The following is a 118503-nucleotide window of genomic DNA, read 5'->3' on the forward strand; positions in this document are numbered from 1 at the left end:
CTCTCTGTCCGTCCCCTCTCTCTCTCTGTCCGTCCCCCTCTCTCTCTCTCTCTCTGTCCGTCCCCCTCTCTCTCTCTCTCTCTGTCCGTCCCTCTCTCTCTCTCTCTCTGTCCGTCCCTCTCTCTCTCTCTCTGTCCGTCCCTCTCTCTCTCTCTGGCCGTCCCCTCTCTCTCTCTGTCCGTCCTCCTCTCTCTCTCTCTGGCCGTCCCCCTCTCTCTCTCTGGCCGTCCCCCTGTCTCTCTCTGTCCGTCCCCCTCTCTCTCTCTCTGTCCGTCTCCCTCTCTCTCTCTCTGTCCGTCCCCTCTCTCCCTCTGTCCGTCCCCTCTCTCTCTCTCTGTCCGTCCCCCTCTCTCTCTCTCTCTGTCCGTCCCCCTCTCTCTCTCTGTCTCTCTCTCTCTCTCTCTGTCCGTCCTCTCTCTCTCTCTCTCTGTCCGTCCCCCTCTCTCTCTCTCTCTCTCTGTCCGTCCCCCTCTCTCTCTCTCTCTCTCTGTCCGTCCCCCTCTCTCTCTCTCTGTCCGTCCCCCCTCTCTCTCTGTCCGTCCTCTCTCTCTCTGTCCGTCCCCCTCTCTCTCTCTGTCCGTCCCCCCTCTCTCTGTCCGTCCCCCTCTCTCTCTGTCCGTCCCCCCTCTCTCTCTCTGTCCGTCCCCTCTCTGTCCGTCCCCCTCTCTCTCTGTCCGTCCCCTCTCTGTCCGTCCCTCTCTCTCTGTCCGTCCCTCTCTCTCCTCTGTCCGTCCCCTCTCTCTGTCCGTCCCTCTCTCTCTGTCCGTCCCTCTCTCTCTGTCCGTCCCCTCTCTGTCCGTCCCCCTCTCTCTCTCTGTCCGTCTCTCTCTCTGTCCGTCCCCTCTCTCTGTCTGTCCGTCCGTCCCCGTCTCCTCTGTCCGTCTGTCCCCCTCTCTCTGTCCGTCCCCTTCTCTCTCTGTCCGTCCCCTCTTCTTCTCTCTGTCCGTCCCCTCTCTCTGTCCGTCCCCCTCTCTCTCTGTCCATCCCCTCTCTCTCTCTGTCCGTCCTCCCCTCTCTCTGTCCGTCCCCTCTCTCTCTGTCCGTCCCTCTCTCTCTGTCCGTCCCACCTCTCTCTCTCTGTCCGTCCCCCTTCTCTCTCTCTGTCCGTCCCCCTCTCTCTCTCTCTCTGTCCGTCTCTCTCTCTCTGTCCGTCCCCCTCTCTCTGTCCGTCCCCCTCTCTCTGTCCGTCCCCTCTCTCTTTCTCTGTCCGTCCCCCCTCTCTCTCTCTCTGTCCGTCCCCCTCTCTTCTCTCTGTCCGTACCCCTCTCTCTCTGTCCGTCCCCTCTCTCTCTCTCTCTCTGTCCCCCCCTCTCTGTCCGTCTCTCTTCTCTCTGTCCGTCCCCCCCTCTCTCTGTCCGTCCCCCCTCTCTCTCTGTCCGTCCCCCTCTCTCTCTGTCCGTCCCTCTCTCTTCTGTCCGTCCCCTCTCTCTCTCTCTGTCCGTCCCTCTCTCTGTCCGTCCCCTCTCTCTCTCTCTGTCCGTCCCCCCTCTCTGTCTGTCCGTCCTGTCCGTCCCCCTCTCTCTCTGTCCACCCCCTCTCTCTCTGTCCGTCCCCTCTCTGTCTTCTCTCTGTCTGTCCTTCTCTCTCTCTGTCCTGTCCCTCCTCTCTCTCTGTCCGTCTCTCTCTCTCTGTCCGTCTGTCTCTCTCTGTCTGTCCGTCTCTCTGTCCCTCTCTCTCTCTGTCCGTCCCTCTCTCTCTCTCTGTCCGTCCCCTCTCTCTCTGTCCGTCCCCCCTCTCTGTCCGTCCTCTCTCCTCTGTCCGTCCCCTCTCTCCTCTGTCCGTCCCTCTCTCTCTCTGTCCGTCTCTCTCTCTCTCTGTCCGTCCCCCTCTCTCTCTGTCCGTCCCTCTCTCTCTCTCTCTGTCCGTCCCCTCTCTGTCTCTCTGTCCGTCCCTCTCTCTCTCTGTCCCCCTCTCTCTCTGTCCGTCCCTCTCTCTCTCTCTGTCCCTCTCTCTCTCTGTCCGTCCCCCCTCTTTCTCTCTGTCCCTCCTCTCTGTCCCCTCTCTCTGTCCGTCCCTCTCTCTCTCTCTGTCCGTCCCTCTCTGTCTCTCTCTGTCCGTCCCCCTCTCTGTCTCTCTGTCCCTCCCTCTCTCTCTCTCTCTGTCCGTCCCTCTCTCTCTCTCTCTGTCCTCTGTCCGTCCTCCCCCTCTCTCTGTCCGTCCCCTCTCTCTCTCTCTGTCCGTCCCTCTCTCTCGCTCTCTGTCCGTCCCTCTCTCTCTCTCTGTCCGTCCCTCTCCTCTCTGTCCGTCCCTCTCTCTCTCTCTCTGTCCGTCCCTCTCTCTCTCTCTCTGTCCGTCCCTCTCTCTCTTCTCTCTCTGTCCGTCCTCTCTCTCTCTCTCTCCGTTCTCTCTCTCTCTCTGTCCGTCCCTCTGTCTCTCTCTCTGTCCGTCCCTCTCTCTCTCTCTGTCTCTCTGTCTCTCTCTCTGTCCGTCTCTCCTCTCTCTCTCTCTGTCTCTGTCCCCTCTCTCTCTCTCTCTCTGTCCGTCCCCTCTCTCTCTCTCTCTGTCCGTCCCTCCCTCTCTCTCTCTCCCTCTGTCCTCCTCTGTCCTCTCTCTCTCTCTCTCTGTCCGCCCTCTCTCTCGCTCTCTTCTCTCTGTCCGTCCCCTCTCTCTCTCTGTCCGTCTCTCTGTCTCTCTCTCTGTCCGTCTCTCTCTCTCTCTCTCTCTCTCTCTCTCTCTCTGTCCGTCCCTCTCTCTCTCTCTCTCTCCAGAGGTGTCAGTCTCTCTCTCTCTCTCTCTCTTTGTCCGTCCCTCTCTCTCTCCAGAGGTGTCAGTCTCTCTCTCTCTCTCTCTCTCTCTCCAGAGGTATCAGTCTCTCTCTCTCTCTCTCTCTCTCTCTCCAGAGGTATCAGTCTCTCTCTCTCTCTCTCTCTCCAGAGGTATCAGTCTCTCTCCAGTATCAGTGTATCTTCAGACTTACCCAGCATCGTTGTCCGTCCTCTTCAGTCCTTTGGAGATGTGAGTCAGACTGTGTCTGAACTGAGAGAGAGAAACTAGAAGACTTCCTTAAAGGAGAATGGACCAAGATCTCCACTACAGGTGTGTTGAAAACAATAAGAACATCAACTTTAGACCATTGAAAGTTCCCTACTAGTCATATACATGTGGAATATGGTCTGATGATAACATTCCCTCTCTCTGTCAATGTGTTTGTGTGTCTGTAGTGAATATAGTGGATGTTGTACTGCCTCCAGAGCCCAAGACCAGAGAACAGTTGTTACAATGTGAGTCTCTTTATTGTGAAGTAACTAACAGTCTCTTTTTACTGACACTCCTAACAATCCCTCTAGAAATATATAGCAATAGTAGATCTAATCAAAGACTGGGTCTCTATCTGACTCCTCATATTTCTCTGATTTGATCTCTGCTGTGCTCTAATCAAAGACAGGGGAGATACAGTATCTGACTTAACTTATTGTTCCAACTCCCCTCGTTGGTCTCTGCTCTTCTCCCAGATTCCTGTCAGCTCACACTGGACCCAAACACAGCAGGCACACTCCTCTCTCTGTCTAAAGGGAACAGAAAGGTGACCTGTACAGACCAAGTCCAACCATATCCTGTCCATCCAGACAGATTCACCTACTGGTGGCAGGTTCTGTGTAGAGAGGGTCTGTCTGGACGCTGTTACTGGGAGGTGGAGAGGACTGGTGATGTTGATACAGCAGTCTCATATAAAGACATCAGCAGAACAGAGAAGGGTAATGATGGTGGATTTGGATACAATAACAAGTCCTGGAGTTTATATTACAATAGTGGTGGTTATTGTTTCAGACACAATAATGTTGTGACTAAAGTATCAGGCCCTCAGTCCTCCAGAGTAGGAGTGTACCTGGATCACAAGGCAGGTACTCTGTCCTTCTACAGTGTCTCTGACACAATGACCCTCCTCCACAGAGTCCAGACCACATTCACTCAGCCCCTCTATCCTGGGTTTAGGCTCTATTATTATAATGGTTCTGCTGAGCTGGTTAAACTGTAAACTGATTTGTTATTAATTAAAATTCAATCCAATGTTTTAATCTTGTACATTTCCATGAATCATGATGTCTGGTGTTGATGTATATTGGTTGTCATTCAGAACCATTGATATGTTTTCTCAGTTGGTTCTCTGTCTCTATGTAATTCTCCTCAGTATCATTGATCAGCTTGTTGGCTCGGTCCTAATTGATGTGTTCTCTGTCACCTGGAGCTGCATGGAAAATGGTCCAGGAACTAAAGGACAATTCAGGACTAGTCAGCCCACTACAAGCTGGTATCACTTCCTTTCTACTAAACTATATGGTCTGGTTTCCCAGACACAGATGAATCCTAGTCCTGGACTAAACAGTATGTTCAATGTAGATGTCCAGGAAACCGGCCCTAAATGTGTCATCTTTCATCCTCCCATACTGCTCAGTCCAGCAACATTAAACCTGTCCAGCAGGTGGTGCTGTTGACCAAACAATAAAACCAGCAGATATCTTGACTTGCCACTCAGTATATCAGTAATGTTCAGAATAGTACTTTAATATCATTGGAGATTGATGGTCTTTTAATCCACTATCCAGAGTCAGGAACAGATGAAGTTAGGTCTGCTACTGTTCAGTGATTAAATATGATTTATGGTGATGGGAAATAATAAAAACACTCAACTTCATCTAGTAATAGTTTTCCTTTGTTATTTATTCCAAGGTGTGTCTTTAACTTGTAAATGTATTGTGTGGAGGTGAGCTAGTGGTGTGGCTGATAGAATAGAATGAAGAGGGAGGAGGGGAGGAAGAGGGGAGGAGTGAAGGGCTGTTCAAGAAACCAGATGAGGAAGAGGAAGATGTTCAGGGGAATTACTGTCTCTGTTCTAAATGGTTCCCTATTCCCTACATAGTGCACTACGGTGCTTCTGACCAGGTCTAAAGTAGTGTTCTACGTAGGGAATAGGGTGTAGATTTATTACAATATCATGCTTTAGTGTTTGGCACAAAAATATATTAGATCTCCACCCGCCACTTCCTGTCTGTCATCCCCCAGTTCTGTTAAGACTTCCTCTCATTGAACTGGGCCTCATTCTAAATGGTCACTTTGTATTGATAGTCCATACTGGTCTTTACTATGGTTCTACATACAGTACCTGTATTGATAGTCCATACTGGTCTTTACTATGGTTCTACATACAGTACCTGTATTGATAGTCCATACTGGTCTTTACTATGGTTCTACATACAGTATCTGTATTGATAGTCCATACTGGTCTTTACTATGGTTCTACATACAGTATCTGTATTGATAGTCCATACTGGTCTTTACTATGGTTCTACATACAATACCTGTATTGATAGTCCATACTGGTCTTTACTATGGTTCTACATACAGTATCTGTATTGATAGTCCATACTGGTCTTTACTATGGTTCTACATACAGTACCTGTATTGATAGTCCATACTGGTCTTTACTATGGTTCTACATACAGTACCTGTATTGATAGTCCATACTGGTCTTTACTATGGTTCTACATACAGTATCTGTATTGATAGTCCATACTGGTCTTTACTATGGTTCTACATACAGTATCTGTATTGATGGTCCATACTGGTCTTTACTATGGTTCTACATACAGTACCTGTATTGATAGTCCATACTGGTCTTAACTATGGTTCTACATACAGTACCTGTATTGATAGTCCATACTGGTCTTTACTATGGTTCTACATACAGTACCTGTATTGATAGTCCATACTGGTCTTTACTATGGTTCTGACCTGTTCTACTTCTTGGTTTGTTAGTCCATACTGGTCTGGGACTATGGTTCTGACCTGTTTACTTATTTACTGGTTCTGACTAGAAGCAAATCAGAATGGGACCGTAATTTATATTTATTTACTGACCAGTGTTAAAAATAACTATGGCATTTTACCCAATATAAATGTGTATACCAGTGTTTAAACCTACAATATGGCCTTGTAAATCAGTGTATACCAGTGTTTAAACCTACAATATGGCCTTGTAAATCAGTGTATACCAGTGTTTAAACCTACGCAAGGTAGATGACCACCAGTCAACAGCGCTGTAGAGATCACAATGATGTGTTAGACGTTTCTGATTTGTAATGAACCTGAGGGCTGCATGATACACTGAATCAAGTTCTCTCAGGGTCGTGGTTGAGGCCTGCATATATATAACATCACTAAAACCTAAAACCATTGAAAAAAATCCAGAAAATCACATTGTAGGATTTTTAATGAATTTATTTGCAAATTATGGTGGAAAATAAGTTTAAGCTTAAGTTTCGCAGGAACAGGACAGTGGAGGAAATGGTGAGGGACAGGAATGATACACTGACCAGCAGGAGAGGACAGTGGAGGAAATGGTGAGGGACAGGAATGATACACTGACCAGCAGGAGAGGACAGTGGAGGAAATGGTGAGGGACAGGAATGATACACTGACCAGCATGGTGAGGGGAGAGGACAGTGGAGGATGGTGAGGGACAGGAATGATACACTGACCAGCAGGAGAGGACAGTGGAGGAAATGGTGAGGACAGGAATGATACACTGACCAGCAGGAGAGGACAGTGGAGGAAATGGTGAGGGACAGGAATGATACACTGACCAGCAGGAGAGGACAGTGGAGGAAATGGTGAGGGACAGGAATGATACACTGACCAGCAGGAGAGGACAGTGGAGGAAATGGTGAGGGACAGGAATGATATATATACTATATACTGTATACTATTCAGGTACATCACTATATACTGTATACTATTCAGGTACATCACTATATACTATATACTATTCAGGTACATTGGTGTTGACTGTGTTGTTACAGCAGTATGATACCAGGTGGTGTCCAGATGCCTCTAAAGCAGGTTTAGGTGCTGTGTTGTTACAGCAGTATGATACCAGGTGGTGCCCAGATGCCTCTAAAGCAGGTTTAGGTGCTGTGTTGTTACAGCAGTATGATACCAGGTGGTGTCCAGATGCCTCTAAAGCAGGTTTAGGTGCTGTGTTACAGCAGTATGATACCAGGTGGTGTCCAGATGCCTCTAAAGCAGGTTTAGGTGCTGTGTTGTTACAGCAGTATGATACCAGGTGGTGTCCAGATGCCTCTAAAGCAGGTTTAGGTGCTGTGTTGTTACAGCAGTATGATACCAGGTGGTGTCCAGATGCCTCTAAAGCAGGTTTAGGTGCTGTGTTGTTACAGCAGTATGATACTAGTTGGTGTCCAGATGCTTCTAATGCAGGTTTAGGTGCTGTGTTGTTACAGCAGTATGATACCAGGTGGTGTCCAGATGCCTCTAAAGCAGGTTTAGGTGCTGTGTTGTTACAGCAGTATGATACCAGGTGGTGTCCAGATGCCTCTAAAGCAGGTTTAGGTGCTGTGTTACAGCAGTATGATACCAGGTGGTGTCCAGATGCCTCTAAAGCAGGTTTAGGTGCTGTGTTGTTACAGCAGTATGATACCAGGTGGTGTCCAGATGCCTCTAATGCAGGTTTAGGTGCTGTGTTGTTACAGCAGTATGATACCAGGTGGTGTCCAGATGCCTCTAAAGCAGGTTTAGGTGCTGTGTTGTTACAGCAGTATGATACCAGGTGGTGTCCAGATGCCTCTAAAGCAGGTTTAGGTGCTGTGTTGTTACAGCAGTATGATACCAGGTGGTGTCCAGATGCCTCTAATGCAGGTTTAGGTGCTGTGTTGTTACAGCAGTATGATACCAGGTGGTGTCCAGATGCCTCTAAAGCAGGTTTAGGTGCTGTGTTGTTACAGCAGTATGATACCAGGTGGTGTCCAGATGCCTCTAAAGCAGGTTTAGGTGCTGTGTTGTTACATCAGATGCCAGATGTGAAAGAGGAGAGAGGTAATGGTTGTCCTCCCCCATGGAGTGATGATAGAGGGATGTGAAAGAGGAGAGAGGTAATGTTTGTACTCGCCCATGGAGTGATGATAGAGGGATGTGAAAGAGGAGAGAGGAAATGGTTGTACTCCCCCATGGAGTGATGATAGAGGGATGTGAAAGAGGAGAGAGGTAATGGTTGTACTCCCCATGGAGATGATGATAGAGGGATGTGAAAGAGGAGAGAGGAAATGGTTGTACTCCCCCATGGATGATGATAGAGGGATGTGAAAGAGGAGAGAGGTAATGGTTGTACTCCCCCATGGAGTGATGATAGAGGATGTGAAAGAGGAGAGAGGTAATGGTTGTACTCCCCATGGAGTGATGATAGAGGGATGTGAAAGAGGAGAGAGGTAATGGTTGTACTCCCCCATGGAGTGATGATAGAGGGATGTGAAAGAGGAGAGAGGTAATGGTTGTACTCCCCATGGAGTGATGATAGAGGGATGTGAAAGAGGAGAGAGGTAATGGTTGTACTGGACTTATTTATTCCCTCATTACTGACTTATTCTGTTTCAATAACATCATTACAAAACACAAACTAATTACATTCAAGGAATTATTGTATTAAAGTTTCTGTATTAAAATTCACCATAAAATATACAGTTCATTCCATAGTTTAACATGGGTAATGCTCCATCCTATAAGAGTCAATGATGTGTTGGATGAGATGGGACCCTGCCTTCACCTGGGGATATTTGTTGGATCCGTCACAACAGGTGATGAGGACCTCATCCTCAAGCTGCACAAAGAAAGCCAGGGACTGCAGTGTGCTCCAGTCTCCAGCAGGGGGCAGTAAAACCCTATGGACCTGAAAGGGACTGCAGTGTGCTCCAGTCTCCAGCAGGGGGCAGTAAAACCCTATGGACCTGAAAGGGACTGCAGTGTGCTCCAGTCTCCAGCAGGGGGCAGTAAACCCCCATGGACCTGAAAGGGACTGCAGTGTGCTCCAGTCTCCAGCAGGGGGCAGTAAAACCCCATGGACCTGAAAGGGACTGCAGTGTGTTCCAGTCTCCAGCAGGGGGCAGTAAAACCCTATGGACCTGAAAGGGACTGCAGTGTGTTCCAGTCTCCAACATTATTCAAAAACGTTAAATCAAAAATAAACTAATTTCAATCATTTCTACTTATCTCATAAAGCAATGGTTAAAACCTGTTAAGGCTCAGGACAATACTGCCCCCTTTGGATGAATTGCGTGCTCATAGTAAACTGGAAAGAAATCTGTCCAAAATTGCTAATATATGCATATAATAATAATTATTGAATAGAAAACACTCTAAAGCTTCTAAAACCGTTTGAATTATGTCTCTAAGTATAGCAGAACTCACAGGGCAGCCAATCTCCCAGCCAATCTCCCAAACTATTTTTCTCATCAGAAAAGTTGGGCCAACTTTGATGTCATCTCCCCCACACTTCCCAACCAGCTATGGATCTGGGATCAGTTTCTATGTCTTCCCGCGAGATGTCTTCTATCAGTAGAGCGTTTAATTGTGCAAATCCCGCGAGCTTTGACCCTTTGGCAGGCAAAATACTGGGTGTCGTGAGAAAATACATGAACTTTCAGGTGCGCGTTGCGCACAGAGAGCCCTTTGTTCCATCTTGCACGAGAAGAATACAGTTTGTCTGGTCGATTTGAGAATTGTTTTTGTACGTTAAAACCTGTTAGAGCTAGGGCTACTTTTTCAACATTTTGTAAAAAATCGTGCAACATTTCAACGTCCTGCTACTCATGCCAGGAATATAGTATATGCATATGATTAGTATATGTGGATAGAAAACACTCTGAAGTTTCTAAAACTGGTTAAACCACGGCTGTGAGTATAACAGAACGTGTGTCTCGGGAAAACTGAAAACCCAAAAGAAAAAAATATCAATGCGCCAGTTGCCTGTATTGTCTATGGCAACATAGGGAAATAGATAGCTCCCAGTTGACAATTCCTACAGCTTCCACACGATGTCTCCAGTCTTGGCAATTGGTGTGATGTTATTCATTGGTTCAACGAAGAAGAGGCACTTCCTGTCATCACTGCATCACAAAGGAAGTTTTGGTAGAGAGAATATCGACCATCGTCTGAAGACTTAATGCTATTGAATACAGATCGCCCCGTGATGAATTCGATCGCGTATTAACGTTTACTAATACCTAAAGTTGGATTACAAAAGTAGTTTGAAGCATTTTGTCAAAGCTTATAGGCAACTTTTTTAATTTAAAAAAATAACGATGCGTTTAGAAAAAGTGTTTTTCCTGGATCACACAGTCTTCATAAATGGACATTTTGGGTATAGAAGGACCGATTTAATCGAAAAAAAGACCCAATTGTGATGTTTATGGGACATATAGGAGTGCCAACAAAGAAGCTTGTCAAAGGTAATGAATGTTTTATATTTTATTTCTGCGTTTTGTGTAGTGCCGGCTACGCTATTTCTTTTGTTTTACGTCCCCTTCAGGTATTTCGGGGTGTTGCATGCTATCAGATAATAGCTTCTCATGCTTTCGCCGAAAAGCATTTTAAAAATCTGACTTGTTGGCTCGATTCACAACGAGTGTCGCTTGAATTGAGTACCCTGCATGTGTGTTTTAATGAACGTTTGAGTTTTAACGAGTGCTATTAGCATTTGGCGTAGCGCATTTGCATTTATTTTTGGCAAGGTGGGACGCTAGCGAGGAGAGAATTGTTTTGTACGTTAATAGCATCCTAAAGCTTGATTCTGCACTTAGTCTGACCAGTTTAGTCGACATATAATGTGTAATTTTGAAGTTTTGATGCGCAACCCCTCGAGACCAGAAGTAATTTTGGATGCATTTCAGCTGGAACTTGTCGCATTTGCTAACACAAAGACACACAACTTGAAACAAAACGCTGTTTTGGGTAAGTATGACTCCTTCCACTACATTCTGATCGAAGACCATCAAAGGTAAGGGAATTTTTATGTTGTAATTTTATGTTTCTGTCGACTCCAACACAGCGGAGAAATATTGCTTACGTCTGAGCGCTGTCTCAGATTTCTGTAACATTAAAAAGAAATGTGACAAAGCGATTGCATTAAATAGAGTAGAAACTGGTGTTTCTCATTCATTTTATAATTAAATCCTACCTGTTTCTATCATTTCTAGTGAGATTGTTCTGGTCTCACCAGAAAGTCAGGATACAGGGCATTTGACACCACTAAATATTTCCTCTCCCTTTTCTTTCCCTGTCCTTCACAAACCATTTCAAAACCTTCCAAACATTTCCATCCTTCTGCAAACCCAATTTACAACTGAATTGAAAAGACCCCATCCAAAATAAATCCCACAGTATCAACCCCACTAATGCATATTCGTAACCAGTAAATTGTGTGTGTGTGCTGGTGAACCGTAGGTCAAAAACACACCTGAACAAGGCCTCACTTATCTGGAAGTCTGTTTATGGCCTAATCCAGATACTTTTATCCTGCTCTCCCCGACACCACAGTCTCTGGGGACCTTCCAATGAGAGATAATGAAACCCCCTTTTATCCTGCTCTCCCCGACACCACAGTCTCTGGGGACCTTCCAATGAGAGATAATGAAACCCCCTTTTATCCTGCTCTCCCCGACACCACAGTCTCTGGGGACCTTCCAATGAGAGATAATGAAACCCCCTTTTATCCTGCTCTCCCCGACACCACAGTCTCTGGGGACCTTCCAATGAGAGATAATGAAACCCCCTTTTATCCTGCTCTCCCCGACACCACAGTCTCTGGGGACCTTCCAATGAGAGATAATGAAACCCCCTTTTATCCTGCTCTCCCGACACCACAGTCTCTGGGGACCTTCCAATGAGAGATAATGAAACCCCCTTTATCCTGCTCTCCCCGACACCACAGTCTCTGGGGACCTTCCAATGAGAGATAATGAAACCCCTTTTATCCTGCTCTCCCCGACACCACAGTCTCTGGGGACCTTCCAATGAGAGATAATGAAACCCCCTTTTATCCTGCTCTCCCCGACACCACAGTCTCTGGGGACCTTCCAATGAGAGATAATGAAACCCCCTTTTATCCTGCTCTCCCCGACACCACAGTCTCTGGGGACCTTCCAATGAGAGATAATGAAACCCCCTTTTATCCTGCTCTCCCCGACACCACAGTCTCTGGGGACCTTCCAATGAGAGATAATGAAACCCCCTTTTATCCTGCTCTCCCCGACACCACAGTCTCTGGGGACCTTCCAATGAGAGATAATGAAACCCCCTTTTATCCTGCTCTCCCCGACACCACAGTCTCTGGGGACCTTCCAATGAGAGATAATGAAACCCCCTTTTATCCTGCTCTCCCCGACACCACAGTCTCTGGGGACCTTCCAATGAGAGATAATGAAACCCCCTTTTATCCTGCTCTCCCCGACACCACAGTCTCTGGGGACCTTCCAATGAGAGATAATGAAACCCCCTTTATCCTGCTCTCCCCGACACCACAGTCTCTGGGGACCTTCCAATGAGAGATAATGAAACCCCCTTTTATCCTGCTCTCCCGACACCACAGTCTCTGGGGACCTTCCAATGAGAGATAATGAAACCCCCTTTTATCCTGCTCTCCCCGACACCACAGTCTCTGGGGACCTTCCAATGAGAGATAATGAAACCCCCTTTTATCCTGCTCTCCCCGACACCACAGTCTCTGGGGACCTTCCAATGAGAGATAATGAAACCCCCTTTATCCTGCTCTCCCCGACACCACAGTCTCTGGGGACCTTCCAATGAGAGATAATGAAACCCCCTTTTATCCTGCTCTCCCCGACACCACAGTCTCTGGGGACCTTCCAATGAGAGATAATGAAACCCCTTTTATCCTGCTCTCCCCGACACCACAGTCTCTGGGGACCTTCCAATGAGAGATAATGAAACCCCTTTTATCCTGCTCTCCCCGACACCACAGTCTCTGGGGACCTTCCAATGAGAGATAATGAAACCCCCTTTTATCCTGCTCTCCCCGACACCACAGTCTCTGGGGACCTTCCAATGAGAGATAATGAAACCCCCTTTTATCCTGCTCTCCCCGACACCACAGTCTCTGGGGACCTTCCAATGAGAGATAATGAAACCCCCCTTTATCCCCTCCCCGACACCACAGTCTCTGGGGATCCAATGAGAGATAATGCTTTATCCTGCTCTCCCCGACACCACAGTCTCTGGGGACCTTCCAATGAGAGATAATGAAACCCCCTTTTATCCTGCTCTCCCCGACACCACAGTCTCTGGGGACCTTCCAATGAGAGATAATGAAACCCCTTTATCCTGCTCTCCCGACACCACAGTCTCTGGGGACCTTCCAATGAGAGATAATGAAACCCCCTTTTATCCTGCTCTCCCGATACCACAGTCTCTGGGGACCTTCCACTGTCTTTACTCTCATCTTTAAATGTATTAATTATAAACTAAACATGATAATTGTAAATCCACTGTCTTTACTCTCATCATTAAATGTATTAATTATAAACCAAACTTGATAATTGTAAATCCACTGTCTTTACTCTCATCATTAAATGTTTATTTCAATCCACCGACGTTCATCTTTTATTCAGTCCTATTCTCCATAACCACCACAATGTTCATGAACTAACTGAATGTCCACTTCATTTTAGGTTTAGTAACCCCTTTGCTAATTCCTCGTTACCCCTCCACCTCTTTGCTACATTCTAGAAATCCATATCAGAGTAAAAAACCACATCAAATGTAAATCTATATCAGAGTAAAACCACATCAAATGTAAATCTATATCAGAGTAAAACCACATCAAATGTAAATCTATATCAGAGTAAAACCACATACAACATCTAATGAGATCAAAAAAAACAATGCTTTCTGAGTTAACAAGGAGTGTTTGGCCATATCATTTAAATGTGTTCCCTTAGAATCCCTTCCCCTGGCATTTCACCAGATTCTTCATCCCAAAATACGTTTTCCTGGGATCCCTGGCCTCTACTACAACGTTGGGTAAGAAGTGATCTCATACAACATCCTTCAGATAGAATCTGTAACCTCTATGAACCACTATCGATCGAACCGAGGCGATACACCGATATGTGACATTTCCTCTCCTGCTGCTCTCAAAAGGATTTGTTGTTGCTCTTTTGAAAAATATGCAAACGCATGTATAGAATGTATAGAATGTATAGAATGTATGGAATGTATAGATTGTATAGAATGTATAGAATGTATGGAATGTATAGAATGTATAGAATGTATGGAATGTATAGATTGTATAGATTGTATAGAATGTATAGCGTCATTTCCTTCGAATGCAGCAGGTTCCAGTCCCACTTTACTCTCCCTTCTCCAATGACCAACAGCCCCGCCCCTAAAACAGGACTCTGTCTCCCTACGCTGTGATGTCTTTACTCTCCCTTCTCCAATGACCAACAGCCCCGCCCCTAAAACAGGACTCTGTCTCCTACGCTGTGATGTCTTTACTCTCCCTTCTCCAATGACCAACAGCCCCACCCCTAAAACAGGACTCTGTCTCCCTACGCTGTGATGTCTTTACTCTCCCTTCTCCAATGACCAACAGCCCCGCCCCTAAAACAGGACTCTGTCTCCCTACGCTGTGATGTCTTTACTCTCCCTTCTCCAATGACCAACAGCCCCACCCCTAAAACAGGACTCTGTCTCCCTACGCTGTGATGTCTTTACTCTCCCTTCTCCAATGACCAACAGCCCCGCCCCTAAAACAGGACTCTGTCTCCCTACGCTGTGATGTCTTTACTCTCCCTTCTCCAATGACCAACAGCCCCGCCCCTAAAACAGGACTCTGTCTCCCTACGCTGTGATGTCTTTACTCTCCCTTCTCCAATGACCAACAGCCCCGCCCCTAAAACAGGACTCTGTCTCCCTACGCTGTGATGTCTTTACTCTCCCTTCTCCAATGACCAACAGCCCCGCCCCTAAAACAGGACTCTGTCTCCCTACGCTGTGATGTCTTTACTCTCCCTTCTCCAATGACCAACAGCCCCGCCCCTAAAACAGGACTCTGTCTCCCTACGCTGTGATGTCTTTACTCTCCCTTCTCCAATGACCAACAGCCCCGCCCCTAAAACAGGACTCTGTCTCCCTACGTTGTGATGTCTTTACTCTCCCTTCTCCAATGACCAACAGCCCCGCCCCTAAAACAGGACTCTGTCTCCCTACGCTGTGATGTCTTTACTCTCCCTTCTCCAATGACCAACAGCCCCACCCCTAAAACAGGACTCTGTCTCCCTACGCTGTGATGTCTTTACTCTCCCTTCTCCAATGACCAACAGCCCCGCCCCTAAAACAGGACTCTGTCTCCCTACGCTGTGATGTCTTTACTCTCCCTTCTCCAATGACCAACAGCCCCGCCCCTAAAACAGGACTCTGTCTCCCTACGCTGTGATGTCTTTACTCTCCCTTCTCCAATGACCAACAGCCCCACCCCTAAAACAGGACTCTGTCTCCCTACGCTGTGATGTCTTTACTCTCCCTTCTCCAATGACCAACAGCCCCGCCCCTAAAACAGGACTCTGTCTCCCTACGCTGTGATGTTTTTCCACTACAGTTCTGTGGTTTACCTTGGCCATTGAAACTATAGTTAGTGACTATAGTTAGTTAAATTCCACTCTCAAAACATCTTGCTCTATTTTATCCACAACCCCCACAATTGTCGTTGTCACGTTCTGACCTTAGTTCTTTTGTTATGTCTTTGTTTTAGTATGGCCAGAGCGTGAGTTGGGTGGGTTGTCTGTGTTTGTTTTAGTATGACCAGGGCGTGAGTTGGGTGGGTTGTCTGTGTTTGTTTTAGTATGGCCAGAGTTTGAGTTGGGTGGGTTGTCTGTGTTTGTTTTAGTATGGCCAGAGTTTGAGTTGGGTGGGTTGTCTGTGTTTGTTTTAGTATGGCCAGAGTTTGAGTTGGGTGGGTTGTCTGTGTTTGTTTTAGTATGGCCAGAGTTTGAGTTGGGTGGGTTGTCTGTGTTTGTTTTAGTATGGCCAGAGTTTGAGTTGGGTGGGTTGTCTGTGTTTGTTTTAGTATGGCCAGAGTTTGAGTTGGGTGGGTTGTCTGTGTTTGTTTTAGTATGGCCAGAGTTTGAGTTGAGTGGGTTGTCTGTGTTTGTTTTTCGATGAGTTGGTATTTCTGTGTTTGGCCTGGTATGTTTCTCAATCAGAGGCAGCTGTCAATCGTTGTCCCAGGCAGCCTGTTTTCACCCTTGATTAGTGGGTGATTATTTTCTGTGTCTGTGTGTTCCACACGGAACTGTTTCGGTTGTTGTGCTTTCACGTTGTTATTTTGGTATTTCTCTGTGTTCTATTAAAAGTATCATGAACACTTACCACGCTGCACATTGGTCCTCCGATCCTTCCTAGTACTCCTCCTCAGTTTTCATCTATTCATTATATCAATGTCCTCACATACCCAGTCTTTTTGTAGCTGAGTACATCTATTAATTATATCAATGTCCTCACATACCCAGTCTTTTTGGAGCTGACTTCATCTATTAATTATATCAATGTCCTCACATAGCCAGTCTTTTTGTAGCTGACTTCATCTATTAATTATATCAATGTCCTCACATACCCAGTCTTTTTGGAGCTGAGTACATCTATTAATTATATCAATGTCCTCACATACCCAGTCTTTTTGGAGCTGAGTACATCTATTAATTATATCAATGTCCTCACATACCCAGTCTTTTTGGAGCTGAGTACATCTATTAATTATATCAATGTCCGCACATACCCAGTCTTTTTGTAGTTAAGCACATCTATTAATTATATCAATGTCCTCACATAGCCAGTCTTTTTGTAGCTGACTTCATCTATTAATTATATCAATGTCCTCACATACCCAGTCTTTTTGGAGCTGAGTACATCTATTAATTATATCAATGTCCTCACATACCCAGTCTTTTTGTAGCTGACTTCATCTATTAATTCCCCAAATTCCAGAAGAATCGGTAGAAAGATCTCGTGCTTCTTTCAGCGACTCCATGGCTTTATTAAAATCCTCCATCTGACAGGGAGAAACGGGGTCGTTATTGTTCCCAAACCTTTCCCTACTTTAAATAATACACACCTTCTATTAACTATTTTCCAAGGCAGCGCTACCCACTTCCCCGGATAATAATTCATTGGTCACAACACTTAATACCTTTTATTAGAACCTAAACTATAAATGTATTACTGGAGAATATGGATGACTTAATGTCTTATTCCAGTATTGCACCTTAAATATCACTATTATTAATTTTTAAGAGAGGCCACAGAGGGAGTCTCCTTCTCATCTTCCACCTTTGTTTCTCTCTTTATTTCCACCACTCTGGACACCAGGGCGTTTTACCAACTGGTGTATGGTGGAGGTTTTACCCACTGGTGTATGGTGGAGGTTTTACCACTGGTGTATGGTGGAGGTTTTACCTACTGGTGTATGGTGGAGGTTTTATCCACTGGTGTATGGTGGAGGTTTTGCCTACTGGTGTATGGTGGAGGTTTTGCCTACTGGTGTATGGTGGAGGTTTTACCCACTGGTGTATGGTGGAGGTTTTACCCACTGGTTTTACCTACTGGTGTATGGTGGAGGTTTTACCCACTGGTGTATGGTGGAGGTTTTACCACTGGTGTATGGTGGAGGTTTTACCCACTGGTGTATGGTGGGGGTTTTACCACTGGTGTATGGTGGAGGTTTTACCTACTGGTGTATGGTGGAGGTTTTACCTACTGGTGTATGGTGGAGGTTTTACCCACTGGTGCATGGTGGAGGTTTTACCTACTGGTGTATGGTGAAGGTTTTACCCACTGGTGTATGGTGGAGGTTTTACCTACTGGTGTATGGTGGAGGTTTTATCCACTGGTGTATGGTGGAGGTTTTATCCACTGGTGTATGGTGGAGGTTTTACATACTGGTGTATGGTGGAGGTTTTATCCACTGGTGTATGGTGGAGGTTTTACCCACTGGTGTATGGTGGAGGTTTTACCTACTGGTGTATGGTGGGGGTTTTACCTACTGGTGTATGGTGGAGGTTTTATCCACTGGTGTATGGTGGAGGTTTTACATACTGGTGTATGGTGGGGTTTTGCCTACTGGTGTATGGTGGAGGTTTTACCTACTGGTGCAGGGTGGAGGTTTTACCTACTGGTGTATGGTGGAGGCTTTACCCACTGGTGTATGGTGGGGGTTTTGCCTACTGGTGTATGGTGGAGGCTTTACCCACTGGTGCATGGTGGAGGTTTTACCTACTGGTTTTGCCTACTGGTGTATGGTGGAGGTTTTACCCACTGGTGTATGGTGGGGTTTTGCCTACTGGTGTATGGTGGAGGTTTTACCTACTGGTGCAGGGTGGAGGTTTTACCTACTGGTGTATGGTGGAGGTTTTACCTACTGTTGTATGGTGGAGGTTTTACCTACTGGTGCAGGGTGGAGGTTTTACCCACTGGTGCATGGTGGAGGTTTTACCCACTGGTGCATGGTGGAGGTTTTACCTACTGGTGCATGGTGGAGGTTTTACCTACTGGTGCATGGTGGAGGTTTTACTGGTTTTACCTACTGGTGTATGGTGGAGGTTTTACCTACTGGTGTATGGTGGAGGTTTTACCTACTGGTGTATGGTGGAGGTTTTACCTACTGGTGCATGGTGGAGGTTTTACCTACTGGTGTATGGTGGAGGTTTTATCCACTGGTTTTACCTACTGGTGTATGGTGGAGGTTTTACCTACTGGTTTTACCCACTGGTGTATGGTGGAGGTTTTACCTACTGGTGTATGGTGGAGGTTTTACCTACTGGTGTATGGTGGAGGTTTTACCTACTGGTGCAGGGTGGAGGTTTTACCTACTGGTTTTACCTACTGGTGTATGGTGGAGGTTTTACCTACTGGTGTATGGTGGAGGTTTTACCTACTGGTGTATGGTGGAGGTTTTACATACTGGTGCATGGTGGGGGTTTTACCTACTGGTGCATGGTGGAGGTTTTACCCACTGGTGTATAGTGGAGGTTTTACCTACTGGTGTATGGTGGAGGTTTTACCCACTGGTGTATGGTGGAGGTTTTAACTACTGGTGTATGGTGGAGGTTTTACCCACTGGTGTATGGTGGAGGTTTTACCTACTGGTGTATGGTGGAGGTTTTACCCACTGGTGTATGGTGGGGGTTTTACCTACTGGTGTATGGTGGAGGTTTTACCTACTGGTGTATGGTGGAGGTTTTACCTACTGGTGTATGGTGGAGGTTTTACCCACTGGTGCATGGTGGAGGTTTTACCTACTGGTGTATGGTGAAGGTTTTACCCACTGGTGTATGGTGGAGGTTTTACATACTGGTGTATGGTGGAGGTTTTATCCACTGGTGTATGGTGGAGGTTTTACCCACTGGTGTATGGTGGAGGTTTTACCTACTGGTGTATGGTGGGGTTTTACCTACTGGTGTATGGTGGAGGTTTTATCCACTGGTGTATGGTGGAGGTTTTACATACTGTGTATGGTGGGGTTTTGCCTACTGGTGTATGGTGGAGGTTTTTACTGGTGCAGGGTGGAGGTTTTACCTACTGGTGTATGGTGGAGGCTTTACCCACTGGTGTATGGTGGGGTTTTGCCTACTGGTGTATGGTGGAGGCTTTACCCACTGGTGCATGGTGGAGGTTTTACCTACTGGTTTTGCCTACTGGTGTATGGTGGAGGTTTTACCCACTGGTGTATGGTGGGGGTTTTGCCTACTGGTGTATGGTGGAGGTTTTACCTACTGGTGCAGGGTGGAGGTTTTACCTACTGGTGTATGGTGGAGGTTTTACCTACTGTTGTATGGTGGAGGTTTTACCTACTGGTGCAGGGTGGAGGTTTTACCCACTGGTGCATGGTGGAGGTTTTACCCACTGGTGCATGGTGGAGGTTTTACCTACTGGTGCATGGTGGAGGTTTTACCTACTGGTGCATGGTGGAGGTTTTACCTACTGGTTTTACCTACTGGTGTATGGTGGAGGTTTTACCTACTGGTGTATGGTGGAGGTTTTACCTACTGGTGTATGGTGGAGGTTTTACCTACTGGTGCATGGTGGAGGTTTTACCTACTGGTGTATGGTGGAGGTTTTATCCACTGGTTTTACCTACTGGTGTATGGTGGAGGTTTTTACTGGTTTTACCTACTGGTGTATGGTGGAGGTTTTAACTGGTGTATGGTGGAGGTTTTACCTACTGGTGTATGGTGGAGGTTTTACCTACTGGTGCAGGGTGGAGGTTTTACCTACTGGTTTTACCTACTGGTGTATGGTGGAGGTTTTACCTACTGGTGTATGGTGGAGGTTTTACCTACTGGTGTATGGTGGAGGTTTTACATACTGGTGCATGGTGGGGTTTTACCTACTGGTGCATGGTGGAGGTTTTACCCACTGGTGTATAGTGGAGGTTTTACCTACTGGTGTATGGTGGAGGTTTTACCCACTGGTGTATGGTGGAGGTTTTACCTACTGGTGTATGGTGGAGGTTTTACCCACTGGTGTATGGTGGAGGTTTTACCTACTGGTGTATGGTGGAGGTTTTACCTACTGGTGTATGGTGGAGGTTTTACCTACTGGTGCATGGTGGAGGTTTTACCCACTGGTGTATGGTGGAGGTTTTACCCACTGGTGTATGGTGGAGGTTTTACCCACTGGTGTATGGTGGAGGTTTTACCTACTGGTGTATTGGAGGTTTTACCTACTGGTGTATGGTGGAGGTTTTACCCACTGGTGTATGGTGGAGGTTTTACCTACTGGTGTATGGTGGAGGTTTTACCCACTGGTGTATGGTGGAGGTTTTACCTACTGGTGCATGGTGGAGGTTTTACCTACTGGTTTTACCCACTGGTGTATGGTGGAGGTTTTACCCACTGGTGTATGGTGGAGGTTTTACCTACTGGTGTATGGTGGGGGTTTTACCCACTGGTGTATGGTGGAGGTTTTACCCACTGGTGTATGGTGGAGGTTTTACCTACTGGTTTTACCCACTGGTGTATGGTGGAGGTTCTGCCAACCATTCCACCTTCTTCCTGTCTGACTTTTCATTCTTTCTTCAACATTCCTCCAGTTTTCTTTGTACTTTTCAACAATCCTTCTGCTTTGAACATGTTTAGCTGTCTTTTATTGATCCTTTTCTTTCCTGGGTCACTTGTTTTATTTGTTTTTATTAGAGTTTCCATTTCCTCACATACTGAGACATCAAATGTTCCTCCTCTACCATTTAGTGGCCATTTTTCACGTTTTCCCCATTTCTAAACATTTCTATTAGTGTCAACATTTCTTACATAGGGGGACGCCTGGCGCCCAGAATTTATACTGCTGTTTTACTCATATTTGCAGCCTGTATTTATCACCATTTAATTTAATAATGTTCATGTATTTTTAATTCATCCTGACAGTTCTTCTAGTATTATATTACTTCAATGGTTATTCATGTACCATTCACACTTGCCTCCTTTAGTGTGGGACTGTGTGCGTCCTCCCTACCAGGTCACAGTCAAGACGGTGTAGTGTGGGACTGGGTTTCCCTACCAGGTCACAGTGTGACGGTCCGGGAGAAGTAGTGTGGGACCGTCCTCCCTACCAGGTCACAGATGACGGTCGGGAGAAGTAGTGTGGGACTTCCTCACCAGGTCACAGTCAAGTGACGGTCCTGTGCAACCCATTCAGCACCAACAGCAGATAACTTTTACACCTTTTACACACCTCTACGCTTTTCCTAAACCACCTGCAAATTCATCCTTTTCTGATACACTTCCTGGTCACAGAGAAAAGCGGTATTATACAGGGTTTTACCTGTCTGAGCAGTCCTTTACTGATTCACATCCTCAACACAGCCAAGCTGTAACCACAGGGTTTTACCTGTCTGAGCAGTCCTTTACTGATTCACTTCCTCAACACAGCCAAGCGGTAACCACAGGGTTTTACCTGTCTGAGCAGTCCTTTACTGATTCACTTCCTCAACACAGCCAAGCTGTAACCACAGGGTTTTACCTGTCTGAGTAGTCCTTTACTGATTCACTTCCTCAACACAGCCAAGCGGTAACAACAGGATCTTTGCCTATCTGAGAAGTCCCTAATTGATTCACTTCATCTTCACAATAGGTCTTTTTGCCTGTCTGGCAGTAAACATATGTATTTTTGCCTGTCTGATCAGTCCCCTATCGATACATTTCCTAGACACTATAGGGCAGCAACCACAGGTCTTTTATTTAATTCTATTCCACCATGCAGATGGACAGTTGTCACTTCAAACTGGACGGAACAGAACAGTCAACAGGACAGATGAATGAGATGGAATAAATGCCCCAGATGAAGCGAATGAGTGAGCTGGATGAATTGAATGACTCAATGGGTCTGACAAGTTTGGCCCAACTGAATCAACACAATCCTAACTCAAACAGACTGAACAGACTGGTCAGATGAAGCACCTGAACAAGACAGGTGAATAACCCCACTCAACTGAACCATCCAGAACAGATGAAAACACACTCCCAATCTGTTCGGCCACACTAATATTTATTTTAGACTGTTACAACCCTTAAAGCTTTTTCATTTTTTATGTTTATTCTTTCATGCATTTATTGAATTCAGAAGACCCGAAAGCTTTAGTTCAATAAATGTTGAGAAACCACTTGGTGTTTCTATTGCTTAGGCAGGCTCTGAAAAGAATCACAAAAAATTAACTATAAGTAAGAACTCAATTAGGTAGTCTCAGTGGTTAGAGCATTGGACTAATCATTTGAAAGGTTATAACATCAAATCCCCGAGCTCAAAAGCAAAATCTGGGCCATGGACCAACTGCAAGGCGTTAACCCACTGTCCCCCTGAACAAGGCAGTTAACCCACTGTTCCCCAGTAGGCCGTCATTATAAATAAGAATTTGTTCTTAACTGACTTGTCTAGTTAATAAAAACAGCTTACCTCTCATCTAGGTGTCCACCTGTTTGCTCAATTCATCCAGAAAGACCCGTCTGCAGTCATAGAGTTCTCCACCATTTGCTGGTCCCTTTAGCCACTCCTGGCAAGCTCGCCATTTTTGTTGTGGAAATATTTGCTCAATTATATTTCTCAGATATAAGAATTGTGAATTCAAATAGACTTTGTTACAAATAACAATGGGCCATGGACCAACTGCCGGACTCAGTCTCAGTCCTTTTATACAATTCATGCTTATAGAGGTGTCAGATAACTCCACTTTATGCTAATAACCAGATTCGGCTTTACTCCACCATTGTTTCCAAATCTAAGTTCTTTCCTCTAGGCGGGGTTCCCCTCCCCTCTAGTTCCTTGGATCAATTATATTGGTGGCGATCACCTATACATTATTTCCAGGAAATAATAAGTACAGATTACTATAGGAAATTATAAGATTGCTACATGCCATTATCAGACTATAATATTACTATGGGCCATTATAGGATTAAGTACAGATCACTATAGTTCATTATAGAATTATACCAATAAGTACAGATAACTATAGTTCACTATATAATTATACCATTAAGTACAGATAACTATAGTTCACTATATAATTATACCATTAAGTACAGATCACTATAGTTCACTATATAATTATACCAATAAGTACAGATCACTATAGTTCACTATATAATTATACCAATAAGTACAGATCACTATAGTTCATTATAGAATTATACCAATAAGTACAGATAACTATAGTTCACTATATAATCATACCAATAAGTAAACTCAATCCCAGAATTCCACAGTGTCTTTGCTTATTCCCTTTATTGATATTCAGCCTTTTAACAAGAAACACATTCTGTTAACAGAAAACACCCTCACTATCAATTGCTGCAAAGAAACCACTGCTAACGGACACCAATAATAAGAAGAGACTAGCTTGAGCCAAGAAACACGAGCATTGGACATTAGACCGGTGGAAATCTGTCCTTTGGTCTGATGAGTTCAAATTTAAGATATCTGGTTCCAACCGTGTCTTTGTGAGAAGCAGATTAGATGAACAGATGATCTCTGCATGTGTGGTTCCCACCGTGAAGCATGGAGGAGGAGGTGTGATGTCTTTGTGAGAAGCAGAGTAGGTGAACAGATGATCTCTGCATGTGTGGTTCCCACCGTGAAGCATGGAGGAGGAGGTGTGATGGTGCTTTGCTGGTGAATGTCAGTGATTTATTTAGAATTCAAGGCACACTTAACCAGCATGGCTACCATAGCAATCTGCAGTGATTCGCCATCCCATCTGGTTTGTGCTTAGTGGTAGTATCATTTGTTTTCCAGCAGGACAATGACCCAACACACCTCCAGGCTGTGTAAGGGCTATTTGACCAAGAAGGAGAGTGATGGAGTGCTGCATCAGATGACCGGGCCTCCACTTGATTTGTTGAACACGTTGTTGGTTACTACATGATTCCATATGTGTTATTTCATAGTTTTGATGTCTTCCCTACATTTCTACAATGTAGAAAATAGTAAAAATAAAGAAAAACCCTTGAATGAGTAGGTGTGTCCAAACTTTTGACTGGTACTGTATGTTAAGGGGATGGTTCACCCCAATAGAAAGGTTCATACCTCTAAATACCATCTTATTAGATGGAGCCATTTCCCCCCATTAGTTTGGGATTCAGACCTGCAGTCATCTTGATTTCAGACACAATGGAGAAGTGTTCCACAAGCAGTAAATCTAATGTAGAATAAATGGAACCTGGATCCATTTCATTCTATTAACATGGTTTATGTGTTATAGCAGTAATGGGCTTAAACTGATATTAAAATGACAACTCCATAGGTGGTACCAGGTCAGGGAGTTCATCCCGTTCCATGATCTCGCCATCACGGTTGACAACTCCATTGTGTCCTCCTCCCAGAGCGCTAAGAACCTTGGCGTGATCCTGGACAACACCCTGTCGTTCTCAACCAACATCATGGCGGTGGCCCGTTTCTGTAGGTTCATGCTCTACAACATCCGCAGAGTACGACCCTGCCTCACACAGGAAGCGGCGCAGGTCCTAATCCAGGCACTTGTCATCTCCCGTCTGGATTACTGCAACTCGCTGTTGGCTGGGCTGATTGCCTGTGCCATTAAACCCCTACAACTCATCCAGAACGCCGCAGCCCGTCTGGTGTTCAACCTTCCCAAGTTCTCTCACGTCACCCCGCTCCTCCATCTCTCCACTGGCTTCCAGTTGAAGCTCGCATCCGCTACAAGACCATGGTGCTTGCCTACGGAGCTGTGAGGGGAACGGCACCGCAGTACCTCCAGGCTCTGATCAGGCCCTACACCCAAACAAGGGCACTGCGTTCATCCACCTCTGGCCTGCTCGCCTCCCTACCACTGAGGAAGTACAGTTCCCGGTCAGCCCAGTCAAAACTGTTCGCGCTCTGGCCCCCCAATGGTGGAACAAACTCCTCCACGACGCCAGGACAGCAGAGTCAATCACCACCTTCCGGAGACACCTGAAACCCCACCTCTTCAAGGAATACCTAGGATAGGATAAGTAATCCTTCTCACCCCCCCCCTTAAATGATTTAGATGGTTGTTAGACTGGATGTCAGAAGGTGAATTCACCAATTTGTAAGTCGCTCTGGATAAGAGCGTCTGCTAAATGACTTAAATGTAAAATGTAAATGTTCATCTCTGCTCCAGCATCCCTGGCACAGTACTGATCAACATAGCTGACCTGATGCAGAGGTGGAACAGTGATGTTTTCCTCTCAGTGGGGAGACTTGCCCGTCCATAGGGTTTTACTGCCCCCTGCTGGAGACTGGAGCACACTGCAGTCCCTTTCAGGTCCATAGGGGTTTACTGCCCCCTGCTGGACACTGGAGCACACTGCAGTCCCATTCAGGTCCATAGGGTTTTACTCCCCCCTGCTGGAGACTGGAGCATACTGCAGTCCCTTTCAGGTCCATAGGGTTTTACTGCCCCCTGCTGGAGACTGGAGCACACTGCAGTCCCTTTCAGGTCCGTGGGGTTTTACTGCCCCCTGCTGGAGACTGGAGCACACTGCAGTCCCTTTCAGGTCCATAGGGTTTTACTGCCCCCTGCTGGAGACTGAGCACACTGCAGTCCCTTTCAGGTCCGTGGGGTTTTACTGCCCCCTGCTGGAGACTGGAGCACACTGCAGTCCCTTTCAGGTCCATAGGGTTTTACTGCCCCCTGCTGGACACTGGAGCACACTGCAGTCTCATTCAGGTCCATAGGGTTTTACTGCCCCCTGCTGGAGACTGGAGCATACTGCAGTCCCTTTCAGGTCCATAGGGTTTTACTGCCCCCTGCTGGAGACTGGAGCACACTGCAGTCCCTTTCAGGTCAGTGGGGTTTTACTGCCCCCTGCTGGAGACTGGAGCACACTGCAGTCCCTTTCAGGTCCATAGGGTTTTACTGCCCCCTGCTGGAGACTGGAGCACACTGCAGTCCCTTTCAGGTCCATAGGGTTTTACTGCCCCCTGCTGGAGACTGGAGCACACTGCAGTCCCTGGCTTTCTTTGTGCAGCTTGAGGATGAGGTCCTCATCACCTGTTGTGACGGATCCAACAAATATCCCCAGGTGAAGGCAGGGTCCCATCTCATCCAACACATCATTGACTCTTATAGGAGGGAGCATTACCCATGTTAAACTATGGAATGAACTGTATATTTTATGGTGAATTTTAATACAGAAACTTTAATACAATAATTCCTTGAATGTAATTAGTTTGTGTTTTGTAATGATGTTATTGAAACAGAATAAGTCAGTAATGAGGGAATAAATAAGTCCAGTACAACCATTACCTCTCTCCTCTTTCACATCCCTCTATCATCACTCCATGGGGGAGTACAACCATTACCTCTCTCCTCTTTCACATCCCTCTATCATCACACCATGGGGAGTACAACCATTACCTCTCTCCTCTTTCACATCCCTCTATCATCATTCCATGGGGAGTACAACCATTTCTCTCTCCTCTTTCACATCCCTCTATCATCACTCCATGGGGGAGTACAACCATTACCTCTCTCCTCTTTCACATCCCTCTATCATCACTCCATGGGGAGTACAACCATTTCCTCTCTCCTCTTTCACATTCTATCATCACTCCATGGGGGAGTACAAACATTACCTCTCTCCTCTTTCACATCCCTCTATCATCACTCCATGGGGGAGGACAACCATTACCTCTCTCCTCTTTCACATCTGGCATCTGATGTAACAACACAGCACCTAAACCTGCTTTAGAAGCATCTGGACACCACCTGGTATCATACTGCTGTAACAACACAGCACCTAAACCTGCTTTAGAGGCATCTGGACACCACCTGGTATCATACTGCTGTAACAACACAGCACCTAAACCTGCTTTAGAGGCATCTGGACACCACCTGGTATCATACTGCTGTAACAACACAGCACCTAAACCTGCTTTAGAGGCATCTGGACACCACCTGGTATCATACTGCTGTAACAACACAGCACCTAAACCTGCTTTAGAGGCATCTGGACACCACCTGGTATCATACTGCTGTAACAACACAGCACCTAAACCTGCTTTAGAGGCATCTGGACACCACCTGGTATCATACTGCTGTAACAACACAGCACCTAAACCTGCTTTAGAGGCATCTGGACACCACCTGGTATCATACTGCTGTAACACAGCACCTAAACCTGCTTTAGGGGCATCTGGACACCACCTGGTATCATACTGCTGTAACAACACAGCACCTAAACCTGCTTTAGAGGCATCTGGACACCACCTAGTATCATACTGCTGTAACAACACAGCACCTAAACCTGCTTTAGGGGCATCTGGACACCACCTGGTATCATACTGCTGTAACAACACAGCACCTAAACCTGCATTAGAGGCATCTGGACACCACCTGGTATCATACTGCTGTAACAACACAGCACCTAAACCTGCTTTAGGGGCATCTGGACACCACCTAGTATCATACTGCTGTAACAACACAGCACCTAAACCTGCATTAGAGGCATCTGGACACCACCTGGTATCATACTGCTGTAACAACACAGCACCTAAACCTGCTTTAGGGCATCTGGACACCACCTAGTATCATACTGCTGTAACACAGCAACTAAACCTGCATTAGAGGCATCTGGACACCACCTGGTATCATACTGCTGTAACAACACAGCACATAAACCTGCTTTAGAGGCATCTGGACACCACCTGGTATCATACTGCTGTAACAACACAGCACCTAAACCTGCTTTAGAGGCATCTGGACACCACCTGGTATCATACTGCTGTAACAACACAGCACCTAAACCTGCTTTAGAGGCATCTGGACACCACCTGGTATCATACTGCTGTAACACAGCACCTAAACCTGCTTTAGAGGCATCTGGACACCACCTAGTATCATACTGCTGTAACAACACAGCACCTAAACCTGCTTTAGAGGCATCTGGACACCACCTGGTATCATACTGCTGTAACAACACAGCACCTAAACCTGCATTAGAGGCATCTGGACACCACCTGGTATCATACTGCTGTAACACAGCACCTAAACCTGCTTTAGGGGCATCTGGACACCACCTGGTATCATACTGCTGTAACAACACAGCACCTAAACCTGCATTAGAGGCATCTGGACACCACCTGGTATCATACTGCTGTAACAACACAGCACCTAAACCTGCATTAGAGGCATCTGGACACCACCTGGTATCATACTGCTGTAACACAGCACCTAAACCTGCTTTAGGGGCATCTGGACACCACCTAGTATCATACTGCTGTAACACAGCACCTAAACCTGCATTAGAGGCATCTGGACACCACCTGGTATCATACTGCTGTAACAACACCAGTCAACAATAGTTATGTACCTGAATAGTATATAGTATATAGTGATGTACCTGAATAGTATACAGTATATAGTGATGTACCTGAATAGTATACAGTATATAGTGATGTACCTGAATAGTATATAGTATATAGTGATGTACCTGAATAGTATATAGTATATAGTGATGTACCTGAATAGTATACAGTATATAGTGCTATACCTGAATAGTATATAGTGTATAGTGATGTACCTGAATAGTATACAGTATATAGTGATGTACCTGAATAGTATACAGTATATAGTGATGTACCTGAATAGTATACAGTATATAGTGATGTACCTGAATAGTATACAGTATATAGTGATGTACCTGAATAGTATATAGTATATAGTGATGTACCTGAATAGTATATAGTATATAGTGCTATACCTGAATAATATACAGTATATAGTGATGTACCTGAATAGTATACAGTATATAGTGATGTACCTGAATAGTATATAGTATATAGTGATGTACCTGAATAGTATACAGTATATAGTGATGTACCTGAATAGTATATAGTGATGTACCTGAATAGTATACAGTATATAGTCATGTACCTGAATAGTATACAGTATATAGTGATGTACCTGAATAGTATATAGTGATGTACCTGAATAGTATACAGTATATAGTGATGTACCTGAATAGTATATAGTATATATATCATTCCTGTCCCTCACCATTTCCTCCACTGTCCTCTCCTGCTGGTCAGTGTATCATTCCTGTCCCTCACCATTTCCTCCACTGTCCTCTCCTGCTGGTCAGTGTATCATTCCTGTCCCTCACCATTTCCTCCACTGTCCTCTCCTGCTGGTCAGTGTATCATTCCTGTCCCTCACCATTTCCTCCACTGTCCTCTCCTGCTGGTCAGTCAGCACGCGACCACCACCATGGGGTCTTCTGTCTATTCTGAGGGTAGAACAGAGTTTACTGTCAGTAGATCCTACTGGAACAATCCTGGAACATGTTGACATGCATTACAATATGTCATTTCCTGTAAATGTAAAGGTGAAGCATAGTGCACATCCTGCTGACTCACCGCTTTTCTTAGTGAAATGTTCTCATGATGGAATTTGCCAGTTGATCTTTTCAGATTGGGGTGAACTAATGTGTCGTCCTCTGTCATGGTCAGACCTCTGTTGACCACATGATCAACAACGATGGACCGGACTTCATTAGATACAACAGTTCCCTGCCGCCTGCCTCCATCTCTCTGATGTCCACCTCTCTGAGGGCTCCTTAGAGAGGGCTTCATGTTCTGAGTTTGTACTAAGAGTTGTGAAATGTAGCTTTCCTTCTCTACTCCTCACAAATGTAAAAGCATTGGATTGGTGTTGACATGGGGTAGAGGGAGTTTACATAAACCAGTCATTTCCTTTAAATCCATGAAGGGAACTGGACAAGTTCACACTTAGAAAGGAGAGATAATTGTTACACACCCCATGTGTTCTGATAACTACAGGAATGAAACCAGATTGAGGTTGTCTGCTTTCTAACACACACACACACACACACACACACACACACACACACACACACACACACACAGAGATGCATTACAGAGAGAACATCAGGTGAAGTTGTGTAGATGAGGGAATATGTGATCAGAACCCCTCCAGTGTGGTTAACAGTCAGGTCCAGTATGGACTATCAATACAAGTCACCATTCAGAATGTGACCCAGTTCAACGGGTCTGAACAGAACTGGGGGACGTCAGACATCAAGTTGTCGAAACACAACTGGAATATAATTAGTTTGTGATTCATTGTTAATGGATTTTCAACGAGGAACACAGAGGAACAACCCTGACAACACACATAACAACATAACACTAAAAACACAGGGGGAGGAAACCACTAAAGTCACGACCATATTGTCATGTTGTAATGACAGGGAGGAACCATCTAACATCTAGAACACTACTTCAGACCTGGTTATAAGAAGCCTAGTGCACTACGCAGGGAATAGGGAGCTATTTGGAACAGAGACACTAACTCCTGGATGAAAATCTCTCTCTCCCTCATCTGTCTGATATATCTGCCCATTTCCCCTCCCCTCCTCCCTACGTAGAACACTACTTTAGACCTGGTCACATAGCATTTAGTTCCCTTATGATTTTAGTACGTTCCTCAGTAAACCAGGGATTCTCTCTGCCCTTCATCCTGAATTTATTTAAAGGGGCCTATTGCGTACATCCTGGAAAGCATTGTGGAAGTAAGAAAAGGCTAAAAAACATATCAATGGTTGATATTGTAATATATCTACACCCTATTCCCTACGTAGAACACTACTTTAGACCTGGTCAGAAGCACCGTAGTGCACTATGTAGGGAATAGGGAACCATTTAGAACAGAGACAGTAATTCCCCTGAACATCTTCCTCTTCCTCTTCTGGTTTCTTGAACAGCCCTTCACTCCTCCCCTCTTCCTCCCCTCCTCCCTCTTCATTCTATTCTATCAGCCACACCACTAGCTCACCTCCACACAATACATTTACAAGTTAAAGACACACCTTGGAATAAATAACAAAGGAAAACTATTACTAGATGAAGTTGAGTGTTTTTTATTATTTCCCATCACCATAAATCATATTTAATCACTGAACAGTAGCAGACCTAACTTCATCTGTTCCTGACTCTGGATAGTGGATTAAAAAGACCATCAATCTCCAATGATATTAAAGTACTATTCTGAACATTACTGATATACTGAGTGGCAAGTCAAGATATCTGCTGGTTTTATTGTTTGGTCAACAGCACCACCTGCTGGACAGGTTTAATGTTGCTGGACTGAGCAGTATGGGAGGATGAAAGATGACACATTTAGGGCCGGTTTCCTGGACATCTACATTGAACATACTGTTTAGTCCAGGACTAGGATTCATCTGTGTCTGGGAAACCAGACCATATAGTTTAGTAGAAAGGAAGTGATACCAGCTTGTAGTGGGCTGACTAGTCCTGAATTGTCCTTTAGTTCCTGGACCATTTTCCATGCAGCTCCAGGTGACAGAGAACACATCAATTAGGACCGAGCCAACAAGCTGATCAATGATACTGAGGAGAATTACATAGAGACAGAGAACCAACTGAGAAAACATATCAATGGTTCTGAATGACAACCAATATACATCAACACCAGACATCATGATTCATGGAAATGTACAATATTAAAACATTGTATTGAATTTTAATTAATAACAAATCAGTTTACAGTTTAACCAGCTCAGCAGTATAATTATAATCATAGAGATAAAACCCAGGATAGAGGGGCTGAGTGAATGTGGTCTGGACTCTGTGGAGGAGGGTCATTGTGTCAGAGACACTGTAGAAGGACAGAGTACCTGCCTTGTGATCCAGGTACACTCCTACTCTGGAGGACTGAGGGCCTGATACTTCAGTCTCAACATGATTGTGTCTGAACCAATAACCACCACTAGAGCACTTTAAACTCCAGGACTTGTTATTGTCTCCAAATGCACCATCATTACCTCTCCCTGTTCTGCTGATGTCTTTATATGAGACTGCTGTATAAACACCACCAGTCCTCTCCACCTCCCAGTAACAGCGTCCAGACAGACCCTCTCTACACAGAACCTGACACCAGTTGGTGAATCTGTCTGGATGGACAGGATATGGTTGGACTTGGCCTGTACAGGTCACCTTTCTGTTCCCTTCAGACAGAGAGAGGTCTGTGTGTGCTGTGTTTGGGTCCAGTGTGAGCTGACAGGAATCTGGGAGAAGAGCAGAGACCAACGAGGGGAGTCAGAACAATAAGTTAAGTCAGATACTGTATCTCCCCTGTCTTTGATTAGAGCACAGCAGAGATCAAATCAGAGAAATATGAGGAGTCAGATAGAGACCCAGTCTTTGATTAGATCTACTATTGCTATATATTTCTAGAGGGATTGTTAGGAGTGTCAGTAAAAAGAGACTGTTAGTTACTTCACAATAAAGAGACTCACATTGTAACAACTGTTCTCTGGTCTTGGGCTCTGGAGGCAGTACAACATCCACTATATTCACTACAGACACACAAACACATTGACAGAGAGAGGGAATGTTATCATCAGACCATATTCCACATGTATATGACTAGTAGGGAACTTTCAATGGTCTAAAGTTGATGTTCTTATTGTTTTCAACACACCTGTAGTGGAGATCTTGGTCCATTCTCCTTTAAGGAAGTCTTCTAGTTTCTCTCTCAGTTCAGACACAGTCTGACTCACATCTCCAAAGTACTGAAGAGGACGGACAACGATGCTGGGTAAGTCTGAAGATACACTGATACTGGAGAGAGACTGATACCTCTGGAGAGAGAGAGAGAGAGACTGATACCTCTGGAGAGAGAGAGAGAGAGACTGATACCTCTGGAGAGAAAGAGAGGGACGGACAAAGAGAGCGAGAGGGACGGACAGAGAGAGAGAGGGGACGACAGAGAGAGAGAGAGGGGGACGGACAGAGAGAGAGAGGGGACGGAGAGAGAGAGAGAGGGGGACGGACAGAGAGAGAGAGACTGGGACGGACAGAGAGAGAGAGAGGGGACGGACAGAGAGAGAGAGGATACCTCTGGAGAGAGAGAGGGACAGAGAGGAGAGGGGGGACTGGACAGAGAGAGAGAGGGGGACGGACAGAGAGAGAGAGAGAGGGGACGGACAGAGAGAGAGAGAGGGGACGGACAGAGAGAGAGAGGGGGACGGACAGAGAGAGAGAGGGGGACGGACAGAGAGAGAGAGGGGGACGGACAGAGAGAGAGAGGGGGACGGACAGAGAGAGAGAGAGGGGGACGGACAGAGAGAGAGAGAGAGACGGGGACGGACAGAGAGAGAGAGAGAGGGGACGGACAGAGAGAGAGAGAGGGGACGGACAGAGAGAGAGAGGGACGGACAGAGAGAGAGAGGGGGACGGACTGGAGAGAGAGAGAGGGGGGACGGACAGAGAGAGAGAGGGGGACGGACAGAGAGAGAGAGAGGGACGGACAGAGAGAGAGAGAGAGCGGGACGGACAGAGAGAGAGAGAGCGAGACAGAGAGAGAGAGAGAGAGCGGGACGGACAGAGAGAGAGAGGGCGACGGACAGAGAGAGAGAGAGGGGACGGACAGAGAGAGGGGACGGACAGAGAGAGAGAGAGAGAGGGGGACGGACAGACAGAGAGACGGAGAGGGGGACGGACAGAGAGAGAGAGGGGGAGACAGACAGACAGAGAGGGGGGACAGAGAGAGACGGACAGAGAGAGAGAGAGGGGCGGACAAAGAGAGAGAGAGGGGGACGGACAGAGAGAGAGAGAGAGGGGGACGGACAGAGAGAGAGAGGGACGGACAGACAGAGAGAGAGAGGGGGACGGACAGAGAGAGAGAGGGGGACGGACAGACAGAGGGACGGACAGACAGACAGACAGAGAGGTAGGGACAGAGAGAGCGAGGGACGGACAGAGAGAGGGACGGACAGACAGAGGGACGGACAGACAGACAGAGGGACGGACAGACAGAGGGACGGACAGACAGACAGAGGGATAGGGATGGACAGGCAGACAGACAGAGAGGGACGGACAGACAGAGGGACGGACAGACAGAGGGACGGACAGACAGACAGACAGAGAGGGATGGACAGACAGAAAGACAGAGAGGGACGGACAGAAAGACAGAGAGGGACAGACAGACAGACAGAAAGACAGAGAGGGACAGACAGACAGACAGAGAGAGAGAGGGACAGACAGACAGAGAGAGAGGGACGGACAGACAGACAGACAGAGAGGGACGGACAGACAGACAGAGAGGGACGGACAGACAGACAGACAGAGACGGACGGACAGACAGACAGAGAGGGACGGACAGACAGACAGACAGAGAGGGACGGACAGACAGACAGACAGAGAGGGACGGACAGACAGACAGACAGAGAGAGAGAGGGACAGACCGACAGAGAGAGAGAGGGACGGACAGACCGACAGAGAGAGAGGGACGGACAGACAGAGGGACGGACAGACAGACAGACAGACAGGGACGGACAGACAGACAGACAGAGAGAGAGAGGGACAGACAGACAGAGAGAGAGAGGGACAGACAGACAGAGAGAGAGAGGGACAGACAGACAGACAGAGAGGGACGGACAGACAGACAGACAGAGAGGGACGGACAGACAGACAGACAGAGAGAGAGAGGGACAGACAGACAGAGAGAGAGAGGGACGGACAGACCGACAGAGAGAGAGGGACGGACAGACAGAGGGACGGACAGACAGAGGGACGGACAGACAGACAGACAGACAGAGAGGGACGGACAGACAGACAGACAGAGAGGGACGGACAGACAGACAGACAGAGAGGGACGGACAGACAGACAGACAGAGAGGAGAGGGACAGACAGACAGAGAGAGAGAGGGACGGACAGACAGAGAGACAGAGAGAGAGGGACGGACAGGCAGACAGACAGAGGGACGGACAGACAGAGGGACGGACGGACAGAGGGACGGACGGACAGACAGAGATAGGGACGGACAGGCAGACAGAGAGAGAGGGACGGACGGACAGACAGAGGGACGGACAGAGGGACGGACAGACAGAGGGACGGACAGACAGACAGAGGGACGGACGGACAGAGGGACGGACAGACAGAGGGACGGACAGACAGAGGGACGGACAGACAGAGGGACGGACAGACAGAGGGACGGACAGACAGAGGGACGGACAGACAGACAGACAGACAGGGACGGACAGACAGACAGAGGGACGGACAGACAGACAGACAGAGAGAGGGACAGACAGACAGACAGAGAGAGGGACAGACAGACAGACAGAGAGAGAGAGGGACAGACAGACAGAGAGAGAGAGGGACGGACAGACAGAGAGGGACGGACAGACAGAGAGGGACGGACAGACAGACAGAGAGGGACGGACAGACAGACAGAGAGGGACGGACAGACAGACAGAGAGGGACGGACAGACAGACAGAGAGGGACGGACAGACAGACAGACAGAGAGAGAGGGACGGACAGGCAGACAGACAGAGGGACGGACAGACAGAGGGACGGACGGACAGAGGGACGGACGGACAGACAGAGAGAGAGAGGGACGGACAGAGAGAGGGACGGACAGACAGAGGGACAGACAGACAGACAGAGAGAGAGGGACGGACAGACAGACAGAGAGGGACGGACAGACAGACAGAGAGAGAGGGACGGACAGAGAGACATTTCCCATGAAGTTAATTTCATATCACATGTAACAAGACAGTTTAGTTACCTGGAGGAAATGGATGTGATCCTCTGTGTGTGAGAGCTGCTCCAGCTCAGTGCTTCTCTTCCTCAGCTCAGCGATCTCCTGCTTCAGTTGCTCCAGGAGTCCTTCAGCTTGACTCACTTGAGCCTTCTCTTGGGCTCTGATCAGCTCCTTCACCTCAGAGCTCCTTCTCTCAATGGAGCGGATCAGCTCAGTAAAGATCTGATCACTGTCCTCCACTGCTGACTGTGCAGAGCGCTGGAGAGAGAGAGAGAGAGAGAGAGAGAGAGAGAGACAGAGAGACACAGAGAGAGACACAGAGAGACACAGAGAGAGACACAGAGAGAGGGACAGAGAGAGGGACAGAGAGAGGGACAGAGAGACACAGAGAGAGAGGGAGACAGAGAGGGAGACAGACAATAGGTTTAGTAGTAGTCTCTCTACACCTCATTGAGTCAGACCTCTGCCACCCTGCTCTCCAGGTCCACCAGGCCTTGTCCTCCCTCCTGGACAGACAGGTACAGAACACCTCTTGGTCCTGCTCTACTCTCCTCCCTCCTGGACAGACAGGTACAGAACACCTCTTGGTCCTGCTCTACTCTCCTCCCTCCTGGACAGACAGGTACAGGACACCTCTTGGTCCTGCTCTACTCTCCTCCCTCCTAGACAGACAGGTACAGAACACCTCTTGGTCCTGCTCTACTCTCCTCCCTCCTGGACAGACAGGTACAGAACACCTCTTGGTCCTGCTCTACTCTCCTCCCTCCTGGACAGACAGGTACAGAACACCTCTTGGTCCTGCTCTACTCTTCTCCCTCCTGGACAGACAGGTACAGAACACCTCTTGGTCCTGCTCTACTCTCCTCCCTCCTGGACAGACAGGTACAGAACACCTCTTGGTCCTGCTCTACTCTCCTCCCTCCTGGACAGACAGGTACAGAACACCTCTTGGTCCTGCTCTACTCTCCTCCCTCCTGGACAGACAGGTACAGAACACCTCTTGGTATATAATATATATCTCATATCATCATTCAGAACTTTAAGCATATCTTTGGGAGGACGTCCAGCCTGTTTGACAAAGATAAACAAAGATTTTTTTCAAATTTTGGCTGACAAAATAATCAAATGTAATGTTTTTTACCAAAAACTCTACATGGAAAGCAGAAAGCTGTGATCAATTAAATACAACGTTAACTAGATATTATCTGTGTCATTTATAGCCTGGCACAGATAGTAAAACTACTGTAGCGACCCGCACAGACAGCTGTGTGTTATGTGTTCGGCTAGTAGCTGGTTGTGTTGTACTTACCAGTTCCCAGTGTTCGCGGGGTCCGACATGCCAATCAACCTGCTATCTGCCAATCACAGGAATGCCTGGGATGTTCTGATGCCGGGCATCCTGGTGGTTGGCGGAGTGGCGTGGAGGGGGCGGGGCATTGGAAGTTAAGCTTCAGCCTTTGTTCTCTCTCTGACGTCTGGGCTTCACAAGAGAAGGTCCCGATTGGCTTGTGGGGTATCTTTCATTTATTTGGCGTGAGCTCAGGCCAAACAGTAGCCTGTGTAAAGTTGCTAATAAACCGTCAATTCGTAACTCGATCCTCTGTCTGGACAATTGTTCCTTTATGATCGAGTCAGGTCATTACACTACATTAAATACAGCGTTAACTAGATTTCGCCACATAACTTATGTCGAATTTAAAAGACACCGTTACCGTTAGTAACGTCTGTTACACTGTAACTTACAGGCAGCCTCACATAAAAACCTATTGGTTAACAAAGCTTTGATTATGACCAAAGTCTATAGTAGTGAAAACTCTCTCTATTCTAACTTACCACACATTCACATCACTGCCTCGACATGAATGTGTCCTGTCAGAGCCGTTTCCTGTCCGTTAACCGTTAACAGTCTCGAGCCACAGCTTAACCAATGAGCTACAAGGAGGACTGACAGTCACGAGCGGTGCAGCAGCCTCTGCAGCAGCAGCCTCCCCCGGGTCCTAGTGCCCGCCCGGTAAGACGGTTAAGATGCGATGGAACGGTTGACGGAGAGAAAATAAATCACAGAGAAAATATATTGACTGATATATTGAATTGTTTAGGGAAGCTTTAGCTTTGGCTTTAATACATTCTGAAAATACTTGAAAATAAAAATAATAGCAGCCCTCCTCAGGAACAACAAAACCCTCACAGACCAACTTCTTCTTCTATGATATAATGGAGGTCCTCAAATCTTATTTTGGGGATATGGAGGCGTCTCGTGTGGCCAATAGCCTGGGGAAATGCATAGCGCCAAATTCAAATAATACGCGATAAAACTTAAACTTTCATTAAATCACACATGCAGGGTACTCAATTAAAGCTACACTCGTTATGAATCCAGCCAACATGTCAGATTTTAAAAATGCTTTTCGGCGAAAGCATGAGAAGCTATTATCTGATAGCATGCACCCCCCTGAACCACCTGAACGAGATGTAAACAAATGAATTAGCGTCGCCGGCGCTACACAAAACGCTGAAATAAAATATAAAACATGCATTACCTTTGACGAGCTTCTTTGTTGGCACTCCAATATGTCCCATAAACGTCACAATTGGTCCTTTTTTTTTTTCGATTAATTCCGTCCATGTTTACCCCAAATGTCCATTTATAAAGCCCGTTTTGATCCAGTTTTCTCTCTTCCAAAAAAAACAGCTTTCCAAAACGCAACGTCATGACAAAACATTTCAAAAGTTGCTTAAAACTATGCCAAAATATTTCAAACTACTTTTGTAATCCAACTTTAGGTATTTTTAAGCGTTAATAATCTTTAAGAGGTGTGGTCCACAAACCAACATTAAAACCCTCACAGACCAACTTCTTCTATGATATAATGGAGATCCTCAAACCAACGTTAAAGGTGCATGGCGCCACCTACTGTGGTGGAGTGTGTTCAATCACGGTTTACACCTCTAAATCCTCCTACCGAACTCAGTACTTCTGAGAAAATAAAAGAGTCCTACTAACTTCTAATAGACCCTCCCCATCCCCTAAATCACTTCCAAGTGTAATGTTTACTGTTCATTTCTGATTGTATATTTCACTTTTGTTTATTGTCTATTTCACTTGTTTTGGCAATATAAACATATATTTCCATGCCAATAAAGACCTTTAAATTGAATTGAGAGAGAGACAGTTCCATTTTAATGTATAGGGGGCATGAGTCAGTCATGGTTACTCATGGTTATGTGATGAGGCAGCCCAGTCGGTTACATGAACCAGTCTATTCTCTGAAAGGGGTCCAGACAGCCTGTTCCCAACAGTGGGGTCAGTGGGATTGGACAGGGGCCCCTCTCTCTCTCTCTCTCTGACTGGAGGAGAGAAGTGAAATGGTGTGTCTCCTCTGGTCAACAATACTCACCTTGAAAGACTTCACAGCTTTTTGGAGCTTCTTCAGCTCCTTCTCTCTCTCCTGGAATCTCTGCTGGACCTTCTGCTGACTCATTCCCAGCTGCCTCTGTGGAGAATCACTCTTCAATGAGCTATCAAGCTTTATTAGTCCAGTAGATCAATAGTATAGTAATGTGACATAGGACCCATAGAGAGGAAGGTCTACAATCCTGAGGAAGTCCCTTTACAATATGATATTATGTTGCTATGTGAATGATTATAGTTTTTATGGTAGGCCTACATGTATCAAAGAGTTGAGACTGAACTTTGGACTCATAAAAGGCCATTCAGAATGATAATAGTGTTTGACTTTAGAAAATGGTGATACATTTGGAGAATCTGGGTTGACATATCTATATACTCAAGGTTTGTGTTCATATTTGTGGATCCATTTCATATTGTATATAATATAATGATCTCATATTCAAACAGATTTAGTTTCTACTGTATCTTTAATTCTTTGTTTATCAGACAGTCACCAACAAGTTGTTCTGGTCTTACCTGTTTCTCAGTCCTCTCTGCTGCAGCTGACACTGTATCATGGCCTTTATGTTCATCCATTGTACACAGCAGACAGATACACTGCTGATCGGTACGACAGTAAACCTCCAGCAGTTTGTCATGATGAGAGCAGATCTTCTCCTGTAGTTGTGCGGTGGCTTTGACCAGCTTGTGCTTCTTCAAAGCAGGAGATTCATAGTGAGATTGGAGGTGAGTCTCACAGTAAGAGGCCAGACACGCCAGACAGGACATGAGGGCTTTCTGCTTTCTGGTCCCAGTGCAGACATCACACGCCACATCTCCAGGTCCAGCATAGCACAGAGCAGGAGGGGGAGCAGCCTGGAGTCCTGTCTTCCTCAGTTTCTCCACCAGCTCAGCCAACATGTTATTTTTCCTCAGATTAGGCCTTGGAGTGAAGGTCTCTCTGCACTGAGGACAGCTATAGACCCCTTTCAGAACATCCTGATCCCAGCAGCCCTCAATACAGCTCCTACAGTAACTGTGTCCACAGGGAATAACCACCGGCTCCTTCAGTAGATCCAGACAGACAGAACAACAGAACTGGTCCTGGTCCAGCAGAACTCCCTGTTGAGCCATTTGGACGGTTGTTCACTCTCACACAGACAGACGACAGAGAGACTCAGATCAGTTTCGTTTCCTCAGAAGAGAGTTTGTGGGAAGGGGAGGGACTTCCTGGTTCTGCGAGAGGGCTGGGGTTAGAAGGAGGGAGGGGTTAGAGGAATGGAGGAAGAGAGAGAGGAACTGCATGCAACAGCAAGAGGGAGACAAATAGTTTAGTTCCTAGGTTAGGACCCTTAATATGGAATAAATTAAATAGAGTGGTTAGAATATATAAAGGGTAACAGTTTCTATGAAGTACATATCTATAATGCTTTTAATGAATGTTGTAAAGTCTTAAACTGATGTGCTGTGACACTAACTATAAGCGTCCATAATAACTCATACGTGGTTGTAAAAGTGTACAATGTGTTGTAGATAATTAGCTACAATGGGGGGAGGGGGGACTTGAAATGGATACAATGTACTGTAGGTGAAATGAATACTGTATGTACAGACTGATCATTGAGAATGATGTGACACTTTACATTACAGTGTGTTTATTGGTGTGTAATTGGTCCTGGTGGTACAGTGGTGTAACAGGTACTGTGATGCCTCATTCCTCCACTGTACCAGCAGCAGTAACCCAAACCAGTAATAAGGCTACTGTCATGGAAAGAGGTACAGGAAATATAAAGGATCTACACATCTATGATATACTGTATGTAATGATATGTCTACTAGATGGTGTTCTATACTGTATGTAATGATATGTCTTCTAGATGGTGTTCTATACTGTATGTAATGATATGTCTTCTAGATGGTGTTCTATACTGTATGTAATGATATGTCTACTAGATGGTGTTCTATACTGTATGTAATGATATGTCTTCTAGATGGTGTTCTATACTGTATGTAATGATATGTCTACTAGATGGTGTTCTATACTGTATGTAATGATATGTCTACTAGATGGTGTTCTATACTGTATGTAATGATATGTCTTCTAGATGGTGTTCTATACTGTATGTAATGATATGTCTACTAGATGGTGTTCTATACTGTATGTAATGATATGTCTACTAGATGGTGTTCTATACTGTATGTAATGATATGTCTACTAGATGGTGTTCTATACTGTATGTAATGATATGTCTACTCGATGGTGTTCTATACTGTATGTAATGATATGTCTACTAGATGGTGTTCTATACTGTATGTAATGATATGTCTACTAGATGGTGTTCTATACTGTATGTAATGATATGTCTTCTAGATGGTGTTCTATACTGTATGTAATGATATGTCTACTAGATGGTGTTCTATACTGTATGTAATGATATGTCTCTGTCTTCTAGATAGTGTTCAACCGTTCGCTGCCTGCACCCGACACCCGACTTGCATCACCACCCTGGACGGTTCCGACCTAGAATATGTGGACATCTATAAATGCCTCGGTGTCTGGCTAGACTGAAAACTTTCCTTCCAGACTCATATCAAACATCTCCAATCCAAAATCAAATCTAGAATCGGCTTTCTATTTCGCAACAAAGCCTCCTTCACTCACGCCGCCAAACTGACTATCCTACCAATCCTCGACTTCGGCGATGTCATCTACAAAATGGCTTCCAATACTCTACTCAGCAAACTGATACAGTTTATCATAGTGCCATCCGTTTTGTTACTAAAGCACCCTATACCACCCACAACTGCGACCTGTATGCTCTTGTTGGTTGGCCCTTGCTTCATTCTCGGCAACACCCATCCGTAGCACGCGCTCCAGCAGGTGTATCTCACTGATCATCCCTAAAGCCAACACCTCATTTGGCTGCCTTTCCTTCCAGTTCTCTGCTGCCTGTGACTGGAACTTTTATCTCACTCACCAACTTTAAACATCTGCTATCTGAGCAGCTAACCGATCGCTGCAGCTGTACATAGTACATCGGTAAATAGCCCACCCAATTTACCTACCTCATCCCCATACTGTTTTTGTTTATTTACTTTTCTGCTCTTTTGCACACAAGTATCTCTACCTGTACATGACCATCTGATCATTTATCACTCCAGTGTTAATCTGCTAAATTGTAATTATTCGCCTACCTCCTCATGCCTTTTGCACACAATGTATATAGACTCTCTTTTTTTCTACTGTGTTATTGACTTGTTAATTGTTTACTCCATGTGTAACTCTGTGTTGTCTGTTCACACTGCTATGATTTATCTTGGCCAGGTTGCAGTTGTAAATGAGAACTTGTTCTCAACTAGCCTACCTGGTTAAATAAAGGTGAAATAAAAATAAAAAGACAATAACATTGAGCACGTCTGGGACCTGTTGGACAGGAGGGTTTGCAGATGCCTTGGTGGAAGAGTGGGGTAACATCTCACAGCAAGAACTGGAAAATCTGGTGCAGTCCATGAGGAGTAGATGCACTGCAGTACTTAATGCAGCTGGTGGCCACACCAGATACTGACCGTTACTTTTGATTTTGACCCCCCCTTTGTTCAGGGACACATTATTCCATTTCTGTTACTCACATGTCTTTGGAACTTGTTCAGTTTATGTCTCAGTTGTTGAATCTTGTTCTGTTCATACAAATATTTACACATGATTTGTGTTTCTATGTTTTGGCCGGGTATGGTTCCCAATCAGGGACAGCTGTCTATCGTTGTCTCTGATTGGGCATCATACTTAGGCAGCCCTTTTCCCTCCTTCTGTGTGGGATCTTGTTCTTTGTTTGTGTGCAGGTAGTTGAAGAAAGCTATTCGGTCGTTGGTTTCTTTATTGTTTTGTTTTTTTCTGAAGTTTCACTTCGATAATAAATGATGTGGAACTCAAAGAACGCTGCGCCTCGGTCTCATCCTTCTGACGACACCCGTTACAAGTTCTAGCTGGGCAGACATTTTACGAACTGACATGTTGGAAAGGTGGCATCCTACGACAGCACCACGTTGAAAGTCACTGTGCTCTTCAGTAAGGCCGTTGTACTGCCAGGGTTTGGAGATTGCATGACTAGGTGCTCGGTGTTATACACGTCAGGAATGGGTGTAGCTGAAATAGTCAAATCTACTCAATTGAAGGGGTGTCCACATACTGCTGTATATATAGTGTATCTGTGTATCTGTAAGGGGTGTCCACATACTGCTGTATATATAGTGTATCTGTAAGGGGTGTCCACATACTGCTGTATATATAGTGTATCTGTAAGGGGTGTCCACATACTGCTGTATATATAGTGTATCTGTAAGGGGTGTCCATACTGTATATATAGTGTATCTGTAAGGGGTGTCCACTGCTGTATATATATAGTGTATCTGTAAGGGGTGTCCACATACTGCTGTATATATAGTGTATCTGTAAGGGGTGTCCACATACTGCTGTATATATAGTGTATCTGTAAGGGGTGTCCACATACTGCTGTATATATAGTGTATCTGTAAGGGGTGTCCACATACTGCTGTATATATAGTGTATCTGTAAGGGGTGTCCACATACTGCTGTATATATAGTGTATCTGTAAGGGGTGTCCACATACTGCTGTATATATAGTGTATCTGTAAGGGGTGTCCACATACTGCTGTATATATAGTGTATCTGTAAGGGGTGTCCACATACTGCTGTATATATAGTGTATCTGTAAGGGGTGTCCACATACTGCTGTATATATAGTGTATCTGTAAGGGGTGTCCACATACTGCTGTATATATAGTGTATCTGTAAGGGGTGTCCACATACTGCTGTATATATAGTGTATCTGTAAGGGGTGTCCACATACTGCTGTATATATAGTGTATCTGTGAGGTCCCTCCGTGGAATTCAAACACAGATTCAACCACAAAGACCAGGGAGGTTTTCCAACGCCTCAACGGCTCAGTCTTAGATCGCTGCTCCTGAGTGGCGCAGGGGCCTAAGGCACTGCATCTCAGTACAAGAGGTGTCACTACAGTCCCTGGTTTGAATCCAGGCTGTATCACAGGGGTCTAAGGCACTGCATCTCAGTACAATAGGTGTCACTACAGTCCCTGGTTTGAATCCAGGCTGTATCACAGGGGCCTAAGGCACTGCATCTCAGTACAATAGGTGTCACTACAGTCCCTGGTTTGAATCCAGGCTGTATCACAGGGGTCTAAGGCACTGCATCTCAGTACAATAGGTGTCACTACAGTCCCTGGTTTGAATCCAGGCTGTATCACAGGGGCCTAAGGCACTGCATCTCAGTACAATAGGTGTCACTACAGTCCCTGGTTTGAATCCAGGCTGTATCACAGGGGTCTAAGGCACTGCATCTCAGTACAATAGGTGTCACTACAGTCCCTGGTTTGAATCCAGGCTGTATCACAGTGGTCAAAGGCACTGCATCTCAGTACAAGAGGTGTCACTACAGTCCCTGGTTTGAATCCAGGCTGTATCACAACCGGCCGTGATTGGGAGTCCCATAGGGTGGAGCACAATTGTCCCAGCGTTGTCCGGGGTAGGCCGTCATTGTAAATAAGAATTTGTTCTTAACTGACTTGTCTAGTTAAAAAAAGGTTAAAACACTTAGAGTTTAATGGCTGTGATTGGAGAATGCAAATTAATTACTTAAAATCATACAATGTGATTTTCTTGATTTTTGTTTTAGATTCCGTCTCTCACAGTTGAAGTGTACCTATGATAAAAATTACAGACCTCTACATGCTTTGTAAGTAGGAAAACCTGCAAAATCTGCAGTGTATCAAATAATTGTTCTCCCCACTGTAGGTGCCCCTATTGAAATCAAATCAGACATCAACAGCATCATCCTGGAAACCCTAGACCCACTCCAATTCACATACCGCCCCAACAGATCCACAGATGACGCAATCCCAATGGCACTCTACACTGCCCTTTCCCACCTGGACAACAGGATCAGTTACATGAGAATGCTAAGCTAAGCTAAGGAGCCTGGGACTAAACACCTCCCTCTGCAACTGGATCATGGACTTCCTGATGGGCAGCAATGGTGGACAAAATGATATGTAGATTAGACATGCTATGTTGAGTTAACCTTAGAGAATTGTCTCTTGTTATGTGCTCGTATTACTTCGCTGATTCAGGCTTGTCTTTGTGTGACTTAGTCACAAGGCCGTACAGCTCAGAGCCGTTTGGGTTACGACCGCAGGGTGTGACACATCCCGTTTCAGTTCTATCTGAAGGAAGTCATCTCTATAGAAACAGGCAGGAAGTAACAGAGAAGAGTGTGCAATCTGAACAGACAAGCTTTTCTATACTCAGTTTCTACACACTAACTGTCATATAGAGGAGAGGAAGTAGTTTCTAGAAAATTATTCGGATCGGTTAACTACTCCATTGTTGTAAATCTTATAATTAATTGTTTGAAAGAATCTGAAGCCTAAGGGGTGCGTGCTCAGTCCCCTCCTGTACTCCCTGTTCACCCACAACTGCGTGGCACGACTCCAACACCATCATTGAGTTTGCTGTTTGCAGTGTTTTGTACACTGCTGCTACAAACTGTTTATTATCTATGCAAAGTCACTTCCCCCCCCCCTACCTACATGTACAAACCAACCTAACAAACCTAAACCCTGCACATTGACTCCTACAATATCTGTTATTTTATCATGTTAAACTAACCTAACGAACCTAAACCTCTGCACATTGACTCCTACCATATCTGTTATTTTATCATGTTAAACCAACCTAACGAACCTAAACCCCTGCACATTGACTCCTACCATATCTGTTATTTTATCATGTTAAACTAACCTAACGAACCTAAACCCCTGCACATTGACTGCTACCATATCTGTTATTTTATCATGTTAAACTAACCTAACGAACCTAAACCCCTGCACATTGACTCCTACCATATTTTATCATGTTACCTTGTTCTTATTTTTTTACATTACTTAATTTAGTAAATATTTTCTTAACTCTATTTTCTTAAAACTGAATTGTTGGTTAAGGGCTTGTAAGTAGATTGTAAGTAGATATTTCATTAGTTTTGAGGAGGCATTGAATTGTTGCTACATATATTTTATATATATATTCTTTCCATGTTTTTTTAATTTTAGGCTTTTTAATTTCATATTTTGATATTTTTTATTTTATAATTAAAAAAAATGTAAAAACACTTTTTTGGTTAGTACATGGTTCCATATGTGTTATTTTTGATGTCTTCACTGTTATTCTACAATGTAGAAAATAGTCCTTATAAAGTAAACTCCTGGAATGACTAGGGTGTGTACAATCTGTTGACTGGTACTGTATGAACACTAGTATTCAGACATTACTCAGTCAGCAATGTCTGGTTGATCCATTTGATATGTCATGAGCACGTACTGTAGTTAGGATACGGTCCTAGTATTGACTGGATCAGGGGTATCTATGATTGGACCAGTCAGAAATAGAGTTATTGGTATGATATACTGGAGTGTATGTGTTTGTCCCAGGAGAATCTGCGGCCCCAGTTCGAAGCCAAGTACTCCCGAGTAGAGAGAGTAAACCCCATCTCTGGCAAGCCGGAGCCCTTCCAGCCCTTCACTGACAAACTCAGCAGACTCATGGTCTCTGTGTCTGGCATCTTCTTCATGGTAATGTTAGAGTTGCGTAAATTCGAATCTGGTATCAGGATAAATATAACAATGAGTCACCGATTTTATACTATGTATTTTTTATTAGCTAAGTCATAAATGGCAAATGCAACGTTCGTATATACGGGCTCACTGTAATACCACGCAGGGCAGAACAGAGAACTGACAGGATGTACGTAAACATTGTTCTGATACACATTATGATAGACGGAGTTCAAGCCCGTCTGTTGGCCTATCACAGTAGAGACTGGGCGTGGTTTAAACTTGCCCAGCCTATCGCAGGCGCTCAGGCGGGTCCGCGCCTCTTGGCGCTTCTTCCTCCCTCCGTCGATGTATAGATCCTGACTGTTCAACCAACATCAGATAATATTTAATCATATATATGCTAATGGCTATAATGTAAAATACAGAATCCAACAAAGGTCAGGCAAGAGAGAACAATAAGGGTGAACAGAAATACAGAAACCCGCGATGGACCAAACCAAAATATACAACACTTTTACAATCAAGTGTATTTACCTTATAGATATGAAAAAGTGTTTGTACACCAAAAAATAAGAGACATCTACCACTATCAGATTAGAGACGTAACAGATAAGAGCCATATCAGATTAGAGCCATAAGGGAGACTAGACATCTACCACCCCACTACAACTATCAGATTAGAGCCATCAGGGAGACTAGACATCTACCACCCCACTACCACTATCAGATTAGAGACGTATCAGATAAGAGCCATATCAGATTAGAGCCATAAGGGAGACTAGGTATCTACCACTATCAGATTAGAGCCAACAGGGAGACTAGATATCTTCCACCCCACTACCACTATCAGATTAGAGCCATAAGGGAGACTAGACATCTACCACCCCACTACCACTATCAGATTAGAGCCATAAGGGATACTAGACATCTACCACTATCAGATTAGAGCCATAAGGGAGACTAGATATCTACCAACCCACTACCACTATCAGATTAGAGCCATAAGGAAGACTAGACATCTACCACTATCAGATTAGAGCCACAAGGGAGAATAGACATCTACCAACCCACTACCACTATCAGATTAGAGCCATAAGGAAGACTAGACATCTACCACCCCACTACCACTATCAGATTAGAGCCGGAAGGGAGACTAGACATCTACCACCCCACTACCACTATCAGATTAGAGCCATAAGGGAGACTAGACATCTACCACCCCACTACCACTATCAGATTAGAGCCATAAGGGAGACTAGACATCTACCACCCCACTACCAAAATCAGATTAGAGCCATAATGGAGACGAGACATCTACCACCCCACTACCACTATCAGATTAGAGCCATAAGGGAGACTAGACATCTACCACCCCACTACAACTATCAGATTAGAGCCATAAGGAAGACTAGACATCTACCACCCCACTACCACTATCAGATTAGAGCCATAAGGGAGACTAGACATCTACCACCCCACTACAACTATCAGATTAGAGCCATAAGGGAGACGAGACATCTACCACCCCACTACCACTATCAGATTAGAGCCGGAAGGGAGACTAGACATCTACCACCCCACTACCACTATCAGATTAGAGCCATAAGGGAGACTAGACATCTACCACCCCACTACCACTATCAGATTAGAGCCATAAGGGAGACTAGACATCTACCACCCCACTACCAAAATCAGATTAGAGCCATAATGGAGACGAGACATCTACCACCCCACTACCACTATCAGATTAGAGCCATAAGGGAGACTAGACATCTACCACCCCACTACAACTATCAGATTAGAGCCATAAGGGAGACTAGACATCTACCACCCCACTACCAAAATCAGATTAGAGCCATAAGGAAGACTAGACATCTACCACCCCACTACCACTATCAGATTAGAGCCATAAGGGAGACTAGACATCTACCACCCCACTACAACTATCAGATTAGAGCCATAAGCCATATCAGATTAGAGACGAGACATCTACCACCCCACTATCACTATCAGATTAGAGCCATAAGGGAGACTAGACATCTACCACCCCACTACCACTATCAGATTAGAGCCATAAGGGAGACTAGACATCTACCACCCCACTACCACTATCAGATTAGAGCCATAAGGGAGACTAGACATCTACCACCCCACTACCACTATCAGATTAGAGCCATAAGGGTTACTAGACATCTACCACCCCACTACCACTATCAGATTAGAGCCATAAGGGAGACTAGACATCTACCACCCCACTACAACTATCAGATTAGAGCCATAAGGGAGACGAGACATCTACCACCCCACTATCACTATCAGATTAGAGCCATAAGGGAGACTAGACATCTACCACCCCACTACCACTATCAGATTAGAGCCATAAGGGAGACTAGACATCTACCACCCCACTACTACTATCAGATTAGAGCCATAAGGGAGACTAGACATCTACCACCCCACTACCACTATCACTATACTGAGGCCTGTAATTTTCATCATACGTACACTTCAAACTTTTGTTATTGACCAAATACTTATTTTACACCATAATTTGCAAATAACTTCATTAAATGTGATTAAATGTGATTTTCTGGATTTTTTTCTCATTTTGTCTGTCATAGTTGAAGTGTACGTATGATGAAAATTACAGGCCTCTCTCATCTTTTTAAGTGGGAGAACTTGCACAAATGGTGGCTGACTAAATAATTTTTTGCCCCACTGTATCTTGTCTCCCTTATGGCTATTTTTAAAGTTTGATTGTATTTTTGAAAGTGTTAGATAATTCTCAATCTGCGTTGTGTCTTTTCTAAGAACAGTCCTTATCTGTGGTACTGTATATTAACTATATACCACACCTCCTCTGTCCTTATCTGTGGTACTGTATATTAACTATATACCACACCTCCTCAGGCCTTATCTGTGGTACTGTATATTAACTATATACCACACCTCCTCAGTCCTTATCTGTTGTACTGTATATTAACTATATACCACACCTCCTCAGTCCTTATTGATTAATTACAACACATAGGTGTATTATAAGGCATTATAATGGTCATTAAAATAATGATACATACGTACTTCATAGAAACTGTTACCCTTCATACATTCTAACAACTCACATTTTAAGATTCATTATGTCATTTGTTCCATGTTAAGGGCTCTAACCTTGGAACAAAACTATTTGTCTCCCTCTTGCTGTTGCATGCAGTTCCTCTCTCTCTTCCTCCATTCCTCTAACCCCTCCCCCCCTTTCTAACCCCACCCCTCTGGCAGAACCAGGAAGTCCCTCCCCCTCCCACAAACTCTCTTCTGAGGAAACGAAACTGATCTGAGTCTCTCTGTCGTCTGCCTGTGTGAGAGTGAACAACCGTCCAAATGGCTCAACAGGGAGTTCTGCTGGACCAGGACCAGTTCTGTTGTTCTGTCTGTCTGGATCTACTGAAGGAGCCGGTGGTTATTCCCTGTGGACACAGTTACTGTAGGAGCTGTATTGAGGGCTGCTGGGATCAGGATGTTCTGAAAGGGGTCTATAGCTGTCCTCAGTGCAGAGAGACCTTCACTCCAAGGCCTAATCTGAGGAAAAATAACATGTTGGCTGAGCTGGTGGAGAAACTGAGGAAGACAGGACTCCAGGCTGCTCCCCCTCCTGCTCTGTGCTCTGCTGGACCTGGAGATGTGGCGTGTGATTTCTGCACTGGGACCAGAAAGCAGAAAGCCCTCATGTCCTGTCTGGCGTGTCTGGCCTCTTACTGTGAGACTCACCTCCAACCTCACTATGAATTTCCTGGTTTCAAGAAGCACAAGCTGGTCAAAGCCACCGCACAACTACAGGAGAAGATCTGCTCTCATCATGACAAACTGCTGGAGGTTTACTGTCGTACCGATCAGCAGTGTATCTGTTATCTGTGTACAATGGATGAACATAAAGGCCATGATACAGTGTCAGCTGCAGCAGAGAGGACTGAGAAACAGGTAAGACCAGAACAACTTGTTGGTGGCTGTCTGATAAACAAGGAATTAAAGATACAGTAGGAACTAAATCTGTTTTAACACGAGATCATTATATTATATACAATATGAAATGGATCCACAAATATGAACACAAACCTTGAGTATATTGAGTTTGTTACAAATGTATCACCAATTTCTAAAGTCAAACACTATTATCATTCTGAATGGCCTTTTATGAGTCCAAAGTTCAGTCTCAACCCCTTGATACATGTAGGCCTACCATAAAAACTATAATCATTCACATAGCAACATAATATAATATTGTAAAGGGACTTCCTCAGGATTGTAGACCTTCCTCTCTATGGGTCCTATGTCACATTACTATACTATTGATCTACTGGACTAATAAAGCTTGATAGCTCATTGAAGAGTGATTCTCCACAGAGGCAGCTGGGGATGAGTCAGCAGAAGGTCCAGCAGAGATTCCAGGAGAGAGAGAAGGAGCTGAAGGAGCTCCAACAGGCTGTGGAGTCTTTCAAGGTGAGTATTGTTGACCAGAGGAGACACACCATTTCACTTCTCTCCTCCAGTCAGAGAGAGAGAGAGGGGCCCCTATTCAATCCCACTGACCCCACTGTTGGGAGCAGGCTGTCTGGACCCCTTTCAGAGAATAGAGTGGTTAATGTAGCCAACTGGGCTGCCTCATCACATAACCATGAGTAACCATGACCGACTCATGTCCCCTATACATTAAAATGGAACTGTCTCTCTCTCTCTCAATTGAATTAAATTCATAGGGCTTTATTGGCATGGAAATATATGTTTACATTGCCAAAGCAAGTGAAATAGACAATAAACAAAAGTGAAATAAACAATCCGAAATGAACAGTAAACATTACACTTGGAAGTGATTTGGGGGATGGGGGAGGGTCTATTAGAAGTTAGTAGGACTCTTTTATTTTCTCAGTACTGAGTTCAGTAGGAGGATTTAGAGGTGTAAACCGTGATTGAACAGACTCCAGAACAGTAGGTGGCGCCATGCACCTTTAACGTTGGTTTGAGGACCTCCATTATATCATAGAAGAAGAAGTTGGTCTGTGAGGGTTTTGTGGTAAGAACAACACAACCACCTACGAGCCGAACACATAACACACAGCTGTCTGTGCGGGTCGCTACAGTAGTTTTACTATCTGTGCCTGTCAGGATTTGGCCAGGGTTGTTCCGGGTTTTGGTCACTAGATGCCCCCATTGTGCTTTTTGACCTTATGTTTTTTCCCTTGTACCCCATTATTATTTGCACCTGTGCCTCGTTTTCCCCTGATTGTATTTAAACCCTTAGTTTCCCTCAGTTCTGTGCTCTGTGTTTGTATGTTAGCACCCAGCCCTAGTGTTCTGTGTATTCTTGTCGATTCCGGTGGATGCTCTTGTGGAATTCTGTTTTTGTTTTTGAGTATCTCTTGAGGCTTTTTTGTGCTATTCCTACCACCTTTTGGATTTGCCATTTTTGTATTGAAGGACTTCTCCTTTTTACTTTATTAAATACACCGTCTTAAGTACTGCTGTGTCTGCCTCATCTTCTGGGTTCTGCTGACTATTCGTGGCTCAGTTGGTTAAGTGACTGTTTCTCACTCCGGAGACCCAGGTTCGTAACCGGGTCCTGACAGAAACACAGAGCCAAAAATGAACCCAGAGGCAGCCAGTTCCCAGGACCTTTTTGCCATGCTGTCCCACCACCAGGAGACTGTCCAATGCCACAAAGCCGCCCTGGTTCAGCAAGAGGCCTTAATGGCTAGACATTCTCATCTTCTGTCGGAGATGCTGACTTCCATTAAGCAAATATCTGATCGTCTTACCCCGGCAACAGTTCCCGTCCCAGTACCTCAGATTCACGTACCCATGGCAGTTAACCCCCTGGCTGAACCTCGTCTTCCACCTCCCCAACGGTTCTCAGGTGATCCAAGTGCTTGTAAAGGGTTTCTCACCCAATGTTCTCTCTCCTTTGAGCTACAACCCTCGTCGTTTCCCACCGACCGGTCTAAGATCGCTTATATCATCACCCTGCTGTCGGAGAAAGCCCTGGCCTTGGCTACTGCTGTGTGGGATGCCCATAGTTCCTGCTGTGCCAGCTACTCTGCCTTTGCTGAGGAATTCAAACGAGTGTTTCAAGGCCCAAGCAGTGGTTCTGACTCAGCCAAACAGCTCCTGACTCTCCACCAAGGTTGGCGCAGCGTGACGGACTATGCCATCCAGTTCCGCACGGTGGCAGCAGCGAGTGGCTGGAACAACGAGGCGCTCACGGTGTGCTTTCTGAAAGGCCTTTCCGACACTATCCAAGATGAACTGGCCACTCGGGAACCACCGGACAATCTCGAGTCCCTGATCAAGTTGGCTTCACGCATTGACCAGCGTCTGAGAGAGAGAGAACTCAACCGTAGACCTCTAGCCCCTATCAGTCCCAGCTCCGAGTCCCCACCTTTATCCTCGCTGGCTCCATCGGAACCCATGCAGATTGGACGCATCTCCCAGGCTGAGAGAGACCGCCGGATGAGGGAGCGACGCTGTCTATATTGCGGCAAACCGGGCCATTTCCGTTCCACGTGTCCCGGGCTCCAGGGAAACGCTCTGTCCCGTACAGACCGGGGGAACTGTAACGGGAAACATAACCTCCTCCCATCCGTCCAACTCCCGTCTGCTCATTCCAGTCACCCTCTCCTGGGACAACCACAAGCTTCACCTTCAAGCCTTGGTAGACTCTGGAGCCGCAGGTAACTTCATGGATGGTGTCTGGGCGAAGGAGAATGGCGTTCCCTCTGAACCTCTAAGTGAACCCATGAGGGTCACTACATTGGATGGAAGCCCTTTGGGATCTGGACTTGTCACTCATGTCACTACCTCCTTGCGACTTTCAGTTTCACAACACCAGGAATTGATGAACTTTCATTTGATCTCCTGTTCCGAGTTCCCTCTCGTCCTTGGATACCCCTGGCTTCACAGCCATAACCCTCACATCGACTGGTCTGTGGGCACTATCAAGCAGTGGGGTCCTACGTGCCAAGCTACTTGTATTTTCCAGAATTCCCCGAGTTCTACTCCCGAGTCTTTAGAATCCATCGACCTGACCCGAGTTCCCGAGTGTTACCATGACCTCAAACTGGTGTTTAGCAAACAGAGGGCCACCATGCTACCACCCCATAGACCTTACGATTGCCCCATCGACCTGTTTCCGGGCACTTGCCCCCCAGGGGTCGGATCTTTTCCCTATCTCCACCCGAACGAGCTGCTATGGATACCTACATCAAGGACGCTCTGGAAGCAGGCCTCATGCGTCCATCCACCTCCCCGGCGGGAGCAGGGTTTTTCTTTGTGGCCAAGAAAGACGGTGGATTACGTCCTTGCATCGACTACCGGGGACTCAATGCCATAACCGTCCGTAACCGTTACCCGCTACCCCTTATGGCCACAGCCTTCGAGCTGCTCCAGGAAGCAGTTGTTTTCACTAAGCTTGACCTGCGGAACGCATACATCATCTTGTGCGGATCAGACCTGGTGACGAGTGGAAGACCGCTTTCAACACGCCTACTGGTCACTATGAATACTTGGTGATGCCCTTCGGCCTGACCAACGCCCCAGCGGTGTTCCAAGCGCTCATAAACGATGTGCTTAAGGGATATGCTTAACATATTTGTGTTCGTTTACTTGGATGACATCCTCATCTTTTCGAGCTCCCTTCAAGAACACACTAAGCATGTCAGACAAGTACTCAAACGCCTCCTGGACAGCCATCTGTACGTTAAGCCGGAAAAATGTGAATTCCATTCATCCCGAGTACAATTCCTGGGATTTGTAGTGGAACCCGGTCGAGTCGAAAATGGACCCCAGGAAGGTAGGGGCGGTAGCGGATTGGCCCACCCCAAATCCGTTAAGGAAGTTCAGCGTTTCCTGGGCTTCACAAACTTTTACCGCAAGTTCATCAAGAACTTCAGCTTGGTGGCAGCCCCTCTCTCAGCTTTAACCAAGGGTGGCAATGCAAGGTTTTTGTGGGGAAGAGAAGCTGAGACGGCCTTCCAAGGACTCAAGCAGCGCGTTCTCTCTGCTCCCATCCTGATACTACCGACTACGGATGAACCATTTGTGGTGGAGGTAGACGCATCAGAGGTTGGTGTTGGAGCTGTCCTGTCTCAGAGGGGTGAAGACAAGAAGCTTCATCCGTGCGCTTTCTTCTCACACCGGCTTACCCCGACTGAGAGGAACTACGATGTGGGGGATCGTGAACTCCTAGCGGTTAAGATGGCATTGAAGGAATGGAGACACTGGCTCGAGGGGGCTTCTCACCCGTTTCAAGTGCTTACGGACCACAAAAATCTGGAGTATATCCAGCAGGCGAAGCGGTTGAACTCTAGACAAGCTAGATGGTCTCTTTTCTTCAATCGATTCCAGTTTATCCTCACCTATCGGCCCGGGTCGAAGAATCTCAAACCGGATGCCCTGTCCCGAGTCTACGCTCCTGCCATTCGAGATGACACGGACATGCCTGTCCTTCCTGCTGCTAAGATTGTGGCTCCGATCTCGTGGCAAGTTGAGGATACCGTGAGACGTGCTCAAGCTAGAGAACCAGACCCGAAAGGAGGTCCTGCCAATCGGTTGTTTGTCCCCAAGGCAGTGAGGACTCAGGTCCTTCTGTGGGGGCACTCCTCTCGCCTCACCTGTCATCCGGGCGTAGGTCGCACCTTGGAGTTCATCCAGCGTAAGTTCTGGTGGCCTACCATAAGAGAAGACGTTGCCACTTTCGTCAATGCCTGTCCCGTGTGCTGCCAGGGCAAATCTTCTCACCTCCGCCCTCAAGGACTCCTTCACCCTTTACCTGTTCCCCACAGACCCTGGTCCCATATCTCATTGGACTTTATTACTGGACTTCCTCCATCCCATGGCAATACTACTATCCTAGTCATAATCGACAGGTTTTCAAAGGCGGCCAGGTTCGTCCCTCTGACTAAGTTACCTTCTGCCAAGGAAACGGCTGAGTTGGTTATTAATCATGTGTTCCGAGTCTTCGGCATTCCTCCAGATATGGTTTCTGACAGAGGTCCCCAGTTCGCCTCAAGGTTTTGGAAGACCTTCTGCCAACTCATGGGGGCTTCTGCCAGTCTATCTTCAGGGTACCATCCGGAGTCCAACGGCCAAACAGAGAGGATGAATCAAGAGCTGGAAACCACCCTCCGATGTATGACTCGTGACAACCCGTCCACATGGTCATCCTTTATTGTTTGGGCCGAATACCCGCACAACACCTTGCGCTCCTCCTCCACTGGTATGTCCCCGCACGAGTGTCAGTTTGGCTATGCTCCTCCATTGTTCCCGGACCAGGAGGCAGAAGTCAGAGTGCCTTCAGCCTTGAAGTTCGTCAGACGCTGTCGGCTTATGTGGAGGAAGACCCGTCTTAATCTTATGCGTTCCTCAGAGGTACCAACAACAAGCCAACAGACGTCGCCGTCCCGGGCCTACCCTGCGCCCCGGCCAGAGAGTCTGGCTCTCCACAAGAGACTTACCTCTACGGGTGGAGTCTCGCAAGCTGTCCCAAAAATACATCGGTCCCTTCAAGGTTGCCAGGAGAGTTAACCCAGTTTCTTATCGCCTACACTTACCCAGATCCCTTAAGATTAATCCCACATTTCACATTTCATTGTTAAAACCTGTTGTTTTTTCTCCCTTGTCCCGGCAGACAGACCTCCCCCTCCGCCTCGTGTCATTGGAGGCCAGCCGGCTTATACCGTCCATCGGATACTGGATTCCCGCCGGGTGCAGCGGTCCTGGCAGTATCTGGTGGACTGGGAAGGCTACGGTCCCGAGGAGCGCTCCTGGGTTCCTGCCAAAGACATCCTGGACCCTGACCTCATTCGTCAGTTCAGGGCCCTCCACCCTGAGAGAGCTGGTAGGAACGTCAGGAGCCGTTCCTAGGGGGATTCTGTCAGGATTTGGCCAGGGTTGTTCCGGGTTTTGGTCACTAGATGCCCCCATTGTGCTTTTTGACCTTATGTTTTTTCCCTTGTTCCCCATTATTATTTGCACCTGTGCCTCGTTTTCCCCTGATTGTATTTAAACCCTTAGTTTCCCTCAGTTCTGTGCTCTGTGTTTGTATGTTAGCACCCAGCCCTAGTGTTCTGTGTATTCTTGTCGATTCCGGTGGATGCTCTTGTGGAATTCTGTTTTTGTTTTTGAGTATCTCTTGAGGCTTTTTTGTGCTATTCCTACCACCTTTTGGATTTGCCATTTTTTGTATTGAAGGACTTCTCCTTTTTACTTTATTAAATACACCGTCTTAAGTACTGCTGTGTCTGCCTCATCTTCTGGGTTCTGCTGACTATTCGTGGCTCAGTTGGTTAAGTGACTGTTTCTCACTCCGGAGACCCAGGTTCGTAACCGGGTCCTGACAGTGCCAGGCTATAAATGACACAGATAATATCTAGTTAACATTGTATTTAATTGATCACAGCTTTCTGCTTTCCATGTAGAGTTTTTGGTAAAAAACCATTACATTTGATTATTTTGTCAGTAATGGCTGCAAAAATTTGAAAAAATCTTAGTTTATCTTTGTCAAACATGAGATGACACAAACACACAGAGAGAGTGTTGTGGCAAAGCTACCAGGAAACTGTCAATCATGGGAACATTGCTCAGATTTGAACATCTGACCATGCTGGTGATATTGCAGAGAGAAGGGAGTATCTGAGGTAGAATTGTTGTGGTCACGTCAATGTTAGGAAGACAGGGACTCTCTTTCCGTGCTCATGATGAATCTAGTGAAAGCACAAATAGGGGGAACTCTCAATGGTAAAACTAAAATAAAACTCAAACAACTTCCTTCATACATCACGCTGAGCTGAGTTTGCCAAGAACTACGGTATTGATGTCAAAACAGAAGAGATGTTGGTGGACAGAAACTTTCTTGCCCGGAAAAGAGAGGCTGGACGTCCTCCCAAAGATAACTTCCTGAATGATGATATGATATATATATATATATAAAAAATGATATACCAAGAGGTGTTCGGTACCTGTCTGTCCAGGAGGGAGGAGAGTAGAGCAGGACCAAGAGGTGTTCTGTACCTGTCTGTCCAGAAGGGAGGAGAGTAGAGCAGGACCAAGAGGTGTTCGGTACCTGTCTGTCCAGGAGGGAGGAGAGTAGAGCAGGACCAAGAGGTGTTCTGTACCTGTCTGTCCAGGAGGGAGGAGAGTAGAGCAGGACCAAGAGGTGTTCTGTACCTGTCTGTCCAGGAGGGAGGAGAGTAGAGCAGGACCAAGAGGTGTTCTGTACCTGTCTGTCCAGGAGGGAGGAGAGAAGAGCAGGACCAAGAGGTGTTCTATACCTGTCTGTCCAGGAGGGAGGAGAGTAGAGCAGGACCAAGAGGTGTTCTGTACCTGTCTGTCCAGGAGGGGGACCTGTAGAGCAGGGTGGCAGCGTTCTGACTCAATGTGGTGCAGAACTGTGCCTACTGTATCTGTCTCTCTCTCTTTCTCTCTCTCTCTCCAGCGCTCTGCAAAGTCAGCAGTGGAGGACAGTGATCAGATCTTTACTGAGCTGATCCGCTCCATTGAGAAAAGGAGCTCTGAGGTGAAGGTGCTGATCAGAGCCCGAGAGAAGGCTCAAGTGAGTCAAGCTGAAGGACTCCTGGAGCAACTGAAGCAGGAGATAGCTGAGCTGAGGAAGAGAAGCACTGAGCTGGAGCAGCTCTCAAACACAGAGGATCACATCCATTTCCTCCAGGTAACTAAACTGTCTTGGTATATGTGATATGAAATCAACTTCATGTGAAACAATACATCTCAATCATTATGTTGTCCTGTTTGTCTCTCTCTCCCTCTCTCTGTCCATCCCTGTCTCTCTCTCTCTCACTCTGTCCATCCCTCTCTCTCTCTTTCTCTCTCTCTGTCCGTCCCTCTCTCTCCCTCTGACCGACCGTCCCTCTCTCTCTCTGTCCATCCCCCTCTCTCCCTCTGTCCATCCCTCTCTCTCTCTCTCTCTCTGTCTGTCCGTCCCTCTCTCTCTGTCTGTCCTTCCCTCTCTCTCTCTCTATCCGTCCCCCTCTCTCTCAATTCAATTTCAATTCAAGGGCTTTATTGGCATGGGAATCATGTGTTAAATTCTATAACCACCTAAAAGGAAGCGATTCCCAAACCTTCCACAACAAAGCCATCACCTACAGAGAGATGAACCTGGAGAAGAGTCCCCTAAGCAAGCTGGTCCTAGGGCTCTGTTCACAAACACACCCTACAGAGCCCCAGGACAGCAGCACAAATAGACCCAACCAAATCATGAGAAAACAAAAAGATAATTACTTGACACATTGGAAAGAATTAACAAAAAAACAGAGTAAAATAGAATGCTATTTGGCCCTACACAGAGAGTACACAGCGGCAGAATACCTGACCACTGTGACTGACCCAAAATTAAGGAAAGCTTTGACTATGTACAGACTCAGCGAGCATAGCCTTGCTATTGAGAAAGGCCGCCGTAGGCAGACATGGCTCTCAAGAGAAGACAGGCTATGTGCACACTGCCCACAAAATGAGGTGGAAACTGAGCTGCACTTCCAAACCTCCTGCCCAATGTATGACCATATTAGAGAGACATATTTCCCTCAGATTACACAGATCCACAAAGAATTCGAAAACAAATCCAATTTTGAAAAACTCCCATATCTACTGGGTGAAATTCCACAGTGTGCCATCAGACCAGCAAGATTTGTGACCTGTTGCCACGAGAAAAGGGCAAACAGTGAAGAACAAACACCATTGTAAATACAACCAATAGACTCTAATATTGACAAAGCAAGTAAGGTAGATAATATATAAAGTGAAATAAACAATAAAAATTTAATTTTTATTGTTTATTTCACTTTATATATTATCTACCTTACTTGCTTTGTCAATGTTAGAGTCTATTGATTCTTCAATTACATTGAGCTGATTTCTGACGTGCTGTTCCTTCTTTTTCCGTAGTGTATTTCTGTATTGTTTTAGTGATTCACCATAGTGAAGGCGTAGACTCAGGTTTTCCGGGTCTCTATGTTTTTGGTTGGACAGGTTTCTCAATTTCTTTCTTAGATTTTTGCATTACTCATCAAAGCATTTGTCATTGTTGTTAATTTTCTTCGGTTTTCTATTTGAGATTTTTAGATTTGATAGGGAAGCTGAGAGGTCAAATATACTGTTAAGATTTTCTACTGCCAAGTTTACACCTTCACTATTACAGTGGAACGTTTTACCCAGGAAATTGTCTAAAGGTGATTGAATTTGTTGTTGCCTAATTGTTTTTTGGTAGGTTTCCAAACTGCATTCCATCTGTCCGTCCCTCTCTCTCTCCCTCTCTCTCTGTCTGTCCGTTCCTCTCTCTCTGTCTGTGCTTCCCTCTCTCTCTCTCTCTCTCTCTGTCTGTCCTTCCCTCTCTCTCTCTCTGTCCGTCTGTCTCTCTCTCTGTTCATCCCTCTCTCTCTCTATCCGTCCCTCTCTCTCTCTCTCCGTCCCTCTCTTTCTCTCTCTTTGTCCGTCCCTCTCTCTCTCAATCTCTCTCTCTCCAGAGGTATCAGTCTCTCTCTCTCTCTCTCTCTCCAGAGTTATCAGTCTCTCTCTCCAGAGTTATCAGTCCCTCTCTCTCCAGAGTTATCAGTCTCTCTCTCTCCAGAGTTATCAGTCTCTCTCTCTCTCGCTCTCTCTTGCTCTCTCTCTCTCTCTCTCTCTCTCTCTTGCTCTCTCTCTCTCTCTCTCTCTCTCTCTCTCTCCAGAGTTATCCGTCTCTCTCTCTCCAGAGTTATCAGTCTCTCTCTCTCTCGCTCTCTCTTGCTCTCTCTCTCTCTCTCTCTCTTCTCTCTCTCTCTCTCTCTCTCTCTCTCTCTCTCTCTCTCTCTCTCTCTCCAGAGGTATCAGTCTCTCTCTCTCTCTCTCTCTCTCCAGAGGTATCAGTCTCTCTCTCTCTCTCTCTCTCTCTCTCTCCAGTATCAGTGTATCTTCAGACTTACCCAGCATCATTGTCCGTCCTCTTCAGTACTTTGGAGATGTGAGTAAGACTGTGTCTGAACTGAGAGAGAAACTAGAAGACTTCCTTAAAGGAGAATGGACCAAGATCTCCACTACAGGTGTGTTGAAAACAATAAGAACATCAACTTTAGACCATTGAAAGTTCACTACTAGTCATATACATGTGGAATATGGTCTGATGATAACATTCCCTCTCTCTGTCAATGTGTTTGTGTGTCTGTAGTGAATGTAGTGGATGTTGTACTGCCTCCAGAGCCCAAGACCAGAGAACAGTTGTTACAATGTGAGTCTCTTTATTGTGAAGTAACTAACAGTCTCTTTTTACTGACACTCCTAACAATCCCTCTAGAAATATATATCAATAGTAGATATAATCAAAGACTGGGTCTCTATCTGACTCCTCATATTTCTCTGATTTGATCTCTGGTGTGCTCTAATCAAAGACAGGGGAGATACAGTATCTGACTTAACTTATTGTTCTGACTCCCCTCGTTGGTCTCTGCTCTTCTCCCAGATTCCTGTCAGCTCACACTGGACCCAAACACAGCATACACAGACCTCTCTCTGTCTGAAGGGAACAGAAAGGTGACCTGTACAGGCCAAGTCCAACCATATCCTGTCCATCCAGACAGATTCACCAACTGGTGGCAGGTTCTGTGTAGAGAGGGTCTGTCTGGACGCTGTTACTGGGAGGTGGAGAGGACTGGTGGTGTTGCTACAGCAGTCTCATATAAAGACATCAGCAGAACAGAGAGAGGTAATGATGGTGGATTTGGATACAATAACAAGTCCTGGAGTTTATATTACTATAGTGGTGGTTATTGTTTCAGACACAATAATGTTGTGACTAAAGTATCAGGCCCTCAGTCCTCCAGAGTAGGAGTGTACCTGGATCACAAGGCAGGTACTCTGTCCTTCTACAGTGTCTCTGACACAATGACCCTCCTCCACAGAGTCCAGACCACATTCACTCAGCCCCTCTATCCTGGGTTTAGGCTCTATTATTATAATGATACTGCTGAGCTGGTTAAACTGTAAACTTATTTGTTACTAATTAAAATTCAATACAATGTTTTAATATTGTACATTTCCATGAATCATGATGTCTGGTGTTGATGTATATTGGTTGTCATTCAGAACCATTGATATGTTTTCTCAGTTGGTTCTCTGTCTCTATGTAATTCTCCTCAGTATCATTGATCAGCTTGTTGGCTCGGTCCTAATTGATGTGTTCTCTGTCACCTGGAGCTGCATGGAAAATGGTCCAGGAACTAAAGGACAATTCAGGACTAGTCAGCCCACTACAAGCTGGTATCACTTCCTTTCTACTAAACTATATGGTCTGGTTTCCCAGACACAGATGAATCCTAGTCCTGGACTAAACAGTATGTTCAATGTAGATGTCCAGGAAACCGGCCCTAAATGTGTCATCTTTCATCCTCCCATACTGCTCAGTCCAGCAACATTAAACCTGTCCAGCAGGTGGTGCTGTTGACCAAACAATAAAACCAGCAGATATCTTGACTTGCCACTCAGTATATCAGTAATGTTCAGAATAGTACTTTAATATCATTGGAGATTGATGGTCTTTTTAATCCACTATCCAGAGTCAGGAACAGATGAAGTTAGGTCTGCTACTGTTCAGTGATTAAATATGATTTATGGTGATGGGAAATAATAAAAAACACTCAACTTCATCTAGTAATAGTTTTCCTTTGTTATTTATTCCAAGGTGTGTCTTTAACTTGTAAATGTATTGTGTGGAGGTGAGCTAGTGGTGTGGCTGATAGAATAGAATGAAGAGGGAGGAGGGGAGGAAGAGGGGAGGAGTGAAGGGCTGTTCAAGAAACCAGATGAGGAAGAGGAAGATGTTCAGGGGAATTACTGTCTCTGTTCTAAATGGTTCCCTATTCCCTACGTAGTGCACTACGGTGCTTCTGACCAGGTCTAAAGTAGTGTTCTACGTAGGGAATAGGGTGTAGATTTATTACAATATCATGCTTTAGTGTTTGACACAAAAATATATTAGATCTCCACCCCCCCACTTCCTGTCTGTCATCCCCCAGTTCTGTTAAGACTTCCTCTCATTGAACTGGGCCTCATTCTAAATGGTAACTTTGTATTGATAGTCCATACTGGTCTTTACTATGGTTCTACATACAGTACCTGTATTGATAGTCCATACTGGTCTTTACTATGGTTCTGCATACAGTACCTGTATTGATAGTCCATACTGGTCTTAACTATGGTTCTACATACAGTACCTGTATTGATAGTCCATACTGGTCTTTACTATGGTTCTACATACAGTATCTGTATTGATAGTCCATACTGGTCTTTACTATGGTTCTACATACAGTACCTGTATTGTTTTTAGTGTTAACCAGACTGGAGGGGTTCTGATCACATATTCCCTCATCTACACAACTTCACCTGATGTTCTCTCTGTAATGCATCTCTGTGTGTGTGTGTGTGTGTGTGTGTGTGTCTCTCTCTCTCTCTGTGTGTGTGTGTGTGTGTGTCTCTCTGTGTGTGTGTGTGTGTGTAGAAAGCAGACAACCTCAATCTGGTTTCATTCCTGTAGTTATCAGAACACATGGGGTGTGTAACAATTATCTCTCCTTTCTAAGTGTGAACTTGTCCAGTTCCCTTCATGGATTTAAAGGAAATGACTGGTTTATGTAAACTCCCTCTACCCCATGTCAACACCAATCCAATGCTTTTACATTTGTGAGGAGTAGAGAAGGAAAGCTACATTTCACAACTCTTAGTACAAACTCAAAACATGAAGCCCTCTTTAAGAAGCCCTCAGAGAGGTGGACATCAGAGAGATGGAGGCAGGCGGCAGGGAACTGTTGTATCTAATGAAGTCCGGTCCATCGTCGTTGATCATGTGGTCAACAGAGGTCTGACCATGACAGAGGACGACACATTAGTTCACCCCAATCTGAAAAGATCAACTGGCAAATTCCATCATGAGAACATTTCACTAAGAAAAGCGGTGAGTCAGCAGGATGTGCACTATGCTTCACCTTTACATTTACAGGAAATGACATATTGTAATGCATGTCAACATGTTCCAGGATTGTTCCAGTAGGATCTACTGACAGTAAACTCTGTTCTACCCTCAGAATAGACAGAAGACCCCATGGTGGTGGTCGCGTGCTGACTGACCAGCAGGAGAGGACAGTGGAGGAAATGGTGAGGGACAGGAATGATACACTGACCAGCAGGAGAGGACAGTGGAGGAAATGGTGAGGGACAGGAATGATACACTGACCAGCAGGAGAGGACAGTGGAGGAAATGGTGAGGGACAGGAATGATACACTGACCAGCAGGAGAGGACAGTGGAGGAAATGGTGAGGGACAGGAATGATATATATACTGTATACTATTCAGGTACATCACTATATACTGTATACTATTCAGGTACATCACTACATACTATATAATATTCAGGTACAACATGGAGTTAGAACAGCCAGATAGACCAGCTAACAGCAGAGATACTGTAGACCAGTGATCCATGAACCTCATTATCACTAAGAGAATAAAGTCCTGGTAAACCACATTCTGCCTGTCATTCTTCCTTGCACCTACATCTGAGAGTGAGCCAGGCACCACAGTGTCCATTGATGATCTGTCAACATGGAGACAGACTGTGGAAGAACACAACACCAGGTTGAAAACAGCACTTGATCTAACCAGAGATAACAGACTAAAGAGAAACACAGGCAAATGGCAATTCAGAAAGACACAAATCACCTTCTTGTTGATAAACTAACATGTGAAGGTGTTCAGATAGACAAGAGCAAAGTGACGCCCATCAAGAACATGCCACCTCCTACCGATCAAGAAGGTGTACAAAGGTTCTTAGATATGGTTAACTATGTGGGTAAATGTGTAACTAGTCTGTCAACTCCCACGAGTCAGATGAGAAGTGTACTGTGTAAAACTACAGACTGGTGTTGGAACAGTAATCAGCAGAAAGAGTTGGAGCAGCTCAAGGCATTGATCATGTATGATCCAGTACTGAGGCTCTGTGATGCTCAACACCAACATCTCAGCAGATGCCTCTAAAGCAGGTTTAGGTGCTGTGTTGTTACAGCAGTATGATACCAGGTGGTGTCCAGATGCCTCTAATGCAGGTTTAGGTGCTGTGTTACAGCAGTATGATACCAGGTGGTGTCCAGATGCCTCTAAAGCAGGTTTAGGTGCTGTGTTGTTACAGCAGTATGATACCAGGTGGTGTCCAGATGCCTCTAAAGCAGGTTTAGGTGCTGTGTTGTTACAGCAGTATGATACCAGGTGGTGTCCAGATGCCTCTAATGCAGGTTTAGGTGCTGTGTTGTTACAGCAGTATGATACCAGGTGGTGTCCAGATGCCTCTAAAGCAGGTTTAGGTGCTGTGTTACAGCAGTATGATACCAGGTGGTGTCCAGATGCCTCTAAAGCAGGTTTAGGTGCTGTGTTGTTACAGCAGTATGATACCAGGTGGTGTCCAGATGCCTCTAAAGCAGGTTTAGGTGCTGTGTTGTTACAGCAGTATGATACCAGGTGGTGTCCAGATGCCTCTAAAGCAGGTTTAGGTGCTGTGTTACAGCAGTATGATACCAGGTGGTGTCCAGATGCCCCTAAAGCAGGTTTAGGTGCTGTGTTGTTACAGCAGTATGATACCAGGTGGTGTCCAGATGCCTCTAAAGCAGGTTTAGGTGCTGTGTTGTTACAGCAGTATGATACCAGGTGGTGTCCAGATGCCTCTAAAGCAGGTTTAGGTGCTGTGTTGTTACAGCAGTATGATACCAGGTGGTGTCCAGATGCCTCTAAAGCAGGTTTAGGTGCTGTGTTGTTACAGCAGTATGATACCAGGTGGTGTCCAGATGCCTCTAATGCAGGGTTAGGTGCTGTGTTGTTACAGCAGTATGATACCAGGTGGTGTCCAGATGCCTCTAAAGCAGGTTTAGGTGCTGTGTTGTTACAGCAGTATGATACCAGGTGGTGTCCAGATGCCTCTAATGCAGGTTTAGGTGCTGTGTTACAGCAGTATGATACCAGGTGGTGTCCAGATGCCTCTAAAGCAGGTTTAGGTGCTGTGTTACAGCAGTATGATACCAGGTGGTGTCCAGATGCCTCTAAAGCAGGTTTAGGTGCTGTGTTGTTACAGCAGTATGATACCAGGTGGTGTCCAGATGCCTCTAAAGCAGGTTTAGGTGCTGTGTTGTTACAGCAGTATGATACCAGGTGGTGTCCAGATGCCTCTAAAGCAGGTTTAGGTGCTGTGTTACAGCAGTATGATACCAGGTGGTGTCCAGATGCCCTAAAGCAGGTTTAGGTGCTGTGTTGTTACATCAGTATGATACCAGGTGGTGTCCAGATGCCTCTAAAGCAGGTTTAGGTGCTGTGTTGTTACAGCAGTATGATACCAGGTGGTGTCCAGATGCCTCTAAAGCAGGTTTAGGTGCTGTGTTGTTACAGCAGTATGATACCAGGTGGTGTCCAGATGCCTCTAAAGCAGGTTTAGGTGCTGTGTTGTTACAGCAGTATGATACCAGGTGGTGTCCAGATGCCTCTAATGCAGGTTTAGGTGCTGTGTTGTTATAGCAGTATGATACCAGGTGGTGTCCAGATGCCTCTAATGCAGGTTTAGGTGCTGTGTTGTTACAGCAGTATGATACCAGGTGGTGTCCAGATGCCTCTAAAGCAGGTTTAGGTGCTGTGTTGTTACAGCAGTATGATACCAGGTGGTGTCCAGATGCCTCTAATGCAGGTTTAGGTGCTGTGTTGTTACAGCAGTATGATACCAGGTGGTGTCCAGATGCCTCTAATGCAGGTTTAGGTGCTGTGTTGTTACAGCAGTATGATACCAGGTGGTGTCCAGATGCCCTAAAGCAGGTTTAGGTGCTGTGTTGTTACAGCAGTATGATACCAGGTGGTGTCCAGATGCCTCTAAAGCAGGTTTAGGTGCTGTGTTGTTACAGCAGTATGATACCAGGTGGTGTCCAGATGCCTCTAAAGCAGGTTTAGGTGCTGTGTTGTTACAGCAGTATGATACCAGGTGGTGTCCAGATGCCTCTAAAGCAGGTTTAGGTGCTGTGTTGTTACAGCAGTATGATACCAGGTGGTGTCCAGATGCCGCTAATGCAGGTTTAGGTGCTGTGTTGTTACAGCAGTATGATACCAGGTGGTGTCCAGATGCCTCTAAAGCAGGTTTAGGTGCTGTGTTGTTACAGCAGTATGATACCAGGTGGTGTCCAGATGCCTCTAAAGCAGGTTTAGGTGCTGTGTTGTTACAGCAGTATGATACCAGGTGGTGTCCAGATGCCTCTGATGCAGGTTTAGGTGCTGTGTTACAGCAGTATGATACCAGGTGGTGTCCAGATGCCTCTAAAGCAGGTTTAGGTGCTGTGTTGTTACAGCAGTATGATACCAGGTGGTGTCCAGATGCCTCTAATGCAGGTTTAGGTGCTGTGTTGTTACAGCAGTATGATACCAGGTGGTGTCCAGATGCCTCTAAAGCAGGTTTAGGTGCTGTGTTGTTACAGCAGTATGATACCAGGTGGTGTCCAGATGCCTCTAAAGCAGGTTTAGGTGCTGTGTTGTTACAGCAGTATGATACCAGGTGGTGTCCAGATGCCTCTAAAGCAGTTTTAGGTGCTGTGTTGTTACAACAGTATGATACCAGGTGGTGTCCAGATGCCTCTAAAGCAGGTTTAGGTGCTGTGTTGTTACAGCAGTATGATACCAGGTGGTGTCCAGATGCCCCTAAAGCATGTCAACACCAATCATTATATTTAAAGGGACGCCCCCATGGATTGATGATAGAGGGATGTGAAAGAGGAGAGAGGTAATGGTTGTACTCCCCCATGGATTGATGATAGAGGGATGTGAAAGAGGAGAGAGGTAATGGTTGTACTCCCACATGGAGTGATGATAGAGGGATGTGAAAGAGGAGAGAGGTAATGGTTGTACTCCCCCATGGAGTGATGATAGAGAGATGTGAAAGAGGAGAGAGGTAACGGTTGGACTGGACTTATTTATTACCCTATTACTGACTTATTCTGTTTCAATAACATAATTACAAAACACAAACTAATTACATTCAAGGAATTATTGTATTAAAGTAAATCTGTATTAAAATTCACCATAAAATGTACAGTTCATTCCATAGTTTAACATGGGTAATGCTGCCTCCTATAACATTTACATTTACATTTAAGACATTTAGCAGACGCTCTTATCCAGAGCGACTTACAAATTGGTGAATTCACCTTCTGACATCCAGTGGAACAGCCACTTTACAATAGTGCATCTAAATCATTTAAGGGGGGGGTGAGAAGGATTACTTATCCTATCCTAGGTATTCCTTGAAGAGGTGGGGTTTCAGGTGTCTCCGGAAGGTGGTGATTGACTCCGCTGTCCTGGCGTCGTGAGGGAGTTTGTTCCACCATTGGGGGGCCAGAGCAGCGAACAGTTTTGACTGGGCTGAGCGGGAACTGTACTTCCTCAGTGGTAGGGAGGCGAGCAGGCCAGAGGTGGATGAACGCAGTGCCCTTGTTTGGGTGTAGGGCCTGATCAGAGCCTGGAGGTACTGCGGTGCCGTTCCCCTCACAGCTCCGTAGGCAAGCACCATGGTCTTGTAGCGGATGCGAGCTTCAACTGGAAGCCAGTGGAGAGAGCGGAGGAGCGGGGTGACGTGAGAGAACTTGGGAAGGTTGAACACCAGACGGGCTGCGGCGTTCTGGATGAGTTGTAGGGGTTTAATGGCACAGGCAGGGAGCCCAGCCAACAGCGAGTTGCAGTAATCCAGACGGGAGATGACAAGTGCCTGGATTAGGACCTGCGCCGCTTCCTGTGTGAGGCAGGGTCGTACTCTGCGGATGTTGTAGAGCATGAACCTACAGGAACGGGCCACCGCCATGATGTTGATTGAGAACGACAGGGTGTTGTCCAGGATCACGCCAAGGTTCTTAGCTCTCTGGGAGGAGGACACAATGGAGTTGTCAACCGTGATGGCGAGATCATGGAACGGGCAGTCCTTCCCCGGGAGGAAGAGCAGCTCCGTCTTGCCGAGGTTCAGCTTGAGGTGGTGATCCGTCATCCACACTGATATGTCTGCCAGACATGCAGAGATGCGATTCGCCACCTGGTCATCAGAAGGGGGAAAGGAGAAGATTAATTGTGTGTCGTCTGCATAGCAATGATAGGAGAGACCATGTGAGGTTATGACAGAGCCAAGTGACTTGGTGTATAGCGAGAATAGGAGAGGGCCTAGAACAGAGCCCTGGGGGACACCAGTGGTGAGAGCGCGTGGCGAGGAGACAGATTCTCGCCACGCCACCTGGTAGGAGCGACCTGTCAGGTAGGACGCAATCCAAGCGTGGGCCGCACCGGAGATGCCCAACTCGGAGAGGGTGGAGAGGAGGATCTGATGGTTCACAGTATCGAAGGCAGCCGATAGGTCTAGAAGGATGAGAGCAGAGGAGAGAGAGTTAGCTTTAGCAGTGCGGAGCGCCTCCGTGATACAGAGAAGAGCAGTCTCAGTTGAATGACTAGTCTTGAAACCTGACTGATTTGGATCAAGAAGGTCATTCTGAGAGAGATAGCGGGAGAGCTGGCCAAGGACGGCACGTTCAAGAGTTTTGGAGAGAAAAGAAAGAAGGGATACTGGTCTGTAGTTGTTGACATCGGAGGGATCGAGTGTAGGTTTTTTCAGAAGGGGTGCAACTCTCGCTCTCTTGAAGACGGAAGGGACGTAGCCAGCGGTCAGGGATGAGTTGATGAGCGAAGTGAGGTAAGGCAGAAGGTCTCCGGAAATGGTCTGGAGAAGAGAGGAGGGGATAGGGTCAAGCGGGCAGGTTGTTGGGCGGCCGGCCGTCACAAGAAGCGAGATTTCATCTGGAGAGAGAGGGGAGAAAGAGGTCAGAGCACAGGGTAGGGCAGTGTGAGCAGAACCAGCGGCGTCGTTTGACTTAGCAAACGAGGATCGGATGTCGTCGACCTTCTTTTCAAAATGGTTGACGAAGTCATCTGCAGAGAGGGAGGGGGGGGAGGGGGAGGAGGATTCAGGAGGGAGGAGAAGGTGGCAAAGAGCTTCCTAGGGTTAGAGGCAGATGCTTGGAATTTAGAGTGGTAGAAAGTGGCTTTAGCAGCAGAGACAGAGGAGGAAAATGTAGAGAGGAGGGAGTGAAAGGATGCCAGGTCCGCAGGGAGGCGAGTTTTCCTCCATTTCCGCTCGGCTGCCCGGAGCTCTGTTCTGTGAGCTCGCAATGAGTCGTCGAGCCACGGAGCGGGAGGGGAGGACCGAGCCGGCCTGGAGGATAGGGGACATAGAGAGTCAAAGGATGCAGAAAGGGAAGAGAGGAGGGTTGAGGAGGCAGAATCAGGAGATAGGTTGGAGAAGGTATGAGCAGAGGGAAGAGATGATAGGATGGAAGAGGAGAGAGTAGCGGGGGGAGAGAGAGCGAAGGTTGGGACGGCGCGATACCATCCGAGTAGGGGCGGTGTGGGAAGTGTTGGATGAGAGCGAGAGGGAAAAGGATACAAGGTAGTGGTCGGAGACTTGGAGGGAAGTTGCAATGAGGTTAGTGGAAGAACAGCATCTAGTAAGAGTCAATGATGTGTTGGATGAGATGGGACCCTGCCTTCACCTGGGGATATTTGTTGGATCCGTCACAACAGGTGATGAGGACCTCATCCTCAAGCTGCGCAAAGAAAGCCAGGGACTGCAGTGTGCTCCAGTCTCCAGCAGGGGGCAGTAAAACCCCACGGACCTGAAATGGACTGCAGTGTGCTCCAGTCTCCAGCAGGGGGCAGTAATACCCTATGTGTTCCAGTCTCCAACATGATTCAAAAACATGTTAACGACATCATGCTACCACGTTCCCCAAGGGCACCCCCCCCCCCATGCTCAACTCAAAAGATGGCGCACAGAATGCAAAAATATTCTTAGAAATATTTAACCTCCACACATTAACAAGTCCAATAGCTCAAATGAAAGATAAACACCTTGTTCATCTTCCCAGCGAGTCAGATTTCTAAAATGTTTTACGGCGAAAACATAGCTCATATGTATATCAAACCACCACAAAGACACATACAATATGTAGCCATTTTGTCAAACAAGATGCAATTACAAACGCAGGATTAAAAGAAAAATAATTCACTAACCTTTTGAAAATCTTCATCAGATCACAGTAATAGGACATGTTACACAGTACATTTATGTTTTTTTCAATAATATGCAATTTATATCCATAAATCTCCGTTTACATTGAGCCATGTTCAAAAAATGCTACAAAAATGTTAGGAGAAATTATAGATAACTCCGGCAGATAACAGCAATACACATTACATTTACATTTAAGTAATTTAGCAGACGCTCTTACTTTGACTAAATATACATGTTCTACATATAGTTAGAAACATACACTGCTTCTTAATGCAACCGCTGTGTTACATTTATTTTTAACGTTACAGAAATCGTTCACTGGGCAATAATCTGAGGCGGCGCTCAGACGTAAGCAATATTTCTCTGCTATGTTGGAGTCAACAGAAATACAAAATTACAAAATAAATATTCCCTTACCTTTGATGGTCTTCGATCAGAATGTAGTGGAAGGAGTCAAACTTACCCAATACATCGTTTGTGTGTCTCTGTATTAGCATATGCTAACAGCTTCAGCTGAAATGCACCCAAAATGACTTCTGGTCCCGCACAGTTGCGCATCAAAACTTCAAAATTACATATTATATGTTATCCAAACTGGTCAAACTAAGTGCAGAATCAAGCTTTAGGATGTTATTAACGTACAAAACAATTGGCGATTCGACCGGACAAAAGCAGCTCCTCTCAGGCAATCTGGAACAAAGGAATGATTGTGTACCAGTCGCGCCAGAACGCGAGTCTATTTTATCGCGACGCCTAGTATTTTGGCTGCCAAAAGGTCAAAGCTCGCGGGATTTTTCCATTACTCGCCCTATTGAAAGAACACATCCCGCCGAAGACACAGAAACTGTTCCCAGATCCGTAGCTGGTTGGGAAGGGTGGGGGCGATGACGTCAAAGTTGGGGTAACTTTCCTGATGAGAGAGAGAGTTTGGGAGAATGGCTGCCCTGTGAGTTCTGCTTTACATACAGACATAATTTGAACGGTTTTAGAAGCTTTAGAGTGTTTTCTATTCAATAATAATTATTATATGCATATATTAGCAATTTTGGACAGATTTTTTTTCTGTTTACTATGGGCACGCAATTCCTCCAAAGGGGGCAGTATTGTGCGTAGCCTTAACAAAATGTTAAAATGTCTTCATAAATGGACATTTTGGGTATACAAGTACCGATTTAATCGAAAAAAAAGACCCAATTGTGATGTTTATGGGACATATAGGAGTGCCAACAAAGAAGCTCGTCAAAGGTAATGAATGTTTTATATTTTATTTCAGCGTTTTGTGTAGCGCCGTCTACGCTAATTCCTTTGTTTACGTCCCCTTCTGATATTTTGGGGTGTTGCCTGCTATCAGATAATAGCTTCTCATGCTTTCGCTGAAAAGCATTTTACAAATCTGACTCATTGGCTAGATTCACAACGAGTGTAGCTTGAATTGAGTACCCTGCATGTGAGTTTTAATGAACGTTTGAGTGAACGAGTGCTATTAGCATTTGGCGTAGCGCATTTGCATTTATTGTTGGCAAGGTGGGACGCTTGCGTGTCGGGTGGGCCAGAGAGGTTAATGAATATGATGTCAGTTCGGTTGTCATCTGAAACATTCTCATCAATGAGAAGATGACATAAACCCTACAGTGGAAAGTCTACACATCAGAGTTATCAGACTCACATGGAATTAATGTTCAATTTAAATGTTTGAATATTAAATTATTCGTGATGGGATGAAATGTTATTTTAGCTTCTAAAATGTGAGATTTGGGTTTTCATAAGATAGGGCTGCTCAATCAGTGGCCCACCCTTTGGATGGGCTATAAAACTTTTCAAACACGCCCTCCTCTCCCTTCCTACATAAGCCCTTGATGACTATATAACCTCCTGTTCCAAAGATGTGAGGACGCCCTTCCGATGTCAGAATGGTTCAGATAATAACTATTCGGTGAACAAAATAAACAACGGTCAACCCAAATACACACAGGGTGAAATTATCCAACACAGGATAAAGACTAACCGGAGAATAAGAAACACAAAACACCGACAGACAAAAAGAATGACAAAATAAACAATCCCGCACAAAACAAGGGCGGGACAACCTACATTAAATACAGACACTAATTAACTAAACAACACACCGGTGAAACCAATCAGACAAAACCAACAGATACACGAAAAAGGGATCGGTAGTGGCTAATAGGACGGTGACGACGACCGCCGAGCACCGCCCGAACGGGCAGGAGAGCCAACTTCGGCGGAAGTCGTGACAATAGGATATAAAAGATGACATGTTTAGAGGGGTTGAACTCTGTATATGGCTCAGAGGGAGGTCAATCACTTTGTACCTTGACCTTAACACTGATAGCAGCAGCAACAACCACAGCAGAGAAGTTGGCTGTGTCGACAGACAGACAGACAGACAGACAGACAGACAGACAGACAGACAGACAGACAGACAGACAGACAGTTTACTATGACTGGATGAAGGGACACAGGGTTGAATGCTTCCTTTAGGTCTCTTGGGATTTAAACTGTGACTACAGAGAGAGAGTCCTAACCATTCAATCAATGTAGACAAAAAACAGTCATCATTAACACCATACTGAGTGGAGACTCTTATAATATAATACATTATAATATAATGACTAGAATAGAATAAGGTTTTTGACATGAAAGCACCGCCAGATGTTTGGACTTTTTAGCAGAAGTTCTAATCCAGAGCAATTTGCAGGAACAATTATGGTTAAGTGTCTTGTTCAAGGGAACATAGACAGAGGTTTCACCAAGTCAGCTCAGGGATTCAAACCAGCAACCTTTCAGTTACTGTCTCTATGCTCTAAACCACTAGAATACCTGTCACCTTGACAGTGTGTCTCTGTACCTCTCAGTCTCTAAACCACTAGGATACCTGTCACCTTGACAGTGTGTCTCTGTACCTCTCAGTCTCTAAACCACTAGGATACCTGTCACCTTGACAGTGTGTCTCTCTACCTCTCAGTCTCTAAACCACTAGGATACCTGTCACCTTGACAGTGTGTCTCTGTACCTCTCAGTCTCTAAACCACTAGGATACCTGTCACCTTGACAGTGTGTCTCTGTACCTCTCAGTCTCTAAACCACTAGGATACCTGTCACCTTGACAGTGTGTACCTCTCAGTCTCTAAACCACGAGGATACCTGTCACCTTGACAGTGTGTCAGTCTCTAAACCACTAGGATACCTGTCACCTTGACAGTGTGTCTCTGTACCTCTCAGTCTCTAAACCACTAGGATACCTGTCACCTTGACAGTGTGTCTCTGTACCTCTCAGTCTCTAAACCACGAGGATACCTGTCACCTTGACAGTGTGTCTCTGTACCTCTCAGTCTCTAAACCAATAGGATACCTGTCACCTTGACAGTGTGTCTCTGTACCTCTCAGTCTCTAAACCACGAGGATACCTGTCACCTTGACAGTGTGTCTCTCTACCTCTCAGTCTCTGAAGACACCCAGCCATGATCGTTTAGAAAATGAATGGACCAAGGCACAGCGTGAGTAGAGTTCCACATGTTTAATGGAAACGAAACTCACCAAAACAAAGAAACGTGAAGCCAATGTTGTCCTCACTATACATAAACAAGATCCCACACACAACAGGTGGAAAAAAGGCTGCCTAAATATGATCCCCAATCAGAGACAACGATAGACATGCCTCTGATTCGGAACCATACCAGGCCAACATAGAAATGCAAAAACTAGAACTATGTTCATAACCCCGTCCACCTATAAGATGTGGGGGATCTGTATGACTAAGAAGAGACGCAAAGAACTCTGATTGTAAAACGTCTGGGGTTACTGCTGAATGTAGTACCTCTACCCCTGACCCTAGACCTGTCAGTAATAACCACACTGTAATGTAAAGTGTTACATCATTCTCTAACCCTGACCCTAGACCTGTCAGTAATAAACACACTGTAATGTAAAGTGTTACATCATTCTCTAACCCTGACCCTAGACCTGTCAGTAATAAACACACTGCAATGTAAAGTGTTACATCATTCTCTAACCCTGACCCTAGACCTGTCAGTAATAAACACACTGTAATGTAAAGTGTTACATCATTCTCTAACCCTGACCCTAGACCTGTCAGTAATAAACACACTGTAATGTAAAGTGTTACATCATTCTCTAACCCTGACCCTAGACCTGTCAGTAATAAACACACTGTAATGTAAAGTGTTACATCATTCTCTAACCCTGACCCTAGACCTGTCAGTAATAACCACACTGTAATGTAAAGTGTTACATCATTCTCTAACCCTGACCCTAGACCTGTCAGTAATAAACACACTGTAATGTAAAGTGTTACATCATTCTCTGACCCTGACCCTAGACCTGTCAGTAATAAACACACTGTAATGTAAAGTGTTACATCATTCTCTAACCCTGACCCTAGACCTGTCAGTAATAAACACACTGTAATGTAAAGTGTTACATCATTCTCTAACCCTGACCCTAGACCTGTCAGTAATAACCACACTGTAATGTAAAGTGTTACATCATTCTCTAACCCTGACCCTAGACCTGTCAGTAATAAACACACTGTAATGTAAAGTGTTACATCATTCTCTAACCCTGACCCTAGACCTGTCAGTAATCAGTAATAAACACACTGTAATGTAAAGTGTTACATCATTCTCTAACCCTGACCCTAGACCTGTCAGTAATAAACACACTGTAATGTAAAGTGTTACATCATTCTCTAACCCTGACCCTAGACCTGTCAGTAATAAACACACTGTAATGTAAAGTGTTACATCATTCTCTAACCCTGACCCTAGACCTGTCAGTAATAAACACACTGTAATGTAAAGTGTTACATCATTCTCTAACCCTGACCCTAGACCTGTCAGTAATAAACACACTGTAATGTAAAGTGTTACATCATTCTCTAACCCTGACCCTAGACCTGTCAGTAATAAACACACTGTAATGTAAAGTGTTACATCATTCTCTAACCCTGACCCTAGACCTGTCAGTAATAACCACACTGTAATGTAAAGTGTTACATCATTCTCTAACCCTGACCCTAGACCTGTCAGTAATAAACACACTGTAATGTAAAGTGTTACATCATTCTCTAACCCTGACCCTAGACCTGTCAGTAATAAACACACTGTAATGTAAAGTGTTACATCATTCTCTAACCCTGACCCTAGACCTGTCAGTAATAAACACACTGTAATGTAAAGTGTTACATCATTCTCTAACCCTGACCCTAGACCTGTCAGTAATAACCACACTGTAATGTAAAGTGTTACATCATTCTCTAACCCTGACCCTAGACCTGTCAGTAATAAACACACTGTAATGTAAAGTGTTACATCATTCTCACCCTGACCCTAGACCTGTCAGTAATAAACACACTGTAATGTAAAGTGTTACATCATTCTCTAACCCTGACCCTAGACCTGTCAGTAATAAACACACTGTAATGTAAAGTGTTACATCATTCTCTAACCCTGACCCTAGACCTGTCAGTAATAAACACACTGTAATGTAAAGTGTTACATCATTCTCTAACCCTGACCCTAGACCTGTCAGTAATAACCACACTGTAATGTAAAGTGTTACATCATTCTCTAACCCTGACCCTAGACCTGTCAGTAATAACACACTGTAATGTAAAGTGTTACATCATTCTCTAACCCTGACCCTAGACCTGTCAGTAATAAACACACTGTAATGTAAAGTGTTACATCATTCTCTAACCCTGACCCTAGACCTGTCAGTAATAAACACACTGTAATGTAAAGTGTTACATCATTCTCTAACCCTGACCCTAGACCTGTCAGTAATAAACACACTGTAATGTAAAGTGTTACATCATTCTCTAACCCTGACCCTAGACCTGTCAGTAATAAACACACTGTAATGTAAAGTGTTACATCATTCTCTAACCCTGACCCTAGACCTGTCAGTAATAAACACACTGTAATGTAAAGTGTTACATCATTCTCTAACCCTGACCCTAGACCTGTCAGTAATAACCACACTGTAATGTAAAGTGTTACATCATTCTCTAACCCTGACCCTAGACCTGTCAGTAATAACCACACTGTAATGTAAAGTGTTACATCATTCTCTAACCCTGACCCTAGACCTGTCAGTAATAAACACTGTAATGTAAAGTGTTACATCATTCTCTAACCCTGACCCTAGACCTGTCAGTAATAAACACACTGTAATGTAAAGTGTTACATCATTCTCTAACCCTGACCCTAGACCTGTCAGTAATAAACACACTGTAATGTAAAGTGTTACATCATTCTCTAACCCTGACCCTAGACCTGTCAGTAATAAACACACTGTAATGTAAAGTATTACCTCATTCTCAATGATCAGTCAATACATACAGTATTCATTTCACCTACAGTACATTGTATCAATATCAAGTTCCCTCCTCATTACAACTACTTATTAATTATTATAGACAAGTGAGTTATTGGGGCGGCAGGGTAGCCTAGTGGTTAGAGCGTTGGACTAGTAACCGGAAGGTTGCAAGTTCAAACCCCTGAGCTGACAAGGTACAAATCTGTCGTTCTGCCACTGAACAGGCAGTTAACCCACTGTTCACAGGCCGTCATTGAAAATAAGAATTTGTTCTTAACTGACTTGCCTGATTAAATAAAGTTATAAGGCATTATAAAGGTAATTAAAATAATTATAGATATGGACTTCATAGAAACTGTTACCCTTTATATATTCTAACCACTCTATTTAATTTATTCCATATTAAGGGTCCTAACCTAGGAACTAAAATATTGTCTCCTTCTCAACTTTGCCTCTCTCTCTCCCTCCCGTCCTCTAACCCCTCCCTCTCTCACTCCCTCCTTCCCTCCCTCTAACCCCACCCCTCTGGCAGAACCAGGAAGTCCCTCCCCTTCCCACAAACTCTCTTCTGAGGAAACTAAACTGATCTGAGTCTCTCTGTCGTCTGTCTGTGTGAGAGTGAACAACCGTCCAAATGGCTCAACAGGGAGTTCTGCTGGACCAGGACCAGTTCTGTTGTTCTGTCTGTCTGGATCTACTGAAGGAGCCGGTCACTATTCCCTGTGGACACAGTTACTGTAGGAGCTGTATTGAGGGCTGCTGGGATCAGGATGATCTGAAAGGGGTCTATAGCTGTCCTCAGTGCAGAGAGACCTTCACTCCAAGGCCTAATCTGAGGAAAAATAACATGTTGGCTGAGCTGGTGGAGAAACTGAGGAAGACAGGACTCCAGGCTGCTCCCCCTCCTGCTCTGTGCTATGCTGGACCTGGAGATGTGGCGTGTGATGTCTGCACTGGGACCAGAAAGCAGAAAGCCCTCATGTCCTGTCTGGCATGTCTGGCCTCTTACTGTGAGACTCACCTCCAACCTCACTATGAGTCTCCTGCTTTCAAGAAGCACAAGCTGGTCAAAGCCACCGCACAACTACAGGAGAAGATCTGCTCTCATCATGACAAACTGCTGGAGGTTTACTGTCGTACCGATCAGCAGTGTATCTGTTATCTGTGTACAATGGATGAACATAAAGGCCATGATACAGTGTCAGCTGCAGCAGAGAGGACTGAGAAACAGGTAAGACCAGAACAACTTGTTGGTGACTGTCTGATAAACAAAGAATTAAAGATACAGTAGAAACTAAATATGTTTGAATATGAGATCATTATATTATATACAATATGAAATGGATCCACAAATATGAACACAAACCTTGAGTATATAGATATGTTAACCCAGATTCTCCAAATGTATCACCATTTTCTAAAGTCAATCACTATTATCATTCTGAATGGCCTTTTATGAGTCCAAAGTTCAGTCTCAACTCTTTGATACATGAAATCCTGCCATAAAAACTACAATCATTCACATAGCAACATAATATAATATTGTAAAGGGACTTCCTCAGGATTGTAGACCTTCCTCTCTATGGGTCCTATGTCACATTACTATACTATTGATCTACTGGACTAATAAAGCTTGATAGCTCATTGAAGAGTGATTCTCCACAGAGGCAGCTGGGGATGAGTCAGCAGAAGGTCCAGCAGAGATTCCAGGAGAGAGAGAAGGAGCTGAAGAAGCTCCAACAGGCTGTGAAGTCTTTCAAGGTGAGTATTGTTGACCAGAGGAGACACACCATTTCACTTCTCTCCTCCAGTCAGAGAGAGAGAGAGAGGGGCCCCTATCCAATCCCACTGACCCCACTGTTGGGAACAGGCTGTCTGGACCCCTTTCAGAGAATAGACTGGTTCATGTAACCAACTGGGCTGCCTCATCACATAACCATGAGTAACCATGACTGACTCATGCCCCCTATACATTAAAATGGAACTCTCTCTCTCAATTCGATTTAAAGGTCTTTATTGGCATGGAAATATATGTTTATATTGCCAAAGCAAGTGAAATAGACAATAAACAAAAGTGAAATAAACAATCAGAAATGAACAGTAAACATTACACTTGGAAGTGATTTGGGGGATGGGGAGGGTCTATTAGAAGTTAGTAGGACTCTTTTATTTTCTCAGAAGTACTGAGTTCGGTAGGAGGATTTAGAGGTGTAAACCGTGATTGAACACACTCCAGAACAGTAGGTGGCGCCATGCACCTTTAACGTTGGTTTGAGGATCTCCATTATATCATAGAAGAAGTTGGTCTGTGAGGGTTTTAATGTTGGTTTGTGGACCACACCTCTTAAAGGATAGGGTGCAGCATTTCTACTTTTTGATAAAAAGCATGTGGGTTTTGTTGTTCAACTTCCTGCTACTCATGCCAGGACTATAGTATATGCATATGATTAGTATGTGTGGATAGAAAACACTCTGAAGTTTCTAAAACTGGTTCAATCATGTCTGTGACTATAACAGAACTTATGTAGCAGGCAAAAGCCCAAGGAAAAACTGTTCAGAAAAACAAAAATCCCTCTGGCAGTTCCCTGAATTGTCTTTGTCAAGGGAAATTAGATAGCGCCCAGTTTACAGTTCCTACAACTTCCACAGGATGTCACCAGTCTTTGGGTTGAAGTTAATCATTGGTGAAACGAAGAAGAGGCAGAGGTGACACTGTGGATTATGTTATGGAAGAGAGAAAACCGTGCATGTATTGTTGACTTGCTGTTATTGAATACAGATCGCCCCGTCAACAATTTGATCGATTATTAACGTTTAAAAATACCTAAAGTTGGATTACAAAAGTAGTTTGAAGTATTTTGGCATAGTTTTAAGCAACTTTTGAAATGTTTTGTCATGACGTTGCGTTTTGGAAAGCTGTTTTTTTTCTGGATCAAAACGGGCTTTATAAATGTTCATTTGGGGTAAACATGGACGGAATTAATCGAAAAAAGGACCAATTGTGATGTTTATGGGACATATTGCAGTGCCAACAAAGAAGCTCGTCAAAGGTAATGCATGTTTTATATTTTATTTCAGCGTTTTGTGTAGCGCCGGCGACGCTAATTCATTTGTTTACATCTCGTTCAGGTGGTTCAGGGGGGTGCATGCTATCAGATAATAGCTTCTCATGCTTTCGCCGAAAAGCATTTTTAAAGTCTGACGTGTTGGCTGGATTCATAACGAGTGTAGCTTTAATTGAGTACCCTGCATGTGTGATTTAATGAAAGTTTGAGTTTTATCGCGTATTATTTGAATTTGGCGCTATGCATTTCCCCAGGCTATTGGCCACACGAGACGCCTCCATATCCCCAAAATAAGATTTGAGGACCTCCATTATATCATAGAAGAAGAAGTTGGTCTGTGAGGATTTTGTTGTTCCTGAGGAGGGCTACTATTATTTTTATTTTCAAGTATTTTCAGAATGTTTTAAAGCCAAAGCTAAAGCTTCCCTAAACAATTCAATATATCAGTCAATATATTTTCTCTGTGATTTATTTTCTCTCCGTCAACCGTTCCATCGCATCTTAACCGTCTTACCGGGCGGGCACTAGGACCCGGGGGAGGCTGCTGCTGCAGAGGCTGCTGCACGGCTCGTGACTGTCAGACCTCCTTGTAGCTCATTGGTTAAGCTGTGGCTCGAGACTGTTAACAGTTAACGGACAGGAAACGGCTCTGACAGGACACATTCATGTCGAGGCAGTGATGTGAATGTGTGGTAAGTTAGAATAGAGAGAGAGTTTTCACTACTATAGACTTTGGTCATAATCAAAGCTTTGTTAACCAATAGGTTTTTATGTGAGGCTGCCTGTAAGTTACAGTGTAACAGACGTTACTAACGGTAACGGTGTCTTTTAAATTCAACATAAGTTATGTGGCGATGATATCTAGTTAACGTTGTATTTAATGTAGTGTAATGACCTGACTCGATCATAAAGGAACAATTGTCCAGACAGAGGATCGAGTTACGAATTGACGGTTTATTAGCAACTTTACACAGGCTACTGTTTGGCCTGAGCTCACGCCAAATAAATGAAAGATACCCCACAAGCCAATCGGGACCTTCTCTTGTGAAGCCCAGACGTCAGAGAGAGAACAAAGGCTGAAGCTTAACTTCCAATGCCCCGCCCCCTCCACGCCACTCCGCCAACCACCAGGATGCCCGGCATCAGAACATCCCAGGCATTCCTGTGATTGGCAGATAGCAGGTTGATTGACATGTCGGACCCCGCGAACACTGGGAACTGGTAAGTACAACACAACCAGCTACTAGCCGAACACATAACACACAGCTGTCTGTGCGGGTCGCTACAGTAGTTTTACTATCTGTGCCAGGCTATAAATGACACAGATAATATCTAGTTAACGTTGTATTTAATTGATCACAGCTTTCTGCTTTCCATGTAGAGTTTTTGGTAAAAAACATTACATTTGATTATTTTGTCAGCAAAAATTGGATAAAAATCTTTGTTTATCTTTGTCAAACAGGCTGGACGTCCTCCCAAAGATATTCTTAAAGTTCTGAATGATGATATGAGATATATATAGAGGAGAGTAGTGCAGGACCAAGAGGTGTTCGGTACCTGTCTGTCCAGGAGGGAGGAGAGTAGAGCAGGACCAAGAGGTGTTCTGTACCTGTCTGTCCAGGAGGGAGGAGAGTAGAGCAGGACCAAGAGGTGTTCTGTACCTGTCTGTCCAGGAGGGAGGAGAGTAGAGCAGGACCAAGAGGTGTTCTGTACCTGTCTGTCCAGGAGGGAGGAGAGTAGAGCAGGACCAAGAGGTGTTCTGTACCTGTCTGTCCAGGAGGGAGGAGAGTAGAGCAGGACCAAGAGGTGTTCTGTACCTGTCTGTCCAGGAGGGAGGAGAGTAGAGCAGGACCAAGAGGTGTTCTGTACCTGTCTGTCCAGGAGGGAGGAGAGTAGAGCAGGACCAAGAGGTGTCCTGTACCTGTCTGTCCAGGAGGGGGAGAGTAGAGCAGGACCAAGAGGTGTCCTGTACCTGTCTGTCCAGGAGGGGGAGAGTAGAGCAGGACCAAGAGGTGTCCTGTACCTGTCTGTCCAGGAGGGGGGAGAGTAGAGCAGGACCAAGAGGTGTCCTGTACCTGTCTGTCCAGGAGGGGGGAGAGTAGAGCAGGACCAAGAGGTGTTCTGTACCTGTCTGTCCAGGAGGGAGGAGAGTAGAGCAGGACCAAGAGGTGTTCTGTACCTGTCTGTCCAGAGTTGTTCTGGACAAGGCCTGGTCTGACTCAATGAGGTGCGAGAGGCTACTGTCTCTCTCTGTCTCTCTCTGTCTCAATTCAATTCAAAGGGCTTTATTGGCATGGGAAACATGTGTTAACATTGCCAAAGCAAGTAAGGTAAACCATAAAAATTAACAGTAGACATCACACATACAGAAGTTTCAAAACAATAAAGACATTACAAATGTCATATTATATATATATATATATATACAGTGTTTTTACAAGGTACAAATGGTAAGGACACAAGATAAAATAAATAAGCATAGATATGTGTTGTATTTACAATGGTGTTTGTTCCTCACTGGTTGCCCTCGTCTCTCTGTCTCTCTGTCTCTCTCTCAATTCAATTCAAGGGGTTTTAATGGCATGGGTAACATGTGTTAACATTGCCAAGGCAAGTAAGGTAGATAATATATAAAGTGAAATAAACAATAAAAATTAACAGTAGACATCACACATACAGAAGTTTCAAAACAATAAAGACATCACAAATGTCATATTATATATATATATACAGTGTTTTTACAATGTACAAATGGTTAAGGACACAAGATAAAATAAATAAGCATAGATATGGGTTGTATTTACAATGGTGCGTGTTCTTCACTGGTTGCCCTTTTCTCGTGGCAACAGGTCACAAATCTTGCTGCTCTGATGGCACACTGTGGAATTTCACCCAGTAGATATGGGAGTTTTTCAAAATTGGATTTGTTTTCGAATTCTTTGTGGATCTGTGTAATCTGAGGGAAATATGTCTCTCTAATATGGTCATACATTGGGCAGGAGGTTAGGAAGTGCAGCTCAGTTTCCACCTCATTTTGTGGGCAGTGAGCACATAGCCTGTCTTCTCTTGAGAGCCATGTCTGCCTACGGCGGCCTTTCTCAATAGCAAGGCTATGCTCGCTGAGTCTGTACATAGTCAAAGCTTCCCTTAATTTTGGGTCAGTCACAGTGGTCAGGTATTCTGCCGCTGTGTACTCTCTGTGTAGGGCCCAATAGCATTCTAGTTTGCTCTGTTTTTTTTGTTAATTCTTTCCAATGTGTCAAGTAATTATCTTTTTGTTTTCTCATGATTTGGTTGGGTCTAATTGTGCTGCTGTCCTGGGGCTCTGTAGGGTGTGTTTGTGAACAGAGCCCCAGGACCAGCTTGCTTAGGGGACTCTTCTCCAGGTTCATCTCTCTGTAGGTGACGGCTTTGTTGTGGAAGGTTTGGGAATCGCTTCCTTTTAGGTGGTTATAGAATTTAACAGCTCTTTTCTGGATTTTGATAATTAGTGGGTATCGGCCTAATTCTGCTCTGCATGCATTATTTGGTGTTCTACGTTGTACACTGAGGATATTTTTGCAGAATTCTGCGTGCAGAGTCTCAATTTGGTGTTTGTCCCATTTTGTGAAGTCTTGGTTGGTGAGCGGACCCCAGACCTCACAACCATAAAGGGCAATGGGCTCGATGACTGATTCAAGTATTTTTAGCCAAATCCTAATTGGTATGTTGAAATTTATGTTCCTTTTGATGGCATAGAATGCCCTTCTTGCCTTGTCTCTCAGATCGTTCACAGCTTTGTGGAAGTTACCTGTGGCGCTGATGTTTAGGCCAAGGTATGTATAGTTTTTTGTGTGCTCAAGGGCAACAGTGTCTAGATGGAATTTGTATTTGTGGTCCTGGTGACTGGACCTTTTTTGGAACACCATTATTTTGGTCTTACTGAGATTTACTGTCAGGGCCCAGGTCTGACAGAATCTGTGCATAAGACCTAGGTGCTGCTGTAGGCCCTCCTTGGTTGGTGACAGAAGCACCAGATCATCAGCAAACAGCAGACATTTGACTTCTGATTCTAGTAGGGTGAGGCCGGGTGCTGCAGACTTTTCTAGTGCCCGCGCCAGTTCGTTGATATATATGTTGAAGAGGGTGGGGCTTAAGCTGCATCCCTGTCTAACCCCACGACCCTGTGTGAAGAAATGTGTGTTTTTTGCCAATTTTAACCGCACACTTGTTGTTTGTGTACATGGATTTTATGATGTCGTATGTTTTACCCCCAACACCACTTTCCATCAGTTTGTATAGCAGACCCTCATGCCAAATTGAGTCGAAGGCTTTTTGAAATCAACAAAGCATGAGAAGACTTTGCCTTTGTTTTGGTTTGTTTGGTTGTCAATTAGGGTGTGCAGGGTGAATACATGGTCTGTTGTACGGTAATTTGGTAAAAAGCCAATTTGACATTTGCTCAGTACATTGTTTTCATTGAGGAAGTGTACAAGTCTGCTGTTAATGATAATGCAGAGGATTTTCCCAAGGTTACTGTTGACGCATATTCCACGGTAGTTATTGGGGTCAAATTTGTCTCCATTTTTGTGGATTGGGGTGATCAGTCCTTGGTTCCAAATATTGGGGAAGATGCCAGAGCTAAGGATGATGTTAAAGAGTTTTAGTATAGCCAATTGGAATTTGTTGTCTGTATATTTGATCATTTCATTGAGGATACCATCAACACCACAGGCCTTTTTGGGTTTGAGGGTTTTTATTTTGTCCTGTAACTCATTCAATGTTATTGGAGAATCCAGTGGGTTCTGGTAGTCTTTAATAGTTGATTCTAAGATCTGTATTTGATCATGTATATGTTTTTGCTCTTTATTCTTTGTTATAGAGCCAAAAAGATTGGAGAAGTGGTTTACCCATACATCTCCATTTTGGATAGATAATTCTTCGTGTTGTTGTTTGTTTAGTGTTTTCCAATTTTCCCAGAAGTGCTTAGAGTCTATGGATTCTTCAATTACATTGAGCTGATTTCTGACATGCTGTTCCTTCTTTTTCCGTAGTGTATTTCTGTATTGTTTTAGTGATTCACCATAGTGAAGGCGTAGACTCAGGTTTTCCGGGTCTCTATGTTTTTGGTTGGACAGGTTTCTCAATTTCTTTCTTAGAATTTTGCATTCTTCATCAAACCATTTGTCATTGTTGTTAATTTTCTTCGGTTTTCTATTTGAGATTTTTAGATTTGATAGGGAAGCTGAGAGGTCAAATATACTGTTAAGATTTTCTACTGCCAAGTTTACACCTTCACTATTACAGTGGAACGTTTTACCCAGGAAATTGTCTAAAAGGGATTGAATTTGTTGTTGCCTAATTGTTTTTTGGTAGGATTCCAAACTGAATTCCTTCCATCTATAGCATTTCTTAATGTTACTCAGTTCCTTTGGCTTTGATGCCTCATGATTGAGTATTGCTCTGTTTAAGTAGACTGTAATTTTGCTGTGGTCTGATAGGGGTGTCAGTGGGCTGACTGTGAACGCTCTGAGAGACTCTGGGTTGAGGTCAGTGATAAAGTAGTCTACAGTACTACTGCCAAGAGATGAGCTATAGGTGTACCTACCATAGGAGTCCCCTCGAAGCCTACCATTGACTATGTACATACCCAGCGTGCGACAGAGCTGCAGGAGTTGTGACCCGTTTTTGTTGGTTATGTTGTCATAGTTGTGCCTAGGGGGCATACGGGGAGGGAATGCTGTCACCTCCAGGCAGGTGTTTGTCCCCCTGTGTGCTAAGGGTGTCAGGTTCTTGTCCGGTTCTGGCATTTAGGTCACCACAGACTAGTACATGTCCCTGGGCCTGGAAGTGATTGATTTCCCCCTCCAGGATGGAGAAGCTGTCTTCATTAAAATATGGGGATTCTAGTGGGGGGATATAGGTAGCACACAGGAGGACATTTTTCTCTGTTAGAATAATTTCCTTTTGAATTTCTAGCCAAATGTAGAATGTTCCTGTTTTGATTAATTTAATGGAGTGAGTTAGGTCTGCTCTATACCAAATTAGCATACCCCCCGAGTCCCTTCCCTGTTTCACACCTGGTAGTTTGGTGGATGGGACTACCAGCTCTCTGTAACCTAGAGGGCATCCAGTGGGTCCGTCTCCTCTATACCAGGTTTCTTGCAGGATGACAATGTCTGTATTACCGATTTCTTTGGTGAAGTCCGGGTTTCTGCTCTTCAGGCCAAAGGCAGATGACCTCAGGCCTTGGATATTCCAGGATGAAATAGTAAAGGCTTTTTGTTCCATAAAGTGTCCAATGTTGTTGGTTGTGTTTGGCCTCAGGCCAGTAAGTGTGAGCAGAGTCTGCTGAGCATCTGGTACATGCCATTGGCTTGGGCGAGTGTGAGAGTGGGGGTTGGGACTGTTTGCCCGCTCACTACCTGGGCGTATGTGTATCTCTCTCTCTCTCTCTCTCTCTCTCTCCAGAGGTATCAGTCTCTCTCTCTCTCTCTCTCTCTCCAGAGGTATCAGTCTCTCTCTCTCCAGAGGTATCAGTCTCTCTCTCTCTCTCTCTCTCCAGAGGTATCAGTCTCTCTCCAGTATCAGTGTATCTTCAGACTTACCCAGCATCGTTGTCCGTCCTCTTCAGTCCTTTGGAGATGTGAGTCAGACTGTGTCTGAACTGAGAGAGAAACTAGAAGACTTCCTTAAAGGAGAATGGACCAAGATCTCCACTACAGGTGTGTTGAAAACAATAAGAACATCAACTTTAGACCATTGAAAGTTCCCTACTAGTCATATACATGTGGAATATGGTCTGATGATAACATTCCCTCTCTCTGTCAATGTGTTTGTGTGTCTGTAGTGAATATAGTGGATGTTGTACTGCCTCCAGAGCCCAAGACCAGAGAACAGTTGTTACAATGTGAGTCTCTTTATTGTGAAGTAACTAACAGTCTCTTTTTACTGACACTCCTAACAATCCCTCTAGAAATATATAGCAATAGTAGATCTAATCAAAGACTGGGTCTCTATCTGACTCCTCATATTTCTCTGATTTGATCTCTGCTGTGCTCTAATCAAAGACAGGGGAGATACAGTATCTGACTTAACTTATTGTTCTGACTCCCCTCGTTGGTCTCTGCTCTTCTCCCAGATTCCTGTCAGCTCACACTGGACCCAAACACAGCAGGCACACGCCTCTCTCTGTCTGAAGGGAACAGAAAGGTGACCTGTACAGGCCAAGTCCAACCATATCCTGACCATCCAGACAGATTCACCAACTACTGGTGGCAGGTTCTGTGTAGAGAGGGTCTGTCTGGACGCTGTTACTGGGAGGTGGAGAGGACTGGTGGTGTTGATACAGCAGTCTCATATAAAGACATCAGCAGAACAGGGAGAGATGGTGGATTTGGATACAATAACAAGTCCTGGAGTTTAGAGTACTATAGTGTTGGTTATTGTTTCAGACACAATAATGTTGTGACTAAAGTATCAGACCCTCAGTCCTCCAGAGTAGGAGTGTACCTGGATCACAAGGCAGGTACTCTGTCCTTCTACAGTGTCTCTGACACAATGACCCTCCTCCACAGAGTCCAGACCACATTCACTCAGCCCCTCTATCCTGGGTTTGGTCTCACTGGTTCTGCTGAGCTGGTTAAACTGTAAACTGATTTGTTACTAATTAAAATTCAATACAATGTTTTAATATTGTACATTTCCATGAATCATGATGTCTGGTGTTGATGTATATTGGTTGTCATTCAGAACCATTGATATGTTTTCTCAGTTGGTTCTCTGTCTCTATGTAATTCTCCTCAGTATCATTGATCAGCTTGTTGGCTCGGTCCTAATTGATGTGTTCTCTGTCACCTGGAGCTGCATGGAAAATGGTCCAGGAACTAAAGGACAATTCAGGACTAGTCAGCCCACTACAAGCTGGTATCACTTCCTTTCTACTAAACTATATGGTCTGGTTTCCCAGACACAGATGAATCCTAGTCCTGGACTAAACAGTATGTTCAATGTAGATGTCCAGGAAACCGGCCCTAAATGTGTCATCTTTCATCCTCCCATACTGCTCAGTCCAGCAACATTAAACCTGTCCAGCAGGTGGTGCTGTTGACCAAACAATAAAACCAGCAGATATCTTGACTTGCCACTCAGTATATCAGTAATGTTCAGAATAGTACTTTAATATCATTGGAGATTGATGGTCTTTTTAATCCACTATCCAGAGTCAGGAACAGATGAAGTTAGGTCTGCTACTGTTCACTGATTAAATATGATTTATGGTGATGGGAAATAATAAAAAACACTCAACTTCATCTAGTAATAGTTTTCCTTTGTTATTTATTCCAAGGTGTGTCTTTAACTTGTAAATGTATTGTGTGGAGGTGAGCTAGTGGTGTGGCTGATAGAATAGAATGAAGAGGGAGGAGGGGAGGAAGAGGGGAGGAGTGAAGGGCTGTTCAAGAAACCAGATGAGGAAGAGGAAGATGTTCAGGGGAATTACTGTCTCTGTTCCAAATGGTTCCCTATTCCCTACGTAGTGCACTACGGTGCTTCTGACCAGGTCTAAAGTAGTGTTCTACGTAGGGAATAGGGTGTAGATTTATTACAATATCATGCTTTAGTGTTTGGCACAAAAATATATTAGATCTCCACCCCCCACTTCCTGTCTGTCATCCCCCAGTTCTGTTAAGACTTCCTCTCATTGAACTGGGCCTCATTCTAAATGGTCACTTTGTATTGATAGTCCATACTGGTCTTTACTATGGTTCTACATACAGTACCTGTATTGATAGTCCATACTGGTCTTTACTATGGTTCTACATACAGTACCTGTATTGATAGTCCATACTGGTCTTTACTATGGTTCTACATACAGTACCTGTATTGATAGTCCATACTGGGCTTTACTATGGTTCTACATACAGTACCTGTATTGATAGTCCATACTGGTCTTTACTATGGTTCTACATACAGTACCTGTATTGATAGTCCATACTGGTCTTTACTATGGTTCTACATACAGTACCTGTATTTATAGTCCATACTGGTCTTTACTATGGTTCTACATACAGTACCTGTATTGATAGTCCATACTGGTCTTTACTATGGTTCTACATACAGTATCTGTATTGATAGTCCATACTGGTCTTGCCTAAAAAAGTAAACCCCTATGGACCTGAAAGGGACTGCAGTGTGCTCCAGTCTCCAGCAGGGGGCAGTAAAACCCTATGGACCTGAAAGGGCTGCAGTGTGCTCCAGTCACCAACATGATTCAAAAACATGATAAATCAAAAATAAACTAATTTGAATAACCAATCAACTTATCTCATAAAGCAATGGTTAAATAGATTACATTTTAAAGTTAAATCCCACCTGTTTCCATCATTTCTAGTGAGATTGTTCTGGTCTCACCAGAAAGTCAGGATACAGGGCATTTGACACCACTAAATATTTCCTCTCCCTTTTCTTTCCCTGTCCTTCACAAACCATTTCAAAACCTTCCTAACATTTCCATCCTTCTGCAAACCCAATTTACAACTGAATTGAAAAGACCCATCCAAAATAATTCCCACACTATCAACCCCACTAATGCATATTCGTAACCAGTAAATTTTGTGTGTGTGCTGGTGAACCGTAGGTCAAAAACACAACTGAACAAGGCATCACTTATCTGGAAGTCTGTTTATGGCCTAATCCAGATACTTTTATCCTGCTCTCCCCGACACCACAGTCTCTGGGGACCTTCCAATGAGAGATAATGAAACCCCCTTTTATCCTGCTCTCCCCGACACCACAGTCTCTGGGGACCTTCCAATGAGAGATAATGAAACCCCCTTTTATCCTGCTCTCCCCGACACCACAGTCTCTGGGGACCTTCCAATGAGAGATAATGAAACCCCTTTTATCCTGCTCTCCCCGACACCACAGTCTCTGGGGACCTTCCAATGAGAGATAATGAAACCCCCTTTTATCCTGCTCTCCCCGATACCACAGTCTCTGGGGACCTTCCAATGAGAGATAATGAAACCCCCTTTTATCCTGCTCTCCCCGACACCACAGTCTCTGGGGACCTTCCAATGAGAGATAATGAAACCCCCTTTTATCCTGCTCTCCCCGACACCACAGTCTCTGGGGACCTTCCAATGAGAGATAATGAAACCCCTTTTATCCTGCTCTCCCCGACACCACAGTCTCTGGGGACCTTCCAATGAGAGATAATGAAACCCCTTTTATCCTGCTCTCCCCGACACCACAGTCTCTGGGGACCTTCCAATGAGAGATAATGAAACCCCCTTTTATCCTGCTCTCCCCGACACCACAGTCTATGGGGACCTTCCAATGAGAGATAATGAAACCCCCTTTTATCCTGCTCTCCCCGACACCACAGTCTCTGGGGACCTTCCAATGAGAGATAATGAAACCCCTTTTCTGGAAAATAAATTTTAGCATTCACTATGTTACGTATTAATCAGCAAGCCAAAATGTATTAATTATAAACCAAACTTGATAATTGTAAATCCACTGTCTTTACTCTCATCATTAAATGTATTAATTATAAACCAAACTTGATAATTGTAAATCCACTGTCTTTACTCTCATCATTAAATGTTTGTTTCAATCCACCAACGTTCATGTATCTTTTATTCAGTCCTATTCTCCATAACCACCACAATGTTCATGAACTAACTGAAACCATGTCCACTTCATTTTAGGTTTAGTAACCCCTTTGCTAATTCCTTGTTACCCCTCCACCCCTTTCCTACATTCTAGAAATCTATATCAGAGTAAAACCACATCAAATGTAAATCTATATCAGAGTAAAACCACACCAAATGTAAATCTATATCAGAGTAAACCCACATCAAATATAAATCTATATCAGAGTAAAACCACATCAAATGTAAATCTATATCAGAGTAAAACCACATACAACATCTCATGAGATCAAAAAAAACCCAAGGCTTTCTGAGTTAACAAGGAGTGTTTGGCCATATAATTTAAATGTGTTCCCTTTAGAATCCCTTCCCCTGGCATTTCACCAGCTTCTTCATCCCAAAATACGTTTTCCTGGTATCCCTGGCCTCTACTACAACGTTGGGTAAGAAGTGATCTCATACAACATCCTTCACATAGAATCTGTAACCTCTATGAACCACTATCGATCGAGGCGATACACCAATACAGTGCCTTGCGAAAGTATTCGGCCCCCTTGAACTTTGCGACCTTTTGCCACATTTCAGGCTTCAAACATAAAGATATAAAACGGTATGTTTTTGTGATGAATCAACAACAAGTGGGACACAATCATGAAGTGGAATGACATTTATTGGATATTTCAAACTTTTTTAACAAATCAAAAACTGAAAAATTGGGCGTGCAAAATTATTCAGCCCCTTTACTTTCAGTGTAGCAAACTCTCTCCAGAAGTTCAGTGAGGATCTCTGAATGATCCAATGTTGACCTAAATGACTAATGATGATAAATACAATCCACCTGTGTGTAATCAAGTCTCCGTATAAATGCACCTGCACTGTGATAGTCTCAGAGGTCCGTTAAAAGCGCAGAGAGCATCATGAAGAACAAGGAACACACCAGGCAGGTCCGAGATACTGTTGTGAAGAAGTTTAAAGCCGGATTTGGATACAAAAAGATTTCCCAAGCTTTAAACATCCCAAGGAGCACTGTGCAAGCGATAATATTGAAATGGTAGGAGTATCAGACCACTGCAAATCTACCAAGACCTGGCCGTCCCTCTAAACTTTCAGCTCATACGAGGAGAAGACTGATCAGAGATGCAGCCAAGAGGCCCATGATCAATGTAGCTAAGTACATCTATTAATTATATCAATGTCCTCACATACCCAGTCTTTTTGTAGCTAAGTACATCTATTAATTATATCAATGTCCTCACATACCCAGTCTTTTTGTAGCTGACTTAATCTATTAATTCCCCAAATTCCAGAAGAATCGGTCGAAAGATCTCGTGCTTCTTTCAGCGACTCCGTGGCTTTATTAAAATCCTCCATCTGACAGGGAGAAACGGGGTCGTTATTGTTCCCAAACCTTTCCCTTCTTTAAATAATACACACCTTCTATTAACTATTTTCCAAGGCAGCGCTACCCACTTCCCCGGATAATAATTCATTGGTCACAACACTTAATACCTTTTATTAGAACCTAAACTATAAATGTATTACTGGAGAATATGGATGACTTAATGTCTTATTCCAGTATTGCACCTTAAATATCACTATTATTAATAACCCATATTACCAAATCATTCACACTTCCTGTTTCCACATAATCTTTCATAACTGTTCAACTTTTCTGGGTTCCTTCCTGCACAATGCTCAGTCTCCCCTGTCCTTTCCAGGTCCTTTTCTTTTACCTGAGAGGCCACAGAGGGAGTCTCCTTCTCATCTTCCACCTTTGTTTCTCTCTTTATTTCCACCACTCTGGACACCAGGGCGTTTTACCAACTGGTGCATGGTGGGGGTTTTACCCACTGGTGCATGGTGGGGGTTTTACCTAATGGTGTATGGTGGAGGTTTTACCCACTGGTGCATGGTGGAGGTTTTACCTACTGGTGTATGGCGGAGGTTTTACCCACTGGTTTATGGTGGAGGTTTTACCTACTGGTGTATGGCGGAGGTTTTACCCACTGGTTTTACCTACTGGTGTATGGCGGAGGTTTTACCTACTGGTGTATGGCGGAGGTTTTACCTACTGGTGTATGGCGGAGGTTTTACCCACTGGTGTATGGTGGAGGTTTTACCTACTGGTGTATGGTGGAGGTTTTACCCACTGGTGTATGGTGGAGGTTTTACCCACTGGTGTATGGTGGGGGTTTTACCCACTGGTTTATGGTGGAGGTTTTACCTACTGGTGTATGGTGGAGGTTTTACCTACTGGTGTATGGTGGAGGTTTTACCCACTGGTGTATGGTGGAGGTTTTACCCACTGGTGTATGGTGGGGTTTTACCCACTGGTGTATGGTGGAGGTTTTACCTACTGGTTTTACCTACTGGTGTATGGTGGGGGTTTTACCCACTGGTGTATGGTGGGGGTTTTACACACTGGTGTATGGCGGAGGTTTTACCCACTGGTGTATGGTGGGGGTTTTACCTACTGGTGTATGGTGGAGGTTTTACCTACTGGTGTATGGTGGAGGTTTTACCTACTGGTGCATGGTGGGGGTTTTACCTACTGGTGCAGGGTGGAGGTTTTACCCACTGGTGTACGGTGGAGGTTTTACCCACTGGTGTACGGTGGAGGTTTTACCTACTGGTGTATGGCGGAGGTTTTACCTACTGGTGTATGGCGGAGGTTTTACCCACTGGTTTATGGTGGAGGTTTTACCTACTGGTGTATGGTGGAGGTTTTACCCACTGGTGTATGGCGGAGGTTTTACCCACTGGTTTATGGTGGAGGTTTTACCTACTGGTGTATGGTGGAGGTTTTACCCACTGGTGTATGGTGGAGGTTTTACCTACTGGTGCATGGTGGGGTTTTACCTACTGGTGCATGGTGGGGTTTTACCTACTGGTGCAGGGTGGAGGTTTTACCCACTGGTGTATGGTGGAGATTTTACCTACTGGTGTATGGTGGAGGTTTTACCTACTGGTGTATGGTGGAGGTTTTACCTACTGGTGTATGGTGGAGGTTTTACCCACTGGTGCATGGTGGAGGTTTTACCTACTGGTGTATGGTGGAGGTTTTACCCACTGGTGCATGGTGGAGGTTTTACATACTGGTGTATTGTGGAGGTTTTACCTACTGGTGTATGGTGGAGGTTTTACCTACTGGTGTATGGTGGAGGTTTTACCTACTGGTGTATGGTGGAGGTTTTACCTACTGGTGCATGGTGGAGGTTTTACCTACTGGTTTTACCTACTGGTGTATGGTGGAGGTTTTACCTACTGGTGTATGGTGGAGGCTTTACCCACTGGTGCATGGTGGAGGTTTTACATACTGGTGTATTGTGGGGGTTTTACCCACTGGTGTATGGTGGAGGTTTTACCTACTGGTGTATGGTGGAGGTTTTACCTACTGGTGTATGGTGGAGGTTTTACCCACTGGTTTTACCTACTGGTGTATGGTGGAGGTTTTACCCACTGGTGTATGGTGGAGGTTTTACCCACTGGTGTATGGTGGAGGTTTTACCCACTGGTGTATGGTGGAGGTTTTACCCACTGGTGCATGGTGGAGGTTTTACCCACTGGTGCATGGTGGAGGTTTTACCTACTGGTGCATGGTGGAGGTTTTACCCACTGGTGTATGGTGGAGGTTTTACCTACTGGTGTATGGTGGAGGTTTTACCCACTGGTGTATGGTGGAGGTTTTACCCACTGGTGTATGGTGGAGGTTTTACCCACTGGTGTATGGTGGAGGTTTTACCTACTGGTGTATGGTGGAGGTTTTACCTACTGGTGTATGGTGGAGGTTTTACCCACTGGTGTATGGTGGAGGTTTTACCCACTGGTGCATGGTGGAGGTTCTACCTACTGGTGTATGGTGGAGGTTTTACCCACTGGTGTATGGTGGAGGTTTTACCCACTGGTGCATGGTGGGGTTTTACCTACTGGTGCATGGTGGAGGTTTTACCTACTAGTGTATGTGGAGGTTTTACCCACTGGTGTATTGTGGAGGTTATACCCACTGGTGTATGGTGGAGGTTTTACCTACTGGTGTATGGTGGAGGTTTTACCCACTGGTGTATGGTGGAGGTTTTACCCACTGGTGCATGGTGGGGGTTTTACCTACTGGTGCATGGTGGAGGTTTTACCTACTGGTGTATGTTGGAGGTTTTACCCACTGGTGTATTGTGGAGGTTATACCTACTGGTGTATGGTGGAGGTTTTACCTACTGGTGTATGGTGGAGGTTTTACCCACTGGTGCATGGTGGAGGTTTTACCTACTGGTGTATGGTGGAGGTTTTACCCACTGGTGTATGGTGGAGGTTTTACCCACTGGTGCATGGTGGGGGTTTTACCTACTGGTGCATGGTGGAGGTTTTACCTACTGGTGTATGGTGGAGGTTTTACCTACTGGTGTATGGTGGAGGTTTTACCCACTGGTGCATGGTGGAGGTTTTACCCACTGGTGCAGGGTGGAGGTTTTACCCACTGGTGTATGGTGGAGGTTTTACCCACTGGTGTATGGTGGAGGTTTTACCTACTGGTGCAGGGTGGAGGTTTTACCCACTGGTGTATGGTGGAGGTTTTACCTACTGGTTTTACCCACTGGTGTATGGTGGAGGTTTTACCCACTGGTGCATGGTGGAGGTTTTACCTACTGGTGTATGGTGGAGGTTTTACCCACTGGTGTATGGTTGAGGTTTTACCTACTGGTGTATGGTGGAGGTTTTACCTACTGGTTTTACCCACTTGTGTATGGTGGAGGTTTTACCTACTGGTGTATGGTGGAGGTTTTACCTACTGGTTTTACCCACTGGTGTATGGTGGAGGTTTTACCCACTGGTGCATGGTGGAGGTTTTACCCACTGGTGCATGGTGGAGGTTTTACCCACTGGTGTATGGTGGAGGTTTTACCTACTGGTGTATGGTGGAGGTTTTACCTACTGGTTTTACCCACTGGTGTATGGTGGAGGTTTTACCTACTGGTGTATGGTGGAGGTTTTACCTACTGGTTTTACCCACTGGTGTATGGTGGAGGTTTTACCCACTGGTGCATGGTGGAGGTTTTACCCACTGGTGCATGGTGGAGGTTTTACCTACTGGTTTTACCCACTGGTGCATGGTGGAGGTTTTACCCACTGGTGTATGGTGGAGGTTTTACCCACTGGTGTATGGTGGAGGTTTTACCTACTGGTTTTACCCACTGGTGTATGGTGGAGGTTTTACCCACTGGTGTATGGTGGAGGTTTTACCTACTGGTGTATGGTGGAGGTTTTACCTACTGGTTTTACCCACTGGTGTATGGTGGAGGTTTTACCCACTGGTGCATGGTGGAGGTTTTACCTACTGGTGTATGGTGGAGGTTTTACCCACTGGTGTATGGTGGAGGTTTTACCTACTGGTGTATGGTGGAGGTTTTACCCACTGGTGCATGGTGGAGGTTTTACCTACTGGTGTATGGTGGAGGTTTTACCCACTGGTGTATGGTGGAGGTTTTACCTACTGGTGCATGGTGGAGGTTTTACCTACTGGTTTTACCCACTGGTGCATGGTGGAGGTTTTATCCACTGGTGCATGGTGGAGGTTTTACATACTGGTGCATGGTGGAGGTTTTACATACTGGTGTATGGTGGAGGTTTTACCTACTGGTGTATGGTGGAGGTTTTACCTACTGGTGTATGGTGGAGGTTTTACCCACTGGTGTATGGTGGAGGTTTTACCCACTGGTGCATGGTGGGGGTTTTACCTACTGGTGCATGGTGGAGGTTTTACCTACTAGTGTATGTTGGAGGTTTTACCCACTGGTGTATTGTGGAGGTTATACCTACTGGTGTATGGTGGAGGTTTTACCTACTGGTGTATGGTGGAGGTTTTACCCACTGGTGCATGGTGGAGGTTTTACCTACTGGTGTATGGTGGAGGTTTTACCCACTGGTGTATGGTGGAGGTTTTACCCACTGGTGCATGGTGGGGTTTTACCTACTGGTGCATGGTGGAGGTTTTACCTACTGGTGTATGGTGGAGGTTTTACCTACTGGTGTATGGTGGAGGTTTTACCCACTGGTGCAGGGTGGAGGTTTTACCCACTGGTGTATGGTGGAGGTTTTACCCACTGGTGTATGGTGGAGGTTTTACCTACTGGTGCAGGGTGGAGGTTTTACCCACTGGTGTATGGTGGAGGTTTTACCTACTGGTTTTACCCACTGGTGTATGGTGGAGGTTTTACCCACTGGTGCATGGTGGAGGTTTTACCTACTGGTGTATGGTGGAGGTTTTACCCACTGGTGTATGGTTGAGGTTTTACCTACTGGTGTATGGTGGAGGTTTTACCTACTGGTTTTACCCACTTGTGTATGGTGGAGGTTTTACCTACTGGTGTATGGTGGAGGTTTTACCTACTGGTTTTACCCACTGGTGTATGGTGGAGGTTTTACCCACTGGTGCATGGTGGAGGTTTTACCCACTGGTGCATGGTGGAGGTTTTACCTACTGGTGTATGGTGGAGGTTTTACCCACTGGTGTATGGTGGAGGTTTTACCTACTGGTGTATGGTGGAGGTTTTACCTACTGGTTTTACCCACTGGTGTATGGTGGAGGTTTTACCTACTGGTGTATGGTGGAGGTTTTACCTACTGGTTTTACCCACTGGTGTATGGTGGAGGTTTTACCCACTGGTGCATGGTGGAGGTTTTACCCACTGGTGCATGGTGGAGGTTTTACCTACTGGTTTTACCCACTGGTGCATGGTGGAGGTTTTACCCACTGGTGTATGGTGGAGGTTTTACCTACTGGTTTTACCCACTGGTGTATGGTGGAGGTTTTACCCACTGGTGTATGGTGGAGGTTTTACCTACTGGTGTATGGTGGAGGTTTTACCTACTGGTTTTACCCACTGGTGTATGGTGGAGGTTTTACCCACTGGTGCATGGTGGAGGTTTTACCCACTGGTGTATGGTGGAGGTTTTACCTACTGGTGTATGGTGGAGGTTTTACCCACTGGTGTATGGTGGAGGTTTTACCTACTGGTGTATGGTGGAGGTTTTACCTACTGGTGTATGGTGGAGGTTTTACCCACTGGTGCATGGTGGAGGTTTTACCTACTGGTGTATGGTGGAGGTTTTACCCACTGGTGTATGGTGGAGGTTTTACCTACTGGTGCATGGTGGAGGTTTTACCTACTGGTTTTACCCACTGGTGCATGGTGGAGGTTTTATCCACTGGTGCATGGTGGAGGTTTTACATACTGGTGCATGGTGGAGGTTTTACATACTGGTGTATGGTGGAGGTTTTACCTACTGGTGTATGGTGGAGGTTTTACCTACTGGTGTATGGTGGAGGTTTTACCCACTGGTGTATGGTGGAGGTTTTATCCACTGGTGTATGGTGGAGGTTTTACCTACTGGTGTATGGTGGAGGTTTTACCCACTGGTTCAAGGTGAAGGTTCTGCCAACCATTCCACCTTCTTCCTGTCTGACTTTTCATTCTTTCTTCAACATTCCTCCAGTTTTCTTTGTACTTTTCAACAATCCTTCTGCTTTGAACATGTTTAACACCTCGTCTTTTATTGATCCTTTTCTTTCCTGGGTCACTTGTTTTATGTGTTTTTATTAGTTTCCATTTCCTCACATACTGAGACATCAAATGTTCCCTCCTCTGACCATTTAGTGCCCATTTTCCTGCTGCGTTTTCCCCATTTCTAAACATTTCTATTAGTGTCAACATTTCTTACATAGGGGACGCCTGGCGCCCAGAATTTATACTGCTGTTTTACTCATATTTGCAGCCTGTATTTATCGTCATGATATTTATTACCATTTAATTTAATAATGTTCATGTATTTTTAATTTATCCTGACTGTTCTTCTATTATTATATTACTTTAATGGTTATTCATGTACCATTCACACTTGCCTCCTTTAGTGTGGGACTGGGTGCGTCCTCCCTACCAGGTCACAGTCAAGTGACGGTCCGGGAGAAGTAGTGTGGGACTGGGTCGTCCTCCCTACCAGGTCACAGTCAAGTGACGGTCCGGGAGAAGTAGTGTGGGACAGGGTGCGTCCTCCCTACCAGGTCACAGTCAAGTGACGGTCCGGGAGAAGTAGTGTGGGACTGGGTGCGTCCTCCCTGCCAGGTCACAGTCAAGTGACGGTCCGGGAGAAGTAGTGTGGGACTGGGTGCGTCCTCCCTACCAGGTCACAGTCAAGTGACGGTCCGGGAGAAGTAGTGTGGGACTGGGTGCGTCCTCCCTACCAGGTCACAGTCAAGTGACGGTCCGGGAGAAGTAGTGTGGGACTGGGTGCGTCCTCCCTACCAGGTCACAGTCAAGTGACGGTCCGGGAGAAGTGTGCAACCCATTCAGCACCAACAGCAGATAACTTTTACACTCACTTTTACACACCTCTTACGCTTTCCTAAACCACCTGCAAATTCATCCTTTTCTGATACACTTCCTGGTCACAGAGAAAAGCGGTATTATACAGGGTTTTACCTGTCTGAGCAGTCCTTTACTGATTCACTTCCTCAACACAGCCAAGCGGTAACAACAGGATCTTTGCCTATCTGAGAAGTCCCTAATTGATTCACTTCATCTTCACAATAGGCGGTCAACATAGGTCTTTTTGCCTGTCTGATCAGTCCCCTATCGATACATTTCCTAGACACTATAGGGCAGCAACCACAGGTCTTTTATTTAATTCTATTCCACCATGCAGATGGACAGTTGTCACTTCAAACTGGACGGAACAGAACAGTCAACAGGACAGATGAATGAGATGGAATAAATGCCCCAGATGAGCGAATGAGCGAGCTGGATGAATTGAATGACTCACCTTACTCAGTCTGACAAGTTTGGCCCAACTGAATCAACACAATCCTAACTCAAACAGACTGAACAGACTGGTCAGATGAAGCACCTGAACAAGACAGGTGAATAACCCCACTCAACTGAACCATCCAGAACAGATGAAAACACACTCCCAATCTGCAGCGGCCACACTAATATTTATTTTAGACTGTTACAACCCTTAAAGCTTTTTCATTTTTTATGTTTATTCTTTCATGCATTTATTGAATTCAGAAGCTCCCGAAAGCTTTAGTTCAATAAATGTTGAGAAACCTACTTGGTGTTTCTATTGCTTAGGCAGGCTCTCGAAAAGAATCACAAAAAAATTAACTATAAGTAAGAACTGGGGCGGCAGGTAGTCTAGTGGTTAGAGCATTGGACTAATCATTTGAAAGGTTATAATATCAAATCCCGAGCTGACAAGGCAAAAATCTGTCGTTCTGCCCCTGAACAAGGCAGTTAACCCACTGTTCCCCAGTAGGCCGTCATTATAAATAAGAATTTGTTCTTAACTGACTTGTCTAGTTAGATAAAAACAGCTTACCTCTCATCTAGGTGTCCACCTGTTTGCTCAATTCATCCAGAAAGACCCGTCTGCAGTCATAGAGTTCTCCACCATTTGCTGGTCCCTTGTAGCCACTCCTGGCAAGCTCGCCATTTTTGTTGTGGAAATATTTGCTCAATTATATTTCTCAGATACCAGAACTTGTGAATTCAAATAGACTTTGTTACAAAGTAACAAGCTGGGCCATGGACCAACTGCCGGACTCAGTCTCAGTCCTTTTATACAGTTTCATGCTTATAGAGGTGTCATCGTCCCTCCACTTTATAACCAGATCCCCTCGGCTTTACTCCACCATTGTTTCCAAATCTAAGTTCTTTCCTCTAGGCGGGGTTCCCCTCCCTCTCGTTCCTTGGATCTATTATATTGGTGGCGCACCTATACATTATTTCCAGGAAATAATAAGTACAGATTACTATAGGAAATTATAAGATTGCTACATGCCATTATCAGACTATAATATTACTATGGGCCATTATAGGATGAAGTACAGATCCCTATAGTTCATTATAGAATTATACCATTAAGTACAGATAACTATAGTTCACTATATAATTATACCAATAAGTACAGATAACTATAGTTCATTATAGATTTATACCAATAAGTACAGATAACTATAGTTCACTATTTATAATTACAGATAACCAATAATTCTACCAATAAACTCAATCCCAGAATTCCACAGTGTCTTTGCTTATTCCCTTTATTGATATTCAGCCTTTTAACAAGAAACACATTCTGTTAACAGAAAACACCCTCACTATCAATTGCTGCAAAGAAACCACTGCTAATGGACACCAATAATAAGAAGAGACTTGCTTGAGCCAAGAAACACGAGCAATGGACATTAGACCGGTGGAAATCTGTCCTTTTGTCTGATGAGTTCAAATTTAAGATATCTGGTTCCAACCGTGTCTTTGTGAGAAGCAGATTAGATGAACAGATGATCTCTGCATGTGTGGTTCCCACCGTGAAGCATGGAGGAGGTGGTGTGATGTCTTTGTGAGAAGCAGAGGAGGTGAACAGATGATCTCTGCATGTGTGGCTCCCACCGTGAAGCATGGAGGAGGAGGTGTGATGGTGCTTTGCTGGTGAATGTCAGTGATTTATTTAGACTTCAAGGCAAACTTAATCAGCATGGCTACCATAGCAATCTGCAGTGATTCGCCATCCCATCTGGTTTGTGCTTAGTGGTAGTATCATTTGTTTTCCAGCAGGTCAATGACACCTCCAGGCTGTGTAAGGGCTATTTGACCAAGAAGGAGAGTGATGAAGGGCTGCATCAGATGACCTGGCCTCCACTTGATTTGTTTAACACGTTGTTGGTTACTACATGATTCCATGTGTTATTTTGGAGTTTTGATGTCTTCCCTATGTTTCTACAATGTAGAAAATAGTAAAAATAAAGAAAACCCTTGAATGAGTAGGTGTGTCCAAACTTTTGACTGGTACTGTATGTTAAGGGGATGATTCACCCCAATAGAAAGGTCCATACCTCTAAATACCATCTTATTAGATGGATCCATTTCCCCCATTAGTTTGGGATTCAGACCTGCAGTCATCTTGATTTCAGACACTATGGAGAAGTGTTCCACAGGCAGTAAATCTGATGTAGAATAAATGGAACCTGGATCCATTTCATTCTATTAACATGGTTTATGTTTTATAGCAGTAATGGGGTTACACTGATATTAAAATGACAACTCCATAGGTGGTACCAGGTCAGGGAGTTCATCTCTGCTCCCAGCATCCCTGGGACAGTACTGATCAACATAGCTGACCTGATGCAGAGGTGGACCAGTGAGCTGACAACGCCTGCTGGGGCCACCCATATGTAAAAGTAGTGGCCCCAGCCGACTTGTAAGGTGGACCTAAATGGGATATATTATTATTGATGTTTTCCTCTCAGTGGTGAGACTTGCCCTTCCATTTGACACACCTTTACCTGATGAGATCATACAAGACGTTACAGGCTTATTGCATGTGGAAACAGACCTGCGTTAAAATAATGTTGAATATTTAATTAGCAGTGTTTGAGTTTGTTGTAATGGAACCAATAGAAAAGTCCTAAAAGTACAAACAAACCCCGCCGACCTGGAGGACAAAGGAAATGCTCAAAGTGTTGGAAAGATTTCAAATAGTATTTGAATCCAGGGTGTTATTCGTTAGAGAACACTGTAGCAAAACATTTAGCAACAGAATTATTTTAGTTCAGTTAGTCCCTCCGTGTTTCTGTTCATTTTCTTCAGTTTGGTGCCTCGTGGATATGATTCAGGTCTCCGTGGAAACATCAATGTAAATTCACCTTTGATTTTTACTCCTCACTTTCAGGTCCATAGGGTTTTACTTCCCCCTGCTGGAGACTGGAGCACACTGCAGTCCCTTTCAGGTCCATAGGGTTTTACTGCCCCCTGCTGGAGACTGGAGCACACTGCAGTCCCTTTCAGGTCCATAGGGTTTTACTGCCCCCTGCTGGAGACTGGAGCACACTGCAGTCCCTTTCAGGTCCATAGGGTTTTACTGCCCCCTGCTGGAGACTGGAGCACACTGCAGTCCCTTTCAGGTCCATAGGGTTTTACTGCCCCCTGCTGGAGACTGGAGCACACTGCAGTCCCTTTCAGGTCCATAGGGGTTTACTGCCCCCTGCTGGAGACTGGAGCACACTGCAGTCCCTTTCAGGTCCATAGGGTTTTACTGCCAGATGATGAGGCCCTCATCAATACAGGTACTGTATGTAGAACCATAGTAAAGACCAGTATGGACTATCAATACAGGTACTGTATGTAGAACCATAGTAAAGACCAGTATGGACTATCAATACAGGTACTGTATGTAGAACCATAGTAAAGACCAGTATGGACTATCAATACAGGTACTGTATGTAGAACCATAGTAAAGACCAGTATGGACTATCAATACAGATACTGTATGTAGAACCATAGTAAAGACCAGTATGGACTATCAATACAGGTACTGTATGTAGAACCATAGTAAAGACCAGTATGGACTATCAATACAAAGTGACCATTTAGAATGAGGCCCAGTTCAATGAGAGGAAGTCTTAACAGAACTGGGGGATGACAGACAGGAAGTAGGGGGTGGAGATCTAATATATTTTTGTGCCAAACACTAAAGCATGATATTGTAATAAATCTACACCCTATTCCCTACGTAGAACACTACTTTAGACCTGGTCAGAAGCACCGTAGTGCACTACGTAGGGAATAGGGAACCATTTGGAACAGAGACAGTAATTCCCCTGAACATCTTCCTCTTCCTCATCTGGTTTCTTGAACAGCCCTTCACTCCTCCCCTCTTCCTCCCCTCCTCCCTCTTCATTCTATTCTATCAGCCACACCACTAGCTCACCTCCACACAATACATTTACAAGTTAAAGACACACCTTGGAATAAATAACAAAGGAAAACTATTACTAGATGAAGTTGAGTGTTTTTTATTATTTCCCATCACCATAAATCATATTTAATCACTGAACAGTAGCAGACCTAACTTCATCTGTTCCTGACTCTGGATAGTGGATTAAAAAGACCATCAATCTCCAATGATATTAAAGTACTATTCTGAACATTACTGATATACTGAGTGGCAAGTCAAGATATCTGCTGGTTTTATTGTTTGGTCAACAGCACCACCTGCTGGACAGGTTTAATGTTGCTGGACTGAGCAGTATGGGAGGATGAAAGATGACACATTTAGGGCCGGTTTCCTGGACATCTACATTGAACATACTGTTTAGTCCAGGACTAGGATTCATCTGTGTCTGGGAAACCAGACCATATAGTTTAGTAGAAAGGAAGTGATACCAGCTTGTAGTGGGCTGACTAGTCCTGAATTGTCCTTTAGTTCCTGGACCATTTTCCATGCAGCTCCAGGTGACAGAGAACACATCAATTAGGACCGAGCCAACAAGCTGATCAATGATACTGAGGAGAATTACATAGAGACAGAGAACCAACTGAGAAAACATATCAATGGTTCTGAATGACAACCAATATACATCAACACCAGACATCATGATTCATGGAAATGTACAAGATTAAAACATTGGATTGAATTTTAATTAATAACAAATCAGTTTACAGTTTAACCAGCTCAGCAGTATCATTATAATCATAGAGCCTAAACCCAGGATAGAGGGGCTGAGTGAATGTGGTCTGGACTCTGTGGAGGAGGGTCATTGTGTCAGAGACACTGTAGAAGGACAGAGTACCTGCCTTGTGATCCAGGTACACTCCTACTCTGGAGGACTGAGGGCCTGATACTTTAGTCTCAACATTATTGTGTCTGAAACAATAACCACCACTATAGTAATATAAACTCCAGGACTTGTTATTGTATCCAAATCCACCACCTCTCCCTGTTCTGCTGATGTCTTTATATGAGACTGCTGTATCAACAACACCAGTCCTCTCCACCTCCCAGTAACAGCGTCCAGACAGACCCTCTCTACACAGAACCTGCCACCAGGAGGTGAATCTGTCTGGATGGTCAGGATATGGTTGGACTTGGCCTGTAAAGGTCACCTTTCTGTTCCCTTCAGACAGAGAGAGGTGTGTGTGTGCTGTGTTTGGGTCCAGTGTGAGCTGACAGGAATCTGGGAGAAGAGCAGAGACCAATGAGGGGAGTCAGAACAATAAGTTAAGTCAGATACTGTATCTCCCCTGTCTTTGATTAGAGCACAGCAGAGATCAAATCAGAGAAATATGAGGAGTCAGATAGAGACCCAGTCTTTGATTAGATCTACTATTGCTATATATTTCTAGAGGGATTGTTAGGAGTGTCAGTAAAAAGAGACTGTTAGTTACTTCACAATAAAGAGACTCACATTGTAACAACTGTTCTCTGGTCTTGGGCTCTGGAGGCAGTACAACATCCACTATATTCACTACAGACACACAAACACATTGACAGAGAGAGGGAATGTTATCATCAGACCATATTCCACATGTATATGACTAGTAGGGAACTTTCAATGGTCTAAAGTTGATGTTCTTATTGTTTTCAACACACCTGTAGTGGAGATCTTGGTCCATTCTCCTTTAAGGAAGTCTTCTAGTTTCTCTCTCAGTTCAGACACAGTCTGACTCACATCTCCAAAGTACTGAAGAGGACGGACAACGATGCTGGGTAAGTCTGAAGATACACTGATACTGGAGAGAGACTGATACCTCTGAGAGAGAGAGAGAGAGAGAGACTGATACCTCTGGAGGAGAGAGAGAGAGAGACTGATACCTCTGGAGAGAGAGAGAGAGAGAGAGAGAGAGAGACTGATACCTCTGGAGGAGAGAGAGAGAGAGAGACTGACACCTCTCTGAGACTGATACCTCTGGAGAGAGAGAGAGAGACTGATACCTCTGAGAGAGAGAGAGAGACTGATACCCCTGGAGAGAGAGAGAGAGAGAGAGACTGATACCTCTGGAGAGAGAGAGAGAGAGAGAGAGAGAGAGAGAGAGAGACTGATACCTCTGGAGAGAGAGAGACTGATACCTCTGGAGAGAGAGAGAGAGAGAGAGAGAGACTGATACCTCTGGAGAGAGAGAGAGAGAGAGAGAGAGAGATGCCTCTGGAGAGAGAGAGAGAGAGAGACTGACAGAGAGAGAGAGAGAGAGAGACTGATACCTCTGGAGGAGAGGAGAGAGAGAGAGAGAGAGTGATACCTCTGGAGAGAGAGAGAGAGAGAGAGAGACTGATACCTCTGGAGAGAGAGAGAGAGAGAGACTGATACCTCTGGAGAGAGAGAGAGAGAGAGAGACTGATACCTCTGGAGAGAGAGAGAGAGAGAGAGAGAGAGAGAGAGAGAGACTGATAACTCTGGAGAGAGAGAGAGAGAGAGAGAGAGACTGATACCTCTGGAGAGAGAGAGAGAGAGACTGATAGAGAGAGAGAGAGAGAGAGAGAGACTGATACCTCTGGAGAGAGAGAGAGAGAGAGAGACTGATACCTCTGAGAGAGAGAGACTGATAGAGAGAGAGAGACTGATACCTCTGGAGAGAGAGACTGATACCTCTGGAGAGAGAGAGAGAGAGACTGATACCTCTGGAGAGAGAGAGAGAGAGAGAGAGAGACTGATACCTCTGGAGAGAGAGAGAGAGAGAGACTGATACCTCTGGAGAGAGAGAGAGAGACTGGATACCTCTGGAGAGAGAGAGAGAGAGAGACTGATACCTCTGGAGAGAGAGAGAGAGAGAGAGAGACTGATACCTCTGGAGAGAGAGAGAGAGAGAGGAGAGAGAGAGGTAGAGAGAGAGACTGATACCTCTGGAGAGAGAGAGAGAGAGAGACTGATACCTCTGGAGAGAGAGAGAGAGAGAGACTGATACCTCTGGAGAGAGAGAGAGAGAGAGAGAGAGACTGATACCTCTGGAGAGAGAGAGAGAGAGAGAGAGACTGATACCTCTGGAGAGAGAGAGAGAGAGAGAGACTGATACCTCTGGAGAGAGAGAGAGAGAGAGACTGATACCTCTGGAGAGAGAGAGACTGATACCTCTGGAGAGAGAGAGAGAGAGACTGATACCTCTGGAGAGAGAGAGAGAGAGAGAGAGAGACTGATACCTCTGGAGAGAGAGAGAGAGAGAGAGAGACTGATAACTCTGGAGAGAGAGAGAGAGAGAGAGAGACTGAGAAACTCTGGAGAGAGAGAGAGAGAGACTGATAGAGAGAGAGAGAGAGAGACTGATACCTCTGGAGAGAGAGAGAGAGAGAGATAACTCTGGAGAGAGAGAGAGAGAGAGAGACTGATACCTCTGGAGAGAGAGAGAGAGAGAGACTGATACCTCTGGAGAGAGAGAGAGAGAGAGAGAGAGAGGGATACCTCTGGAGAGAGAGAGAGAGACTGATACCTCTGGAGAGAGAGAGGAGAGAGAGAGAGAGAGAGAGAGACTGATACCTCTGGAGAGAGAGAGAGAGGAGACTGATACCTCTGAGAGAGAGAGACTGATACCTCTGGAGAGAGAGAGAGAGGGGGACCTCTGGAGAGAGAGAGAGAGAGAGACTGATACCTCTGGAGAGAGAGAGAGAGAGACTGGACCTCTGGAGAGAGAGAGAGACTGATACCTCTGAGAGAGAGAGAGAGAGAGACTGATACCTCTGAGAGAGAGAGAGGGGGACTGATACCTCTGGGAGAGAGAGAGAGGGGGATACCTCTGGAGAGAGAGAGAGAGGGAGACTGATACCTCTGGAGAGAGAGACTGATAGGGAGAGAGAGAGAGAGAGAGAGACTGATACCTCTGGAGAGAGAGAGAGAGGGGGACTGATACAGGAGAGAGAGGGGGACTCTGAGAGAGAGAGAGAGAGGGGACCTCTGGAGAGAGAGAGAGAGACTGATACCTCTGGAGAGAGAGAGAGAGAGAGACTGGAGAGAGAGAGAGAGAGAGAGGGGGACTGAACTCTGGAGAGAGAGAGAGAGAGGGATAACTCTGGAGAGAGAGAGAGAGAGACTGATACCTCTGGAGAGAGAGAGAGGGGGAGACAGAGAGAGAGAGAGGAGACTGATAACTCTGGAGAGAGAGGGACTGATAGACTCTGAGAGAGAGGGAGAGAGAGAGATACCTCGGACAGGAGAGAGAGAGAGAGGGGACTCTGGAGAGAGAGAGAGAGAGATACCTCTGGGGAACGGACAGAGAGAGACTCTGGGGACTGGAGAGAGAGAGAGAGAGACTGATACCTCTGGAGAGAGAGAGAGAGGGGGATACCTCTGGAGAGAGAGAGAGAGAGAGACTGACAGACTCTGGAGAGAGAGAGGGGGACTGGAGAGAGCCTCTGGAGAGAGACTGATACCTCTGGAGAGAGAGAGAGAGGGATACCTCTGGACAGAGAGAGAGAGGGGATACCTCTGGAGAGAGAGGAGAGAGGGACTGGACAGAGAGAGAGAGACTGATAGGGACTCAGAGAGAGAGAGAGAGACTGACAGAGAGAGAGAGAGAGAGAGGGACGGACCTCTGGAGAGAGAGAGAGAGAGAGGGGACTCTGGAGAGAGAGAGAGAGAGAGGGGGACGGACTCTGAGAGAGAGAGAGAGGAGACTGATAACTCTGGAGAGAGAGAGAGAGGGACTGATACCTCTGGGAGAGAGAGAGAGAGACGGATACCTCAGAGAGAGAGAGAGAGAGAGAGGGACTGATACAGAGAGAGAGAGAGAGGAGACTGATACCTCTGGAGGGAGATAGACTCTGGACCTCTGGAGAGAGAGAGAGAGAGAGAGACTGATACCTCTGGAGAGAGAGAGAGAGAGAGACCTCTGAGAGAGAGAGAGAGAGAGAGAGACTGATATACCTCATTTTTAAGAGAGGGACCTCTGGAGAGAGAGAGAGAGAGACTGGAGAGAGAGAGAGAGAGGGGGAGAGAGAGAGACTGGGACCTCTGGAGAGAGAGAGAGAGAGAGACCTCTGGAGAGAGAGAGAGAGAGACTGGGAACTCTGGACAGAGAGAGAGAGAGAGGAGACCTCTGGAGAGAGAGAGAGAGAGAGAGAGAGAGAGAGAGAGAGAGACTGACACCTCTGGAGAGAGAGAGAGAGAGACTGATACCTCTGGGAGAGAGGGAGAGAGAGAGAGACTGATAGGGAGAGAGAGAGAGGGATACCTCTGGAGAGAGAGAGAGGGGGACTGGACAGACCTCTGGATACCTCTGGAGAGAGAGAGACTGATACCTCTGGAGAGAGAGAGGGAGACCTCTGGAGAGAGAGATAGGACTGAGAGAGAGAGAGGGGGAGACTGGGACTCTGGGGGAGACAGAGGGAGAGAGAGAGAGACCTCTGGAGAGAGAGAGAGACTGATACCTCTGGAGAGAGAGAGACTGGACGGACTCTGGAGAGAGAGAGAGAGACTGAGAGAGACTGGAGAGAGAGAGAGAGAGAGAGACCTCTGGAGAGAGAGAGAGACTGATACCTCTGGACAGAGAGAGAGGGGAGACTGATAACTCTGGAGAGAGAGAGACTGATAGAGAGACTGACGGACTCAGAGAGAGAGAGAGAGAGGGACTGATACCTCTGGAGAGAGAGACTGATACTGGAGAGAGAGAGAGAGGGACCTCTGGAGAGAGAGAGAGACTGATACCTCTGGAGAGAGAGAGAGACAGAGAGACTGAGAGACCTCTGGAGACTGAGAGAGAGAGAGAGAGACTGATACCTCTGGAGAGAGAGAGACCTCTGGAGGGAGGGACAGAGAGAGATAGGGGGAGAGAGAGAGAGAGAGAGAGAGAGACGGATACTCTGGAGAGAGAGAAGGGGACAGACAGAGAGACAGAGAGGGAGGAGACAGAGAGAGAGAGAGGGACGGACCTCTGGAGAGAGAGAGGGACGGACACCTCTGGAGGGACGGACAGACAGAGAGAGAGAAGAGACCTCTGGAGAGAGAGAGAGAGAGGAGACTGGACAGAGAGAGAGAGGAGGGAGAGAGAGAGAGACAGAGAGACGGACTCTGGAGAGACAGAGAGGACGGACAGAGAGAGAGAGGGACGGACAGAGAGAGAGAGAGAGACGGAGAGAGAGAGAGAGAGACTGGACAGAGAGAGAGAGAGGGACGGACAGAGAGAGAGAGACGGACAGAGAGGAGACGGACAGGAGAGAGAGAGAGGGACGGACAGAGACAGAGACAGAGAGAGGGACGGACAGAGAGACAGAGAGAGAGGGACGGACAGACCAAGAGAGAGAGAGAGAGACTGGGACGGACAGAGAGAGAGACAGAGGGACGGACAGAGAGAGAGAGAGAGGGGGACGGACAGACAGAGAGACTGAGGGGGACGGACAGACAGACAGACAGAGAGGACCTCTGGAGAGAGAGAGAGGGACGGACAGAGACCTCTGGAGAGAGAGGGGACGGACAGACAGACAGAGAGACTGAGGGACTCTGGAGAGAGAGGGACGGACAGACAGAGAGAGAGGGACGGACAGAGGGAGAGAGGAGACTGGACAGAGACAGAGGGACGGACAGGCAGAGAGAGGGACGGACTGGAGAGAGAGAGAGAGAGACAGATACCTCTGGAGGGACGGACAGAGAGGAGAGGGACGGACTCTGGAGAGAGAGAGGGACGGACAGAGACAGAGAGAGGGACGGACAGAGAGAGAGAGAGGGACGGACAGCAGACAAGAGAGAGGGACGGACAGAGAGAGAGAGAGAGAGGGACGGACAGAGAGACGGACAAGACAGACGGACGGACAGACAGAGAGAGAGGGGGGACGGACAGACCAGAGAGAGAGAGAGGGACGGACAGACAGAGGGACGGACAGAGGGACGGACGGACAGAGGGAGAGACAGAGGGACGGACAGGCAGACAGAGAGAGACGGGGACGGACAGACAGAGAGAGGGGACGGACAGACGGAGAGAGAGAGGGGACGGACAGACAGACAGAGGGACGGACAGGACAGAGAGACAGACAGACAGAGGGACGGACAGAGAGAGAGAGAGGGGACGGACAGAGACAGAGAGAGGGGACAGGACAGAAGCAGACAGAGGGACGGACAGGCAGACAGAGGAGAGGGGACGGACAGACAGAGAGAGAGGGACGGACAGAGACAGAGACAGAGGGACGGACAGAGAGAGAGAGGGACGGACAGAGAGGGACGGACAGAGACAGAGAGAGAGGGACGGACAGACCAACAGGACAGAGAGAGGGACGGACAGAGAGACAGAGAGAGAGGGACGGACAGACAGACAGAGACAGAGAGGGACGGACAGACCAACAGAGAGAGGGGGACGGACAGACGGAGAGAGGGACGGACGGACAGACAGAGGAGAGGGGACAGACAGAGAGAGGGAGGGGACGGACAGACAGAGGGACGGACAGACAGAGGGACGGAAAGACAGGGGACGGACAGAGACAGAGGGACAGGCAGACAGAGAGGAGGGGACAGGACAGACAGAGAGAGAGGGACGGACAGACAGAGGGACGGACAGACAGACAGAGGGAGACAGACAGAGGGACGGACAGGCAGACAGAGGGACGGACAGAGACGGACAGACAGAGGGACGGACAGACAGAAGAGGGACGGACAGACAGACAGAGAGAGGGACGGACAGACAGAGACAGAGAGGGACGGACAGACAGACAGAGGGACGGACAGAGAGACAGACAGAGAGAGAGGGACGGACAGAGAGAGAGAGAGAGGGAGGGGGACGGACAGAGAGAGAGAGGACGGACAGGACAGAGAGAGGGAGACAGAGGAGGGGGACGGACAGAGACAGAGGGGACGGACAGAGAGAGAGAGGGACGGACAGAGGGAGAGAGAGAGGGACGGACAGACAGACAGAGAGAGGAGGGACGGACAGACAGACAGAGAGGGACGGACAGAGAGAGACAGAGGGGGGGACGGACAGACAGAGAGGGACGGACAGACAGAGAGACAGAGAGGGACGGACAGACAGACAGAGAGAGAGGGACGGACAGACAGAGAGAGGAGAGGGACGGACAGAGAGAGAGAGAGAGAGGGAGGGACGGAGAGAGAGAGGGACGGACAGAGAGAGAGAGAGGGGACGGACAGACAGAGAGAGGGGGACGGACAGAGAGACAGGAGGACAGAGAGACAGAGAGGGACAGAGAGAGGGGACGGACAGAGACGGACAGAGAGAGGGACGGACAGACAGAGAGAGGGACGGACAGACAGAGGGAGAGGGGACGGACAGAGAGGGGGACGGACAGAGAGACAGAGAGAGGGGACGGACAGAGACAGAGAGAGGGGACGGACAGACGGACAGAGAGAGAGAGGGACGGACAGAGAGAGAGAGGGGACGGACAGAGAGAGAGAGGGACGGACAGAGAGAGGGACGGACAGGACAGACAGAGAGAGAGGGACGGACAGAGACAGAGAGAGGGGACGGACAGACAGAGAGAGAGGGGACGGACAGAGAGAGAGAGGGGACGGACAGAGAGAGAGACGGACAGAGAGGGGACGGACAGACAGAGAGAGGGGGACGGACAGAGGAGGGGGGGACAGACAGAGAGAGAGAGGGGACGGACAGACAGACAGAGGACAGAGAGAGAGGGACGGACAGAGAGAGAGAGAGGGACGGACAGACAGAGAGAGGGACGGACAGAGAGAGAGAGAGGGACGGACAGAGAGAGAGAGAGAGGGGACGGACAGAGAGAGAGAGAGGGACGGACAGACAGAGACGGAGAGAGGGGGACGGACAGACAGAGGGAGGGACAGAGCAGACAGAGAGAGAGGGACGGACAGAGAGACGGAGACAGAGGGACGGACAGACAGAGGGACGGACAGACAGAGGGACGGACAGACAGAGGGACGGACAGACAGACAGAGGGACGGACAGAGAGGACGGAGAGACAGAGGGACGGACAGACAGAGAGAGAGGGACGGACAGAGAGAGAGAGAGGGACGGACAGAGAGAGGAGAGAGGGACGGACAGACAGAGAGAGAGGACGGACAGACAGAGAGAGAGGGACGGACAGGCAGAGAGAGAGAGGGACGGACAGACAGAGAGAGAGAGAGGGACGGACAGGAGAGAGAGAGAGAGAGGGACGGACAGAGAGACAGAGAGAGAGAGAGGGGACAGACAGAGAGAGAGAGAGGGACGGACAGAGAGAGAGAGGGACGGACAGAGAGAGACAGAGAGAGAGGGGACGGACAGAGCAGACAGAGAGGGACAGACAGACAGAGAGAGACAGAGGGACGGACAGACAGAGGGAGACAGACAGAGGGACGGACAGAGAGAGGGAAGACAGACAGGACGGACAGACAGAGAGAGGGGGACGGACAGAGAGAGGGAGACAGAGAGAGAGAGGGACGGACAGAGAGAGAGAGAGAGAGGGACGGACAGAGAGACAGAGAGAGGAGACGGACAGCCAGAGAGAGAGAGAGGGACGGACAGAGAGACAGAGAGAGAGAGGGACAGACAGAGAGAGAGGGAGAGAGACAGACAGAGAGGGACGGACAGGACAGAGAGAGAGAGGGACGGACAGACCAACAGAGAGAGAGGGACGGAGGACAGACAGAGAGACAGAGGGACGGACAGAGAGAGAGAGGGACGGACAGACAGACAGAGAGGGACGGACGGACAGAGACAGAGAGAGGGACGGACAGAGGGACGGACAGACAGAGGGACGGACAGACAGAAGAGGGACGGACAGACAGAGAGAGAGAGAGGGACGGACAGAGAGAGAGAGAGGGAGAGAGACAGACGGAGAGGACGGACAGACAGAGGGACGGACAGACAGACAGACAGAGGGACGGACAGGCAGAGAGAGAGGGACGGACAGGGACAGGACAGAGAGAGACGGACAGACAGAGGGACGGACAGACAGAGGGACGGACAGAGAGAGAGAGGAGAGGGACAGAGGACAGACAGAGAGAGGGACGGACAGACAGACAGACAGAGAGGGAGGGACAGAGAGAGAGGGACGGACAGACAGAGGGACAGGACAGAGAGGGACGGACAGACAGAGGGACGGACAGACAGAGGGACGGACAGACAGAGGGACGGACAGACAGAGGGACGGACAGACAGAGGGACGGACAGACAGAGGGACGGACAGACAGAGGGACAGACAGACAGAGGGACAGACAGACAGAGGGACAGACAGACAGAGGGACAGACAGACAGAGGGACGGACAGACAGAGAGAGGGACGGACAAAGAGACGAGAGGGACGGACAGACAGACAGAGAGGGACGGACAGACAGACAGAGAGAGAGGGACGGACAGAGAGAGAGAGAGGGACGGACAGACAGACAGAGAGGGACGGACAGGGACAGAGAGACAGACAGACAGACAGAGAGATAGGGACGGACAGACAGACAGAGGGAGGGACGGACAGACAGACAGAGAGAGGGACGGACAGACAGACAGAGAGGGACGGACAGACAGACAGAGATAGGGACGGACAGACAGACAGAGAGAGGGACGGACAGACAGACAGAGAGAGAGGGACGGACAGACAGACAGAGGGACAGAGGGACAGACAGGGACGGACAGACAGACAGAGGGAGGGACGGACAGACCAACAGAGAGGGACGGACAGGGACGGACAGACAGAGAGAGAGGGACGGACAGGCAGACAGAGAGAGAGGGACGGACAGACAGACAGAGAGAGAGGGACGGACGGACAGACAGAGGGACGACAGACAGAGAGGGACGGACAGACAGAGAGACGGACAGACAGACAGACAGAGGGACGGACAGACAGACAGAGGGACGGACAGACAGACAGAGGAGAGGGACGGACAGACAGAGAGAGGGACGGACAGGCAGACAGAGAGAGACAGGACGGACAGACCAGACAGAGAGAGAGGGACGGACCAGACAGAGAGAGGACGGACGGACAGACAGAGGGACGGACAGACAGAGGGACGGACAGACAGAGGGAGAGAGAGAGGGACAGACGGACAGACAGAGGGACGGACAGACAGAGACAGACAGACAGACAGAGGGACGGACAGACAGAGAGAGGGACGGACAGACAGAGAGACAGAGGGACGGACAGACAGAGACAGCAGACAGACAGAGGGACAGGCAGACAGACAGGACGGACAGGCAGACAGAGAGAGAGGGACGGACAGACCAACAGAGAGAGAGGGACGGACGGACAGACAGAGAGGGACGGACAGACAGACAGAGAGAGAGGGACTGACAGACAGACAGAGGGGCGACAGACAGAGAGGGACGGACAGACAGACAGAGAGAGAGGGACAGACAGACAGACAGACAGACAGAGAGGGACGGACAGACAGACAGAGGAGAGGGACGGACAGAGACAGAGGGACGGACAGACAGAGACAGAGACAGAGAGGGACGGACAGACAGCAGAGAGAGGGAGGGACAGACAGACAGACAGAGAGGGACGGACAGACAGACAGACAGACGGAGGGACAGACAGGAGAGACAGAGAGGGACGGACAGACAGACAGAGAGACAGACAGAGACAGGACAGAGGGACGGACAGACAGACAGAGAGAGAGAGGGAGGACAGACAGAGGAGAGGGACGGACAGACAGAGGACAGGGAGAGGGACGGACAGACAGAGAGAGACGGGAGGGACAGACAGACAGAGAGAGGGACGGACAGACAGACAGACAGACAGAGGGACGGACAGACAGACAGACAGAGAGAGGGACGGACAGACAGACAGAGAGAGAGGGACGGACAGACAGACAGAGAGAGGGACGGACAGACCAGACAGAGAGAGAGGGACTGACAGACAGACAGAGGGACGGACAGACAGACAGAGAGAGAGGGACGGACAGACAGAGAGAGAGGGACGGACAGACAGACAGACAGAGAGGGACGGACAGACAGACAGACAGAGAGGGACGGACAGACAGACAGACAGAGAGGGACGGACAGACAGACAGAGGGAGGGACGGACAGACAGACAGAGGAGAGGGACGGACAGAGACAGAGAGAGAGGGACGGACAGACAGACAGATGGACAGGGACGGACAGACAGACAGAGGAGAGGGACGGACAGACAGACAGACAGAGAGGGACGGACAGAGAGACAGACAGAGGGACGGACAGACAGACAGAGAGGGACAGACAGACAGACAGAGAGAGAGAGAGAGAGGGACGGACAGACAGACAGAGACAGGGACGGACAGACAGACAGAGAGAGGGAGGGACAGAGAGAGAGAGGGAGGGACAGACAGAGAGAGGGGACGGACAGAGGGACGGACAGACAGAGGGACGGACAGACAGACAGACAGAGACAGACAGACAGACAGAGAGAGAGAGAGGGACGGACAGACAGACAGAGAGAGGGACGGACAGACAGAGAGAGAGGAGGACAGAGACAGGACAGACAGAGAGACGGACAGGACAGACAGAGGGACGGACAGACAGACAGGGACGGACAGGCAGACAGAGAGAGAGGGACGGACAGGACAGAGAGGGACGGACAGACCAACAGAGAGAGAGGGACGGACAGACAACAGAGGGAGGACAGACAGAGGGACGGACAGACAGAGGGACGGACAGGACAGACAGAGAGGGACAGGGACAGACAGACAGAGGATGGACAGACAGACAGAGGGACGGACAGACAGAGGGAGAGGACAGACAGACAGACAGAGAGGGACGGACAGACAGACAGAGAGAGGGACGGACAGACAGACAGACAGAGAGAGGACGGACAGACAGACAGAGAGAGAGGGACGGACAGACAGACAGAGAGATAGGGACGGACAGACAGACAGAGAGAGAGGGACGGACAGACAGACAGACAGAGAGGACAGACAGAGAGGGACGGACAGACCAACAGAGAGAGAGGGACGGACAGACCAACAGAGGGACGGGCAGAGGGACGGACAGACAGAGGGACGGACTGACAGACAGAGAGGGACGGACGGACAGACAGAGGGACGGACAGAGGGACGGACAGACAGACAGAGAGAGGGACGGACAGACAGACAGAGAGAGGGACGGACAGACAGACAGAGAGGGACGGACGGACGGACAGAGAGGGACGGACGGACAGAGGGACAGATAGGGACGGACAGGCAGACAGAGAGAGAGGGACGGACAGACCAGACAGAGAGAGAGGGACGGACGGACGGACAGAGAGAGGGACGGACGGACAGAGGGAGACAGACAGAGGGACGGACAGACAGACAGAGAGGGACGGACAGACAGACAGACAGAGAGGGACGGACAGACAGACAGACAGAGAGGGACGGACAGACAGACAGACAGAGAGGGACGGACAGACAGACGACAGAGAGGACGGACAGACAGACAGACAGAGAGGACGGACAGACAGACAGACAGAGAGGAGGGACAGACAGACAGAGAGAGGGACGGACAGACAGAGAGACAGAGAGGGACGGACAGACAGACAGACAGAGAGAGGGACGGACAGACAGACAGACAGAGAGAGGGACGGACAGACAGACAGAGAGAGGGAGGACAGACCAACAGAAGAGAGGGACGGACGGACAGACAGAGAGGGACGGATAGACAGACAGAGAGAGAGGGACGGACAGACAGACAGACTGACAGACAGAGAGGGACAGACCAGACAGACAGACAGAGGGGCGGACAGACCAGACAGAGAGAGTGGCCCGGACAGACAGACAGACAGAGGAGAGGGACGGACAGAGAGAGACGGGCGGAGAGACAGAGAGGGGGACGATGACAGAGTGGGGCGGACAGAAGACAGACAGACAGAGGGACGGACAGACAGACAGACAGAGGGACGGACAGACAGAACAGACAGAGGGACTGACAGACAGACAAACAGAAAGAGAGGGACGGACAGACAGACAGACAGAGAGGACCGAGAGGGGACAGACAGACAGAGGGAGGGACGGACAGCAGATGGAGAGAGCGGACAGACAGACAGACAGACAGATAGGGACGGACAGACAGACAGACAGATAGGGCGGACAGGCAGGCAGACAGAGAGGGACGGACAGACAGACAGGACAGAGAGGGACGGACAGGCAGACAGAGAGATAGGGACGGACAGGCAGACAGAGAGATAGAGGACGGACAGACAGACAGAGAGATACGGACAGACGGACAGACAGACAGAGAGAGAGGGACAGACAGACAGACAGAGAGAGAGGGACGGACAGATGGGCAGGCAGACAGAGAGGGACGGACAGACCAACAGAGGGACGGACAGACAGAGGGACGGACAGACAGACGGACTGGACAGAGAGAGTGGACCTGACAGACAGACAGACAGAGAGAGGGACGGACAGACAGACAGACAGACAGACAGAGAGGGACGGACAGACAGACAGAGAGCCGGACAGGGACGGACAGACAGAGGGACGGACAGACAGACAGACAGAGAGATAGGGACGGACAGGCAGACAGAGAGAGAGGGACTGACAGACCAACAGAGAGAGAGGGACGGACAGAGGGAGACGGACAGAGAGGAGCGGACTGACAGACAGAGAGGGACGGACAGAGGAGAGACAGAGGGACTGACAGAGGGACGGACAGACAGAGGGACGGACAGACAGACAGACAGAGAGAGGGACAGACAGACAGACAGAGAGAGAGAGAGGGACGGACAGAAAGACAGAGAGAGGGA

General features: G+C 46.3%; 3 protein-coding genes, 2 long non-coding RNA genes and 1 pseudogene across 9 annotated transcripts; 4 read left to right on the plus strand and 2 right to left on the minus strand.

Annotated features, from left to right (window-relative positions):
* The first annotated feature begins 2978 nt into the window (after nucleotides 1–2978).
* Nucleotides 2979–4012, plus strand: LOC135532077 (uncharacterized). The gene is made up of 3 exons (XR_010454278.1): nucleotides 2979–3036; nucleotides 3162–3221; nucleotides 3453–4012. It is a non-coding gene; the product is annotated as an uncharacterized LOC135532077 (long non-coding RNA).
* A 27614-nt stretch (nucleotides 4013–31626) lies between these two features.
* LOC135532079 (tripartite motif-containing protein 16-like) lies at nucleotides 31627–40471 on the minus strand. The gene is made up of 6 exons (XM_064959723.1): nucleotides 39785–40471; nucleotides 39255–39350; nucleotides 35881–36114; nucleotides 32792–32951; nucleotides 32607–32666; nucleotides 31627–32375 (listed from the first exon to the last, which is right to left on the minus strand). The coding sequence occupies exons 1-6, from the start codon at nucleotides 40379–40381 to the stop codon at nucleotides 31852–31854; spliced, it is 1671 nt and encodes a 556-aa protein (XP_064815795.1). The 5' UTR covers nucleotides 40382–40471; the 3' UTR covers nucleotides 31627–31851.
* Nucleotides 40472–50202: 9731 nt separating this feature from the next.
* LOC135532080 (E3 ubiquitin/ISG15 ligase TRIM25-like) lies at nucleotides 50203–88765 on the plus strand. 5 transcript variants are annotated; one of them, XM_064959726.1, is made up of 7 exons: nucleotides 50203–50872; nucleotides 51296–51391; nucleotides 58377–58610; nucleotides 60628–60674; nucleotides 60866–60978; nucleotides 61104–61163; nucleotides 61395–61958. In XM_064959726.1, exons 1-7 carry the CDS (start codon nucleotides 50276–50278, stop codon nucleotides 61916–61918), a joined length of 1671 nt encoding a protein of 556 aa, XP_064815798.1. In that variant the 5' UTR covers nucleotides 50203–50275; the 3' UTR covers nucleotides 61919–61958. The 5 variants fall into 5 exon arrangements, with proteins under 5 accessions (XP_064815798.1, XP_064815800.1, XP_064815796.1 ...); XM_064959728.1 differs by having other exon boundaries at nucleotides 60628–60659; nucleotides 60839–60978; XM_064959724.1 differs by lacking the exons at nucleotides 60628–60674; nucleotides 60866–60978; nucleotides 61104–61163; nucleotides 61395–61958 and adding exons at nucleotides 87019–87178; nucleotides 87304–87363; nucleotides 87595–88765.
* LOC135532084 (uncharacterized) lies at nucleotides 63694–64452 on the plus strand. Its single transcript, XR_010454279.1, has 2 exons — nucleotides 63694–63881; nucleotides 64012–64452. It is a non-coding gene; the product is annotated as an uncharacterized LOC135532084 (long non-coding RNA).
* Nucleotides 77963–79351, plus strand: LOC135532083 (E3 ubiquitin-protein ligase TRIM47-like; annotated as a pseudogene).
* A 15786-nt stretch (nucleotides 88766–104551) lies between the features above and the next one.
* Nucleotides 104552–106386, minus strand: LOC135532078 (tripartite motif-containing protein 16-like; the record flags this gene model as incomplete). Its single annotated transcript, XM_064959722.1, has 4 exons — nucleotides 104552–105113; nucleotides 105345–105404; nucleotides 105530–105687; nucleotides 106367–106386. Coding segments are annotated over 4 exons (756 nt in total), but the record flags the coding sequence as incomplete, so codon positions are not given.
* Nucleotides 106387–118503: the final 12117 nt, after the last annotated feature.

This window comes from Oncorhynchus masou, unplaced genomic scaffold (assembly GCF_036934945.1).
Source record: "Oncorhynchus masou masou isolate Uvic2021 unplaced genomic scaffold, UVic_Omas_1.1 unplaced_scaffold_1714, whole genome shotgun sequence".
Classification (NCBI taxonomy): Eukaryota; Metazoa; Chordata; class Actinopteri; order Salmoniformes; family Salmonidae; genus Oncorhynchus; species Oncorhynchus masou.

Bases quoted from the DNA above. Each gene is read 5' to 3' on its own strand.
- LOC135532079 (XM_064959723.1), bottom strand. From the start codon at position 40,381: ATGGCTCAACAGGGAGTTCTGCTGGACCAGGACCAGTTCTGTTGTTCT. The intron at 36,115-39,254 runs GTGAGTATTGTT...CTCTCTCTCCAG, and splicing joins AAGCTGTGAAGTCTTTCAAG to CGCTCTGCACAGTCAGCAGT. The intron at 32,952-35,880 runs GTAACTAAACTG...CTCTCTCTCCAG, and splicing joins ATCACATCCATTTCCTCCAG to AGGTATCAGTCTCTCTCCAG.
- LOC135532080 (XM_064959728.1), top strand. From the start codon at position 50,276: ATGGCTCAACAGGGAGTTCTGCTGGACCAGGACCAGTTCTGTTGTTCT. The intron at 60,660-60,838 runs GTCTCTCTCTCT...CTCTCTCTCCAG, and splicing joins CTCTCTCTCCAGAGTTATCA to TATCAGTGTATCTTCAGACT. The intron at 61,164-61,394 runs GTGAGTCTCTTT...CTCTTCTCCCAG, and splicing joins CAGAGAACAGTTGTTACAAT to ATTCCTGTCAGCTCACACTG.